Here is a 116575-nt window from a genome sequence, read left to right on the forward strand (position 1 = left end):
AAAAACAATACTTTTATGAGAAAAAGTATTTCCCACTGCTGCCAGAAATCCACTTCCTGTGGGTCAAGAATCTTCTTCTGAAGACGTCCAGTGTCCTGAAATTCTCTTTAATGTCCTTCAACTTATCATAAAACAATGTCCACTCACTAAAAGTCTTAGTATTTCCTTGTTTGTTAAAATGATTCTGAATGAAAGACTGTTTCCTAGTCTTTTCTTAGCAACAAGACTATTACTTTATCAATGGAAGACTTTCATTCCCATGTAAAGAATTTATTCTACTGTATTTATCCCACATTTGTTCTCTGCCGAAATCATCCCCTGGGGGAGCGGTCAGAACCGTGCTCAGGAGGCAATAGCGGCAAAGGTTTGGCCCAAGGGCCCCGATTGGGTGATGTTCATTGCTTGCCCTTGATATGGTAATTGCCCCCAGTTCCATTGTTCATTCCCCTCCGGGAATCAAACCCTAGTTTCCTGCGTGGCAGCCTCTCACATGACCAACCCATTCATTCATTTTCTGTACCGTTTTTCCCTTTCCGGCCACTTGTGGGCGAAGGCAGGGGACGCCCTGGACAGGTCGCCAGTCTGTCGCAGGGTAGAATGTCCTCAATCACACACCCATTCACTCTCACACCTAGGGACAATTTAGAGTTGCCAGTTAACCTATGAAGCATGTTTTTGGACGGTGGGAGGAAGCCAGAGACCCCGGAGACCCCGGAGAGAACCCACGCATGCACGGGGAGAACATTGATGTTGATTTTTCACGTCCATCAGCTGGGACTTGAACCGGAGGCCTTCTTGCTGTGAGGCAAGAGCGCTAACCACTGCGCCACCGTGCAGCTACAACTCTAACTCTAACTTTATTGTTGTATAATATTGACTCTTACCAACAATCCTACCAGTTTTTTCTCATAATTGTACAAGTTTATTCTGATATTTATTTATTTGAACTCTCAAAGTTCAAATGATTGAACTAGAAAAACTAGACAGACAGCTCTCTGCTAAAAAGAGTTAAGACACACCCAGGAGGATCACAACAACTAAAGTTTAGGGTCAGTGCAGACTAACAGCAGATTGAAAACAACCATTTAAGAGATGAAAACTAGAATTTATATTTGGTGAAGAAAAGCAGAAAAATCTTTGTTTTCATCAAATAATGCCTCATGGTCTCTCTGCTACAAACATTTCTATTCTAGGATGTTTGTCTGATGGAATCTGAGAGAACATGAACATAGAATGAGGAAATATGACTCTACTGAGTTCCAGCTCACAGTTACCTGGAACTGTAAACTATTACTTTAGTAATGAGTTCACACACAGACTTGGATGGAGGAGAACAGGAAGGTTTGGAGAGAGAAATGAAAAAAGCTGATTGTTGTTGACTTGATGAAGAAGAGTCCTCCATGTTGTTGATCAGTAATAAACAATGATGAAGCTTTGGAAACAGCAGAGTGATTAGAATTTGCAGAGAAAGAAGAAGATCTTCTCCAAACATTCAGAAACAAACAGTCAAGTTAGTGAAGACAAAGTTCCAGAAACAAACTCACTTCAGTTTCTTCAAAGAGATGAAGAGGAAGAAGAGTCTCCCTCACCGTGTCAACGCAGCTGCAGCACTGATCACTGATTCACAACCAGGAAGAGTCCACCTGGATGGAGGCGGGGCAGCACAGGGGGGCGGGGCAGCAGGTGGAACAGCTGAAGGGGAATTTTAATGTCAGATTCAGACTGTGAGCCTTCCTGGAATCAAACCCTCAACCTGCCTGTTGTCTACCAAGTGAACAGCCACTGCCCCACAGTCAGAACGTCAGGATCTGATCAGGTTTTGTCTTGACATGAAAAAAGGGGGCGGGGCTTCTTGTTGGAGGTGAAATGACTGTCAGGAGCTGCAGGATGTTTGTTTCCTGAACTAAAGACAGAGAACAGGTTCAAGAATAAAACCTGACAGCAGCTGAGAGGAGGGGCGGAGCTTCAAGCTGATTGACAGGTTGTTGATCTCAGTGACTGAGAAAGGTGAGGTCATGTGACCTTCTGCATCCAGACGTGCATGAACTCCCCTCATCTGTCATCTACTGACACTGAAGCAGAAACTCCTGATGGAGCTGAAGGGAGGGGCCTGACTATTTCCTGGAAACAGCTCAGACTCAGAGGAACAGAGAGTTTGTTCACATGCAGCTCAGGAAAATGGCTGACAGTGAAGCTGAGAAGCTTTTCTTTCCATGTCTGTTAGAATCACAACGTTTCAAATCCACAAGATCCTAAAAGTGAAGCAGAAACTGAGAAAGGAGCAGATTGAAGTCAGAGTGGGAACAAGTCAGGACAAGCAAAGATTTAATAATCAAAGCCAACGGTGAACCACATTCCTGAAGGCCGTCTGTGTTCCTCAGTAACAGGGCGTGTCTGAATGGCTGCAGATTCTACAGAAGATCAAGGTTTCCTGCAGCTGGATGGAAGGAGTGCTGCCCCCTGGTGGACAGGAACTCAGCAGTGCAGCTTCAGGATGGAGTGGCTTCCAACAGATCAGATCAACGTTCTGCTCTCTGCTAAAGAGGCAGAACGTCTCCTTCTAAGAAGAATCCAGAGTTCCTGATCACAAACATCAACTGAAGCCCAAATCAGAGCTGATCAGACTGCATGGAGCCCAAGCTCCAGAAAAGAGGAGAGAAGAAGAAGTCGTCCACATGAAGCTTCACCTTAGAGGAAAAGAGGAGCTGCTGAACTAAAGTACTCGAGTACTGAGGAAGACTTTCAACCTCTGATTGATTCTGTAGAACATTTGGAACTAGAATGTAGAAAGTGCTTCAGTTCCATCAGCTGTCAGTCTGCAGCAGCTTCATCTGCTGCCTCCATCCTCTCTCTGTGAGTCTCTGCAGAGTTTTTCTGCAGCTGCTGGTTTTTCTGCAGCAGCAGCAGCATCAGAGCCAGAGAGCCAAAGAAAGTGGAAAGTCTGAGAAGGAAGCAGCTCTGAAGCTCTGCAGCTGACGGTGCAGCTTCAGGACTCATGAGGAGGAGCACATGCACGGCTCTGATGCTGCTGAACGTCTGACTGAGATGATCCACATTCAGAAGAGAGTTTCAGAGTGAAAGACGTGTGGAAGAAGAGAATCCTGAAGGTTTCTGTGCAGACATGAACTCAGTCAGAGAGCGTCTGAATGTTGGAGGATCCAGAAGAAACCAGGAGCTCATGAAGGTGGTTCTGTTGGAGCAGAGAGCAGAACTCTGATCCCAGTTTCAGGAACAATGCAGGCTCATGTTCTGGACTGAAGAGTTCTCCTGAAATGTTCTGTTCAGACTTCTTCAGGATCACATCTGTGTGTGAATGTGGAGGTTTGTCTGAACCAAGCTGCAGCTCACTTTGAAGCTCCTTCAGGCTCACACAGCAACAATGACAAAGACTGAAGCTGCTGTGCTGCCCTCTAGTGGAAAACGTGGGATCTGCAGCACACATTTCTGCATTTCTCAACATTTTTGAAGCTCATCCAGAGAATGCCAAAAGTGTGCAAAGCAGTAATCAAAGCAAAAGGTGGCTACTATGAAGAACCTACAATATGACATAATCTCAGTTGTTTCACACTTTTTTGTTATGTATAGAATTCCACATGTGTTCATTCATAGTTTTGATGCTTTCAGTGTGAATCTACAATTTTCATAGTCATGAAAATAAAGACAATTCTTTCAATGAGAAGGTGTGTCCAAACTTTTGGTCTGTACTGTAAATAAAATGTTAAGTGTTTTTTTTTGTCTTAACCTGAAAAAATCTGTGAATTTATTTAAATCTTTCACATTTTTTTATTGAAAAAATATTTGAATAAGAAACAGAAACAAGAAACAGCTTTAAAATCTTTGCAGATTGTCTGTGAAAAATATTTGAATTCCAAAGATCTTTAATTTTGTTCACTTTTCTTTTATTATGTTACATCTCTACTTCATGAATATGTTAATCTAATTTCAATTAAATTAAGTAAATTTCTCTATTGTTTTTTTTCCCACTGTAATAAGAATTTCAAAATGACGGCTTGTCTTGTCTTTGTTATTAACTATTATTGTTATTAAAACTGTTATTAACAGTTTAATGTTAATTTAAACAGGTAATTATTCTATTTAGCAACAGGTTTTATTTTATTTTTGTTTATTTGCTAAGTTAAGAAATGTCTTTATTCATGACTGTAGTTTAGAAATACAATAAACAAAGGTGATCAGGTTTAGTTAGTCTCTGATGCGTTTTCTATGGAGTCCTATACTGTTCATAATTAAATAAATAAATATTTAATTAAATAAATAAATATGAACTCATGCAAATACACAATCAACCAATACATTTCTCATAAATATATAAAAAGACCATGAAATTGTGAAAAACCTGCACACCGATTTTAAATTAGCCATTATATTATTCATCATATTTCATTTTGCTTTAAAAACCTGTTCATTATTTTAAAACAGCATTTTAAAATATTCATTTTATTCATGTGGAATAGTATTATAATTCTACGTCTTTTTTTCAGAACCTTGGATTTCAAAATCAATATTTTTCAAAGTAGCTTTGTTTTTATTTCATGTTGCTGTTTTTCACAATGGCTGATTTATTTCATGAAGAGCTTTTTCAGGAGAATGAGTCTTTCTGTCAATCAAACCAGACAAGGCGGAGGCACTTTTGTGATTGGCTACTCCTTTACTCAGACATGAGCAGCAGCACCCTGACTACATCGATCGAAGATGCTTCATCAAACGTGACGGCGCAACTATTTTAATAAATTGGAAAAGCAAAAAAAATATAAATATAAGTCAACACAGAAATCTGCTGCTTGATCATATCAGCTTGGAAAAAATGTCAGCCCAAAGTTCAAGTAACTTTGAAAGAATTCGGTCTCTCTGGTCTCCCATAGCTAACTCCGTGACTTAGGGGGTGGGGGGGGCATGGTCGTCGCTGCTCCTTGCCCTTCTGCCGTGGGCCGGGGTGGGGGTCGGGGCCTCCGGTGCCTGGCCGGGGGTGGTGGGGGCTCCGTTGGTCGGGGGGGCGGGTCCGGCGCCTGGGTGGGGCGGCCTGGGGCGCTGCGTGGTCCTCTGGGCTTGGGTGTGGGGGTGCGTGGTGGGGGGGGTGGGGTGGTGGTCTGGCTTGGCTTGGGGGGGTGGTCCCTTTGCCTGTGCTGGGGGGGGTTGGCGGGGGGCGCTGCTCGGGGGGGGGGGCCCAGCGGCGCTGGATGGGCTTCCCGTCTACACCTGGGGCTGGGATCGGCCCTTCCCTGGCTCTGGGGCGGGACGGGAGAACCCTCTTGGGGCCCCCGGTCGCTCTGGGTGTCATCCGCTTCGGCTGCGGGGTCTGGGGGTGGGGTGGGGTGGGGGTCTTGTCGGCCCTGTCCTGTGGGGGGGCATTCTGGGGGAGGGGGGGGGGCACTATTGGTACGGGGCAGGGGGGGTTGACGGGTCGGGGTCTCCGCTGAGGCCATCGGCGGTTTCCCCGGCCGGTTGGCTGCCTCGGTCCCGTCGAGGCCTGACCAGAGCTCTTCTAGGGCCGGCGTTTGGGGGTGGGGGCCTGGGCTTGCTCCGGGGGGGGCCGGCGCTTTCTGGCTCCCCTCTCTCTGTGTGGGGGTGGTGGTGCTGGGCCTGGGGTGTCTGCGCCTCCGGGGGTGGGGCCCCGGGGCTGGGTGGGCCTGGCCCCCTTGCTGGGGGGGGGGGGGGCGGGGGACGGCTGTTTGACCACCGGGGGACAGTCTATCATCTGTCCCCAACTTACCCCCTTCCTCATATAACCTCATAATAGGGTGAGGGGGTGGGGGGCTTAGCCTGCGATGAGCCTTGGGGGGGGGGGTTTACTAGGCAGTGACCCCCCTCCTGTGGTTGCCGTATGGAGTGGGCCCCCCCTCTTTCGGTTTTATTTGCACCTTAGACATGTAGGGCCCTTGGTAGGGGGGGTGCTTGGACATCACTGCCAGCAAGCAGCGGATGTCCTCCTAGCACCCTACCCGCCAATTTTAACCGCACCTTAGACATTTAGGGCCCCTTGGTGGGGAGGGTGAGGGGACGTCACTGTGAGTAATCAGGAGACGTCCCCTTAGTGCCCTACCCGCCAATTTTAACCGCACCCCCCTTAGTACACACACCCCTCCCCCCTCAATATATACATCCCAACATAAACACACACACATGCACACACACACACTCTCTCAAACACACATACACGCACACACATTTTGCAAGGAAGGTGGGACCTAGGACCATCTGTCCCCTGCCTCTTCCCTGGTGGGGGGTACGGGCCCCTTTGCAACGGCGGCTGTGTCCCCGGGGTGCTGGCTTCCTGGGCCCGGCGGTGCTCTCTCCGCGCGGTGGGGGGGTTCACATTACATCTGAGCCGGGGGTGTTCGTGTCCCTGGGGGGTGGGTTCTGGTCCTTGCTCCTGAGTGCTGGGCCCCGCCAAATTTCCAACTGTGGCCGAGCCTGGTCGGGCCATATTTACAACACCCCTTGTGGGCCCTCTTTTTTCCCCGGGGTTCCCCCCTCCTGGGCGGGGGCGGCGGGCCCCTGCCTCGCTCCTCCCTGGACCAACCGTTGGCCGGGCGGATGGCTGCCTGGAGTGCGGAGTGGGTCTCCCTTGGGGGGTCCTGGCCCGTACCTGGGGTTGGGGCGGGGGGATGCCCGGAACTCCTGGGTGGTGGTGGGGTGCTCGTCTGGGGCTGTGGGCGTCCTTCTCCGGTGGGGCCCTGCGTTGGGTTCTCCCGGCGCGGCGGGGGGGCTGCTCTCCTGGTTGGGCTGGGGCGGCGCCCTCTTTCCCTCCGTGCCTCCCTGCTCTCTGGCTCTGGGGGCCTTGCGGCGGCCCTGCTGGCCCTGGCCTGGGTGGCGGGCTTGGTCGCCCGGGCGGCGGTTGTTCCCTGCCGGTTCCCGTGTGGTGTTGGGGGGAATCCGGCTGCCGCTGCTGGTGCGGTGGGGGTCTTGGGGTGGGGATGGCTGGGCACTCTCCCTCCTTCTTTTCACGTTCCACCATCCATTTTAGAAGAACATAAACACTCACCTGAGCACAGGTGTCAGCTCAACAGACTGAATGACTGAAATATTTCACACTAGTTGGTTTTAAGGCATAAGTATGCGTGTGAACACTATCTGTTTTGTGTACATGTCGACAGGTGGACATTTTTGCAACTAACAGGTGTGTTTATAACATTTGAGTGTGTGTGTGGACAGGCTCCGCCCTTTTTTTTTTTGTTTTTTTTTTACATTTGAACCTTACCATAATGATTAACAACCAGTAAACTTGTTGCTTTATGCTGCTTCATGGTCTTATCCCCCTTCCCCTCCTATTATCACCCCCTACCCCCCCTCTCTCTAACGTCCCTCTTTCTTCTTCCCCTCTTTCCTTTTCCGTCCGGTCCAACACCAAAGATTTTCAGACATGTTTGAAATTAATAAAGTTTGGCCTCAATTACAAAAGGGGTTTATTCAGACATACCTTTGGTTTGTCTGAAGATTAATAACCCCTCTTGTTAAAGTAAAATATGTCCAACCCAAGAGGCCCTCAGCTCTCATCTGTCTGCCTAGCTGTTGGACAGGACAAGTTAAAAAAAAAAAAAAAAAAAAAAAAAAAAAAAAAAACGTGACGGCGCAATGCACACTCCTCAACACTAGGGGCAGTGTGCACCTCAACACATCCACAGTGTTACACGAAATTGGACAGTTTTTGTTCTAAATTTGCGGATAAAAGTGGCTTTGGGCGAGTGTGCATAATTCAGGTGATTTTGTGGTCGGTTCTGCAATTTTCATCTTCTTATTAACATCTAGTAGTTAGGCTGGGTGGTTGTTGGAGTTCCACAAAACTTCTATGAACTGGAGTTCCATGAACGCAACATGCCACGTTTGGGAGGGGGCTACCACTTAATGTTTTTAGCCTGATAGCCACATGGAGCAGTTGCCTGTGCTTATCTCAGTAAAAATGCATGGATGTACATGGAGTGTTAAAAGATCAGGTTTATTTATTTTGAATAGTTCCACATTGTAATGTTTCCATGTTTGAGTTTATGAGATCATCCCAGAGAGTCTCTACTTCAGGTCCTGCAGTCAAAATACGTCTTAAATTACGTGTAAATCAGAGTGCCCAGGCAGCGCGAGTGTGTGTGTGTGAGCGCAAGTTAAGGGTCTGTTGCCCTGTCCCCTGGAAAAGTAATAGTAAAAAAAATGTTTCCTCCAAACTACAGAGCCTGATTCTTGGAGTAAACCCTGGCTGCAGAATTGCTCAATCAATCCCGGATCTCCGCTGCGTTTTCCGACCACGGTCAGAAACGTCATCGCAGGAAAGGTTCAACATTTTGAAGGGAGGGAAAAATAAAATCAGAGGACCTGATTATAATCACTGTCTCATTGAAAATAGAAAAATATAAGGTTCAGGAGGCCTCAGCAGGCTTGTTCCGCTTTCCGCAGCTGCCTGGTCTGACTGTCGGTCCGCTAGTTCGCCTCCTGCGAGCCGACATAAGGCACAATGTGAGCTCTGAGTGAATGGCGTAAGAATGAGGAATGTTTCAACAGGGGACTACCGGAGCTCCTCTGTGGTTTGGTCCACACAAACCCTCAAACTACAAAAACAGAGTCGTTCATGTTTGCATCTTCTGCAGCAGACAGATTGTTTGTCTCTATTTGATCTCTAATGTCAGCAAAGCCACGCGGATATCGCTGAAACATGTCATCTCTCTGACTGGAACACCGCTGAGCGGGTTTCGAGGAATATGAGTCGATTTCCATGGATGGGCCAATGAGCGTTTTGATCCCGCCCACTTTCACTGATTGACAGATAGACCCATTCTCCTGAAAAAGTTCTTCATGAAATAAATACGCCATTGTGAAAAACATCAACATGAAATAAAAACAAAGCTACTTTGGAAAATATTGATTTTGAAATACGAGCTTCTGAAAAAAGACAGAATTATAATAATATTCCACATAAATAAAATGAATATTTCAAAATGCTGTTTTAAAATAATGAAGAGGTTTTTAAAGCAAAATGAAATATATTGAATAATATAATGGCTTATATAAAATCAGTATGCAGGTTTTTCACAATTTCATGATCTTTTTATATATTTATGAGAGATTTATTGGTTGATTGTGTATTTGCATGAGGCCATATTTATTTATTTAATTAAATATTTATTTATTTAATTATGAACAGTATAGTATAGGACTCCATAGGTTTTGTAGTCAAATCTGAACATTGATGAGACACAGTGTAATGACGTCACAGCAGCTCTCAAAAAGTTTCCTCGATAGATTTTTTTCCATTTTTCTTTTCTTTTCTTTATTATCTCCTGAATCAAAACTGTTTAAAAATATTTGAAGCTTTTTGGACCATGTTGAGGTTCAGTTAAGCAGTTTATACGTTTCTTTTTAAAGGAAGTTCCTGCACGTGACCCGGAAGTAAACAGCACGAGGCGCTAGCAGCGTTAGCTTGTTAACCGGCTAGTAGCGTTAGCTTGTGCTGAGAGGTCGGTAGTGTTTAGTTGGGACGTTTGTGAGATTTTTGGACAGAAAGGACGATACGTGGTTCGTGTGGGAACTCTCAGCATTTCCCAAAGTGTCGTAAATGATTGAAGAAGTGTTGAACGGAAAGACAACGTGGATTGCTGTGATTGTGAGACTAGCAGATGATCGATCGGAGCTGCAGTGAAGAGGACGGCGGTGTTTGTGGGAGTTGGAGCTGAAGATCGGAGCAGGAACCATGTCTTCCCTTCAGTCTCTGAGAGAGTTGATCAGCGAGCGACTAGCTGCTGCTGCTGAAGAAATCTGCAGACTCTGTGAAGGAACCATCGTCCAGTACGAGCAGGAGCTCTGTCGTCAGCGCAGACTGCTGGATGTCATCTGGAAACCACAGCTGCAGCTACACCACATAGGTATGTCACCTTCAGCAAAGAAACAGAGAAGCTCTTTGAGCTTCATGCTTTTCTTTTTGGTGACCCGTCTGTCAGTCAGTGGTGGTTCTTCACCAGGGGTGTCAAACTCATTTTCACTGAGGGCCACATCAGCATAGTGTCTGTCCTCAAAAGGCCAGATATAACTTATACATCTAACTAAATGTAATGAATGAATGAATGTTAAATAACTCATTATTTATGTATTATAACTTTTAAAGTAACAATTATTACATAGAAAACAAATGTTTGCTTGTTACTTAGCACATGGGTCACCAACCTTTTTGAGACCGAGACCTATTTCATGGGCACTAAGTGGTATGAAGGGCGCCCCCCCCCCCCCCCCCCCACACACACACACAGAAAAAAAAACACACGATTTGCGGACATCCTTGTGTGTGCCCTATTTTTATTTGCTCATTTTACACACAAAAACATGCATGAATTTTCTAGACTTGTATAAGTGGGGGGGGGGGGGGGGGGGGGTCAAACTCAGTTGCCGAGGGGGCCTCAATCCAAAACACACTTTAGGTTGCGGGCCGAACAAGATAAACATTTATTGAAGTGTGTGTGTTTGGTCCTGTGTGTGTCTTTGGTCCTGTGTGTCTTTGGTCCTGTGTGTGTGTTTGGTTCTGTGTCTTTGGTCCTGCGTGTGTCATTGGTCCTGTGTGTTTGTCTCTGGTAGGGCTGGGCGATATGGCCTAAAAATAAAATCTCAGATTGTATTTTTTTTATTTTGATTTTCAAAATATGCAAAAATGCGCCACATAAAAACTCGATTTAGTTATTTTTGAAATCGCCCGTAACAAAAAATTCGAATTAATTAATTTAATCGATTTATCGTCCAGGCCTAGTCTCTGGTGCTGTGTGTGTCTTTGGTCCTGTGTGTGTGTCTTTGTGAAACATATCAGCGGGATTTGATTATTTAAAAACCTGTTATTGTGAAAATCATGTTTAGGTCTCATAAAACATTAAAAACTTAATTACAGAACTCATCAGTGGGATTACTCCAAAATATTTGCCATTTTCCTAATTTTTTACAACACCAACATTAAAATCCTCCAAAATCCTCAATACTTTCATAAACAAATGATCTATTGTTTATTTATGGTCTGAAAAAGTGCAGCTGTTTTCCAGCCAGCATTACCTGCTGTCTTTATTTATACGTTACTATCACCAACTAAACAACCGTAAAAATAAATGGATATGGAAAATACAGACAAGTATTAAAAATGTCTGCAATAGTTAGTGAAGAATGACATTATTAGAATGAGCTGAGTAATTTAAGCCAACCGCTGATCCGGGTGTTCCACAATGGTCTCCGTGTGCCGTTTCACCTCGCAACCTGCACCCACTACCCCTCCCCTTCTCCTCCTCACACACACGCACCTCTTTCTCAAAGGCGGGAACACCGATTCACAAGTTTCAGGCCGTTCCATCCTCTGCCATATATTTCATGACAGCAGAACTGAAGTGCATTAATTACTAAATAGCAAGCACTGAATCACCACCCTTTACTATCCAGGTAAGTACCGTTGTGCCCAAGTCTAAATTAAATATCCTCTTACTTAGTAGCGGCTCCACTTGACATGTCCGAAACTGCTCCCCGTGGCCCATGCTAAGCACAACCCCAGTTTGTCGAAAACGACACTCACATATGTTGGCAGTCTGTTATGTCTGTTAATTTTAAACACCCCCACCAACAGCCAAACAGCATTAAACTCACTTCTGCTCACAGCTCCCTCACTTCTGGTGAGCAATTGAACACACCCCAGATTCCCCAATTCCCATGAGTCTTAAAAGCTGAAGGCGGGGCTAAACCCCAGATCGCCACAATATATTGATTTGCTATATGAGCAGTGCTATTTTTGGGGCACTCCCGTTAAATGATATTTACCCTTCCAATCATTTTTACATTCTCTCTTTAACTGGGATACTGATCTTTGTGTCTTTTGTGGAAATTATGTAGAAACTGTGGAACATCTTTTATTGGAATGTTTTCATGTAAAAGAGTTTTGGTCTTCTTTTCATAATTGGCTCAAATACAAAAATATCATCATTAGCCCTTTAAATTGGAATACAATTAAAATTTGATAACAATTTATTCACAAAAATCTGGACTTTCTGATTAATGCACTGATTGTAATTTCAAAGCATTTTATTGGGTGAAATCTCACATTAATGGATTACTCAACCGTCTCAACCTATTCTCTAAATCTTTACATTACATGAATCATAAGAATGCCCAGACATTGTGTAATTTATTTGATCTATTTCAACTTTTGTAATGGACCCTTATTTTTATGGATTATTTTTTTAAGTTATATTTATTTTTAAAAAAATTTTGTCTACCTAATTGATAGTGATAGATAGCTGTGGAAAACATTGATGATGTCATGATTGTGAGTTTCCCACAGATTTCAAAAATGTCCCACAGCTGCTCACAACAGAGGACACACTTTGGACTTGGTTATTACCTACAGCAGGGGTGGGCAATTCCAGGCCTCGAGGGCCGGTGTGTCTGCACGATTTCCAGATAGTCTTGCCCTAGTCATGGCTGATTACCTGGTTCAGGTGTGTCCAGCCAATAATCTTGCCCTAGTCATGGCTGATTACCTGGTTCAGGTGTGTCCAGCCAATAATCTTGCCCTACTCATGGCTGATTACCTGGTTCAGGTGTGTCCAGCCAATAATCTTGCCCTACTCATGGCTGATTACCTGGTTCAGGTGTGTCCAGCCAATTAGAACATGCCAGAGCAGGGTATGCTGGAAAACATGCAGGAATGCGGCCCTCAGTGCCCACCTCTGACCTACAGCCTGTCCACTGGAGGGTCCGGTCTGTCCAGTTGTGTATTTTTGTGTACATCTTTCCAAAACTGTCCAGAAGCCACTTGTGTACACATTCCAATTTACACATCTGGAGCAGCTGCTTGTGCTGGTGGAACCACACCCCGGTGTGTTCAAGTCCCGACTGTGCGCCATAAATGCAGATGCCAGTAACATGTGTCACACATGATCCATGAGTGTTCATTGATGTTTTTTTATCAGACACTACTGTGTGTTTGTTTCTGTCACCAGTGGAATCAGCACTTTCCTTCTCTAGAACCAGAAGAACAAACTGGAAGGCGGGAGTTCAACCATCACCCTGAAACAAAGTTTACCTTTAAACTGTGTCAATGTCAGATGGAGAAATAGAATAGAATGTAGAAGATTAGAAGAACTTAGAAATGGAACCTGTGTAAATCACTTAGCATTGAATTTTAATTAAATAATGACAATTTTGATTATTTTTTTCCAATTTTAAATTAATGACACGTTTGTTAAATAATATAATGGCATCTATATTTATTGCTTCCATTAGTCTCTTGTTGTCCTCCAGACTCCTCAGACATATTCATATTCCAATGATCACAGAGTTTATTGAAGCTTGACAAAACCCAAAAGTCCTAAAAACGTATAAAAGGCTCCTTGTTGTGTTTGTGTCCCTGCAGTCCTCCCCCAGCATTGGATGACTGAAGAGGCAGATCAATGCAACCAGCAGTGGAACTTTAGAGTGGAACAGGAGGAACCAGAACCTCCACAGATTCAAGAGGAACAGGAGGAACCAGAACCTCCACAGATTAAAGAGGAACAGGATGAACCAGAACCTCCACAGATTAAAGAGGAACAGGAGGAAACAGAACCTCCACAGATTCAAGAGGAACTGCAGAGCTTTAATGTAACTGATAGTCAGGATGAAGAAGAAAACCAAAATGAAGAATCAACATCAACTACAGATGAAGAGACAGACCCACAGAACAGAGATCAGAGGAAGAGGAGGGACAGAAGTCATGTCCAAAGTGTGGACAGCTCTCACATGTCAGCAGGTCAGTGTGACTCTGATCTTCATCTCCACACTATATGTATGTTCACTTCAACAACGGTTCTATCTTGAGCTTCAAGCTCTCCAAACATGCAGTCCATCAACAGCGTGTCCTGGAAGAGTCTCTTCTGTCCCTTCCAGTTGAAAAGACAGAAGACATTGTTGGTCAGTGCAGCCGACAACATTCCTCAAATCACATGATCTTAGTTAGTCCCTCCAGCTAACGACAAACAGGAAACCTTAACAGATCAAAGAGAAAATTGTTAGCAGATAAAAAAGTACAATCTGTTTTGTCGTTTGTGGTTCTAAGTTTGTAGTTCAGTTCTTTTCAGCAGATTTCTCTGTCAAACCCAAAATCCCATCTAAACCTCTTTGATGTCTCCAATTCCAGACATTCAGACAGATTCTATTTCCAAAACTACATTTCAAGCTAAAACCCAAAGACAAGGTCCTGCTCATGGATCTGCAGACAGAAAAGATTCAAACCTGAACACATCAGTGAAAAACTGCTTAGTGTCGGAATTGTTCTCCATTTTTTTCTGGACTGATTCTTCCTCCAGTGCAGCTTCATCTTCATCAAACTGCTCCTCATTGGTGGGTGGAAACACAACAGGGAGGTTTTTCTGTGTCCAGTTCAGCTCCATGAATGTTCAGGCTGTTTAATGTCAGTGATTTCAGTTTAGAAAAACTGCATCTCTGCTGAGATTTGCTTCACTTCCATAAGAACCTCAGCAGCATCAGGATCATTTTGTTGATGGTTTGTCTGTGGAATGACATTTCATACTCATAGCTTCAGTGGAAATCAAGAGTCTGGAACCTTTAACACTAAAAGAACCATTTGATCCAGTTTCTTCCAGACCAAAACCCAACAAGAGCCACAAAGTTCCACTTCACTGTTTAACAAAATACTTTTTATTTCTGTTTTTCTGACTGCTAAGAAAATCATTTATTAAATGTAGCTTTTAAAAATTTCCCAAAAATTAAATTATGACAGTGTTTTCAGAACTGTCATGAGATTCATTCTTTGTGTGATTAATCAATCATTAACTATTAAGTCATTTCATGAATCTATTTTTAATCTAACCTAATAATTGCTGTAAAAAGCCTGAAGTCTGAAAAGAGCTATTTATCTGAGGGCTACATGCTATGTATCCCATCATGTATCAGACTTGTCCCATAATGCAAGTCAGGTCCATAAATATTGGGACAGAGACTCATTGTCAGCATTTTTGAATTTGAATCGAAACGAACAAGATGTGTTCCTCCACGCCTAATGTTTTTAGCACGTATTAGCTTAATGCTAAACCTTCTTCCAGCCAAGAAAGAAGCACTGGCCGCACGGATTTAAAAATTATGAGCGAGCAGGCCCTTAATAATAATCAGAACAGTAATAAAAGCACATTTAGAAGATCTTCTCCTGCAACTTCACGCTGATTTTGCTGTTCCAGGACAGCTATAGCCCCATGAACAGCTCTATCAGATTTCACCATGCTAAACTTTTGCCGTTTGCTGGTTGGGCTAACACTCACTGACATCATCGCCCCACATCCCTCCTGGAAATGCAAACTGGAATTGAGTTTTGAAACACTATTCGCAGAGTGGATGTGAAAACGAAAATCCCCTCTTTGCATTTGTTTTAATTATGACGCAGAATAAGCGGTTTTAATGTAGAAAAAGAAAACGTATTTTGAACGATTGATTTTTTTATTTTAATTTTGAGTCATTTGATTCAGTTACATTGTGAAAATGAAAAAGCATTTCTGTTACTGATTATAATTGGTAACGCTTTCTTTTAGAGTACTTACATGGTACTTAAGTGGTATTTACGTGGTAATTATTGTGTAACTACAGGGTACTTTTAGGGTACTTACATGGTTCTTTTTATGGAATTTACTGGGTACTTACATGGTACTTTTTATGGAATTTACTGGGTACATACATGGTACTTTTTATGGAATTTACTGTGTACTTACATGGTACTTCAATAGGAAAATACTAAAATGAACTAACAAACTGACTAAGCTATACTGGCATCCCTGCCCTTAGACCCCCCTTCGCGGTAAGGAAAAACTCCTAAAAAAACAGAGTCCGGAAAAAACGAAGAAACCTCAGGGGTGCCCATATGAAGGAGGGATTCTCCCCCAGGACGGACAGGCGATTTACCAGAACTCTTAGAGAAGAATTAACTTATCTAAATCTACAACTACATATATAAAAGTCCAGCAGACGAGCTTCATCCAGCCGTGTTTGGGGGGGACAGTCAAAGGCGCGAGTCGAGCCGGAGACAGGAACCACAGCGACAGTGGCTCAGGTGGTTGACCGGGTCGTCCAATGATTGAAGGGTTGGCGGTTCGATCCCTGCTCCCACCAGCCAAAATATTGTTGTGTCCTTGGGCAAGACACTTCACCCTCCTTGCCTCCAGTGTGGCTCCACCAGCGTGCGTGAATGATCCCCGTGATGGTCAGAGGGGCCGTAGGCGCGAACTGGCAGCCACGCCTCTGTCAGTCTGCCCCAGGGCAGCTGTGACTACAACCGTAGTTACCATCACCAAGTATGAATGAGGAGTGAATGAATAATGGACACATTGTAAGCGCTTTGAGTGTCTTGAAAAGCGCAGATAAATCCAATCCATTATTATTATTATTACAGCCAGGTGTAGGAGCAGGAGCAGAGACGAGGTACTCGGTCAGGTACAGAGCAGAGACGAGCCAGAGATGAGCCAGTACTCGTCAGAGGCAGGATCCACAGCCAGGTGTAGGAGCGGGAGCAAAGGCGAGGTAGACGGTCAGGAACTGGAGCACGGATGAGCCAACTGGAGTCTGGACGCACTCCCACTCCCCAGGAGGGGAGAGGAAAAGAGGGACAATACATGAATCGCACTGCACCAAACAGAGGCATGGATAACTAAATGATAAATGATGATCAAAAATAGAGAAGAGAGGAAGGGTAAAAGTAGATGAGAAAAGAGGACAATTTAAGTCTGCACTCACGTTTCATGGTATTTACCATAAATTTACCACAGAAACTACCCCTTAAGTACACTGAAACTGGACTGTAAAAGAAAGTCAGCCCTATTTCCACTCAACTACATGGTAATTTCAGTACTAAATACTGGGTATGTTCACTTGAATATTACTTGGTATTTACCATTTAAGTACACTAAAACTGGACTGTAAAAGCAATGGCGTGCGGGCCGCTGGCTGGCCAGTAGACAGAGACAGCCAGCTGATATTGTAGTTTGGGGTCGAATAGGAATAATAATATTCAGGGCTTGTCTTTTATTAACATACTCTTTACATGAACCCTCCAACTAGAAAAACAGAGTCGTCCATGTTTGCATCTTCTGCAGCAGACAGATTGTTTGTCTCTATGTGATCCTCTAATGTCAGCAATGCAGATATCGCTGAAATTGATGTGGTTCCGTGGGCTCACCTGCTGGCCTGTTCTCCTCCCCCTCCATTCATCCCCTCTGCCACATAATAAAACTTTAAGTTAAGAACTTAACCCCGGTTCTCTGAAACATGAGTGAGGTATCTCACTATGGGACACGCCCCCTGCGCTGTCCCCCAGAAGCTCTTTTTCATTACGCCAGTCTTGACTGGCAGACAGAAGGTGACGTCTGCTCTCAGGAGGCGGGACTTCCTCCTGCTATAAGAGCCGGACGCCATCTTCTCTCCTCAGTCTAAGTAAGCACACCTCTTCTCGCTCCAGGCAAGGAGGGTGATCTGGTGAGATACCTCACTCGTGTTTCAGAGAACCGGGGTTAAGTTCTTAACCTAAAGTTCTCTTTCAACATTCGTTTCTGTATCTCACTATGGGATGTAGAGACTCCCGTATTGCCAGATAAGCTTACTCCGAAGACCAACAGAGAACAACCAGGCTGATCATACAGGTGTAGGTGTGGACCCCACTAGGGTTGGGCGATGTCCCTTAAATTGGCCGTTGACGATGTATGCAGTCAACCATCGGGATGGACGATGTCATCGTCGCGGGGGGGGGGGTATTTTTACATTTTTCGTTGCTATTCGTTATTTTACTTTTTTTCATTTTATTTCCCAACTAATGGTTAATCCGCGATGATCCACTATAAACTGAGGGAAGTGACTTTAACAAAAAAAGTAACAAACAAAATAGAAAAGAAGTAGTCGGCTCCCGCACTTAACTAGTGAAGTGGACCGGCGGAGCGCGGACTTCCAGCTTTGTGTTTGATGGGAAGGGGGGGGGGGGTGCTTTGTTACATGAGCGGTATGTGTGGGAGATTTAAGACTGCGATCCGTCCCGCAGCTCTAGGGGTACACAAGCAACCGAACTCAGAACCGGGTCTAAAGTGTGTGTCTGATATGTTGTTAATTCAGTCTCAATAATCAGAAATGCACACAACCGGTTTTACAAATGCACACGCTCCGATTCACAAATGTCATTTTATGCAAACGTGAAAAATAAATTCGGAAATACACACCCTGTGTTTCACAAACACACAGATTGTGTTTCACAAATGCACACTAAATGTTTTACAAATGCACAATAAGTGTTTCTCACAAATGTGCACACTGTGTTTCACAAAAAACATTTTAGAAATTCACAATAAATGTATCAGAAATACACAGTAAGTGCTTCACAAACATGATTTTTAGGTACACATGTGATGTGAACTCACAGATCATTCGAACTGCAGACTGTGCATTCAAAATCCCGTTCTCGTTTGTGAATCTCCCCGTGTGTGTGAGAGATTTTTCTACGGTGAATATTGAGACTCATCTGACGGAGCGGGTCGACTAATCTCACCATTGGCTAGTGAATCTGTCAATCAAACTCATCGGGAAAGCAGGCGGGTTCGCTTTTAGCCAATCGAATGGCCCCTTACACTTTCTCTACGCTTTCTGCGGGTGGCAAAAGCCCCGCCCATATTTGATTCTGTACCAGTCGGTCGTTAGCGTGTTAGCCTTAGCATGGCTTGTCGGTTTATTGCCTTCGGTTGTCAAAAATTACTGGCTTGTGCAACTTTTCAGTGGACCTGGAAGCAAGGCAACAGTGGTTGAATGCAGTTGACATTGAATCCATCGAACTCTGTACTGGTCATGAGATTTAAAATGAATGTTTCACTCGGGATTGTTTGTACGTTATTCTCTTAGCTTTCATGCTAGCGTCATTTCAACACTCAGACACGGTTTGGATCATATGAAGGTGGAGGAGAAAAATCTTCAACTTCCACAGGTTTTGTGGAGAAACTGGCATCACTTTGCTCCGTACCACGCAGTGGGACTACATTACCTCAAGTTCATCTCACTGTCAATCACAGACGCCCAATATACACCTCCCCTGCTCAGCCCGAAGTCACTTTGCTGGACCTTAATTTTATTTTTTTAATAACTCAAATGTCATTGATTTTATATTGTAACCATATACATATACACCTCTTGGCCAGGTCACCCTTGCAAAATCTCTCTGGGTTTTATAGCTGGTTAAATACTACACAACAAAAGATGGTCATAGAACAACAAAGTGCAAACATTCACCCTTTATTGCAGAGTAAAATTCAGTGAAAACATGGACAGATTAAAACATCAAAATTTAAGCAAATGTGGGATCTCTACTGATTTGAATTTTATTTAAACTGGAACTAATTTTCATAACATCCTTACATACAATGAAGTCCCTTGAACAATACAGCAGTATTGATTTGAACTTTGTCTTGCTCCCCTCAGTCTCTCTTCTTCTGTATGTAATTATGTCGCCTAAATTAAGTTCTAAACAGGGACAGTAAAGATGTAGGTCAACTCCCAAACGGTCTGAATTCCACAATGGATTGATGTCGTCTTGCAGTTCCAACATTTGTGGACCCAAAAGAGGACTGTCCCATACCGGGACATTGATCCCAGGATGAGGTTCAGTCATGGATCCACTCTCCTCCCATTCAATCTCTGGAACCAGCATACCCTGACAAAAAAAAAAAAAAAAAAGATACTGTTTATGAACAGCACTGTTTTTTTTGTGTTTTAGATTATGTAGGAACAGTGACCGACTAATAATAACTTATATTGTTGCTTGCAGGCAGACCTCATATCTCCATAACTGTTTATAATTTGCAAATAAGTGATCCTCCACTACAAAGTAGTGAGATTAGTACAGCTGATGGCTCATAATGCCATGCATTGTCATGCATTTTGAACTTGCAGATGTGCTATTCTTCCTACAAACAAACAATTTAGGGAAATTGTTTGCACCACACAACAATAATCCTTTTCATTCATTTTCGATGAAAATTCACTGTAGTCATTATGATTTCATGACACTCTTCTTGATACTTTCCACTTTAGTCAAACTGCACACAAATCAGTTGTCCAGTACAGTGAGATTAAATAAAGCATTTACCCGGGGATCAGAAACAGGGTTCTGGGTCAAGCCCAACTGCCACAGCTGATTTGGTGTCATGCTTTGCTCCGTCCTGATCTGATGGCTGTCCCACGCGTCACTAAAGACATCCAAACTGGCCTGAATGTGTGGTAGAAAAATGTAATGGCAGCAGAATACGTGATGTGACTGATATTGAGCAAGTCTTGGTCCTCAGGAGAGTGCAGGATGTTGTAATATAAACCAGTAACACTCACGAAGAGGAGCTCAATCCTGTATTTGGAAAAAAGCAAAAAGAAATATTATATTGTCAGATTTATTTTTAATACATCATTCACTTTTATGTATCAGGGCTCCAGACTAACTTTTTTCACTATGAGCACAGTGGCCCCTAACTGAAAATTTTAGGGGCACAACCAGAAAATTTAGGGGCGCATACCGTAAATCAACATTCTAACCAAATCTACTAATTTCCACTGTATTACAAATAAATACTTTAATAATAGATGCAGAAATTACAATGTGCTGTTTCTAATTCAGTGTCATATTTTATTCTGCACTTTTGAAGATGCAACATGAAGGTAAACTGACAGCACCATCGCTGTCACGACAGTACAACTAAGTAAAAATAGTAAAAAAAATACCATACTTTTAGAATAAAAAAAAGTTTTTAGTAACAAATGATTACCGTAGTAACCTTTCGTAATTTCACAGTTTCAAACAATACTTAAATGTATGTAAATATTAGAGGATGGAAATTCATTTTGGAGACACCAAATAGGTTCAGCCAAGATGCACAATAAGCGTGTTTGAGATCACCCAGATGGACGCAACACTGCACAGATCACCTGGTGTGTGACGTATATTTTTGTTTTTGCTCCAACATCACCTGTCAATCAAAACAAAAATATCACGAGAAAGGGGTGAGAGCAAGACACCAATCAGAGCGAACGCAGCTGGAAATTTAGTATTGAACTGACTGAAAGCTGCCCTACAGACTAAAAAACAATGCATTATGGGACATGCGTCCTGATGGGTTTTTTGTAGTTCACTGATCAATTAAAATAATTTAAAATACCAACTGATTAAAAAAAGGCTACATCCATTACAAAACATTAAAATAATTATAAAAGATGTAATATCACAGCTCATACTTAGGGGGAGAGGCATATTAAAACGAAATTGAATGTTAAGGACAACTCCTAATTCCTGGTCTCTTTCAGTCTCGCTGCAGCTTCGATTTCATTCGAGTTTGAGACCCCTGCTGTACACTCTGTCACTGGTACACTAGCTGCAGGTCGGAAGAACGAATCAATAGTTCGCTTGCTCATAGCTCAGACGCACATATCAGGTTGTGATGATATTTGTCTCCGTTTCCTTCCCACGGATGTTTACGCGCGCTCGATTATCTCTAGGCCCCGCCCCTCCACATATTTTAGCCACTTGCAGTGACTTTCCCTATTCTTCTCACACGCATTGGCCGCCTCAGGCATCACTCAATGAAACGCGAGTGTGTGCTCGCGTGTGCTCGCGTGTGCTCCAGTCTCATGAGTATTCGCGCGAGTGTGTGTGTCTGCCTGCGTGCGTGTGCGCTCACGTCTCATTGATGATTTCATTGCTCATTTCATCGATCATTGACGTGCTCCTTTCATGTTTAATGTATAAAAAATACGGAGGGTGGAGGAGGCAAATTTACTGGTAGCACATGTGCGACTGGGTGTAAAATTCAGTCGCACACTCTCAAATTTTGGTCGCAAAATGCGACCAAATGGACGCAGTCTGGAGCCCTGTGTATATGTTAAAGCTTCTAAAACTAGGTTCAACTCACCGTTGATTGTGTGTACACTTTTCCCACAATGAAGCCGTTTGTGTCAGTTGTACGTACTGTGAGCATTAACTCGGCTATGCCCACATTTCTCCTCCGTGATCTCCTCTCACCCTGACAATAACATGAAAATCATGTCTCAAACACATAATTACAAATGCATCGCCAATACGGTACACATCAGTTTAAAATGTAATGTTCTTATGTATGTTGCCAATAAGTAGAATTTCTAGGTTAAAAAAATTGCAGGAGTGGGTTACATGTATCACTCAGGAAAAAAATGAGGTGAGAGAGACTGTTAAGGGGGGGTAAAATGTTATTCATGAGGGGAAAGTTTTAGAGTTGCCTTTGTTTATGGAGAGGAGTCTAAAAAAAGTAATTTTATTTTTGTACAAATAACCAAGTACTTATACTGCCTGATATGTGAATAAAATATTTCTTTATGAATAACATGAATACCTCAGAGGAAAGCCATAAACGTTCACAGCGTCACTGAAGAAGGCCAAGTGGGTGTCTGCACAGTTGTTGTCTGCTATCTTCAGGTACAGGATACATGGAATACAAGTACAAATACTTTCAACTGACAGATATTTACAGGGGCAAATATGCCAATTGACAGGTAAAACAGTAATACAATAGGATGTATATATGAAATAGAATAGAATAGAAGGGTATTTAATAATCCCTGAGGAAATTTTTTTAAAATGGCCATCTTAGAAAAACACATAAACACACATGCATTACAAATAGAAATATCACAAAATAAAAAGATTGATAAAAAAAGGTAAATAATTGGAAAATCAGTGGGTAAAATTAAAATAAATTACTTGTAAGATGCCCTGCCAGAGAGTTGTATTGCCTGATGGCACGAGGAACAAAAGATTGTCACGCTTCAGTAATTCCTAGAGAATAAATAAAAACACAACAAACATGGATTAGATAATTTAGCTGTCTGATCTTAAATTACATAATTTTCAAATATATGAAAGGGGAATTTTTTTAAAACACTCTTGCTATGATAACTTGAGCTTGTAGTAAAGAACAGCGTTAAAAATAAACAATCAGAGACAAGACACTGATCACAGGAAGCCTGTGTGTAATATTTACAGTAACTTCTACTCTAATCACTGTTGACAGCTGATTTCTCCCATCCACCCTTTCTGTGACTACTTATCGACTACAAAACAGCCTAAAAACATAATGTTTGGGATTCTTGTCATTACGTCATTGGAAGTAAAGATACGGGGATTTTAGTGGCTGTCACTCTGACACAATCTCACAGGGCTGGTCATCACAATGAATACGGGTTCTAACGTTAGAAACTTAATGAGGCTTCTTTCATTCATCAGTGGATTCATGTATGTTATATTTAAAAAATGCCGTTTTCATGAATGTCATATGAATTAACTTTGTTGCACAGTCCACCCCGTCTTAAAGTCTGGGTTGTGAAAATGCTGTGTCTAACTTTAACCCGGATCGCGATCCCGGAAAGGCAGCACACGGAACAACTAGCTAGTTAGCATAGCATAGCATCAGTGTTTAAACAAATCGCCGTCTCCAAATCAATACTTTTTATTAAACTTTCTTTGCTGCTGTAAATCCGGCATGTTTTCCCCTTAGTTCCTTATGAATCATGTTAAGAACCTACAGATCATTGGCTATAGACGCTAGCTTGAACCGACACCCGCTTGAACTTCACTCACACTCACAGGCAGACACAACTTGCACAGGCTAAGCAAAACAAAGCTAAGCTAATTTGCGGTGGGGGGTACTCTGCAAACGACTCGGCTGCAGTGTTCATAAAGCATTCACACATGTCACTTGGCAAAGGAGAACGCTTCAACTTAGTATTCAATAACATTACAGGACGTACAACGAGGGAATGATCAAATAAATGCATTACTTACGGGCTGAGACTGATCCCGTTCAGAAGACCTCTCCGCCATGTTTGCCGCCCGCGTCCTCCCAACTGCTGTGCTGAACAGCTCCCTCCCTCGTCACTTTGAAAGTGAGGAGTGTAAGGGGCCATTCGATTGGTTAAAAGCGAACCCGCCTGCTTTCCCGATGAGTTTGATTGACAGATTCACTAGCCAATGGTGAGATTAGTCGACCCGCTCCGTCAGATGAGTCTCAATATTCACCGTAGAAAAATCTCTCACACACACGGGGAGATTCACAAACGAGAACGGGATTTTGAATGCACATTCTGCAGTTTGAATGATCTGTGAGTTCACATCACATGTGTACCTAAAAATCATGTTTGTGAAGCACTTACTGTGCATTTTTGATACATTTATTGTGAATTTCTAAACAATTTTTGTGAAAAACAGGGTGCACATTTGTGAGAAACACTTATTGTGCATTTGTAAAACATTTAGTGTGCATGTGTGAAACACAATCTGTGTGTTTGTGAAACACAGGGTGTGTATTTCCGAATTTATTTTTCACGTTTGCATAAAATGACATTTGTGAATCGGAGCGTGTGCATTTGTAAAACCGGTTGTGTGCATTTCTGATTATTGAGACTGAATTAACTCCATAGTCTGAGCACAGCTCGGATCGTCAGCACACACAGCGGTTTGAGCTTCAAAGCAGAAATGTGGCTCAGTCCTTAGAAAACATTCAAACAATCACGTGGATTTGTGTTTCCAGTCGTGTCCCGACTAAATAAAGGCTGATGTTATTACCACATGTTTACGTGCAGCGCCACTCAAAGCTAATGTTGTTAGCCCGTGTAAGCATACTGCTAATCCTGGCTTCGTTTAGAAAAAGCACTGACCACACGGATCAAAATTCAAATGATGAGCAAACAGGTGTTTCATAATAACCGTAACATTATTAAAAGGACGTTTAAAAGATCGTCTCGTATTTTACCGAGCTGACATGTCAATGTATATAGCCGCTCGGCGCTGTTATCGTTTTGTATTGAATTGTTACATTCAATAAAGTTTGGGAAAAAAAGCCGCTCGGCGGAAGTTTTATCCACTTCCGGTTTTCAAACCCTACTGCGCATGTGCGAATGATTTATTCCGACCGAAATTGTGACCTTAGTGAACGTTTTTATATTCTGAAAACATTTTTCTGGGCCCATCTTCACGCTTGGATTCTAATCCGACCATTGATCCCATCAAGATATTTTGTACATGTAACCGTGGCTTATGGCGTCGACTCGCAACGTGGCGGGGGCGTGGCATCACAATGGTGGTCTCTCCATCGGGATGTCAGTCACCCATCACGATGGACGATGATATCGTCCATCGGCACAACCCTAGACCCCACACCTAGCACTGCGTGAGGCAGCCCTGGTCTAGTGACATCCAGTCTATAAAATCTGATGAAAGTGTGAGGCGTTGCCCAACTGGCAGCCGTGCACACATCATCCAGTAAGATGCCCTGAAAAACTGCCCATGATGATGCCATGCCGCGAGTGGAATGAGCGCGCAGGCCCGCCGGGGGTGTTAACCCCTTGCTGTTATAAGCCATGGTTATAGCGCCCACAACCCAGTGTGACAGGCGTTGTTTGGTTATAGGCTTTCCTGTGTGAGGAGAAGCCCACGACATAAACAGCTGCTCAGATTTTCTGAAGCCAGCCGTCCTCTCCACATACATGCGCAGCGCCCGCACAGGGCACAATGTGTGAAGCCTCTCTTGCTCCGTAGAGGAAAAAGGAGGCGGATTCAATTCCAAAAACTCAATGGGGTGGCAAGGTATGGTAGGGTTGAAAACCTTGGGCATAAATGCCGGATTCGGTCTCAACAAAACCTTAGAATCCCCTCTGGAGAACTGCAAACAGGACGGGTGAACTGACAACGCATGGATGTCGCTCACTCGTTTAGCAGAAGCTGTAATAAGCAGAGCTGTTTTAAAAGAGAGCGCTTTGAGGCTGACTTGCCTCAGTGGCTCAAACGGTGCGCACGACAGTGCGTCCAGCACCACCGGTAAATCCCAAGGAGCAACAAGGCTTTTCGACACCGGTCGGAGCCGACGTGCGCCCCTCATAAACTGACAAATAAGCGGATGCTGGCCCACTGTTTTGTCATTAACACCTATGTGACAGGCGGATATGGCCGCCAGATACACTTTAATGGTGGAAAAGGACAAACCTTTTTCAATCAGTTCCTGAAGGAACGATAGAATGACTGGGACTGGGCTCTGGAAAGGCATTACGGCCATTTTTACGCACCAGTCCTCAAAAACGCGCCATTTGACGCCGTAGGCGGAGCGGGTGGACCGCGCTCTGGCACTCTGGATCGTGTCCATGACGTTGTGCGGGAGTCCCGCTGCCATGAGATTCAGCCTCTCACGAGCCAGGCCCACAGAGCCAGGCGTTCCGGATGAGGATGAAAAATTTCCCCGCGGGCCTGCGACAGGAGGTCCCTGCGTAAAGGCAGAGGCCACGGTTGGCTGTGCAGCATCTGAATGATGTCCGCTAGCCAGTGTTTCCCGGGCCACCGAGGGGCTACGAGGATGAGAGAGTGTTTCCCCATCCGAACCCTGGTGAGGGTAGGGGCAATCAACTCCAACGGTGGGAACGCATACAGAAGTCGGCACGGCCACTCGTGCGTCCACCCCCAGGGGGGCGCTCTGGTCCGTCAGAGAGTAGAACATTTGACACTGGGCGTTCTCCGCTGACGCAAAGAGATCGACCTCTGCTTGACCGTAAATGCTCCACATCTGGGCTACCACCTGGCTGTGGAGCTTCCATTCCCTGTAACGCGGGTTCCCTCTGGAGACCAGGTCGGCTCCCCGGTTCATTATCCCCGGTACATGGATGGCCCGCAGCGACAGAAGACGGGAGCTGCTCCACATAATCAGTCTGTGTGCCAGCGTGTGCAACTGAAGTGAGCGCAGCCCTCCTTGTCTGTTGATATACGTCACCATTGTGGTATTGTCGGTCCTGACTAAAACATGGCGCCCTTTCAGGAAGGGTAAGAAATGTTTCAGTGCAAGAGACACCGCCAGGAGTTCCAAGCAGTTTATGTGAACTGATCGCATGTGGGAGCCCCACAGACCGTTCACTGTCCTGCCCTCGTGAGTGGCTCCCCAGCCTGTCAGCGAGGCGTCTGTAGGTGATCACCTGTCTTGTTTGCACGGTTTCCATGACAACACCCGTGGTGAGGAAGGAGATATCCCTCCACTTGTGTAGGGCGAGAATGCACGTAACCGTAGCAAGCACTCACCGGTGACCATGGCGGGCGGGGCTTAGATTGAGCGACGCCACCCACCGCTGAAAAGGACGCATGTGTAAGCGGCCAAAAGGGATGACGGACAGCGCCGATGCCATCAGCCCGAGGAGTTTGAGGCACAGTCTGATTGTTATCCACGCCCCCCTGCGGAACTGTGACAGACACGCCCGGAAGGCTGTCACTCTCTCCACTGAGAGTCGCGCTCTGAACTCGACCGAGTTCAGGGATAAGCCGATGAAAGTGATCGTTTGAACTGGTGTCAATACGCACTTTCCCCAGTTTACTGTGAAGCCCAGTGCAGTTAGGTGCGATGTGAGCAACCCGGCCTGCCTCCTGAGTTCTTCAGGAGACTGCGCTGCGAGCAGCCAGTCGTCTATATACATGGCCAGCCGAACGCCCATCTGTCTCATGGGTGCGACGGCGGCCTCCGTGCATTCCACAAACACCCGCGGACTCAGTGAGAGGCCGAAGGGGAGCACTACAAACTCGTAAACCTTCCCTCGAAAGGAAAATCTGAGATACTTTCTGTGAGGGGGGTATATTGGGACGGGAAAATATGCCTCTTTAGAATCTATGGGGACAAACCAGTCTCCTGGACGCACAAACCGTATATATATAACATATCAAAATAATTGGAGACAGAATGAGGTTAAAAGTACATTTTCTGTTAATCCCTCCGTCCCCTTTCTAGTAAATGTGTCCTATTTATCTCAGCATGATTTAATTTGGGTATACAGTTATATAACATTAAAAACCTGTTTGTACCATTTATGAATTACTTATCTGCAATTTCATTTCCTTAAAAAAACCAAAGAAAAAATATATTCCATCTTTAACTGGTTCAGACTATTTATTGACTGAAACAGCTCTCCTCATAGGGGGGAGGTGTAGGGGGGGGGGCTTTTTCAGCACAGTTTTATAATGTTGTGTTAAAGAAAACAAAATCCTTTTTTTTAATAAACATTTTTTAATGTGCATATACTGAATTAGAGTTGGGCGATGTCCCCTAATTTGGCCGTAAACGATGTTTGCTGTCAACCATCGGGATGGACGATGACATCGTCGGGGGGGGGGGGGGGTATTTTTTACATTTTTTGTTCTTATATAACTGCTATTCGTTATTTTGCTTTTTTCATTTTATTTCCCAACTAATGGTTAATCCGCGATGATCCAATATAAACTGAGGGAAGTGACTTTAACAGAAAAAGTAACAAGCAAGATAGAAAAGAAGTAGTCCACTCCCGCACTTAGCGGAGTGGACTACTTCTTTGTGCGGATTTACAGCTTTGTGTTTGATGGGAAGGGGGGGGGGGGGGGTACATGAGCGGTATGTGTGGGAGATTTAAGACTGCGATCCGTCCCGCAGCTCTAGGAGACAAGCAACCGAACTCAGAACCGGGTCTAAACGTGTGTCTGAGCACAGCTCGGATCGTCAGCAGACACACAGAGGTTTGAGCATCAAAGCAGAAATGTCTCTCAGTCCTTAGAAAACATTCAAACAATCACGTGGATTTGTGTTTCCAGTCGTGCCCTGACTAAATAAAGGCTGATGTTATTCACATGTTGCAGCGCCACCCAAAGCTAATGTTGTTAGCCCGTGTTAGCATACTGCTAATCCTGGCTTCGTTCAGAAAAAGCACTGACCACACGGATTAAAATTCAAATGATGAGCGAACAGGTGTTTCATAATAACCGTAACATTATTAAAAGGACGTTTAGTAGATCATCTCGTATTTTACCGAGCTGACATGTCAATATATATAGCCGCTCGGCGCTGTTATCGTTTTGTATTGAATTGTTACATTCAATAAAGTTGGGAAAAAAAGCCGCTCGGCGGAAGTTGTATCCCTTTCCGGTTTTCAAACTGCGCATGTGCGAATACTGCGCATGTGCGAATGATTTATTCCGACCGAAATTGTGACCTTAGTGAACGTTTTTATATTCTGAAAACATTTTTCTGGGCCCATGTACACGCTTGGATTCTAATCCGACCATTGATCCCATCAAGATATTTTGTACATGTAACCGCGGCTTATGGTGTCGACGCGCAACGTGGCGGGGGCGTGGCATCACGATGGTGGTCTCTCCATCGGGATGTCAGTCACCCATCACGATGGACGATGATATCGTCCATCGGCACAACCCTATACTGAATGATACTGCAATCATTTGTATTGATACTTAAGAATAAATAAAGTCACCATAGTAGATAAAAGGACCTGTTCTTGTGTCCCTGCAGTCCTCCCCCAGTGTTGGATGATTGAAGAGGAAGATCTCTGCATCCAGCAGAGGAACTTCAGAGTGGAACATGAAGAACCGGAACGTCTACATACTAAAGAGGAACCAGGGGAACTTTGCATCAGTCAGGATGAAGATCAGATTGATCTGAAGCAGGAGACTGATACCTTGATGGAGATTCCTACTTATGAGGAAGATGAGAACAGTGAAGCAGATCTAAACAATCAGCAGAGCTTTAATGTAACTGATAGTCAGGATGAAGAAGAAAACCAACATGAAGAATCAACATCAACTACAGATGAAGAGACAGATCCACAGAACAGAGATCAGAGGAAGAGGAGGGACAGAAGTCATGTCCAAAGTGTGGACAGCTCTCACATGTCAGCAGGTCAGTGTGAGTCTGATGTTAGAAAAAATCCCAAGAAGACAAGTCTTGGTAAGAAATACAAACAATCTCAAAAAGAAGGAAGACTTTCCTCTATCAAGTCTGATAAAAACTCAAGAATAATTACTAACCCGTCTGACGACATGGAAACTGGGTCTGATGAAAGATGTTATATCTGTAAAGAATGTGGTAAAAGCTTTTGTAACATATCTCTGTTCAGAATTCATATAAGAATCCATGCAGAAGATAAGAGATTTTCTTGTAAAGAATGTGACAAAAGTTTTAATCAAATATCTACTCTCAAAACACACATGAGAACTCACACAGGAGAAAAGCCTTTTTCATGTGAAGAATGTAAAAAAAGTTTTAATCAAATACATCATCTCAAAACACACATGAGAACTCACACAGGAGAAAAGCCTTTTACTTGTAAAAAATGTGATAAAAGTTTTCGTCAAGTATCTTGTGTCAACAAACACATGAGAACTTGTAAGACTTTTTCTTGACAATGTAAGGATTTAGTGTAAACTCTAAATTCTAAACTTTTCTGATAAAAGGTCGACCTCTCAACCTCTGTACCACAGCAGAAGACTTTATTTTACAGGGGAAAAGTTCTGTATCTCAGAAAAATTAAATATTTTAAAATAAGCTTTTAATGCTTAAAACTTCTGGGGTGAAACCCCAGTGTTCTAATGAAGCTTTTAGTTCATGTACACAGAGCCACAGGCTGATGGCCTCCATACCATGTTGAAGCAATAACTTCATTAGAGGGAGGCACAAGTGAATATTAAATGTGTAGAAATGAACTTTCCAAAAAAAAAAAAAAAAAAATACCTTGGTTGTTTTGATATTTGATCCGCTACAGGAGGTTCTTTGTCCCAATGATTTGCTTCCCAGCAGCAGTTAGACTATAGAATGACACAATTTAGGACTGTTGAAACTGCTGCTGGATTTACTTATTCATTTATGTTGTGTACTTTTACTTCCACTTTTTGTTATTATTTTAATTTTTACTGACTATTTGTTTTTTTAACTGCTATATTTCTTGTTTGGCTGCTGTAACAACTGAATTTCCCTCCAGGGATCAATAAAGTCTGGTCTTGTCTTATCCTGACAGCTTTTTAGGTTTTCATCTTCTCCAAGCCACCACTATCAAAAGCAAAAAAGGATCAATACATTTCAATCTAATGATACTAGACAATAAGTTTCACTGCTGACAAAATATGTAAAGAAAATTCACAAAATGAATTATTTTAGAATAGAAATTAGTTGTTTTGAATCATTAGAGTTAACATCTAGCAAAGTTAACATCTAGTAGAGATAGGTATCGTTAAGATTTGATCTATTAACTCCTCTTAATCTGCTGCTTTTCACTCTGGTACCTTATTAGTATTTTTATGGATATTTTCTGGTGTAAGTTTACACTAAAATAAAATGATCAATAAATACTGTTAAGATTTGTCTGTCCTGCCTTTTTGTCTTCTATTTTCTTTATTTTTGCTCCTGAACATTGATTTGGAGGATTGTTCCAGATAGGATCAACTCCATAGCTGCAGGGGGCAGTATAAGGAAAATGTGAATCCTAATCTACCAGGTAGGTAGATGGGAAGAGGTATTTAACTAGGTGACAGTGTGCAGGTGGGGGTTTTGTCTGGCAGTCTTGGTGAGCTGAACAACAAACATTTCTGATGTCTGTTTAATTATGTTCTGTTTTATTTCAAGGTTATCAAGCTCTCATCCATTCCATTTGTTGAAAATAAAAATAAGTTAAAATGAGTGGAGTTGTCCAGCGTCCTCCGTTGTCTCCTGAGCCATTTGAGTTGGGCAGCATTGAAAATGAAGAGAAATAACTCGAAAAATACCAACATGTATTTTTAGGTAATAAGGATGGGTAACGAGCCCCGGGGCAACATTCTTCAAGACCCCAGTATTGTTAAGATCTGACCTCAACGGTTCTGCTTTCGATACTGGAGAAGTAGCTTTGATGTGTCTCACAAAATATGAACATTATCTGCCATATTTAAATCACCAACTCAGTAAATTTTTCGTTATTTAATGATTATATTAATTTCACTATTCTGACTGAAGAGGACAGGTCTCTCTGGCTATTTGTGTGCACGGGGGGCGGGGTGAAGAAGCTCACACAGGAACGCTACCAAAGATATACGATGGCAGAAAGAGCTAAACGGTCCAAAATGCTGCGGCTCTTTGTGTTTTTGTAAAATAACTATCATGTTCCCAGATTGTTGTGGTGCCTTTAACATCGTCAGAGGGCTGGAGGAAGAGAGCAGTGTGAGTGCACGTGGAGGGGGCGTGTCTGCAGCTGTGAACGCCAACCAGAGTCTGTTATAGGACGGAAAGTTTTCCTGGAAAGACAGTCAGTGGCGATCTCGTAGGGGACATGTGAGCGCCCAAAAAAAAAAAAAAAAACTTTCTATCCCCCTAGACCAGGGGTCGGAACCTGTGGCTCTTTTGATGGTCACATCTGGCTCACAGACAAATCTTTAATTATAACGTCTTTTTTTCATTAGACCAGTCCTTGTTTGCGATGCGATGCCAGAGGGGCGCGCAGTAGTAGCGGTGCTTGCAGAGAGAAGAATCAGCACCATTTTACTTACTTACTTAATTAACTATTATCTATTATTTCACAGAGTTTTAACAGCCAGAAACCTGTTAATTGCTGTTCCTGCAACTGCGCGCTCCCGTATCTGAGAAAGAGCGTGCAGTTGCAGGATCAGGGATGAGTGAGGAAGAAAGGGTGTAGGGGTAGTGGGCACATTGTCATAACTTAAAACACAGAACCCGTTACTCACTGCAGCGTCAGTGTGTGTTTGGCTCCAAATCTGCATATGAGCAGTCTTTCTCACATCTACAGAACATTCAGACCAACCTATGATCACGTTTAATGGATGGAAGACTCAACGCCTGCATGAAGCTGAAACTCGCCACGTATCAACCAGACTAGACCATCAGCAAAACCACCACGCAGCACCAGGAGTCACATTAATGCTGTAACCAACTTCTTGGATCTTTTATTTTGGGAGAGGTGTGCCCCTCCCGAGTTACCCTAGAGACCAGGGGGCGTGGCAAGTTCAGAGAGTATTGTGGATTTTGAGTTGAAGAAGAATAAAGGAGTGGTGAGCAGATTCACTAAATGGCAGACTGAGTGTCCCGAGTTGTTTTTGACTACAGAGTGGCTGATTATTGAACCTTCCCCATCGCTCGGTTACAATGCTAAGAAATACTCATCATTTATTAGCAACAGCATAACAATGTTATTAAAAAGAATCCACAGACTTATTGGACTTTAAAATTGTCTAAATTACATCAAATGCACACATTCACTTGTATTTTTAGTTTTAAACATATTGTAGCGGACTGAGTTTAACTGGTGGATGTTGGGTCGCGTTATATGTTCCCGAGTTCATTGAACGCATCATGCAGAGATCTGATTGGCCCTCAGTTCTGTCGCTCACCCTGTCGTTGGGGAGTTTGAACCAATGGGGTTCAGCTATGGGCCGAATAAGGGGAAATGGGAGGGCTGATGCGGCAGTGAGGGAATATAAAGTTGGGAGAAGAGCTCTCGTCTCGTCTCGGCGGGAGAGATTCAGGAGTTGTTGAATTAATTGTACGGCGTTTGTTACGGTCTGCAGTAACCAGAATAAAGAACCCTAAAAGAGGTTAAATCTCTGTGCCTCAGTGTGGGAAAGGGACACAACAATATTGTATGGCTCTTTCGAAATTACATTTAAAAATATGTGGAGTTTATGGCTCTCTCGGACAAAAAGGTTCCCGGCCCCTGCCCTAGACTAAGACCACCCATTTCCGCGTAAAATTAATTCAATTTGCGTCAGGACGCCCCTACTATCCTGTCACCTTGCTGCTATTATGAACGTATGCTGTGTCTGTGTAGAACATGCTGGAGGGGGGCGGGGGTTGCATGCGGGGGAAAACAACGAACACGTAGAGAGGTGGGGGCGGGGCTTAGACTCACCGCTTATGATTCCAGACCCGCAATAAACTAACAGCTGCTTCTTGTTAAAAATCAGTTCTCATCCATACAATTGACATAATGCATTGGGTTTAATGGATTTAAAGAAAGAAAAATAAATAGAAAAAAAGTCTGCATCAAAGTGAATTTGTTTTCATAATCTCACTCATGACAGGCGGAAAAGTCTGTTCAATGTTGTGGAAAATGGACAAAAGATAAAAGGAAACATCACATTCATAAAAAATTAAAATCAATAATAAAATCAATGTCCTGACAGTGATTGGAATCAATACAAGTATTGCCAAATGAACTATAGTGATATATCAGCAAAAACATTTATTGATTTATGTCAAGCATCGCAGTCAAAGCAATATAGAATTTACCCATATTTATCAAACTCATTACTGAAATGCTGCAGTTTCATCCTTTGAACCAGATGGATCTGAATCTAGAGTCAAATATTCTAAGGAAATCATGGATTCACAGACATTTGATTGACTGACCGGCTGCTCTACAATAACTGGTGACCAGGGTTTTATTGTGCAAAAAGTCATAAGGAAGAAAATCCAAAAATGTTTACTGAATTTTGTTCCTCCTTTACTAATTTGTGTTTTAAAAAGTAAACTTAAAAAAAATTCAACACAGATTCAAAATTGGGAGCACATCCTCTCTGACGTCTCCACCTTAAATTTCAATCAGTCCAAGTCCAGATTTACAGACAATCATCTTCATCCACACTGAGGGTCTGAGCTGTTTGGGAGGAAGTGCTGCCAAGTGTCCAGCAGTAAAAAAAAAGACAAGAGAAGTTTAGAAGAACCATTGATGGATTTACAGAACTGTAGAAATGAGTCTTCTTTAGTGTTTAATATAATTCAACAGTTTAACTGAACTGTGTTAATAGGGGCGTTTAAATTAGAAAACAGCAGATATAGAATACTAGATGAACAGAAATGTTACTGATTTGTTTACTTATTGAATTTTGTATTTACATATTTTATTTGAATGAGTTTTATAAGTACATTTTGTACAGAAAACGTTACTGATAGAGTATAGTAATAGTGTAGTACATGTTCCATACAAATTTATTGGCTCTCAGACACTCACAAGTTGCGTGTGTGTGTTGAAGTTGCGGCCCTCCCTCAGCTAGACCCTGCCTTCAGTGGCCCCCAGGTAAATTGACTTTGAGACCCCTGCTGTAGGGGATTCAGGGATTGTGGAGCGGTTGTTGTTTCCTTCTGGGTTAAAGTGCAGTTTTGTGTAACCTCCCAAAGAGGAGAAACCCAAAAAAGAAAGGAAAAGCAAAGAGACAGGTGGAAGCCATCATGAGATTCCTTTCAAACAGGAAGTTCTTTGTCATTTCATGCACTAGTTTCATTTAGCTCTAGTTGTTGAACATTCTAGAAACTCCTAAAAACATTTTCTGTCCACTTTGAAACCATATGGGGCTGCATGTTTCCAGGACGCTGACTTACCAATAGAACTTGGGATTTCCTTTGCAGAATCCTTCTCCGTGTGTTTTCCTTTGTTTTTCTCCCCAAAACCTAAAGCAGAGATTTTTGCTGAGCTGCAGAACAAACGTCTGACTGCTTTAACCGCCGTTGATGGTTTGTTGTGTTTCCCTCTATAGCTGCTATGGTCTTGGTATGGTTGCTAGGTAACGCTGTCTTTGATGATGATGACGTCAGAGTGGCCTCTAGAATTGACTTTTTTCTTGTGGAACCAGGAGCTGTAACCTTTAGGGCACTAGGACCCAGAAAGAGGTCCAGGCAGTGACGGTGTTCAGTGACGTCACTCCTCAGTGACGGACATGCTTTACACAGCAGACTGCAGACCAGCCCACACCAGCAACACCGTATGAAGTTTGCAGACGACACTACTGTGGTGGGGCTGATCTCTGGGGACGACGAGACGGCCTATAGAGACGAAGTCCTGAAACTGTCCAGGTGGTGTCAGGCTAACAACCTCATCCTGAACACCACCAAGACCAAGGAGATCATCCTGGACTTCAGGAAGAACAGAGCAGATCCACCCCCACTCTACATCAACAGAAACTGTGTGGAGAGGGTCCACAGCTTCACCCTCCTGGGCACCACCATCTCTGCTGACCTCACAGGGTCTAACATCACCATCAGGAAGGCTCAGCAGTGTCTGCACTTCCTGAGAAGACTCAGGAAGAACAATGTGAACCAGGAGCTGCTGGTAACCTTCTACCGCTCAACCATTGAGAGCATCCTGTCCTCCTGCATCACAGTGTGGTTCTCCCACTGCACTGAAGCAGAACGGCAGAGCCTCCAGAGAGTGGTAAAGACAGAAGAGGATCATCAGCTGCCCCCTCCCCTCACTGAAGGACATTTACCAGTCATGCTGCCTCAGCAGAGTGACTGACATCATCACTGACTCCACCCATCCTGCTTTCTCTCTGTTTGAACTGCTGCCCTCTGGAAGGAGGTTCAGGTCCATCAGAACCAGGACAAACAGACTAAGGAACAGCTTTTTTCCACAGGAAATCACCACACGGAATACACACACTTCCACCAACTACACCCACTCTGACTTTATACAAATGCTAAATCTCTGACTACACATGTGTGCAATATCTTGACTTCTGTGCAATAACACAATATCTACTGTGCTGCGCTCACAGCAACTCGACTCATTCCATTCTATTTTGTCCAGACATATTTAATATTTAACAGTTTCTGTACATATTGTTCATTTTTTGTTAGAGATGTAAATACAGTTATTCTATTTTATTTTATTTAACTTCATCACTTCAAGGCTGCTGCAATTTCATTGTATCACCATCTACAATGACAATAAAGATTCTGATTCTGATTTATTTCTGGAAGACGCCATTTATGTCCCTAAATGTTGGATTCAGTCTGAATTCCAGTCCCACTCCCAGCATTCCTGCTCCTCTTTAGCTCCTCCTCTTCCTCCTGATCAGAGTTTGAAGCCCAGAGCCAAAAGTGCGTCTGCAGCTGCTTCTGCTCCAGCAGCCGCTCCCTCTGCTCCTCCTGCCTCTCCTCCTCTGGGAGCTCCTGCATCCTCCTGCGCTCCTCCCTGTCCTCCAGCATCATCAGGAGGCTTTCAAAAGGCTTTCTGGAATGTTCCAAAGCAGAAACCTTCATCATTTGAAGATGGAGGAAGACTCCAACACTGACAGACAGACAGACAGACAGGAAGTCTCCTGGTTTTTCTGCTTCCGAAGGTTTTTGGGAAACTGCAGAGTTTTCTTTGTGGAGCTAAAGAGCTGCTGTCAGTCTGCTTTGGTCCATCAGGAATGAAGGTCAGGACTGAGAGGAACCTGAAGAAAGTGACTCTTCATCATCTGCTGCTGAAGAAGACAGAGGAAGATCCACTGTGAGAGCAGCTGCAGAAAGCTTTCTGCTGTTTTTCTCCTCTGAGAGAGTTTGGAGTTCCCAGCAGTTTGAGTGGAGCTGAAGCAGCAGAGCTGAAACAGACGTTCTTCTGCTCCCATTCAGCATGAACGGACAGATCCACTGAAGGCCGGCCTGAAGCTCTGGCTTCCAACACGTCTGCATGGATCCAAGCGTGTGCAGTGTGTGCTGACATGCTGTTCTCTGAGGAACATGTTGGTGTCTGACTGGATCTGAGGACACAAACAGCTGCTGACATCTGAGAGGGTCAAGCTGCAGAGTGGCTCCTCAAAGCTCACGTCTCTGTGACAAACATGATGCTGCTTCTGTCTGTGCTCCACCACTAAAAGGACTGTCCAGAGTTGGTCCTGATCCGGTTCTAGTCTTTCTGGCTCCAACTTCTCTTTCCTGTCAGGAACCCTTCATGTTCTCTGCCTTCCTCACATTTCTGTCTTCTCTCTGGGCTTGAAGCCCAAAAGGAGCTGAAAGCTGCTGACTTCAGTCTGATCCCATGTTCTGGATCATCCGTGTTCCTGAAACACGCTGCTGGACCCGTGATCAGAGGAACCGGAGAACTTCCCAGAACATGCAGACACATGTGGAACTGTTCTGATCATCTGTGTGTGTTGACAGTGAAGGAGAGCTTTGTCCTTCAAGAACTTCATCTTTGAAAAAACTTTATTGACTCTGACAGAGTTTCAGTTTGAATCCATGTGGTTTTCATTCTTCCATTGAAGTTGTCTCCAGAAACTAAAGATCTGCTGAATCAATGCTCCTCTGAGAACTTTGGAGCTTTTCTCTGCATCTGTTCCACACTTGAATGTGCAGAAGATCAAAGCGCCGGACGCTCTGAGCTTCAGCGTTCCAGTCAGCAGCTGCTGAACCAAAGCCAGCAGCAGGTGAGGATCTGGGCCTCAAAGATGAATGGAAGAAGGGATGGAGTCCCAGTGTTGAAGACATCAGCTGGAGAAGCTCTGAGGCTCTTTCAGGTGGGCGTGGCAGCGCTGCTGCTTTCCAGCAAACCAAGCAAACTGCAGCATCTGTGATCTGAGAGGCTGTTGGTGAAGAAGAGCATCATCAGCATAGAACTGTGGGCCGTTTGGCTTCAGTAGAGCAGCTTCATGATGTGGAAAGAATCTGTGTCCTTCAACAGGTCCAGAAGATCCCAAACATGGAAACTGGAAGCAGTTTGGATTCCGGTTTCTTCCTGAACTTTGAGGATCCAAATGCTGAAAATGGAAGCTGACAGAAAATGCAGCAGACTTTACCAATGTGCTCAGAACACTAAAACATCCACAGAAGAAGAAAACACTGTTCTAGTGGAACATCTACAACTTCTGTCCATGATTCAGAGGAACTGCAGAAAGATGACTCCTCCCACTTTGGGTTTGGTCAAATGTAGAAAAGAGAAAACAACCAAATCAAAACAATTTGGATTAATTCTGGCAGAAAATGTTCAAACTTTTCAACTTTTAGGGGAAAAAGCTTCAAAGAAATAAATCTATTTTAGAATCTATGAAGAACACTGACTGGAAAACAGCACCAGACTGCTGCAGCTGCAGACCTTCATGTGACTGTGGGAGCTGCAGCAGCTGCAAACATCTGGACTTCCTGCTGCAGCTGCAGACCTTCATGTGACTGTGGGAGCTGCAGCAGCTGCAAACATCTGGACTTCCTGCTGCAGCTGCAGACCTTCATGTGACTGTGGGAGCTGCAGCAGCTGAGGAGCTCAGCATCTCTGCAGACTCAGACGGAGCTCAGAGCTTCTGAGTTGTGGAAGTTTAGTGGCTGAACTTCTTGTAGGTCCTGCTTGGTTCAGGTTGTTGCTGGTGGTGGAAAGAGCTCCTGCAGACCTCTTTGCTGTTGGAAGGATCTTCTGTCTGCAGACTCTCTGATGCTTCAGCAGGAGGCGCTGCAGTGTGGTCCTCCTCATGAGTCCTGAAGCTGCACCGTAAGCTGCAGAGCTTCAGAGCTGCTTCTTCTCAGACCACTTTCTTTGGCTCTGACGTTTTATTATATTGTTGTTATTATCATTATTATTATTTATTTATCTTAATTTCTTTCCCCCCGCCATCGACATGATAATATGAGCGACAGACAACACTCCAGACCAGCTGGTGGCGCTAAAGCACCATGACGCTGTTAGCCAAACAAAGAAGAAGAACAGCACGAGGCGCTAGCAGTGTTAGCTTGTTAGCAGGCTAGCAGCGTTAGCTTGTGTTGAGAGGTCGGTGGTGTTTTGTTGGGACGTTTGTGAGGTTTTTTGACAGAAAGGACGATACGTGGTTCGTGTGGGAACTCTCAGCATTTTCCAAAGTGTCGTAAATGAGTGAAGAAGTGTTGAACGGAAAGACAACGTGGATTGCTGTGATTGTGAGACTAGCAGATGATCGATCGGAGCTGCAGTGAAGAGGACGGCGGTGTTTGTGGGAGTTGGAGCTGAAGATCGGAGCAGGAACCATGTCTTCAGAACCTCAGGAAGGTTCTGTCAGAGAACAACGTTCTGCTGCTGAAGGAACCATAGTCCAGAACGAGGAGGAGCTCTGTCGTCAGCGCAGACTGCTGGATAGCAGCTGGAACCCGCAGCTTCAGCTCAACATAGTTGGTACGTGACTAAACATTTTAAATTCTTTTGGTTTTTGTCCTGATCTTTATGTCACTGGAAATGGATTGTTGCCGGTGTTGGTACCGGATCGTCTCGGGCAATGAGTTATATCACTAGAGGAGACACGCCCGCTTGGGAACCCTGGCCGACGGTGGCGGAGCGCGACGCCATCTTGGTGAGGTCGACGACCCCCACATGACAATGATTTCTATTGCTTTTAGTGGTGTCTAAGTAGCTTTTATATACTATATATATTTTTTATATTTATACATAGATAGATAGATCATTTGTTGTTGTTAAAGAAGAGAAACGGTCAGCCTTAAAAGCTCAAACCATTAATGAGTTAATGGTTAACTTAATGGGTTAATGGTTATGAAAATTCATAAAAAAATCATTACAAAGAATTTCTAAAAAATAATTTCTAAACATTTAGAAGTTTTAGACTTCTTTGACATGTAATTTTTTTGAAAAACCCAACAATAAGTCAATAATAACAACAACAACAACAACAACAACAAAACAACAACAATAATAATAATAATAAGTTAATACAAACAATAAATAAATAATAAGTCAATAAATAATCAAAATAAGTCTATTAATGATAAAAAAATATTCAAAAGAAGTCCAAAAGTGAACAATAGATTTAGCCTAAAAAAACAACAACAAAGAAAAACAATAGATTTATACTGATTTATGTGAGTGATCAATTTGTGTAACAAGTAAAGCAAACAGTCTGGCCTCTTATCTAAATGTGTTTTCACAAATGTTTTAAACAGCCAGACTGTATTTCTAGTTGGTACCACAGTGATCCATCTGGTTTAGCTCTTTTCATTGCTAAGATCCACTTTTTCCTTAAGTCTGAATCCATTGGAAACCTGCAAGAAAAGTTCAGTCACTGATTCAGAAATGTTTAAATCTATATTACTATGATAGCGTAGTATGCTGTATACAGGTTTAGCAAAATCAAATGTACATTTATGTCGACAGAAAATTTTACATAGTTTACATCAGTGGTTCCCAAACTGGGGGGCGCAGAGGTATTGCAGAGGGGGGGGGGGGGGGGGGGGTGAAGTTTAGAAATCAAAGGATTTGTATGTTTGTGTCCGGGGGGGGGGGCTCGAAAATATTCTAATCTTCAGAAAGGGGGGCCCTGCAGAAAAAGTTTTGGAACCACTGGTTTACATCATGCCTAGATGTTGATAATAGCCCTGCAGCATCATGCATGTCAACATGTGTATGATTAATGAAGGCCCTGCAGCATTAAAAGAAAAAAATTAAAATACTTACCTGTGAAATGATGTTCCTTCCTCTTTCATGGACTCAGTTCTCTGATTTTGGCAGTTGAAACCCGCACAATTAACTGGTATTATGCAAAAAAATGTTCACATGCATGCACTGCAGTAGTAACTTGACCTCACCAAGATGGCGGTGCTCTCCTCCCATGAGGAACCACGTGATGTCTCCTCTAGTGATATAACTCATTGGGCTAGGGATGCCAGATCTTCTCGGGGTCCTTCGACCAATGTTGACGTCAACCTACGGTAACATCAGTTGGACAAACTACTTAGCGATTTTACATTTCCTTTTGTAAAGTTTTTGTCACTCATAATTAATAATGGCATTTTTAATTTTAAGGTGTCTGACATAATTGTTTGTTATGTCTGACATAGGGCTGGGCGATATGGCCTAAAAATAAAATCTCCAATTTTATTTTTTTAACTCAATTTCCGAAATTTTTCCCGATTTTTTTTTTTTTTTTTTTTTTTTTTTTTTTTTTTTTTTTTTTTTTTTCCCACCCTACTTAAGAAAAGCAATAAGTACAAACGGCAGACAAGTTCAAGCAAATGTTGCTTTTATTTAATCAAACCCAAAACAAATGTAACCCCCATTTCTGGGATGAATAATAAATAAATGAACACACTCTTGGAATCAAAGTTAAGTATAAAATTTTTCTTCTTACTCCCTTTTTGGATTTAGTGTTTAAATAATTGTGTCTTGTTTTATAAAACTTTTGTCTTGTTTTTGTCTAATTTTGTTATTCTAAACTTGTTTTCACTGTCCAAAATAAAAAGGTTACTTCTTTACTTAAAGTTCCAGCTGTGTTTTAAGTCCCACTTTGTAGTCTAGACTAAAACGAGACAAACATTCACCTTGAGAATAGCACCATTTTCTAAAGGATTAACAATACAGCTCATATCTGGGGTCTAAGGTTTTAATTAAATTAAGAAACCCCGTCTTCTCCACGGAGATGATGGTGAAGCAGCAGGAGTCACGGTCAACAACCCCCCCTCGCGGCCGCGTCCTCCGAAAACAAAATCCTACGGAGGCCGCGTCGCAAATGAAAATATCAGTAAAAGTAATAATTACAACGCAGTATTCTTTATTAACAAATTACAGTAACAACTAACTAGCTAACTAATAACAAACTATACAGGCGTTGTAGAATGAGTATGTGTGTCTGTGTCAGGGCGCGTGCGTGTTTAAGAGGACTGAGCGCGTGCGCGCGTGAGAGCCTTTGACTCCGATGGGCTTTAGGCAGCGTGGGGGGGGGGGTCTCTTCCTCCACGTCTGTGGCAGTTAACACAGACCAGTTCCAAACAACAGATGATTTTATTTCTTTCTTGGGAACAAAATTCCTACTGTCACCAGTAGCCATGCTGTCGCTAGCTGCTTCGTGCGTCGATTGTCGCGTGTTGCCGTGTGATACTAACTCTACGGAAGCTCTGGGGAGCCAAAAATGCGCCACATAAAAACTCGATTTAGTTAATTTTGAAATCGCCCGTAACAAAAAATTCGAATGAATTCATTTGATCGATTTATCGCCCAGGCCTAGTCTGACATTATTATTTGTTACACCAAATGCAAACCTTACTTTAATACATAAACAGAACAAATATTTTCTGTTTAGGTTTTTAAGGTAGAACCATTGGTAATATAAACTTATTTTTCCAATTTGAGCAAATGTATGACTGTATATAAAAATTATTTATTTATGGTGTGTCTCGTTTACTTCTCCCAAATGTCAGTTTCCCTTATTTTTATCTCAGAAAAAAACATTGTCATATTGATAACTATAATCAAAAGGAGCAGCCTTCAGTTCTGAGCATTAATCGAATTCCACATTATGGAATTACAGAAGTTCATCAGATTTAGCAGTTATGATTGCACAGTTTATATTTCCTGTTTAAAACTTTTTGAAAGCATTAAAAACTAATTACAAAAAACAGCACCCTTTTTTGTTCAATTTTAATTTGTTCTTCAAAAATAATACTGGAGATTCTTTGATAACTTTCGAATTGTCGCCTTTCTGCTCTTTGGATTCTTTGAAGTGAGGGTGAGACTATGATAAGTCCCTTGTCCAATGTAGTGGGAAGTTTCGATGTAATATTTATCCATGTTTCTCACAAATAACGTAAAGTTTTAGTAATATCGTTCAGCGTATCTATCAGAGCGTGATTTGTCTGGACCAATAAATTGACCAATTACTATCGTACATTTCATCGTGGCAACTTACAGCCAATCAAATAGTGTGACGTCATCATTGGTCCAAGGACCCTGAAGGACCCCGAGAGGATCTGGCAGCCTGAAACGATCCGGTACCCACACTGTCTCGTTCAGCTTTCACAGATTCGGATGGTTCAGGATAGGGTTGTGCCGATGGACGGTGATGGGTGACTGACATCCCGATGGAGAGACACCATCGTGATGCCACGCCCCCGCCACGTTGCGATTCAACACCATAAGCCGTGGTTACATGTACAAAATATCTTGATGGGGTCAATGGTGGGATTAGAATCCAACCGTGTACATGGGCCCAGAAAAATGTTTTCAGAATATAACAAACGTTCACTAAGGTCACTTTCGGTCAGAATAAATCATTCGCACATGCGCAGTAGGGTTTGAAAACCGGAAGAAGATATAACTTCCGCCGAGCGGCTTTTTTTTCAAACTTTATTGAATGTAGCAATTCAATACAAAACGATGTTAAACAGCGCCGAGCGGCTATATACATTGACATGTCAGCTCGGTAATAGGGTTGGGCCGATGGACGATATCATCGTCCATCGTGATGGATGACTGACATCCCGATGGAGAGACCACCATCGTGATGCCACGCCCCCGCGCCGCTGCGCCGCTGCGAGTCGACACTATAGACCAGGGGTCGGGAACCTATGGCTCGCGAGCCATATATGGCTCTTTTGATGGTCACATGTGGCTCGCAGACAAATCTTTAATTAAACTTTTTTTTTTTCATTAGACCAGTCCTTCTCGGGCGCGATGTGATGCCAGAGGCGCGCAGTAGTATTGATGCTTGGAGAGAAAAATCTGCGCCAGCATTATCAGTTTACTATTATCTTTTATTTGACAAAGTTTCTACCAGCCGGAAACCTGTGAATTGCTGTGCCTAAAACTGTGCGCTCCCGTCTCTGAGAAAGAGTGCGCAGTTGCGGGGACGGGATGTGATTAGGAAGAAAGCAGAGGGTGGGGGTGGAGCGTTGTGGGGACAGGCAGCAGGTGAATCGCGCTGGGATTATAAAAACGTAAAACCCGCTGCCCGTCACTCACTGCAGCGTGTGAGTGTGTGTTTGGCTCCGCGTCTGCATGTGAGCAGTTTTTCTCACATCTACAGAACATTCAGACCTTCGATCACGTTTGAAGACTCAACGCCTCCATGAAGCAGAAACTCACCATGGATCAACCAACCAGACTAGACCATCAGCAAAACTACCACTAGAAATACTCATCATTTATTAGCAACAGCACAACAATGTTATTAAAAATAATCCACAGACTTATTGTACTTTAAAAATGTTGAAATTACATCAAATACACATATTCATTTGTATATTTAGTTCTAAACATATCGTTGCATACTGACTTGGACTGGGTGGCTGTTGGGCCGCGTTAAAAGTTCTGGGGTTCATTGAACGCATCAAGCAGAGATCTGATTGGCTCTCAGTCCTGTCGCTCAGCCTGTTGTTAGGTAATTTGGACCAATGGGGTTCAGCTATGGGCCGAATAAGGGAAATGGGAGGGCGGAGCGGGAGCAGGGAAATATAAAGTTGGGAGAAGCGCTCTCGTCTCAGCGGGAGAGATTCAGGAGTTGCTGAATTTATTGTACGGCGTTTGTTGCGGTCTACAGTAACCAGAATAAAGAACCTTAAAAGAGGTTACGTCTCCGTGCCTCAGTGTGGGAAAGGGACACTACATTATTGTATGGCTCTTTCGAAATTACATTTTTAAAACATGTGGCGTTTATGGCTCTCTTGGCCAAAAAGGTTCCCGACCCCTGCCATAGACTAAAAATTACACACACACTAATCCTAGTCTTTTCTATTTGTAACGGGAGGCACCTGAGGGTGTCGCTATACCCACGGCGCAGAGGGTATAAAACGGAAGTTGATGTTTGGTTGCCATGGTTCTAGTTTCCTGTGACAAAGCCGGTTAGCTCACGGAGCAGCGTTAGTTGGCTCCAGCCGAGAGTGTGGTAGTACTGCTTTTATCCTTGCCTGTGGATGATGCTTTTAAGAAGTGCTTGATGTTTTTATTTGATCCCGTTTTATCGGGGGTTACGGACTAGGCGTGAAGTATTGTGAGTCGCGACGCACCAGATACGCTCTTATGACAGCAGAGGTATATTTTAAACAATGGGTATTTTTTTCTTTTTATCAAATGCTTTATTTTAATATGTTGCTCCTCCTGTTTTTAGTGTTGGAATATTGTGCCCTGCTGTCCTGTTTAAGTTATTGCTTTTGTGTTGCGTTTGTCCGCTCCTCACGGGGCTCACTCGGCATGATTGACTATCAAACGCAGAGCGGACTACTTCTTTTCTATTGTGTTTGGCTTATTATTATTTTTTGTCACAGTCCCTTCCTTCAGTTTATACAGGACGTTATTTTTTTTAAGTGCCGTATCTGATGCGGTGCATCACAGATTTCTAGCATGTTCGAATTTTTTGATTATTAGTTTTGCGTCGATTGCGAATTATTTTTTCCTGCACGTTTGCTGTGGTGTAATCGGGATGGTATTGTACTGCAAATAATGGTGATCCTGTGTTAATAAAACTTTGACTTGATCCACGGCAGTTATCATTTTTGCTCGGTGCAACATAGATTATAGTTAATCTAAAATCTTTGCAGGAATTGCTCTGTAAATTAAAAGAATATTTACTAATGCATATATATGCTAGTTTAGTCTATGCAGACACGTGACGTGTGTTAGTATGTGAAAATATGATGAGGCATTTGATCTTGACATTTATTGGAATGTTGACTTTTTTAAATGTTAAATGTACATTTATTTTTAATTTTGTACAAGAAAACCGGGCCTTATTAATGAATAATTAGTATCCTTGTGTCTCGGGAGATCATGCTCATTGTTACATTGATGTGTGACTTTACAGCGCTGAATCGGCTGTTTAAACCCAGAATTCAGCGAACGTCAATTTTTGTCTGCTTAATAAAGACAATTTTCCTTGGCCATAATGTCAAATCAAATTAAAGAATGAAGGTAGTTCAGAACAGATAACACAAATTTATTAAAACACAGAACAACAAAGAACGAGAAAGCGGGAACAACACTCACTCAGACCGCAACGTGGATTTTACATAGACCATGTTTAAATTTCGATGTTTCTGGCCAAAAATACCAGCATATTCACTTTGTCTGGTTTTAATAAGCTGCGAATAGGAGTAACTACACTCCCCGCTGTGCTGAAGACCCGCTCTGATGGAGTACTGGTGGCACATATGCACAGATATTTCCGCGCTAATCTGGCCATAAACGGAAACCTTGTTTCGTTTCTTTTCCACCAAGTCAGTGGGTCCTCTTCCCCATCGATAGCCATTTCCTGCAGGTAAATTGTCATTTCTGACTCGACCTTTTGCTCATCAGTGAGCGTGGCTGCAGCTGCTCTCTTCGCAAGAAGGCTGCCTAAAGACCATTTTTTTTTCTTTGGCATGGTGGCGATGCCGACATCTGGTTCCTCTCCATCTTCTCCAGCATGCGAGGGGCCTGGTGTTGGCCTTGGCAGCGACAGATCAATCTCTTGCATTATTTCAAATTTTGTAGAACGAAGTTCTGTAGGTTTCATATGGTCCCCTCGGTACCTTGGGTCAAGCAGTGTTGCTTTACGCATCATCCTCTGGATGGTGTCATCATCATATCTGCCTTTCATTTGCTCCAGGATGACATGCTTGAGGTCGGCTGTCAGTTTGGAATCATCCCCTGACTCCTCCAGCACACCTTCTAAATGAGCCAACATGGGCAGCAGTGAGGACACAGTTACGTAATTTTCTCCAGAGAGAATGTCTGTGAAGTCTGCTACTGGCTTCAGCGCGTTGTTCACAGATTCCAGAACGCCTATGTCTTGCCATGTCAGCTGGGGAAGTGGGCGGCGGCTTTTGTCTTGGGCAAACACACGTTTGATGGCTTGCTGCTGCTCCAGGATTCGCTCCACCATTTGCTGTTTTGAGCCCCATCGTGTTGCACAGTCCTGTCAGTAAAGACGCAGTAAATAATAAAATACATTTTCAATTATTTAAACAATAATGTAATTGTGTGAAATATTTTTCAATAGTTTTTAAATATTTTTTTCGTTGTTAGATAACTTTTAAAAATTACCGTGATCAGTGAGTGCTCAGGGAGTTTCATTTCCACTTGTGCTTTCTGCAGTTCTCGTCGCCTTAGCCAGCTGTGCGAAAACGCAGTGTTGACGGCCCGGCAAACTCCGAAAGCTCGGTCTGTGCTGGCCCTCTGTTGCGCAAGCGAGTTGTTTATGGCCAGGTTCAAGTTGTGGCCAAAGCAACTTAACCATGGCCATTTCAACTGTCGGATGGCTGCAACAATATTTGCCCCGTTGTCGGTAGTTATACAGGCAATTTGTTTCTCCTGTAGTTTCCAGTCATTAATTGCCTCGCGTAGTGCTTCTTCCAAATTATCTGCTGTATGGCTTTCGGGCATGAAACAAGTTTGTAAGCATTTGGACTGCAGTGTCCACTCTTTGTTTACATAATGCACTGTCACTGACATGTAGGGCATCATATTGCAGCTGGACCACATGTCTGTTGTCAGGGCCAAATATTCTACATCACCCAGCTCTTTCATGATGTTACTTCTGACGTCGTTGAAAAGGTTTGGGATAGCCGTCTTTGAAAAATATTTCCGACTTGGCAGCTCATACTGTTTATCGAAGGAATGCAGCATGGCCTTGAACGACGGCTTCTCCACTGTATTAAACGAAACCATTTCTTTGGCCAGGAAGCGAGTTACCGAATCTGTCAACTGCCTCAACTTGTCACTGTCGGTTTTATAGTTAGTGCCTTTTGCAAAAGCCCCAGTTAACGTCTGCTGACCCAGGCTTGCTTTTTTGCTAGGTCCAGCACGTGCAGGCAGGGTGGCATATTCTGCTGGATGGCGAACACGCAGGTGGTCATGAAGATTAGTCGTCTGTCCATCTTTTGCGCGGACCATATGTGAGCAGATCTTGCAGACAGCTTCAGTCAGATCCCTTGGGTGCCCACTCTCGTCAGGTCTAAATCCAAAAAATTGCCATATAGGCGAAGAAGTACCCTTTTTAGCAACCAACACCAAAGCCATTGTATCAAACCTTTAGGTGGAAGGACGCCCCGCCCCGTGCCACCTGTTGGGAAGCCCGGATGACGAAATTATATTTTTTTAAGAAGAAAAAAAATATTTATGTAAAGGATATATTAAAAAGTGCATTACTGTTCTTAAGTGTAAGGACACTACTTCACACAAACCCCCCCATACGTGCAATGTATTGGAAATTACGACAGAGTTTTAGGGCAATTTACAAAATACATTTAAATTACAACTTTTAAGTTGTAAATTTACAGGAAAAAAATCATAACTGTTAAATTTTAAGTCGTGAATTTATGAGAAAAATTTGCGAAACAAGTTATAGATTAACGAGGAAACACCAAAGCTTTCCGTTTATCGGAGCCATGCTTGAAGTCGAAGTTGAAATATGTGGAGCCTTTTCTGAAGCTTTATTTCCGGATTATAGGTTTTAAACAAAGATTTTCTGAACATTTTGGTGACTCAAAATCAGATTATTTTAGTGGAGCCGGCTTTCCGGGGTTCGGTGTCGGTAAAGCGGAGTTTCATTTGAAAATATAAGGAGCGCAGAGACAAGTTTGGGTGTAGAGGATCGCTGCAGCCTTTATTCTCCTTTTCATTCACATAACCTGAAGTTCATTTGTCACCTTACGACATGAACCTGTCATCCGAACACCAATGCAGAAGTAAATAGTGTTACACCCCGCTCCTCCAGATGAAACATCCCGTTTTCAACATAAAACAAAAAAGATGAATGAACATTATCTGTCATATTAGCATAAGAATGTTGAAAATGCCAAAAGTGCTGCTCCTCCTCAGACGGAAGCATGACACAAGCGTAAAGATCTCTGGTCTTGTGGAGGAAGAAATTGAAAGGATTCAATTGGACAGCTGCAGAGATGCCGACGGCTTCGCTGCACAGATCCTGCAAACCACCCATCAATAAATAAAACATTTATAAATCGTACATGAAACAAATGAGCTTTCAAACATTTTGAACGTTATCAATAAACATTCAGCTCATATGTTCCATTGAATGTAGTCGTCTGCTGTGCTGCGTGCTGCGCGGCGTTCACTTGCGGCTCTTCAGGCGCACTTTCACTTTAACCTCGTAAACCCCCCCCCCCCCCCCCCCGACGATATCATCGTCCATCCCGATGGTTCACTGCAACCATCGTCAACTGCCAATTTAGGGGACATCGCCCAACCCTACTCGGTAATATACGAGACGATCTTCGAAACGTGCTTTTAATAATGTTACGGTTATTATGAAACACCTGTTCGCTTATCATTTGAATTTTAATCCGTGTGGTCAGTGCTTTTTCTGAACGGAGCCAGGATTAGCAGTATGCTAACACGGGCTAACAACATTAGCTTTGGGTGGCGCTCCATCCTGGCTGCACGTAAACATGTGGGAATAACATCAGCCTTTATTTAGTCGGGACACGACTGGAAACACAAATCCACGTGATTGTTTGAATGTTTTCTAAGGACTGAGCGACATTTCTGCTTTGAAGCTCAAACCGCTGTGTGTCTGCTGACGATCCGAGCTGTGCTCAGACACACTTTAAGACCCGGTTCTGAGTTTGATAGCTCGTACCCCTAGAGCTGCGGGACGGATCGCAGTCTTAAATCTCCCACATATACCGCTCATGTAACAAAGCACCCCCCCCCCTTCCCATCAAACACAAAGCTGTAAATCCGCGCTCCGCCGGTCCACTTGACTAGTTAAGTGCAGGAGCGGACTACTTCTTTTCTATTTTGTTTGTTACTTTTTTTGTTACAGTCACTTCCCTCAGTTTATACTGGATCACCGCGGATTAGTCATTAGTTGGGAAATAAAATTAAAAAAGTAAAATAACGAATAGCACTTATATAAGAACGAAAAATGTAAAAATAGCCCCCCCCCCCCCCCCCCCCCCCCCCCCGACGATGTCATCGTACATCCCGATGGTTGACTGCATACATCGTCAACGGCCAATTTAGGGGACATCGCCCAACCCCAGTTCAGGACGTCCAAAAATGAAATGTGCAGTTGGGAAATGAAAAGACACACAAGAGTCTGCATGAATTTTCAAACCTTTTTCAAAAGGGGAGAGGTGGAAAAACACGACCTGTTAGGCTCTGGGTCTGTCCTCTCTCTTTGTCCTCAAGGCAAAAATGCTTTTTTATTATCCAGCAGGGCAAAATGAAAACATATAAAATTCGTCTTTTTACTGGTGTGTTTTTGTCTAGTCTGCATCTATTACGTTGTGCCATAGATGCGTTATTCCAGAAGTCACGTTTAAACTACCCAGATTTTAACCCTGAAGTCTCGCTGAAGTCAGATTAAAGATGAGAGTTCTTAGTGTCAGAACTTTCTCATTACTGTCCAATCCAAGAAAGGGAGGTATCATTGCAGAGATAGACAACAGAACTACAAGAATTAAAGTTGATATCAAATCAATTTTTGTTTACTTATTATCAAATAATAATAATTAAGGATATACTCAGGAAAATGGTCCAGTTCAATTTGATGTTAGACAGATGCTGTGAGGAAGAGGAAACACTGATATCTTCAGCATGACATATAATGTTATAGAATTATTTAGCTTAAAAAACACACCTTGTAACCATTGTGCTATCGTAGGCACTTTAACGTTGGGAGTTGTTGTCATCTAGACCCACTATTGCGCTGAACCTTTTTTCTTCAATGATTTGTGAACCTCACTGGTGTCCATGAATTACATTTGTATTTGTATTTATTTATTTAAGGGACAATGCATACAACAAACAGTGTAGAATACTCTAAAGGTAATGAGACACTGTAAATATGCAGGATTGTAGCCTAGGCTAATTTCCATCCTGACCATGGCCAGCCACCTAGAGACTTAAAATAAATTGAGTAAAACAGAGTAAAAATGTACATATATAGCGTAAAATTGCATTAGAAAAATGACATAAAATTAACATGAAACATGAAATCCCTTGTGGAGCCCTGGCTCATGCCTGGGGTTGACTCACAATTAAAATGAAAAATCAATACTTAAAAACCGCTTATTCTATGTCATAATTAAAACGAAAATGCAAAGAGGGGATTGTATTTGCATTTTAACATCCACCCTTCAACATTGTCGCAATAATCAATTCTAAAACGCATTTCCAGAGGGGAGGCGGGGCGATGACGTCACTGCTTTCTCCGTGTGTCTGGCTGCTGAGAGACACAGACACACCGGGAGTGGTGGAGCTTTGTGTTAGCGGCAGAGAAAAAGGGTTTTGTGATGGTTGTGAACTTCTGATGATTGCACACAGCTTCCCAGGACTACATAGCAGCACTTCCACCTTCTGCGGTCTTCATTCGGACGCACCGCGAACAAGCTTCTTTTCTTCGGAGCGGGGCAGCTGCCTTCATAGCGGAGCGCGATGCTCCGCGACCCAAAGCTCCCGATTGAAGGCTTCAGAAGGTGGAAAAGCTGCTACGATCTGAGAAACCATCACATGAATTTATGTTTCCATTGGTGTCCAGAACAAAATAAAGGATGATGTAATTCCCACACAATTATATCCAAGATGCTCATTGCATGTTCAGAGTTTTAAGTTCCTCCACGGCTAATGTTTTTAGCGTATATTAACCTTATGCTAAGCTGTCTCTTTTCGGTCCACCTTGCAGTGAAAAAAAAAGCACCGACCACACAGATTTAAAAAAATATGAACGAGCAGGCCCTTAATAATACTCATAACTGTAATAAAAGGACATTTAGAAGATAGTCTCCTGCAGCTTCGCGCTGAGTGAGTGTTGGTCCAACCACCAAACATTTAGCATGGAGAAATCTGCTATCTGTTGATGGGGCTCCAGCTGTCATCAAACTGCAAGATCAGCGCGAAGCTGCAAATAAATATGTAAATATGTGGGGATTACATCATCCTTCATTTGGTTCTGAACACCACTGGAAACATAAATTCATATGATGGTTTCTCAGATCGTAGCAGCTTTTCCGCCTTCGGCGATTGGGAGCTTTGAGTCGCGGAGATTCGCGCTCCGCTACGAAGGAGGCAGCTGCCGCTCCGAAGAAACAAAGCTTGTCCGTGGTGCGTCAGAAGGAAGACCGCAGAAAGCGGAAGTGCTGCTACATAGTCCTGGAAAGCTGTGTGCAATCATCAGAAGTTCACAAACATCACAAAGCCGTCTTCTCTGCCGCTAACAGAAAGCTCCACTGCTCCTAGTCTGTCTGTGTCTCTCACCAGCCGGACACACAGAGAAAGCAGTGACGTCATCACCCCGCCTCCCCTCTGCTAATGCGTTTTTGAATTGATTATTGGGACAATGTTCGCAGGGTGGATGTTAAAATGCAAATACAATCCCCTCTTTTCATTTTTGTTTTAATTATGACACACAATAAACGGTTTTTAAGTATAAAATGAAAACATTTTGAAGGATTGCTTTTTCATTTTGATTTTGAGTCATATGATGCATCTTCATTTTGAAAATGAAAAGGTATTTCTGTTAATCCATTTTGATGATCAAATTAAACATTTCTAAATGAATTTAGCTACACATTGAGCAGATAACTTTTTGAAAATTTCTTTATCATTTTAATTAAGTGAAAGAATAAGCTGTGTTGAGGAAGGAAATGAAAAAGCATTTTGGTGGATTGCTTTTTCATTTTAATTTTGAGTCAAAAATCGCTTCCATAAAATACAGACGGAAGTTTTATTTGGGAAAACTACCGGACTCTGTTCACTACATTTGTCTGTCTAAACGCGTGACGTGACTTTAAGCAGCTGCTCGGACTGCAAAGTTAGTAACTCAAAGCTAAAGCTAAAAAACAAACAATAAAATGTATTAGTTTGGACCAGACCGACCATAAGCTGCAGCGATTGGGTCTCTAATGCTTCACACATGGAGTTGATAAAGTTGCAGACATTCGTGTTTATTATTCTATTTAGGTAATACCAGTTTTACGATGGTTTTGTCATGATAATTTGCTTTATTTATTAATCACACCTTAAAAATCGGACATGGTTAACGTTAATATCTGGTTGTTAGCATCCAATAATGCGCCGATCTCCATCTCGCAGTCTCGTAAGTTATTGTCGTGGGTCCCTCTGGGAAATAAAGCAGAGGCCCCAAGGTGAGTGTGTTCTTTCCTTTATTGAAGAACTGCGAGCACTTCAACTGCTCCACGCAGGGCACAACAGGTCATGACACCTCTGTCTCTGTCTGTTTTCATTTCCTGTGACACTTCCTATTAACCCGTAAGCCCCTCCTACTGGGCGTTGATCTCCATTAGTCCACTGGTGAGGTCAAAGGAAATAGTCTTATACATGAAATAAAGAAACTGTGTGGGTCCCACCACCAGCTGACAGTGCCGAACCATCACAAAGTGACAGAATAGGCTGTGTTGAAGACTAAAAGGAAAAAGAAGGATTGCTTTTTCATTTTAATTTTAAGTCAAAAAATGGAGCTTCATTTTAAAAAGGAAAAAGCCGGTCTGGTTTTGACTTTTATTTTTAATTATGCTACACTATCGCTTCCATATAAAGCCCATGACAGACATGAATTACTTAAATTATTACGTAAAATGGAACATCAAATGTTAACATCAAAGTGACTGTCAGATGTAGGGGGGTGACAATCACTTTTTTTTTAGTTCTTCATATGGTGCATGATTGGAACTATAATAAACACATTAAACACATTTATTCTGCTATTCCTGTGTTCAGACTTCAAGGGTTTCTGGGGGAAACCTTTTATTACTGTTCTCCTTCACTCCCTGCAGTTGCACTGCCCATGGCTGTCACTGCCTCTTCTTAGAGCTGCACGCGGCTCCCATTTCTCATTCACACACTTGTGCGGTTTTAGAAGCACACACACATCCTCATTCTACAACAGAAGTTTCCGTCTGACGAGGAAATACGACAAATTTACTGCGTTCTAATTATTAATTTCCATTCCAAGCTGCGTGCGTTCTTGAGTGCGTGACACGGCTGCCCACCGGAGGATTTTGTGTTTTTTTTGTTTTGTTTTTTGGCGGGGGGGGCTATGGTTAACTGCAACACCGCGCCCCCTGCCGGTTTCATCACTGATGATCAAAAATCTCACACCGTCACAGCTCTAGTCAGATGAAATCTTTCCTCTTTGAAGGAGTTTCCTTCATGTCATTATAGGATCCCAGATCTCCCATCAGGCCTTGCAGCTCCTGACTTTGTGATGAGTTCCTGCAGAAACTCTTGGAAATCTCATGTTGATTCTCTCCCAGTTGACATCCATGGAGATTTTCACTGCTGTTGTTCAACTGTAGAGTTTGTCACAGACGCTCAAACTCATAAAGAGTTCAGCTGGAAGTTGAGAACGAGGCTTTGAAACCAGCAGCAGTTTGAGTCCATTCTGATGTTCCATTCAGGTTTCTGCTACAACAAGCCTTTATTTTGAAAGAGCCAGTGGGGCAGAAACAATAGGTGACTCTGAAGATGAGATAACCTGGACTTCTTACAGAGTTACCCCACTGCAGTTGCAATCCTAACTGAGCGGTCATATTGCACGCTCGCTAGGTTTGCGCAGTGTTAAGGGGCTCTATTTGTCACTTGGGAGCAGTAACCTGCCACAACATACTCACACATACACAATTAAAGCCATATTATTTCCAATAACACACTCTTCTCCTTAATACGGTTATGGTTTTTTTCTGGATTTAACATTAAAACATACAGGTAAAACATGCATGCTAGTGTGTGTTTTAAAAAGGCAGCAGGAGAAAAACTGAGTAGGTTGCGATTTATTTTTTTATTTTTTCAGTCATCAATCACCATTCACAAATCCATCAAAGTCTCATCTTCTGTATCTGAAATGAACAGTCTGGCTACATTTCTATCACACACATCAGGTTACCTTTACTCATCGTCAGAGTCTGTCTCGAACGATGCCAGCTTTTGCAAAAGCTTGAACAACAGTGGAAGCAGACACGTTAGCCCAAGCTTCTACAATCCATTCACAAACTGTGGTGTAACTGTGTCTCAGTAAAAGGAGGCAAGGATGGAGGGCTTTTCATTATAGTCCACTTGAAGTTCCTGCACTCGAGTTGGTCTTCCAACACAGACAACCTCGCCTTGTTTCAGCGGAAACTCAGCAGCCTCTTCTTGACATGTCGGAGTTTTTCCATTTTGCAGTTTAAACTGCGGTTTATAACCGTGTCTCTTTGCATTTTCAGGGTTTCCAAAACTAAGTCTTTCTGCACTATGCACATACCTGCACCTTTTTACTATGGGGGTGGTCTTCTTTCACGTCCTCACTTCTCTTCGTATTGTTTACAGCGGGAAGGATGGTATCAATGATGAAATTTTCAGTACCAGGAATTTCTCTCTGAGTCGCACTGGTTGAAGTTTTAGATAAAGATGTTCAGGATCCATTTTAGTTCAGAGAATCGGATTCTTCAAAATGAAAGAATATTGACTAGAAATCATATCAACCACAAATTATGATTTAAATCGAGTTGTTAAATCAAATCTTTACAGATCTATAAATAACAATCTCTAATAATAATAACCTCTCAGGATAAAGGGCAGGAAATAACAGGGCTGGGTGGATGAAATCAATTAATCGATCTGAATCAATACAAACTTAAAAAAAATCTAATATAAATCCATAAATGTAGAGATTGAGCTTTAACACTAAAAGTAGTTTTTTTTTTACGTGTTCTGTCCAACAGCTTAGTAACAGATGAGAGCGGAAAGCCTCTTGTGTTGGACATATTTTACTGTTACAATAGGGGTTATGAAATGTTTGATACACTAGCTTCATATTTGAATACACCCATTTTGTAAATTAGGCTAAACTTTATTCATCTTAGTCATATCTGTAACAGCCTTTTTTTGGACCGGACGGAAAAGAAAAGAAGGGAAGAAGAGAGAGGGAGGGGGGGGGGGGGTAGAACCGTGAAGCAGCATAAGGCAACAAGTTGCTGGATTTTACAATCATTCCAGTCAATAATGTAAATCCAAAAAGGGGGCGGGGCCTGTCTACACACACCCAAATGCCACAAACATACCTGTGGTCGTCAAAAAAGCCCAAACACAAAACATGTCAATATGAACACAATACAGCTGATGTTCACACACACATACTAATGCATTTTGACCAACGTGAAATATTTCATTTAATCACTTAAACTATTTGTGCAAAGTTGAGAGCACCTGTGATCAAGTGGATCTTTTTGTTCTTCTAAAATGGATGATGGAATGTAAAAAGGAGGGAAGTACCCAGCCATTCCCACACTAAGACCCCCGCCGCGGCAGTAGCAGCAGCCAGGACCCCCACCAACACCCACAAGCAGCAGATAGAGAACAAGCGCCTGCCGAGTAATCGCATCCCCCACCAAGGCCAGGGCCAGCAGGACCGCATGGGGGCTCAAATTGATTGATTTACAAGATCTCTAGCTAATCATGGTGCAGAACAGGGTGCTCTGTTTGAAAATAAAAAGCAGCAGCATATCACACTAAAAAAGTTAGTGAGACAGCAAATGATGAACTGTGACGCAGAAAGGGAAAGAAACATTAAAATCTGGTTTTTAGTTTAAATGTGAGCTCTGTGAAGCATTTTAAAGTCCCACTCCAACTATATTTTGATCTATTTTCAAAGTGTTCCCAGTTATCTTTTCATTAGGATGATGATGTTTTAAGGCCAAATCAAAAACCTGTTGTTTTCAAGGACATAGTCTCTGCAGAGAAGCAGGAATTCATTAGAAATGTATCTCTGAGCTGTGCAGAGACTGTTGACGTGGAAGAAACCCACCACTACTATCCCATAAAATCTTTGTTTACACTCTCTCCCGCTAGCTTACAGCCCTTCACTACCTTAACATTACAGTGCAACAAAAATAGCAGCAATATCAAATCTATCTAGCCATACCGTTTTTATCCAGATTTCAGCTCAGACGAAGAAAACAAAGACGTTCATGGATCTATTTCTAAGTGGATGCATCACAATGGAGACTAGTAGGGAGGCTTTTTACTTGCTATGTCACAAATCGAAGCGTTTTTCAAACAGCGCCTTTTTATTTGCTTTTATTTTAATAAAGAAATACTCAAAAATGTTTTATGTATGTCTTCAATCATGGAAAATGCTACAAGAACATGTGAAAAAAAACTAAAACACAAATTTAATAGAAGTGGGTCTTTAAACACCAACTTTTTCATGTAGTTTCAAATAAAGAAACATTTGTTTAACAGTATGTAAGTTGATCATTTATGTCTGTGCACCAAAGTTTCGTGCTGGTGCACCTCAAACAATGTTAGGTGCACCAGTGCAAAAATTTAGTCTAGAGCAGGGGTTCTCAAAGTTTTTGTAGTGGAGGGCCAAATCAGGAACTCGACGTAAGACCGGGGGCCAATTTTGCTGGGAAAAAAAGACAGAAAAAGTTGTTTATAATAACTTTAATGACCAATTGTGAATGGTACAATTAACCAGGCCCTCCAGATGTTTTCCCAGTTTTTGTTGGAGGTTGAGGGCCAGATCTTCTACTTGTCTAGTAAACGTATCATTTGACAGACTTATTTCTTCAAACTTTTTCTTTTGCTCTTGATAAACAATTTCAAATACTTTCAACACATCCACAACGTAGCTACTAGCTTCTGTCACAGCGTCACTGAATTTAGCCATTTTTGTAAACATTATCTGGTGTGCAGCATAACCTTGTTGTAGTTGTTGGAGCTTATCTTTGCAGTAAAAAACACCCACAAACACCGCCGTCCTCTTCACTGCAGCTCCGGTAATCTGCTAGTCTCACAATCTGGTAAATATGTCATAGTTTTTATGATTTGTGACATAGTGAAGATTTATATTGACTTCTTTGAGCATTGCATTTACCTGCTTGCAAATCAGGCACATAACTTTATCCAGCCTATGAGGTACGACAAAGTAAGCATTTGTCCACTTAGCTTGAAAACTTCTCTACACCAACACAACGGTCTTTTCTCAAAATAACCTCCTCTGGCTCTCTCTCCGAGTCCCTTGCTTCTAATTCCATTTCTACCACCATCGTCACGGTCCTTACTTTCGCAGAGGTAGTGACATAGAAAATGTTGTCTGCCCTAGGGATGGTTGACTGACATCCCGATGGAGAGACACCGTCGTGATGCCACGCCCCCGCCAAGGTGCGAGTCGACCCTATAAGCCGCGGTTACGTGTGCAAAATATCTTGATGGGATCAATGGTCGGATTAGAATCCAACCGTGTACATGGGCCCAGAAAAACTTTTTCAGATTATAAAAAACATTCTCATGGGTCGCACTTTCGGTCGGAATAAATCATTCGCACATGCGCAGCAGTGTTTTTAAAAACCGGAAGCGAAACTTAGTTCCGCCGAGTGGCTACACACATAGATACGTCAGCTCGGTAATATACAAGATGATCTCCTAAACGTGCTTTTATTAAAGTTACGGTTATTATGAAGCGCCTGTTCACGCATCATTTTAACTTTAATCCGTGTAGTCAGTGCTTTTTCTGTTGAAAAACGGAGCCGGAAGCCAGGATTAGCAGTATGCTAACATGGGCTAACAACATTAGCATGAACATAAATCCATGCGTGAAACGCTACAATCTGCATCTTGGCTGCACGTAAATATGTGGGAATAACATCAGCCTTTATTTTGTCGGGACACGACTGGAAACACAAATGTTTGAACGGTTTCTAAGGACTGAGCGGCCTTTCTGCGTCGAAGCTTACACACTGCGTTAGCTAGCGCTCCGAGCTCTGCTCCGAGCTCTGCTCCGACACACACTTTTACCGGGAGACCCGCTTCTCCTACATTCCGGTTGCTCGTTCACGTAGAGCTGCGGGACGGATCACAGTCCTAAATCTCCCACACGTAACAAAGCATCCTTACTTCCCCTAAAACACAAAACTGTAAGTCCGTCTGCTCTGCTAGAGACACAGTCGCTTGCTCCACCGGTCTAATCAAACGCAGGACCGGACCACTTCTTTTCTACTTTGTTTATTTGATTTTTTTTAAAGTCACTTCCCTCAGTTTAGACTGGATCATCGAGGATGAGTCATTATTCGGGAAATAAAATAAATAAAGTAATAAAGTAAAATGACGAATGGCAATTATATAAGAATGAAAAATTAAAAATACCCCACCACCACCACCGATATCATTGTCCATCCCGATGGTTGACTGCAAACATCGTCAACTGCCAATTTAGGGGACATCGCCCAACCCTAGTCTGCCCTCTTGTGGTGAATTTAATACGCTGTACCATTGACACCCAAGTGTAATTACCTTTTTTCCTTCAGATTGTTCCAGAAACCCTGAAACAATATGTTTCCAAGCAAAGTACAGCTGGTTTGATAACGATCATTTAGGATTTTTTGAGGGCCACAAAAATGTTCCTGCAGGTCGCCATTGGACCCCGGGCCACACTTTGAGAACTGTTGGTCTAGAGTCCTGCCTAAGGGACTCAACCACCACTGAGCGTCTGACTCCCCCCATAAGAGATAGGGTAGGGAAAACAAGATCAATGACCACCACCTTATGACTGTAAACGAGGAGTGTGTCAGTGTGGGGACTGTGTGTTTATTAAAATATAGTCTGTAAACTTTTTTGAAAACTTATACGTTTCTTTAATTAGGTGTTTGACCTACTGAAGACTGAAAGACTGACCTCACCTACATCTTAACTGTGAAAGGGAACTAAGACAGGCTATTTCTTGACAATACACAAAGACCTTTAAAAGTATTAAAGGTCTCCTTTTTTGTCTTTTTGTCCCTGCAGTCCTCCCTCAGCATTATGCAAGTGAAGAGGATCTGTGCAACCAACAGAGCACTTTAAGAATGGAACAGGGGGAAACAAAGCCTTGTCAAATTAAAGAGGAACATGGAGAACCAAAACCTCCACAGATTAAAGAGGAACATGAAGAACAAGAACCTTCAGAGATTAAAGAGGAACTGCAGGAACCAGATACCCAACAAATTAAAGGGGGACTGCAGGAACCAGAACCTCTACAGATTAAAGAGGAACAAGTAGAACAACAACTTCCACAGATTAAAGATGAGCTCTTCAGTCAGGAGGAAGATCAGCTTGATCTGAAGCAGGAGACTGATACCTTGATGGAGATTCCTACTTATGAGGAAGATGAGAACAGTAAAGCAGATCTAAAGAATCAGCAGAGCTTTAATGTAACTGATAGTCAGGATGAAGAAGGAAACCAACATGAAGAATCAACATCAACTACAGATGAAGGGACAGAATCAACATCAACTACAGATGAAGACACAGACCCACAGAACAGAGATCTGAAGAAGAGTTTTAGTTATTTATCTCATCTCAAAACACACATGAGAACTCATACAGGAGAGAAGCCTTTTTCTTGTAAAGTATGTAAAAAAGATTTTCGTTATTTATCGCATCTCAAAAGACACATGAGAACTCACACAGGAGAGGAGCCTTTTTCTTGTAAAGAATGTGATAAAAGTTTTAGTAGTGCATCTAATCTCACAACACACATAAGAAGTCACACAGGAGAAACCCGTTTTTCCTGCAAAGAATGTGACAAAGGTTTTACTTATATTTATGATCTCAAAGTACACATGAGAACTCACACAGGAGAAAAGCCTTTTTCTTGTAAAGAATGTGATAAAAGTTTTAGTACTGCATCTAATCTCACAACACATATGAGAACTCACACAGGAGAGAAGCCTTTTTCTTGTAAAGAATGTGATAAAAGTTTTAGTTGTGTATCTTATCTCACAACACACATGAGAACTCACACAGGCGAAAAGCCTTTTTCTTGTAAAGAATGTAAAAAAAGTTTTAATCAAATATCTCATCTCAAAACACACATGAGAACTCACACAGGAGAAAAGCCTTTTTCTTGTAAAGAATGTGATAAAAGTTTTACTTGTTTATCTAATCTCACAACACACATGAGAACTCATACAGGAGAGAAGCCTTTTTCTTGTAAAGAATGTGATAAACGTTTTAGTCATGTATCTGATCTTAAAAAACACATGAGAACTCACACAGGAGAGAAGCCTTTTTCTTGTAAAGAATGTGATAAAAGTTTTAGTTTTGCATCTAATCTCACAACACATATGAGAACTCACACAGGCGAAAAGCCTTTTTCTTGTAAAGAATGTAAAAAAAGTTTTAATCAAATATCTCATCTCAAAAGACACATGAGATCTCACACAGGAGAAAAGCCTTTTTCTCATAAAGAATGTGATAAAAGTTTTACTTGTTTATCTAATCTCACAACACACATGAGAACTCATACAGGAGAGAAGCCTTTTTCTTGTAAAGAATGTGATAAACGTTTTAGTCATGTATCTGATCTTAAAAAACACATGAGAACTCACACAGGAGAGAAGCCTTTTTCTTGTAAAGAATGTGATAAAAATTTTAGTTTTGCATCTAATCTCACAACACATATGAGAACTCACACAGGCGAAAAGCCTTTTTCTTGTAAAGAATGTAAAAAAAGTTTTAATCAAATATCTCATCTCAAAAGACACATGAGAACTCATACAGGAGAGAAGCCTTTTTCTTGTGTAGAATGTGATAAACGTTTTAGTCATGTATCTGATCTTAAAAAACACATGAGAACTCACACAGGAGAGAAGCCTTTTTCGTGTAAAGAATGTGAAAAAAGTTTTCGTTTGTCATCTCATGTCAAAAGACACATGAGAACTCACAGGAGAGAAACCTTTTCTTTGTAAACAATATAAAACAAGTTTTTATGATGTATTTAGTCTCAAATGACCCTTTTTTGTGTAAAGTATGTAATAAAAGTTTTAGTTATGTAGTTGACCTTAAAACAAGAGGACGCATGCAGAAGAGAAACTGGTCAGCTATCAAAGCAGCCTGATCTTTCATTAGATGTACATAGGCTGATGGCCTCCAGACCACATTGATGCAGTTACTCGGTAATAAGGAGGCAGAACTGATTATTGGATGCATTGAAGTGAACAGTTTTTCTGAAATCTGACATGAGTCTTGAAAACATTTTTTTCTGATTCTGTGACAATATTTTTAGGTGTTTGTCATCTATACGCCACTGTGATCACATATCTCAAATAAGGGATTGTGTATTGATTCTAAACATAATGGAGTTTCACTTTTTAAGATATTTAACTTCATGAAATTAATAGATTTGATTTTTAGAGAAATGTTGATAATGTTCCATTTTTGTTGGTTGATATTTCTTAGTAGATTTTTGTACTTTTGTGATATTGTTAAACGTTTTTGAGTTATACATTGTGGTTGTTTTTTATGTAAGGGACACTGACAGACTCAGTGTGCATTTTTCTACACCGTGGAAGTGTGTTGCCTTGCTTCTGTAAAATGTGTTCATTTCTCTTAACGCACATTTTGAAGACCATTAACCTGCTTATTCCATGGCCACTTGCAAAAAGAATAACTATTCAATTAGTTTTTGGTAGTTTATTGTTGTTTTTTTTTGTATTTAAATTGTGTCACAAAAAGGGGACTATTTGTTACATGATGTGCTAAACTGATTTTGGCTACAGCAGCAAACAAAAATGTGGTAAATGAAGCATCAGTTCAGAGATAAAGTTCGCATCTTACCCCTAATTTTTGTCCAGATGAGGAAGCTAAAGGTGGTGGTAAAGATGCCAGTGCAGTTATATAGAACATTAAATCTATGTGACCGGAACTTCATTTTTAGGCCTGCGGTTATGACTGGATTATCACTTTTAATTCTACACCCAGCAGCCAATCAGAATCAAGTATTTACCCAGACAGTGGTATAAGCTAAAATAATGTTGTGTAAGTCTGTGTTACCATGGCGAAACTAAAATTATTCTATACATCTCTAAATCTAACACTATGTGGTTCGTGAACATTTCAATATTGTTTTAAATATAAAAAATATATAGTTTATATTTTGTTTAGTCTTCCAAGCAAATAAAAGTTTAGTGAAGAAAGAATTAAGTAAAAATGTATTCAGGAAGAGGCGGATAAAGAGCCAGAATGGTGTTTGTGTCTGGGGTTCTTGTGATTCATGTTTTCTAGTAGACATTAGAACTGTTCCTCTGTTCTTTTTGGTTCTCATTGTTCTGTTCCAATCTGTGAAGAATAAAGTGGACATGAACATCAGTCAGAAGTGTGAAGTCTTTCCAACAGTGTGGGTTTCTGCTGTTTGTTGGTTCTCTGCAGGTTCCAAAGCTGGACTCCCCAGGTCCAGTTCTGACTGCTGAACTCAGGACTGAGTTCTGAGTTTTTGTATTCTGCATAGAAATTTGTTTGTTTTTCTATAGTGTTGATGTTCTTCCACTTGTTTTTGTCCAATTCTGACCTCTACAGGAAGTCTGCACAGGTGCAGACAAAGACAGAAACCAAAGGAGGACCCACTGATTGTTTAAGTGATCTGGACCGAGCCAGTGTGATGTTTCCCATAAAAAATTTCTTACTTTCAGCTCCAACCAAAAGAAGTCAATTCAGCTGCCATTTTCCTGATGCATATGGATGGAGCCAGATGACAACAGTTAACATATGATTTGTCTGAGTCAACATTTCAATGTCAACTACTGTCACAAATCAGGATTAAGTTTGTTGGAAGTCTACACCCCTTGCACTAAAAATGTGCTCGGGAGAATCAGGATGGACGCCATCTCTCCGCATGAGACCGGACTTCCCCCCAAAAGGCACTCCAATTATCCACAAAACCAACGCCGTTGTCTGGGCACCATCTAGAAAGCCAGCGGTTAAATGAAGAAAAGTGGCTGTACATTTCATCATTGACTAAGTTCGGCAGGGGACCAGAGAAAATTACAGTGTCTGACATCGACTTAACAAGTTTACACACTGAAGCTACGTTTAACTTAACCACCTCTGATTGTCTCCGTCGGGCATCATTACCGCCTGCGTGAATCACGACTCGACGGAACCTGGACTTACTCTGAGCTAACATCCTAAGGTTCCCCTCGATTTCACCAACTCTGGCCCCCGGATAACAACTTAATGTCCACAAACATACAATCGCAGATGGAGCTTGATGAAATACTTTAGAATGTGGTGTTTAGAAAAAAACTGCTTTATTATAGTCTTATTAATTTCAAAAAATTTAATCATTTTCATTGTATTTTTACCCTTTAGTTTAACATTTCTACAGACGTTCCTGACATTAACTTTTTCTTTTTTTTAATTTCATGTGTTTTAACTTTTTGTAATGAAAATTTGATCTGCCACCTGGATGTTTATATTTATAGTTTTGTCTGCTTTGAATTGTGTTATTTAAGCTAAATCAATCTATAAATATGACGACCGATCTTCAGCTCCAACTCCCACAAACACCGCCATCCTCTTCACTGCAGCTCCGATCGATCATCTGCTAGTCTCACAATCACAGCAATCCAAGTTGTCTTTCCGTTCAACACTTCTTCACTCATTTACGACACTTTGGAAAATGCTGAGAGTTCCCACGCGAACCACGCATCGTCCTTTCTGTCCAAAAACCTCACAAACGTCCCCAAAAAACACCACCTTCCTCTCAACACAAGCTAACGCTGCTAGCCTGCTAATTAACTAACGCTGCTAGCGCCTGGTGCTTTTTACTTCCGGGTCACGTGCAGAAACTTTATTTAAAAAGAAACGTATAAACTGCTTAAAAGAACCTCAATATGTTCTAAAAAGCTTCAAATGTTTTTTAAACAGTTTTACTTCAGGAGATAATAAAGAAAAGAAAATCAAAATGGAAAAAATGTATCGAAGAAAACGTTTAGAGAGCTGTTGTGACGTCATCACACTGTGTCCCATTCCAATGTTCAGATTTGACTACAAAACGCATATGAGACTAACTAAACCTGATCTCATTCATGTATTGTATTTCCAAACTACAGTAATGAAAAAAAAATTCTTAAGTAAACAAGTAAGATAAAAATAAAAAATTTCAAGCAAAAAAGATCCTAAAAAACTGTTTCTAAAGAGAATAATTACGACTATAAATAAACATTAAATTGGCTAGTTAATAACAAAGACAAGCAATAGTTAAGAAATTCTTATTACAGTGAAAAAACAATAGAGAAATTTACTTAATTTTACGGAGCCCGTGTCCTGACATTAAGATATTAAAATATATCTTGTTCCCACAGATTCACGTCATAAGTCATTCACGCGGATGTGCTCTCTGTACGCCGGCAAAAGCCGCTTTCAGCGGTAACTTCCGTGTCTCTGTGACCCATATTCGTTCAAAAAAGGAACATGAAAAACAAAAATGATCACTTTATTACCGTCTCAATGAATATAAGAAAAATATCAAAAGATTTATGATAACTAGGCTGCTTTGTCATACGATAACTCCTGCAAGCTACTACTAGCGCCGCCGCAGAGCTCTTTGATGTATGCCGGCATTTGGGCAACTGGCTGGTCGGTTGACAGACAGCTGATATTGTAGTTTAGGGTCGAATAAGAATAATAATATTCAGGACTTGTCTTTTATTAACTTTAGCAGTCAGTTGCTTTACATTCGAAGGCTATAAGGATACATGCTAACTGACTAGCCGATCATTTATCCTGTTATTAATTTACGTCATATTTACAGCAGATACCTTCACATTTCTGTCTGTCTGAGTCTCATTACATTGCATTGAAGATACGGAGGATGTTTAGAGAACAGATTTATTTATTTTAAAAAGCACAAATGCATCCATCGTATTCACGTTCATGCACATGATCTGGTACGCCCTCCGTCATCTTGCGGCAAAAGCCGCTTCCTGCCGCTACTTCCGTGTCTCTGTGAGCATTTAATAGGGGTAAAAATTAAAGCAAGAATGATCGATCTGTTATTGTCTCGATGAAAATCTGAAAAATATCATATTAACCTTGCTGCTTTGCCTAATGCACTTACCTTTAGCTCGCAGCATAACAACAATAGCAGTACGTCACGTTTCCCAGCATGCTTTGCAGCCAATCATTGGTCTTGTTGTAAAACCTTGGTTACAGGGAAACAGTGATTGGCCAATGATTGGCGATGACGGAGGGCGTACCAGATCATGTGAACGTGAATACGATGGATGAACAGCCGCATAGACAGCCAAATGCAGCATCACAGGAGGGGACCGCTCCACCACAGCTAAGCGGTTCTTGTCCTCATCCAAACCCCAGTTGTTGCCAGTTGTTCCCGTTTCTGAAACATGGATTTATTTCTGGAAGACTCAATTTTTCTCCCTAAATGTTGGATTCAGTCTGAATTCCAGTCCCACTCCCAGCATTCCTGCTCCTCTTTAGCTCCTCCTCTTCCTCCTGATCAAAGTTTGAAGCCCAGAGCCAAAAGTGCGTCTGCAGCTGCTTCTGCTCCAGCAGCCGCTCCCTCTGCTCCTCCTGCCTCTCCTCCTCTGGGAGCTCCTGCATCCTCCTGCGCTCCTCCCTGTCCTCCAGCATCATCAGGAGGCTTTCAAAAGGCTTTCTGGAATGTTCCAAAGCAGAAACCTTCATCATTTGAAGATGGAGGAAGACTCCAACACTGACAGACAGACAGACAGGAAGTCTCCTGGTTTTTCTGCTTCAGGAGGTTTTTGGGAAACTGCAGAGTTTTCTTTGTGGAGCTAAAGAGCTGCTGTCAGTCTGCTGACAGTCTACCAGCTGTCCCCAACTTACCCCCTTCCTCATATAATCTCATATTAGGGTGAGGGGGTTGGGGGTTTAGCCTGTGATGCACCTGGGGGGGGGGCTACTTGGCAGTGGTCCCCCTCCCATGGCTGCTAGAATGTCCACAACCACATACCCATTCACTCTCACACTCACACCTAGGGACAATTTAGAGTGACCAATTAACCTATGCAGCATGTTTTTGGACGGTGGGAGAAGCTGGATACCCCGGAGAGAACCCGCGCATGCAACAAGAACATGCAAACTCCATATAGAAAGGTCCCCCGTTGTTGTTCTGTTTCAGGTCCCCCAGCCGGGATTTGAACCAGGGGCCTTCTTGCTGTGAGGCAAGAGTGCTAACCACTGTGCATAGGGCCACTAGAATTCAACAGCAAAAATAAAAACACTAAATTACAATAAATAAAAGACTGACGTGTCCAAGAGGCGTAGTAGAGTCTATCAGACTACGTTCACACTGCACGAATTAATGCTCAATTCCGATTTTTTTTTTCCAGATTTTTTTGCAAGGCCGTTCACATTTCCAATTAAATACGAACTTTGGTGATCTTCTGTGTGACCGTGAAATGACCCATAAGTGACCCACATGCGCAGAAGAATCCTCAACGGTGAAGAAGGCATTGGAGCCAGGATTGTCTGTACTAGAGGGCTGCATTGGGATCGGGTCCGGTGGGACCTAACGCAAATCTCGCCGGAGCGCGCGGTTGGAATTTTGCTGCGGGCGGGAATGGGCACCCAAAAAAAAACAGCGGGATATAGGGATGTTGCCTTGCAACATGATGGAAAACATGTCAATAGACGATGTAGAAAACAACCTCAAACAAGGTATTTACAGCATAACCCTTGGTCCGCAGACCGAGGTACCGGGCCGCACAGAAAAAATAAAATAACTTACATGACTTCCGTTTTATTTATTCCGGAATCTGAAAGATGTTTTATTTAGACAAATTGCCCGATTCTCTGTTACATCCCTCTATGTTACTCTTGACGCAGGTCAATTTGCTCGTCTCAGTCACGTGATAGGATACCGCTAAAATAAAACCCAGGAACTAGCTAAATGAAAATAAAACAAACGTCTTTGGAAAGTTTCTTTGCCAAGTGGAAAAGGCCCAGCCAGCAGTGTTGGTGTTAGTGTCGCTTGCACGTTTGGTCTGCTGTCAGAGTTCCACAGGCTGCAGGGGTTACTGTGGGAGCTGGCATCACAGGGAATTAAATCAATCCCCTTTGCCTGCTTTGGTCAAAATAGGGTTGAGCATGGGTGTTTTTTTTGCCTACGGGTCCTTTCATCAGCAGTTATGTTGTTTCAACCTTAGTTATTTCTTCCTGTTGTGTTTACTTCTTTTTAGCACCATGATTGTGGGAAGGGGAGAAGATGATGACACCTGTGCGATGTACAATGTATAGCGTGTCAAAATCAAAGTGCAGAGTAGGTCTTATCACATGTCTCTGCCTTTATTGCAGCATTGTTGCAGAGTGTGTCCGCCACATAGAACATACCGGTCCGTGAGAATTTTGCCAGACATCAAACCGGTCCGTGGCGCAATAAAGGTTGGGGACCGCTGATTTACAGCACAAAAGCTGAGCAAGGAAAGTTTGACTTTTGGAGAAGTTTCTCAATTGTTTTTTTTTTTTTTTTACATCCAGGCCAGAGAAACAAAAACAAAATAAAATAACACTCCTTGAATCTCTTTAATAATATCAATACAAATTCGTTTTTTTTTTCCTGCGGGACAGAAGAAGACACAAAATCAATGCATCTCTAATATTGTGCCGGAATAAATTTTCAGAGTTTTGCGGGTGCGGACGGGAGTGGACATACATATTGCGGGAGTGTAACACATACGTTGCAGGAGCTTCCCTTCCACTGACTGGTCTCAGCATCATCGTCCGCCGTGGTTGATGTTTATGTTCTCGTTCCAGCCTACTTCAACGCAGAATGATTACGTCTGTAAGTACGGTGGCCGAGAGGTGCAAGACACGCTTACATTTAAGATACAGCAACAGCAAATCCCAGTACACATGAACAAATCATGAAACACAACAGCAAATACTGAAACACAACAGCAAATCACGAAACACAACAGCGAATACTGAAACACAACAGCAAATCATGAAACACAACAGCAAATCACGAAACACAACAGCAAATCACGAAACACAACAGCAAATCACGAAACACAACAGCAAATCATGAAACACAACTGCAAATCATGAAACATAACAGCAAATCATGAAACACAACAGCAAATACTGAAACACAACAGCAAATCACGAAACACAACAGCAAATCATGAAACACAACAGCAAATCACGAAACACAATAGCAAATACTAAAACACAACAGCAAATACGGAAACACAACAGCAAATCATGAAACACAACAGCAAATACTGAAACACAACAGCAACTCATGAAACACAACAGCAAATACTGAAACACAACTGCAAATCACGAAACACAACAGCAAATACCGCAACACAACAGCAAATACTGAAACACAACTGCAAATCACGAAACACAACAGCAAATACTGAAACACAACAGCAAATCACGAAACACAATAGCAAATACTGAAACACAACAGCAAACCACGGAACACATGACAGAGATGAAAACTAACAAATACTGAATTACAAAAACAATCTCGATACAAATGAAAAAATACAGAAACACAAAAAGGAAAGCGGAGAAACGGCGTCTAACAGAAACGGAACGTCCTGAGTCCCAGAAGTGACGTAACATAGAACTAATTGTGTATTATTTTTTACATTTCCCTATTACTGTCTTTTTTATGTGGACATTTTCAATACTTGAGACAGTCCAAAAGCATTTCTTCAATTGTATTACTACAATAAAAATTACAACAACGTTTAAGAAGGTAAAGTTTTTGCTTTTCCGGTATTAAGGGTATTCCCTCTCCGTTAAGACCACTCTAGCAAGAATGCTTCAGGACTGTTTCATGTATTTAAAATGTCCACATAAAGAAAACAGTAATTAATAACATTTAAAAAATCATACACAATTAGTTTGCTGTTGTGTTTCAGTATTTGCTGTTGTGTTTCGTGATTTGCTGTTTTGTTTCATGATTTGCTGTTGTGTTTCATGATTTCATGTTGTGTTTCAGTTCTTGCTGTTGTATTTCGTGATTTTCTGTTGTGTTTCAGTATTTGCTGTTGTGTTTCGTGATTTGCTGTTGTGTTTCATGATTTGCTGTTGTGTTTCCGTATTTGCTGTTGTGTTCATGATTTGCTGTTGTGTTTCAGTATTTGCTGTTGTGTTTCAGTATTTGCTGTTGTGTTTCGTGATTTGCTGTTGTGTCTCATGATTTGCTGTTGTTTCAGTATTTGCTGTTGTGTTTCGTGATTTGCTGTTGTGTTTCCGTATTTGCTGTTGTGTTTCATGATTTGATGTTGTGTTTCGTGATTTGCTGTTGTGTTTCGTGATTTGCTGTTGTGTTTCGTGATTTGCTGTTGTGTTTCATGATTTGCTGTTGTGTTTCAGTATTCGCTGTTGTGTTTCGTGATTTGCTGTTGTGTTTCAGTATTTGCTGTTGTGTTTCATGATTTGTTCATGTGTACTGGGATTTGCTGTTGCTGAATCTTAAATGTAAGCGTGTTTTGCACCTCCCGGCCACCGTAAGTAAGGTATCAATGACATACGGGTCGGATAGATGTGGCCTGGCCGTTCAGACAGAGGTCGCATTTGAAAAGATCGGATACGAATGGGATTCAGGACCACATACCCAAGGGCAAAAAAATCGGACGTTTCGGTCGTTTCAGCCTGCAGTGTGAACATAGCCTTAGGAGGAAAGATCTGTAAAAAGCGTTTCTTTGAGCAGCGAGGGGGTTTCAGTCTCTGACTAAAGGAGCAGCTCAGTGTCCCCACGGTTTCATGCAGAAGATTATGATGATGAAGAGGATTGTCCATGAGGGATTCCAGTTACAGTTTCAGTTTAGAGACCCTCAAAGCTTAAACAGTCTTTTTTTAAACTTGTCCTGTCAAACAGCTGAACTGGCAGATCAGAACTGAAGGTATCTTCTGTTAGACAGATTTTACTGTTACAATAGAGGTTTATGGATCCTCAGATGAACAGAGTGTATTTGTATAAACCCCTTTTGTATTTTTTAGTTAAAATAATTCGATTTATATGCATTCCTTGTTAGACTGGACTGAAAAGGAAAAGAAGAGAGAGACAGAGAGTGGGATGTTAGAGATGGTGGATGAGGGGAAAAACAGTCTTCTTTTTATCACAGCTGCTTGTTGACTGCAAACTGAAGAATTTAGGGGATTTCTTGTATGTGGTGGGAGGAGGAGGAGGAGGAGGAGAAGTTCTTCCCAAGCTTTGAAGAACCAGCAAAGAGAAAGATGAGTTTGACCGAGGAGAAAGAGATACGAAAGTTACTCCTGATTTCTTCTTCCATTCCGGTGAGTCTTTGTAGTTTTCTGTCGTCTTCTCGTGATGAAGGTGTTGTGTCAAAATATTAAAAATCACTTCCTAAAAGCAAAAATGCTAAAATAGGTCTAGGTTGTTCTCTGATCTTCTGGGATTTACTGATCCCTGTGTGTAACTGAAGCAGAGGAGAAAAAAGCTGTAAACAACATGGGAAGTTTGAACTGTTGTAGCGTTTCAGTCAATAAAGTTTTCTGACTTCAACTGTTGCAGTTCTTGATGTGATGCAGTCAGTGAGCTGTAGAATGATGACAGCTGTTTCCTCTATGTGCTACTCAAAGGCTGTGCACTGATTATTATGGTCTGGATCTGATGCATCACCCTTTTCTGCAGAATCAGCTGCAGACTGGAAGCTTAAGCAGACATGTTCATCATTAGAAGGAAAACTCAGCTTTTTAACAGAAAAGATTTCTGCAGATAAATCTGATTACTGTTGCACTGAAACAAAAAACTGTTTCCATGGTGACAAACATTGAGACTCAAAATCTGTAAAACAAAATAAAAAACTCCTTAAAATTTGGCTGTATAACAAACCAATCCCTTTATGTCAACTTCAACAAATGTGTATTTTACCATATTAGTGAAGTTCCATCTGAGCTGAAATATTTGTTTTTTTGTTTATGTGATGTGAAAGTCTTCGTCTTCTTTCTCAGAAAATCTTTTTTACGTAACCTTGAACCTTTTTAGGAAAACACCATTCCAGGAGTTTGTTTGACAAGGTTAGACTCCAGAGTTAAAAAACAGTCTTTTTCATCAAGCTGCTGTTGGTGACTTGTTGACCTCTGCTGCTGCTTCTGCATGTAGAAACCTGCAAAAGCAGAGCTTTGGTTTGTTTGCTGATCCCATATCAGTAACTGAAGTATGTGAGAAAATCTTTTTCATCAAGCTGCTGTTGGTGACGTAATGACTGCAGATTTTTGCTGCTCCTGCATGTAGAAACTTGCACAGAGAGAAACTCTGCTGAAGAATCTGGACATGTTCCGACCTACCGGGGACAAGATGTCTGTTAGATAACTCACAGACATCAATAATAGATGTCTACTGGACATCCAGAGACCATTATATTTTGCCTCTCCATTAGATGTCTACCAACAGTGCAGGAGCAACTCCAGGATTTTTCCCTGCAGTAGCTTAGGGGTTGCTGAGTGACTGTAATATAATAGGAGTTGCTCTTTCATTTTGATGTAACATTACATTTCTAAGGAGGAAAGTAACATGAAAGCAGATTCATTCGATAATACATGATTTTAGTTTATTGTCTTGTCAATAGATTGCCCTTTTTTAACCGTGTTAACAGTCAAAGTCAGACGTAAAAAATGTTGACTTGTGGTCATTTATTTAAGAGAAGCTGTTGGGGGTCCATGGGGGTTGGGTCATAGCAGGCTGGGTCCTACTATAAACCGTAAAAAGACATGGACAAAGCCAGCTGGGACATCCCCTATATAAAATGCCTTATTTCAGGATCCAATGAAATGAAGCCAATTTAGTCGACATTTCTCCGCACTGCAGGCAACGCCATTTGGAGCCAGTTGACAGAGATTGGCCCAAGTCACTCTGAGTAACGTTTCGGGGGCAACTACTGTCGACATCCTTTCACTGAAAACAGCTCAGGAAAATCTGTCAATCAAACAATCGGGTGGGGGCCACATTCTTATGCCTGATGCCTCCATAAAAGACTGATCAGTTTATGACTTGAATAACTGATGATAAAGACAAGAATTTCATGAAAAAAATGGGATTATCAAGAACTTTAAAAAAAAGACACCAGAGCAAGAATGTTTATTCTAACAAATAGAATGACTGAGTAATAGCTGCAATTGCTGTTTGTTTCTCTACAGAATCAATGGGATTTTGGCTTCTTGTAGCCAGCAGGTATTTCCTGTTTGAAACTTGAGGGGGGGGGGTCACGCAGTCCAGCAATATACAATTTATGGACCCTACCCGCTTTGGCTGCCTCTCCTTTGCTGCGCTGTGAATTTGCTGCTTGCCGCCTGTCCAAAAATGTTTTCATAAGCCTGACGCCCTGTCTGTATGTACCACCATATGATTTAAGCCTGATCGCTACATGAGCGTTGTTTGTGTATATCTCATTTACAATGCACGAAAGACACAGAGGACTTGTAGAGATCAGAATTAGTTGTTTACAAAAGCTTTACAAAAACATCAGTAATCAGAATCAGAAATCCTTTAATGTCATTGTTACACAAGAAGTTTGTGATAACAAAAATACTGGCACTCTCCAGCTGTTTGGACAATATAAAATAAAATAATTTCTATGATTATGTATATATATTTATAAAAAAAAAAAACGCCCCCCTCACCCTCCGCGGGTGGTTTCTCCTCCAAGCTCGGGTCCTCTACCAGAGGCCTGGGAGCTTGAGGGTCCTGCGCAGTATCTTAACTGTTCCTAGCACTGCGCTTTTCTGGACTGAGAGGTCTGAGGTCTTTCCAGGTATCTGTTGTAGCCACTCCTCCAGCTTGGGGGTTACTGCCCCGAGTGCTCCAATTACCACAGGCACCACTGTCACCTTCACTTTCCAGGCTTTCTCCAGTTCTTCTCTGAGTCCCTGGTATTTCTTCAGTTTCTCATGTTCCTTCTTCCTGATGTTCCCATCGCTTGGCACTGCCACATCCACCAAAACGGCTTTCCTCTGTTCTTTATCCACCACTACAATGTCTGGTTGGTTCGCCATTACCATCCTATCAGTCTGGATCTGGAAGTCCCACAGGATCTTTGCCCTCTCATTCTCTACCACCTTTGGAGGTGTTTCCCATTTTGACCTTGGGGTTTCCAGTTCATATTCTGCACACATGTTCCTGTATATTATTCCAGCCACTTGATTGTGGCGCTCCATGTACAGCGGGGAAAATAAGAATTGAACACGTCAACATTTCTCTCAAAAACACATTTCTAATCGAGCTATTGACACGAAATTTTCATCAGATGTCGGCATCAACCCTAGTAATGCACACATAGAAAGAATTCCAAACATTTATGTCCATGAATGAAGTTATGTGTAATAAAGTGAAATGGCACAGGGAATAAGTATTGAACACGCTTACTGAAATTTATTTAATACTTAGTGCAAAAACCTTTGTTGGTGATTACAGCCTCAAGACACCTCCTGTATGGAGAAACCAGTCGAATACATTGCTCAGGTGTGATTTTGGCCTATTCATCCACACAAACTGCCTTCAAATCTTCAAGGTTCCGGGGGTCTCTTCTGTTAACCCGGATCTTCAGTTCTTTCCAAAGATTTTCAATTGGATTCAAGTCTGGTGATTGACTGGGCCATTGTAGCAGCTTTATTTTCTTTTTCTTCAACCAGTTGAGTGTTACCTTGGCTGTGTGCTTGGGATCGTTGTCTTGCTGAAAGATCCACCCTCTTTTCATCTTCAGCAGCCTGGCAGATGACAGCAGATTCTGATCAAGAATGTCTCGATACTTTTTTCCAGTCATTATTCCTTCAATGATATGAAGTCTACCAGTACCACATGCTGAAAAACAGCCCCACGCCATGATACTCCCACCTCCAAACTTGACTGTTGGTATGGTGTTTTGGGGTTGATGTGGGTGCCATTTTTCCTCCAAACATGTTGTGTCTTATGACATCTGAATAGTTCAATTTTGGTCTCATCTGACCAGAGCATCTTCTCCCAGAATGTCATGGGTTTATCCAAATGTTGTGTCGCAAACTCCAAACGAGCTTCAACATGCTTCTTCTTCAAAAATGGAGTCTTGCGTGGTGTGCGTGCATGGAAGCCATGGCGGTTGAGTGCATTACTTATTGTTTTCTTTGAAACAACGGTACCTGCTGATTCCAGGTCTTTCTGAAGCTCTCCACGGGTGGTCCTGGGCTGTTGGAGAACCCTTCTGATGATTGTTCTGACTCCTCTGTCAGAAATCTTGCGAGGAGCACCTGGCTGTGGCAGGTTTATGGTAATGCCGTGTTCTTTCCACTTCCGGATGATGGCCCCAATGTTACTCACTGGAACTTTCAGAAGTTTAGAAATGCGCCTGTAACCAATGCCTTCAGTGTGTTTTGTAACAATAAGGTTGCGTAGGTCTTTGGACAGCTCTTTGCTTTTACCCATCATGCAATGCTTCTTGTCTAACACCTTGCTGGTGAGAAACCTTTTTAAAAGGCATCAATCAGGACTATACCAGCTGATATTACTTTGCACTAATAGGGGGCAGGTTAACCTTCTCAATACTGACAAACTCCAGCTGCTTTCTTGGCTTGCCAGACCTTTTTACCCCTCCTTTTCTTCATGTGTTCAATACTTATTCCCTGGGCCAGAGTCTTTTCTGTTTGGTCTGCAAGCTGAGCAGAACTGACTCGTGCAGGATCACAGGAACTTTCAGGAAAATCTCCAACCAGGAGAAGAGTTTCTGTTTGGACCTTTTCTCTGTGATTGTGAGACTAGCAGATGATCGATCGGAGCTGCAGTGAAGAGGACGGCGGTGTTTGTGGGAGTTGGAGCTGAAGATCGAGCAGGAACCATGTCTTCCCTTCAGTCTCTGAGAGAGTTGATCAGCGAGCAACTAGCTGCTGCTGCTGAAGAAATCTGCAGACTCTGTGAAGGAACCATCGTCCAGTACGAGCAGGAGCTCTGTCGTCAGCGCAGACTGCTGGATGTCATCTGGAAACCACAGCTGCAGCTACACCACATAGGTATGTGACCTATGTGGTTCAGGGATGTCAAACTCAGTCGTAGGGGTCTTAGGTTTCGGGCTGAAAAATATAAACATTGGCTGAAAACACAAAAACTGAACTTAAAATGAATAAAAACAGAAAGGAATATTAATCCAGAATAAATCAAGTTAAACCTTAAGTAATATAAAATTTTGATCTCCATAAAAATATATTCTGTGAAAATTATACGAATATTAACATGCTGCAAAACAAATAATAGATTCATATTAATAATGCAAATGGTAATATTTCCCTGGAAATATTATCACTTTTTAGGTTTTATAAAACATAAAAAATTAAATCAAAGAACTCATCAGTGGGATTTCTTCAAAATATTTGATGGTTTCCCAATTATTTTTTGCAACACCAACAGAAAAAATCTTCCATAAACCTCAATACTTTCATTAACAAATGATCTATAGCTTATTTATGATCTCATTAAGTGCAGCTGTTTTCCTGCATTACCTGCTGTCTTTTTATGTCAAATACTGACACCAACTAAACCACACGCAGTCGTCAAAAATACATTTATATGTAAAATAAAGACGCGTCATACAAATGTCTACCATAATTAATCGAGAATGACGTTTTAGAATGAGCTGAGTCACCTAAAGGCACGCCGTGATGGCACGCTGCCTGTGCCCACGACCCCTCCCCTTTTCCTTCTCAAAGACAGGACCGTGCAGCAGCAGATGCAGCAATTCACAGGTTTTAGGCCGTTCCAAAGTCTGTGATTTAACAGACAATAGAAAACTGATTGTGGTGCAGATTTTTAATGTCTTCCAAGCACTGGGATGCCCCCCCTGTTACCTTTGCACCCTGGGCTATTGCCCGGGCTTAAACCTCTACTATTGTCGCTGTGTACAAACCACCCACCCCGTCCTGCTTTATAAAAGATTTTTCTCCATTTTTATCTTCACTTCACATCTGGTAGAATAGGATTTCAGTCATTGGTGATTTTGATTGACATGTGGACAACATTGATGGTGTCATGACTGTGAATTTCTCACAGATTTCAAAAATGTCCCACAGCTGCTCTAAACAGAGGACACACTCTGGACTTGGTTATTACCTACAGCCTGTCTGCTGGAGGGTCCAGTGTGTCCACTTGTGTATATTTGTGTACATCTGTCCACAACTGCCCAGAAGCCACTTGTGTACAGATTCCAATGTACACATCTGGAGCAGCTGCTTGTGCTAGTGGAACCACACCCCGGTGTGTTCAAGTCCCGACTGTGCGCCATAAATGCAGATGCCAGTAACATGTGAACACATGATCCATGAGTGATCATTGACGTGTTCTTATCAGACAGTACTGTGTGTTTATTTCTGTCATCAGTGGAATCATCACCTTTCCTGCTTGAAATAACCCTAAAGTCCTGGAAACATATAAAATGCTCCTTGTTGTGTTTGTTTCCCTGCAGTCCTCCCCCAGCATTGGATGACTGAAGAGGAAGATCTCTGCAACCAGCAGAGGAACTTCAGAGTGGAACAGGAAGAACCACAACCTCCACAGATTCAAGAGGAACAGGAGGAACCAGAACCTCCACAGATTCAAGAGAACCGGGAGGAACCACAACCTCCACAGATTAAAGAGGAACAGGAGAGCTTTAATGTAACTGATAGTCAGGATGAAGAAGGAAACCAACATGAAGAGACAGACCCACAGAACAGAGATCAGAGGAAGAGGAGGGACAGAAGACATGTCCAAAGTGTGGACAGCTCTCACATGTCAGCAGGTCAGTGTGACTCTGATATTCATCTCCCCACTATCGGTATGTTCACTTCAACAACGGTTCTATCTTGAGCTTCAAGCTCTCCAAACATGCAGTCCATCAACAGGGTGTCCTGGAAGAGTCTCTTCTGTCCCTTTCAGTTGAAAAGATAGAAGACATTGTTGGTCAGTGCAGCCGACAACATTCTAAAATCATATGATCTTAGTTAGTCCCTCCAGCTAACGACAAACAGGAAACCTTAACAGATCAAAGAGAAAATTGTTAGCAGATAATAAAGTACAATCTGTTTTGTCGTCTGTGGTACTAAGTTTGTAGTTCAGTTCTTTTCAGCAGATTTCTCTATCAAACCCAAAATCCATCTTAACCTCTTTGATGTCTCCATGTCTCCAATCTGTTTGTAGTTTTTAGACTTGGAAAAAAAATCATGTTTGAATGATCATTTCTTCTCAAATGACTTTTCTTCCCCTATGGGGTCATAAGGGGTCCATTCACTCAGTGCTTTTTCTGTGAATCTACCCACCTATATAAATACTGCCATTTCTTTTTAATAAAACGTTAAAGTTTTACACAATGTACATTACTTTCACTTTAGGAACTGGCTATTTAAATAATAGGAAAAAAACGACTTTTCCCTCTGTGAAATGAAAACGTAATAAACGTGATCATGTGTTTTGAAACTGTTGCCGGTGAGATGACGGGAGCAGAGATGTGGGCTCATCCGTAGATGAAACGTGAGCGCATGAGTGGGAAAAGCACAAAGTGGATCTGCAAGCTGTTGCACATGTTTATGACTGCCATTCTAATCCACCAGTCACCAGCCCACCGCTGATTGACATATGCTGTGGTCCAGCAACTGGCAGAAAAGGGGGCGCCGGGCGCCCGCAGCTCTGTCCAACTCGGGGTCGTTATACTTTACAGTACAGTCCAGGGTAAATCGTTTTTCAAAATTCGCGGAATGAGTGCTGTTCTGCATCTCACGCTTGTAACGTCACGTCATCTGCGGCCACCCGCAAATGGGCGGGGCACGAATATTAAACCGCGAATGGGCGGGGGATTACTGTATTTGTATTTTATTCCAGAACTAAGCAAACGAGCAATTGTCGTCCAACTGGCCGCATACGAGCTCCGAAAGCTCTTGCCTTAGAGTTCTTTTGCTAGTCATGAAGGCCAGTACAGGGTGTTGTACTTTAGGGTAGAACAGGAATAATAATATTCAGGACGTGTTGAAGTAACTTCTCTATCATGATCATATGGTGCGATCAAATACAACAAGTAGCTCAGTTGGTAAGGTAAAAGATTGCCATGCACAAAACATGAACAAAGGTAATGGGGCAATTACCATATCAATGGCGAGCAATTAACATCACCCAGTAAATGCCCTTGGGCAAGACCCTTAACACCACTTCCTCCTGCAGTTCATCACTCCCCCAGGGGATGGGTCAAATGTGGGATGAGTACAGTATAATTTATTATTATTAACAGGATAAATGCAACCTCCCTAGACGATGGAAGAGGAAAATTGATGACAAATTGAGGAGACGGATAGTTGGAACGGTATCCAAAGAGCCCAGTACAACCTCCAAAGACATTAAACGTGAACCCCTAGATCAAGGTACATCAGTGTCCGATCACACCATTCCTCGTTGTTTGAGCCAGAGTGGACTTCATGGCAAACAACCAAGGAGGACGCCACTGTTGAAAGGAAATCATAAAAAAGCCAGACTGGAATTTGCGAAAATGCATGTTGACAGGCTACAAAGCTTCTGGGAAAATGTCCTTTGGACAGATGAGACAAAACTGGAGCTTTTTGGTAAGGCACATCAGCTCTATGTTCGTAGACTCAGAAATGAAGCAAACAACAAAAAGAACACTGTCCCTACTGTGAAACATGGAGGAGGCTCAGTTCTGTTTTGGGGCTGCTTTGCTGCATCTGGCACAGGGTGTCTTGAAGTTGTGCAAAGTAAAATGAAATCTCAAGATTATCAAGGCATTCTGGATAGAAATGTGCTGCCTAGTGTCAGAAAGCTTGGTCTCAGTGGCAGGTCATGGGTCTTCCAACAGGACAACGATCCAAAACACACAGCCAAAAAAACCCCAAGAATGGCTAAGAGAAAAGCCTTGGACTATTCTGAAGTGGCCTTCTATGAGCCCAGATCTGAATCCCATTGAACATCTGTAGAAGGAGCTGAAACATGTCATTTGGAGAAGACACCCGTCACACCTGAGACAACTGGAACAGTTAGCTTATGAGGAAGGGGCCAAAAAATGACGTAACTTCCCTCTTCACCTGCATTTCCACCACGGAGGCAGTGATTTCAGTGAGGAAGAGATTACTACAGGATTCTCAGCTACAAGACAGAACAAATCTGACACCAGACCACATCTGCTAACTGTTGGAAGTGTGCCTCAACTCCACATATTTCCAATTCAGGGGAAACTTCTACAGGCAGAGGCACGGCTGTGCTATGGGCTCTCCAATCTCACCCATTGTGGCCAATTTGTACATGGAAGAAGTCGAGAGAAGAGCCCTGGACTCTTTCCCAGGTGCTACTCCAAGCCACTGGTTCAGAGATGTGGACGACACTTGGGTCAAAATCAAAAGCCAGGAAGTGGAGACTTTCACAGATCATATCAATGCAGTCGACAAGAACATCAAGTTCACCAGGGAAGACACAAAGGACAACACCCTAGCCTTTCTAGACTGTGCTGTGATCATTGGAGAGGACAGACAGCTCCAGGTTGAAGTGTACAGGAAGCCTACTCACACAGATCAGTACCTTTTATTTGACTCAAACCACCCTTTACATCACAAACTAGGCCTCATCAGGACATTACAACACAGAGCCCAGGAGGTGCCCACAAGCTCTGACGGAAAGAAGAAGGAAGAGCAACATATCCACCAAGCCCTCCGAACCTGTGGATATCCCAAGTGGGCATTCAACAGATCCCAACATACAGGAAAACAAGAAAAGAAGGAACAAGAACCGAAACGGAACAGTATTTCAATTCCGTATATCTCAGGCCTGTCTGAAAAACTTAAAAGGATTTTCAAACAACATAACATCCCAGTTCATCTCAAACCAGTCAATACTCTCAGACAAAAACTGGTTCATCCAAAGGACAAAATTCCCAGCTACAAACAGAGTAATGTTGTGTACTCTATCCACGGCAAAGAGAACTGCAATGAACAGTATATAGGAGAAACCAAACAACCTCTACACAAGCGGCTTTACCAACATCGCAGAGCCAACCCAAGTGGACCTGAGTCTGCAGTGCATCTCCACCTGAAGGCCACAAACCACTCTTTCGAGGACAGTGAAGTCCGAATTCTAGCCAGAGAGAAAGGATGTTTTGAGCGAGGAGTGAAAGAAGCCAACTTTTTCAAGAGGGGTAAACCTTCTCTTAATAAGAATGGTGGTCTCAGGTTTATTCTTCCATCCATCTACGGCAGTGTTTTGAAACCTAAACAAACCAAACCAGTTCCACCTGAGTCGGTAACCGCTGAAAGAGATGACCAGTTTGGAGAGTGAGTCACTGGCTCCCCAACCCCCAGCTGAGGACAAAGGACTATTAACGACCCAAAACCATGTAGGCTAAGTGGACAACACCTCCAGTTTCAGGTCTGACTCCTCCCCCATGAACGCATATATACCAGCTCTTAGACCAGCTAATTCAGAATTGACAAAGCCTCTTGGATAAGAGGCGAAACGTCTTCTAACTTTAAAAACCAAGTCCAGATGACATCCCCTAAACCTACTACAAGGGTTTATTATATTTTATAATAGGGTAATGCTGGGAAGTAAAATAAAAAAAGGGTCCATAATCTGTTGAAAGACCAAGGTTGGTATTCCTTCTGCTGATTAACAGCCGTTCTTCTGGGTTTAAACAAAGTTTATAGTTCTCTTCGCTGTTATGTCTGCAGACATTAGATTCAGGTCAATATCCTTCTTCAGCTGATATCAGCTGCGCTGTAAATTGAGGTCAAGTTGTCTGCAGGTCAGAACTTTGCTGAAATCAGGGTCATTTCAGACTTTTGGAGAAAGCGATGAATCCAGGCATCATATTTCTTGAGATATTTGGCTCTTTGATTTATTACTGCATGTTGGTTCAGATGTCCGTAATCAAACACTTCTCAAAGCCCTTCATGGTGTTGGGGGGGGGGGGGGGGGTGACCGCGACTCCTGCTGCTTCATCATCTTCTCCGTGGAGCAATCAAATTGACATGTAAAGTAGTATCTGAGAAAAATAAAATAAAAAAAATAAATAAAAAACAAGACATCTGCAATCATTCTGGGGGGAAAACCAAGAATCAGAAACAAAAAGGCAGGCCGTTTAAATCAAATGTATTTTCTTATGTTTACTATTTTGGGAAAAAAACAAAAACAATCATGACCTTTTACCACAAAAATGAAGCAAAAGCTCTACTACACGGAAGCCACACCGAAAACAGAAAGCAGAAAGGAACCTTAGAGCCCAGATATGAGCTGTAGTGTTAATCCTTTAGGAAATGGTGCTACTGTCAAGGTTTGTCTCCTTTTAGTCTAGACTACAAAGTGTGACTTAAAACACAGCTGGGACTTTAAGTAAGTAACCTTTTTATTTTGGACAAGTGAAAACAAGTTTAGAATAACAAAATTAGACAAAAAAAAGACAAAAGTAAAACAGTAAAACAGGACAAAATTATTTAAACACAAGTCCAAAAAGGGAGTAAGAAGAAAAATCTTATACTTAACTTTGATTCCAAGAGCTTGTTCATTTATTTATTATACCAGGAATGGGCGTTACATTTGTCTTGGGTTTGATTAAATAAAAGTCGGAAATCGAATTAAAAAAAATAAAATCGGAGATTTTATTTTAAGGCCATATCGCCCAGCCCTACTTTAGACATGAGAAATGATTCCACTTGGTGTTCCAGAGTCTCTCCACCACTCTCCGTTTCAGAGCTACTAGCAATGCTAGTGCTATTAGCTTTAGCAATGCTAGCTCCAACTGCATTTCGCTTTGCCCGAGGTTTGATCGGTTCTCCAGTGAGAATGACATTATTCACCCTTACTTGTTGTTCCACATCGTCCAGTCTTTTCTCCAGAATGTCGACCGGTTTTCTCGTTGCTCGTTTGGAGCCCGAAATCTTCAGAAGTCTTCCATTTGCTCTATCAGTGGAGCTAGCTTTGCGGACACTTGATCCATAAAGGGATACAACTTAGCTTTGATATCATCAAGAATCCTGATCCTGACTTGCGTTTTAATTTGCAATTTAATTTTCTTAGAACTTTCAAGAAAATTAATTTCTTAATTTTCAGCAGGTTATGGTGAGTCCATAACCTGCTTGTGTTGTAAAGCTGTGTTACAGAGAGAATAGACTTTTTTTTTTTAAACTTTATTGACGGTGTTACAAGGAAGCTTGCTTTACAAGCAATGGTCCTTCAAATATTCTGACAGAGACTATTAAAAAATTGGTGTTTAACAATACAGGCTTCAAATATAAATAAAGCATCTTCTTGTGTATCTGCAGGCCTCCCCCAGCATTGGATGACTAGAGAGGAGGACCTCTGCAACCAGCAGAGGAACTTAAGCGTGGATCAGGAAGAACAAGAACCTCCACATTTTAAAGAGAGTGAAGAGAAACAGGGGGTACCAGAACCATCACAGATTAAAGAGGAGCCAGATGTGCTCTTCATCAGTCAGGATGAAGAAAGAAACCAACATCAAGGATCAACATCAACTACAGATGAAGAGACAGACCCACAGAACAGAGATCAGAGGAAGAGAAGAGACAGAAGTCATGTCCAAAGTGTGGACAGCTCTCACATGTCAGAAAGTCAGTGTGACTCTGATGTTAGAAAAAATCCCAAGAAAACAAATCTGGGTAAGAAATGTAAACAATCTCCAAAAGAAGAGAGACTTTCCTCTATCAAGTCTGGTAAAAACTCAAGAATAATTACTAACCCATCTGACTACATGGAAACTGGGTCTGATGAAAGATGTTACATCTGTAAAGAATGTGGTAAAACCTTTTGTAACATATCTCTGTTCAAAATTCACGCAAGAATCCATGTAAAAGATAAGAGATTTTCTTGTAAAGAATGTGATAAAAGCTTTAGTTGCAGATCTAATCTCAAAACACACATGAGAACTCACACAGGAGAAAAGCCTTTTTCATGTAAAAAATGTAAAAAACGTTTTCGTCAAATATCTCATCTCAAAAGACACATGAGAACTCACACAGGAGAAAAGCCTTTTTCTTGTGAAGAATGTAAAAAGAGTTTTAATCAAATATCTCATCTCAAAAGACACATGAGAACTTGTAAAACTTTCTCTTGACAATTTAAGGATTTAGTTTAAACTCTAAATTCTAAACTTTTCTGATAAGAGTTCAACCTCTGTACCACAGTAGAAAGACTTTATTTTACAGGGGGAAAAGTTTTGTATCTCAAAAAATTTAATATTTTAAAATACATTGTTAATGCTCAAAACTTCTGGGGTCAAACCCCAATGTTCTAATGAACTCCATAGCAACCTGAGCTTTCATTTCATGTACACAGAGCCACAGGCTGATGGCCTCCATACCATATTGATGCAGTAACTTCATTAGAGAGAGGCACATGTGAGTATTTAATGTGTAGAAATGAATTTTTCCACAAAAAAAATACTTTGGTTGTTTTGAAATATGATTCGCTTCCCAACAGCAGTTAGACTATAGAATGACAACGTTTAGGACTGCTGAAACTGCTGCTGTATTTACTTATTTATTCATTACGTGTAGTTTTAATTATACTTTTTATTACTATTTTAATTTTCATGGACTATTTGTTTTTGTAACTGCTATATTTCTTGTTTAGCTGCTGTAACAACTGAATTTCCCTCATATGATCAATAAAGTCTTGTCTTGTCAAATCCTGATTTCTTTGACAACTTTTTTAGGTTTTCATCTTTAAGCCACAATTATCAAAAGCAACTAAGAAGAAGGAGTGCTAAAAGTCGGTTGGTCTATTACAGTGGTTTTCAACATGGGTTAAAGACATTTTGATAAGAATAATGGTACCGGGATTTAGCCGTAGCTTCAGCTGTTTTAGGAAAAGTCACGCCCCTTTAACTGTCTCCACCAATCATTCTTGGAGGCTTAATCACATGTCATCAGTCTGACCAATCAGAAGTGGTTAAAGTCTTCACTTCCTTGTTCTGATTCTGCTCATAAAGTCTCTCAGTTCCAACAAAAGTACCAGCTAGAGCTCGTCTTTAGCGGTTTACCTTTGCACAGAATCTGTTGTCAGACTGTGGAACAAGTGAACAAAACAATGAAGCTCAGAGACGCTAGTCTTTCTGCGTTTGGCGGCTGTTTACATCTCCCATGATGCGTTGGGTTAAAGTGACAGCGTCTCAGTGGACAATGAGTCTTTTTTGTTAAACGTCTTGAAACGACAACGAACACACATCAAACAGTTTTTAAATCTTCTAACTTAACTTTTATTAAATCTCTCAGAAAAAACAGCTGCAACTTCCAACTTTTTCTGCCACAATTATCACAAAAATGCATGTGAGATCATGGAGGGACTGTAGATCAATTTTTTTGGATGCTGGTGTGCCGCAAGATTTTTGTCAAGGTTAAAGTGTGCCGTGGCCCTAAAAAGGTTGAAAAACAATGATCTAAGCTACAATTATCAAAAGCAAAAAAGTAAAGGATCAATACATTTCTATCTATGTGTAATTATTTTAGACAATGAGTTTCACTTCTGACAAAATATATAAAACTGTTTTCACAAAATAAATTATTTTAGATGTACCTGTTAGTAGAAATGAATTGTTTTGAATTATTAGAGCTCACATTTAGTAGAGATAACATCTAGTAAAGTTAACATCTAGTAGAGATAGATATCGTTAAGATTTTATCTATTAACTCCTCTTAACCCTTGTGTTAACCCTTTATTTGTAGGTAACAACTCAGATAAACAGTGCAGTTAAGAACCAAAATGCAGAGTATATCAAATTGCCTCCTCACCACCGAGAAATAAAACAATCTTGTATTGTGTGCTGGATAATGTATTATTGAGGCACAATATGATCTTTCAGCCCACTAATATTTAATCCGTGTTTTAACATCAAGGGGAAAAAAATCTATGTTTAATAGAATGAAAAGAAAAGCTAAAATATAACCAATGTGTTCGTGACTGAAAGATAGAATGAAGTAGACATAAATATGATGGAGAAATCAATAGAATCTGCAGTTTTGATCAGTTGTAACCCTTGTGCTATCTTAGATGACCCCAGTCAAGACCCCAATCAAGTTGGCCCAAAGGCACATTGGCAGAGCAACATGTTGTCTATGAAGAACCTACTCAGCTGTGCTACAAATAACAACAAACATCCAAACCACAACGGTAAACAATCAAGACCAACACAACTGTCAACATCCAGAATCCAGCAAATATCCCATACAGAACATTATTACCCACAATGCACCTGCACAGGTCTTCCAGCAGACAGGGTCTTTCCAAGAACTTTATTAGCCTCATCTTTTTAAAACTGGAAAGATTTTTCTTCAACATTTAAAACATAAAACAGGATATGAAAATATTTGACAATCCAGTTGATGAGAAGCTGCAGAAAGACTGAAATCCATCAGATTGTAAAAACGTAGAGGTGGTCCTTTGATGATGATGATGTGATGAAGATCAGACTCTGATGTCACTGATGTTCTGGCTGTTGATGGGCTGGATGTGGGTCCTGGTGGTGCTGAAGAATGAAAGATCCTTCTACCTGCAGTCATTCCTGAAGGAAGCTGATTGCAGCTCCTGACAGATGGAATGATGGGAAATGAAGTTCATGTTGAAGTGTGGTCCAAGCAGAACAGAAAGGTCTCACCTCAAAGTCAGGACTTGGATCAGCTGCTGTTCTCTGGGAGCGTGCACGTGCTGCTGCATGTGCTTCTGTCATGGCGTTCTGGATGAGCTGCTGAGGTCTGTTAGCATCAAGACTCTCAGCTGCTTTAGTCAAACTGCTGAGCGATGGAACAATGGAGCCGTTTCTGAAGGAAGAGGATCAAACATGATGCTCTGCATCCGTTTGCTTCAGGAAGTGGAGGTTTTTTAGAGTCTCCAGACTGTTTCTGAACGGCCAAAGAAAAGCAGCTGATGTGGTTCTGTCTCCTACCAGCAGGGAGCGCTCTCAGCCGGACAGAACAGATCCTCAATGCTGCTCTGAGAAGGACTCTTCTGTTCCAGAAGCAGAGACTGTTCACATCCAGGAGAATCTGGACTCCAATGAATCCCAGAGAATCTCCTCTCTGCTGTTTGGACACTTTGACCAGCAGAGGGCAGCAGAACTTTCAGCAACTCTGGATCTGATCCCACAAAAACAATCCATGGATGATCAGATTTCAGAAGATTTGAAGGATCAAAGACAAAGATGTTCTGAAGAAAAGATGTGAGAAGAAAGTCCAGAATGAATCCACTCTGACTTCTCCTCATGTCTCTGAAGCTTGTGTCTTCATGTCTTCACCTCAGAGTTTCTTCTGGATTCCATGTGGATCAATAATATTGATCATGTTCTGTTGTCATTTTCCATCAGAACTTCAGGCTTTTCTCTGCTGATGATCTCTGAGCGGAACTTCTTGGAGGAATTCCTGAATCTGGGATTTGGAGCAAACAGTCAGAACAAAGGAGGTTTCCATTTCTTCTAAGCTCTGCCAGAAGAAAAGAGCTGAAGCTTGAAGCTGAAGCAGCATTTGCTCAGAGAATCTGTCCTCCAGACCAACAAGTCCCACCACAGCCTTGAAGACGTTTCCAGAAGCAGCAGCAGACTGTGTTCCCATGACGATGCTGAAGTCAGCTGCTGCTCTGCAGGAGAAAGTCTGCAGCTCCTCAGTCAGGAAGCTCTTTCAAGCTCGTGCACATCTGTCAGTGCAGCAGCAGAAAGCCTGTTTCCCTGCAGGAAGTCTGAGACTTTTCAAAGTAAGAGCCTCATGTTGGCAGAGATGGGTTGGATTCTTTGCTGCTCCAGTGTCTTTTGGATTCAGGATGAGTTCATGCAGATCTAGATATCCCACCATGATGATCATCCTTGAGGAATTTCAAAATAAAAGACGTACAAACACCACAATCACTGCTGGATGATAAATACATTTACTCTTTATTTTCTGTCAATAAATAATATTTATCAATAAATCCTTGATTGTAAATGATGGATCTAAAGTTGAAAAGAAGTCAAAGTGCTGACTCAGCACAGATCAAAGGAGACACAGATGATTTCCTGGAATGAAGAAAACATCAAACATCATGATGTGATCTGGAACTGAGCTGTTCTTCAGAAGATCCTCCCAAACATGGAAACTGTTGCTGCAACACGTGAAGGTTTGGTTCTGTTGCTAGTGAGATCTGATGGATCAGAACCAGACTTCTGTCAGCTGGAACTGGGGCTTCTTCCAGACCATGACATGTTGTTCAATAAAGTTCATTCCAAAGCGTGACTGATTCATGAAGTGGTTCCTTGAGCCGTGAGTTTTGCCAGCAGCAGGAATCCCTGAGAGTTAGGAGACAGTTTGTGGAGAGAGTTTGTAGATTTAGGAGAAAGCAACGTTTGAAATGAAACCAAAGTGTCCTAAACCAAAATCACTGAGCACATCTCAATGTTCCACAAACAGTCATTTTCCACAGTGGACCGTCACCACACACTTTACAAGACAGTTTTTCACAACTTTATGACAACAAATCCTGAAATTGTTCCATTCAAGGAAACATTGACTAATATTTGTATTGAAACTGTTTTCCATCTGTGTTTTCAAACCTGCATCAAGAATTAGCTCATGTTTATTGATTCACTTTCTTTGGAAGTTTGGCTTCTCTGATGAACCACCAGAGGGCGACAGAGAACTGTTGATATTATTAACACAACAGTCAAATAAATCAACATGAAACAAGAAAATAGTCCATTCTAGAGGCCACTCTGACATCATCATCATCAAAGACAGCGTTACCTAGCAACCATACCAAGACCATAGCAGCTATAGAGGGAAACACAACAAACCATCAACAGCGGTTAAAGCAGTCAGACGTTTGTTCTGCAGCTCAGCAAAAATCTCTGCTTTAGGTTTTGGGGAGAAAAACAAAGGAAAACACACGGAGAAGGATTCTGCAAAGGAAATCCCAAGTTCTATTGGTAAGTCAGCGTCCTGGAAACATGCTTTGTTGGTTCTGAAGTGGCATGAATGCAGACTTAGATTGGTTTGTTTCCTTGGATTCTTCAGATGGATTCAAGCTGTAAATGTTGTCAGCATAAAGCAAGTTTGGACTAAACTAAAGCAGAAAGTGGCTTTGAAGATGGTCAGGAGAAATGAGGGCTTTTTTCAGGAATTCTTGGAAGAGGAGGACTTCTCCAAACAACCAGAATCTAGGAGGAGGTTTTTTCAGCATTGAGATCAGGATTTAGCATGAGCTTCAATCCCATTTTTGTTCAATCCAAATGTTTACCGTCATATTCAGGAGTTCAACTCTGAAAGCCACCATGACATCATAGACATTAAAGACCCTGTTACCTAGCAACCACACACAACAAACTGTAGACTATTCAAACTGGACATTTTGGGGCAACAATTCTTTTCTAACTGCAGTTTTTATGAAAAATCCAAATGATGGAAACAGATTGTGTAAAGGAAATGAGGATCTATTGGTGAGTCACAGTCCTGGAAACATGAGTTGTGCTCTGATGAAGACGCCTGATCCAAATGTGGATTTTAATTTTAAAATTGTTCAAAATTTGATGACACTAAAAATAAACAAAGTAAATTGGATGGATAATCAGAATTACTTTATTTGATCCCATTCGTGGGAAATTTGTTGAATATATTTATATATATTATTTTTTTTTTATATTATAACTGTTTTTTTCCAAAAACCCTGAAAGGATTTGACGTCACTTTTCCTACCAATAGTTTATGTCGTAATTTACAGATAATTTCATATATCAGTTCGTGAGGACCTGTGTTGTCCAGGAAATATATTACTCTTCGTTTTCTTTCGGTTAAATAGAAGACCTTGGCTGCAGACGACCAACTGGCGACTAACATCAATAGCCGGAACCGGAAGTCACGTCCCGTTCCCCCTTCTCCATTTAGGTTGCTCCTTTTCTGATCGAAAAATATTAGTCACAGCATAATTGTGTTAATGAAAACTGCCACTTTCTGTTTTATTTGCCAGTAAAGTTGAAAAAAAAGCAATTTTCCCCCGCCATCGACTTCATTATGTGAGCGACAGACAACACTCCAGACCAGCTGGTGGCTCTAAAGCACCATGACGCTGTTAGCCAAACAAAGAAGAAGAACAGCACGAGGCGCTAGCAGCGTTAGCTTGTGTTGAGAGGTCAGCTGTGTTTAGTTGGGACGTTTGTGAGGTTTATGGACAGAAAGGTCGATACGTGGTTCGTGTGGGAACTCTCAGCATTTTCCAAAGTGTCGTAAATGAGTGAAGAAGTGTTGAACGGAAAGACAACGTGGATTGCTGTGATTGTGAGACTAGCAGATGATCGATCGGAGCTGCAGTGAAGAGGACGGCGGTGTTTGTGGGAGTTGGAGCTGAAGATCGGAGCAGGAACCATGTCTTCCCTTCAGTCTCTGAGATAGTTGATCAGCGAGCGACTAGCTGCTGCTGCTGAAGAAATCTGCAGACTCTGTGAAGGAACCATCGTCCAGTACGAGCAGGAGCTCTGTCGTCAGCGCAGACTGCTGGATGTCATCTGGAAACCACAGCTGCAGCTACACCACATAGGTATGTTAGCTTCAACAAAGGAAGAGAGAAGCCATTTGAGCTGTGACGTGTGTTTGTGGTGCGTGTTGATTCTTCTGCTCTCTAGCTGTGCGTTGCACAAAATAGTTCCCAAACAAAATAATGTTGTGATATTCATGGAAATCTAACAGCGCGAGTCCATGTTTCGTGTGTTACAGAGTGAGAACAGTAATATACCCCCCCCCCCCCCCCCCCCGACACAAAATCCTCCGGCTGGCGGCCGTGTCACGCACTCAAGAACGCACGCAGCTTGTAAATTAATAATTAGAACGCAGTAAATTTGTCGTATTTCCTCGCAAGACAGAAACTTCTTTTGTAGAATGAGGATGTGTGTGTGTTTCTGAAACAGCGCACGTGTGTAAGTAGAGTGCGCACGTGCCGCGTACTTCTAACCCTTGTGCTATCCTAGGCACTTTATTGGGAGTTGGGTCATCTAGACCCACTAGACAGTGCGCTGAACATTTTTTCTTCAATGATTGTGATCTTCACTGGTGTCCATGGATTCCATGAAATCTTTCCACCTTTATCCACCTTTGTCATGGTAGGGAGAACACGTCAATGTAAGGGTGGGGTCATCTAAGATAGCACAAGGGCTAAGAGACAGTGACAGCAGTGCCGCCGCACAGGTGGGTTCAATGAGGAGAGAAGGAGAAGAGTGATAAAAGGTTTCCCATAGAAACCCTTGAAGTCTGTTGAAGTCTGAACACAGGACTAGCAGAGAAAGTAAATTATCGGCAAAGATGAATGTGTTTACCATGTTTATTATAGTTCCAATCACGCACCATATGCAAAACTTTCAAAAAAAAAAAGTTTAAAAAAAAGATGCGGTGATGACCTCATTACACCGCGGTTCACCCTAATCACATGACTTAAGGTGCTTTTGTGCACTTATTTTGCTGTCAGCATGTTACCGTTCAGCCTCAGGCTTCAGACCGTAGTCAGAAACCGCTGTTATTTCCGGTCCGGTCCCGGACGGGACGCAAACGGTAACTAATCAAGCGGGACACCGTTGCTATGGAACAGGCTAGAAGCCGTTTATTTCTTTGCGTGTGTGTGTGTGAGCGCGAGCGCGGAGCGGGGGAGAGTCGGAGAACCGTAAATTAAAAACAAAGTGTTTCCCCCAAAAGTTTTGGAGTCTTTCTTAACACACTCTGGAGGCTGAGGGTTCTGAACGGGAAAGTGAACCCCCGAAGGAGAATCCGCCTTTGGCCCTGGAGAAAATCTCCCGTGCATTTCTGACCACGGTCGGAAAAAGAGAAGTCATCGCGCAGGAAAGGTTCAACACTTGGATCAAACACTTATTTCAAAACTGATCAAACTTTTTCCTCTCCCTTCTGGAGCGCCCAAGGCAACGCCTCCTTTGTTGCTGCGCTGCCTCCATGACAACCGCAGTCACAAAAGTCCGAAAGAGGTCCGCGTAAGGTGGAAATTCTGCTATGTAGTCCTCAGAACGTCTACGTTTGATAGTTTCAGCATTGCATAGTGTAAATGCAAAAATCGGATACGGGTCAATTTTAAAAGATGATGTAAGCGGGTCGTCAAAGAAATCGGATATAGTCAGAAATTCGGATATGGGCATCAAGACCTGCAGTGTAAATGCAGCCCAGTGACAGTGTTATTAGATCTGTCATGAGATAAATTCTTTGTGCGATAATCAGTCACTACCCGTTATTAAGTAATTTAATGAATCTATTTTTAATCTAACCCCGTGAATGAGTGCACACGAGTGTTGCACATGTTTTTGACTGCACAGCTGTTTTTTTTGGTTACGCCAGTCATTTAGCATCTAATGAATGAAATGATTGAGATTTCACTCTGGTGTTATTGGTTCATTGATGAGGCTTGCTGTTGTTGAGAAAATATATTTAAGTATTTCTATTTCATTCCAGAAACCAAGCAAACGAGCTCCGGCTGGCTGCGGTGTGAGCTATGTTTGTCCAGCTGGCCGTGGGCGAGCTCCGAAGCTCTGGCCTTGGAGCTCTTTTGTTTGTCATGAAGGCATCCGGGCATCTGGCCGGCAGACTGAGGGCGTCTGCAGTATTGGGTGTTGTACTTTAGGGTTGAGCAGGAATATTAATATTCAGGACGTGCTGAGGTAACTTGTCTTTTATGAACATACTCGTTAGGAGTTAGCAATAACTTTACATCTGAGGGCTACATGCTACGTATTCCATCATGCATCATTCATGTCCCATAATGCATATTGATCAATCAAAGTGTCCCTTAACTGTGGTGCATTCAAATACAACAGAATAAATGTACAGTCAGGTCCATAAATATTGGGACAGCGACTCATTGTCAGCATTTTTGGATTTGAAATGAAACAAACAAGATGTGTTCCTCCACGGCTAATGTTTTTAGCACGTATTAGCCTGATGCTAACCCTTCTTGCTGCCAAGAAAGCAGCACTGGCCGCACAGATTAAAAAAATTATGAGCGAGCAGGTCCTTAATAATAATCATAACTAATAAAAGCACATTTAGAATATAGTCTACTGCAGCTTCCCACTGATGTTGCTGTTCCACAACAGCTATAGCCCCATGAACGGCTCTAGCAGATTTCACCATGCTAAACTTTGGCGTTTGCCGGTTGGACTAACACACACTGACATCATCGCTCCGCCTCCCTCCTGTAAATGCTAACTGAAATTGTGTTTTGCAACACTATTCGCAGGGTGGATGTGAAAACGAAAATGCAATCCCCTCTTTGCATTTGTGTTTTAATTATGACACAGAAGAAGCAATTTTTAAGTAGAAAATGAAAAAGCAATTCTCTTAATTTATTATAATTTTCAAGTTAGACATGTCTAACTGAATTTTGCTACACATTTACAAGAGAACTTTTTGAAAATTAAATGTCAAATACTATTTTCATTATCATTTTAATTAAGTGACAAAATGAGTGGTGTAGAAGAAGAACAAGAAGAAGCGGTTTAGTGGATTTCTTTTTCTTGTTACTTTTGAGTCAACAAATGCAGCTTCATTTTGAAAATCAAAAAAGCATTTCCAGTTTTTTTTTTTTTTTTTTAAATTATTGTACACAAATGCTTCCATAGAGAATATTGCCCGAAACACTTCAGAACTCATCCTTCTGCTTTTGCCAGCAGCAACATAATCATTAAATACAAGAGAACCAGTTCCATTAGCAGCCATACATGCCCACGCCATGACATTACCACCACCATGCTTCACTGATGAGATTGTATGCTTTGGATCATGAGCAGTTCCTTTCCTTCTCCATTCTCTTCTCTTTCCATGACTCTGGTACAAGTTGATCTTGGTCTCATCTGTCCATAGGATGTTGTTTCAGAACTGTGAAGACTGTTTTAGATGTTGTTTGGCCAACTCTAGTCTGGCCTTCCTGTTTTTGAGGCTCACTAAGGTTTTACATCTAGTGATAAACCCTCTGTTTAGGGAGTTTTCTTCACCAGGAACAGAATTATTCCTTCATCCATCACAGTTGTTTTCGGTGGTCTCCCGGGTCGTTTGGCGTTGCTGAGCTCCCCTGTGCGTTCTTTCTTTTTAAGAATGTTCCAAACAGTCATTTTGGTCACACCTAATATTTTTGCTATCTCTCTCATGGTTTTCCTTTGTTTTTCAGCCTAATGATGCCTTGATTCACTGATAGTGACAGCTCTTATTCCAAATGCTTACACCACACTTCAAAAACTCTGGACCTTTTATCTACGGAGCCTGTGATCTGAAATACTCCATTACTGACCAAAGTAACTACTGTTAGTAAGTACTGTTACTATGTAATTCATTACCCCCAACACTGTTTATTAGTTAGTAGTCAAACCACGAGGAGCTGTCTAAAAGGGGTCTATGCTAAAAAGCATAGACTATATCATCACTGGACAGTAGAGCACCCCGCCCCTCAGCCCCCGGGTTCCAAATAGGAAGTAGCTGCTGTCTATAAATAAACATGCAGCTGTGACTCATTCTAAATAGAATTACCATTCTTGCTGTGAAACATTTTTCTTAATATAATAAAGTTTTTTTTTTCTCTAGTGCTAGTTATTCAAGTTATAAATTGACCAATCAGATGCCCCGGTAAAAGGTGTGGTGCCCACTGGCCCCACCTCGAATGTTTGATTGACAGCTTCTTCTGAGCAGCTTTCAGTGATGGGAACTAGCTTATCATGATTGGCAACTGGTTGCCCTAAAAACGTGACTCAGACCGCCTGACTAATCACTGTTTCCTGGCTCAAAATGGCAATTGGATTTGTTGTTATTATTGTCAACAAAGATTATATCAGAACATTATGTTGTTGGCTTCGGTATCTTTTAGAGCTGTTAAGCATTTTGGACCAATCATGTATGGAGTCCCAAACTGTTCATAATTGAATAAATAAATATGACCTCATGCAAATACACAATCACAATAAATCTCTCATCAATATATCAAAAAATCATGAAATTGTGAAAGATCTACAGAAACTCAGATCTCCAAATCAATATTTTCCTAAGTATCTTTTTTATTTCATGTTGCTGTTTTTCAGAATGACTTATTTATTTCATAATGAGCCCAGGGGTTGACATAGCCCAGAAATTTGCACTGGCCCACAGGGCCAGTAGTTTTTGAAACTTACTGGCCCTGCCTGAAAGTTACTGGCCCGACACCGCGCATAGCGGGACCCGCCGCTTCGCAGGTGCTTGCAACTTTAGGGGGGTCCGGGGGCATGCCCCCCCGGAAACTATTAATATGGTGCAATTTGGTGCATTCTGGTGACATCACTTATTTCTACACTTTTCAATGACTGAAAATAGACCATATCAAACTTAAATCTGCTCTAGTCTGTTTCAGATGTTTTGAAGAGAGCACTGCAGTGTAGTAGGTAACACTAGTTCAGAAGTTTTCATGGTGCTTTTAACGGCAAATATCGCAATAAATCATAAACCTTAAATGTGTTAAAACAATCTAATGGCAGCTTGAACCATTTAACGAATCAAATAAATCCCTCAATGCATTTGACCAATCGGATGGACGCCTTCACATTGTTGACCAATCAGATGGAGCCCTGTTATGTTAGATGTTTGTAACCTATGTCAACGTGGGTCATTTGGAGTATAATTTTTAAACTGGGAATGGTTATTTGGTTATTTTGCTGTTTGTTTATATACCGCAAATTATATCGTTATCGCAATTTTAATCTCTGATATCGCATATCGCGAGTTTTCCTCATATTGTGCAGGTCTAACTGAGATCATTCAGCTAACTAGAAATACTTACTGCTTACAGTGTTGTAAAGAAAAACAAAATTAAGTAGTTTAACATTCTACTGCATTTGAGTCTGAGATTCAGGTATTTGGAGTTGCCTTTGATTCTTTGACATTCAGCTTAAAGCTTAGTGCATACAGTTTCATCTTCAATGCATTCATTAAATATCTTGCTGTCCATACTACTAATTAATAACTACTAACATATTCCTATCTATTCCTGCCATGTCTTCCACATCTCTGACATGCTTCAGTCTCTCTTCAGTGACGGTGTCGGATTTATAATCAAATGTAATAATAACCCACTGGCTTGTGCCTTCGTTGTTGCTGTTTAACATTGTTTTGTATTGAATTGTTACATTCAATAAAGTTTGAAAAAAAAAGTAGTGAGCGCGTGCCGCGTGGTGCTCGGCAGTGAAAGCCGCACGCGCGCAGGCGGGAGAGAAGGAGAAGTGATCAAAGGTTTCCCATAGAAACCCTTGAAGTCTGAACACAGGACTAGCAGAAAAACTAAATTATGAAGACGAGGTAAATCTACACGTTTTCGCAAAATTTACTTTATTGAAGAAGGTGAAGAATATGTAAACCGTTAGATGTTTTAGTGGCCCGAGCGGACAAGTGAAAAGTAAAGTCTTGTGGTCCGCACTGCTCGAAAAACAGGACCGGGCCAGCGGACAAATGGCTATGTCGAGCCCTGGAGCCTTTTCAGCAGAATTGACAATCAAACCAGAAAAGGCGGAGACACATTTGTGATTGGCTACTCCTTTACTCAGACATAAGCAGCACCCTGACTACATTGATGGAAGATGCATCAGTGAACGTGACGGTGCAAAGCATGCACCTCAACACTAGGGGGGAGTATGCACCTCAACACATCCACAGTGTTACCAGATTTGGTCGATTTTTGGTTCTAAATTTGCGGATAAAAATGGGCTATTGAAGGTTTTAAGGTTGGTTCTGCGTTTATTTTTTTCTCATGAAAATATAGTAGCGGACTACGTTGGGCTGGGAGGCTGTTGGAATCAAAGAGTCATATCAGTAGAGGAGACACGCCCATTTTAGAAGCCTGGCCGATGGTGGCGGAGCGCGACGCCATCTTGGTGAGGTCGACAACACCCACATGACAATGATTTCTATTGCTTTTAGAGGTGTCTAAGGCCGCCTTTACACTGCAGGTCTTGATGCTCATATCCGATTTTCTGACTATATCCGATTTTTTTTTTTTGACGACTCGCTTACATCATCTTTTAAAAGTGACCCGTATCTGATTTTTGCATTTACACTATACAATGCTGAAACTATCAAACGTAGACGTTCTGAGGACTACGTAGCAGCATTTCCGCATTCCGCGGACATCCTTCAGACTAGGCCTGGTCGATAAATCGATCAAATGAATTAATTCGAATTTTTTGTTACGGGCGATTTCAAAAATAACTAAATCGAGTTTTTATTGGCGCATTTTTGGCTCCCCAGAGCTTCCGTAGCGTTAGTGTCACACGGTGACACGCGACAATCGGCACACAAAGCAGCTAGCGACAGCAGGGCTACCGGTGACAGTGGGAAGTTTGTTCCCAACAAAGGAATAAAATCATCTGTTGTTCGGAACTGGTCTGGGTTTACTGTTACAGACGTGGAGGAATAGACCCCCCACCCTGCCTAAAGCCCATCGGAGTCAAAGGCTACGTTCACACTGCAGGCTGAAACGACCCAATTCCGAATTTTTTGCCCCTAAGCGGCCCAATTCCGATCTTTTCATGACAGTCTGAACGACACAGATCCGATATTTTCAATTGCGACCCAGGCCCCGTGGGTTTGCCGTCCTGATTCCGAATTGTAGCCGTGCTTTTCAATTGCGACCGCCGTCTGACCGGCCAGGCGACTTGATTCCGAACAGTACGTCATCGACACGCAACAAATGTCATCATTTTGCGTTGAAGTAGGCGGGAACGAGAACGTAAACATCAACCATGGTGGACGATGCTGCTGAGACCAGTCAGTGGAAGGGAAGGGAGGTCACTGATTGGATTAATATTTGGGCTGATCGCTCTTTTCAGGCCAAACTCGGGGGCTCTTATCGCAACTGGACGGTTTTTGAAAAAAATTCCAGCTAAATGGCAGAGCGTGGTGTTGAACCTTTCCCGCGATAACTTTTTTTTCTTTCTCCCCTTTCCGACCGTGCTCAAGCGCGGGGGACCCGAGGCGATCATCCTCCTCCTCCCTGTTCTGATCCTTAGATTCTCCAGAATGGGTTAATAAAGAGTCCATAGCATTTAATCTTGGGGAAACCTTCTTCTATTACCGTCATCCTGACCGTGACTCCTGCTGCTTCATGATCATCATCATCTCCGTGGATAAGACGGGGTTTATTAATTTAATTAAAAACTTTAATTAAAAACCCCAGATATGAGCTGTATTGATAATCCTTTAGAAAACGGTGCTACTCTAGACTTAATCTAATCTAATAAATCTAAATTAGACAAAAACAAGACAAAAGTTATATAAAACAAGACACAATTATTTAAACACAAGTCCAAAAAGGGAGTAAGAAGAAAAATCTTATACTTAACTTTGATTCCAAGAGCGTGTTCATTTATTTATTATTCATCCCAGAAATGGGAGTTACATTTGTCTTGGGTTTGATTAAATAAAAGCAACATTTGCTTGAACTTGTCTGCCCTTTGTACTTATTGCTTTCCTTAAGAAGGGTGGGGGGGGGAAAATCGGGAAAAAATCGGAAATCGAATTAAAAAAAATAAAATCGGAGATTTTTAGGCCATATCGCCCAGCCCTACTTCAGACTTTTGTGACTGCGGTTGTCATGGAGGCAAAGCGGCGACGGAAGGAGGCGTTGCCTTGGGCGCTCCTGAGGGGATGCACGGGGGAGGAAAAGAAGGAGGGTTTCTCGGCTCTCTCTGAGTTTTGAATGAGAAGTGTTTGCAGACGTGATGTACTAACAGTTTGATCCAAGTGTTGAACCTTTCCTGCGCGATGACTTCTCTTTTCCGACCATGGTCAGAAATGCACGGGAGATTTTCACACAAAAGCACCTTAATAAGTCATGTGATCTCAGTTGGTGGCGTCCTGAATAGACGTCACTGACGTTCGACTCGCATTTACTGGGGAATATCCGATTTGTCTGCTTACATGGCACACGCAAATGCACGTATCCGATTTGTTTCCGATTTATTTCCACATATGAGAGAGGGGCCTGTATCCGATCTGAGAAAAACGGAATCCATGCGCTTTTGTCCTGCTTACACGTTCACCGATCATATCCGATCTGTGCCACAAGAGAGGAAAAAAATCGGAATTGGGTCACTTGAACTATGCAGTGTAAAGGCGGCCTAAGTAGCTTTTATATACTATATATATATTTTAAATTCATATATTTTTATACATATATGTAAATATATTATATTTATATATATAATATATATATATAGAGACATCATTTGTTGTTGTTAAAGAAGAGAAACAGTCAGCCTTAAAAGCTCAAACTTCAATGAAAATGCAGTGTTGCAGGATTTCTAACAAATAAAAAAATATTACAAAGAATTTAAAAAAAATTGTAAACATTTAGGAGTTTTAGACCTCTTTGACATGTAAGATCCACTTTTTCCTTAAGTCTGAATCCATTGGAAACCTGCAAGAAAAGTTCAGTCTCTGAATGTTTAAATCTATATTACTATAATAGCCTAGTATGCTGTATACAAGTTTAGCAAAATAAAATGTACATTTATGTCGACAGCAAATTATACGTACATCATGCAGCATGTTGATAACATCCCTGCAGCATCAGGAATGTCAACATGTGTATGATTAATGAAACCCCTGCAGCATTAAAAGAAAAAAAATTATAGTACTTACCTGTGAAAGGATATACCTTCCTCCTTCATGGACTCAGTTCTCTGATTTTGGCAGTTGAAACCCGCACAATGAACTGGTATTATGCAAAAAATGTGTTCACAGGCATGCACTGCAGCAGTAACTTGACCTCACCAAGATGGCGGTGCTCTCCTCCCATCACTTGATGTCTCCTCTAGTGATATAACTCGTTGTTTGGAATGCCTCTAATCTTCTATGTACTGGAGCTCTGTGAACGCACCAGGACGTGTGTTTTTCCATCTCTCTCTGGCTGAGTTTGAAAGCTTGCTGTCCCGCTTTAACCCCAGAGGGAACAATAAAACCAGTGGACCTGATTTATTGTTTATTATTAATTATTGTCTCCATGAAAATAAAAAATATCATAAGGTTCAGGAGTCCGGAGCAGGCCAGGTCTGCTGGCTGGAGCCGGGAAAACAGATGTGACGACAGACTGGATCTGTGAGCACAAACAGCGGAGCTGTGTTAGCTACAGAGTAGAGAAGAGCTCTGAGAGAATAGCATGAGGATTTTCAGATAAAAACTGTGCAATTTCTAATGCAAAAAAACAACATTTTGCATTGTCATTTATTGGTGTGTCATGATTTTCCAAATCCTCAATTCGATTGCATTTTCGATTCTAAGGTCACTGTTCGATTCGATTCTCGATTTTTACATTTATTCTTTTTAAAGCCCAGATTGTCATTTTTTAAACTAGACTTTAATGCAATATAATATCTGACCTTTGTTTGCAATGTACCACACTACATTGTCAAATTTAAAACTTTAATTGACAACATAATGTAATAATAACTTATACAGGGGTTGACATAGCCCAGAAATTTGCACTGGCCCACAGGGCCAGTAGTTTTTGAAAGTAACTGGCCCTGCCTGAAAGTTACTGGCCCGACACCGCGCACAGCGGGACCCGCCGCTCCGCAGGTGCTTGCAACTTTAGGGGGATCCGGGGGCATGTCCCCCCCCCCCCCCGGAAAATGTTAATATGGTGCAATTTGGTGCATTCTGGTGACATCTAGCACTTATTTCTACACTTTTCAATGACTGAAAATAGAGCATATCAAACTTAAATCTGCTCTACTCTGTTTCAGATGTTTTGAAGAGAGCACTACAGTGTAGTAGTAACACTAGTTAAGAAGTTTTCATGCTGCTTCTAATCACTGCTATTTCACATTTGTTCCTAATCAATAGTTAAGAAGTTTCATTTACTTTTCTGCTCTGACTGCCTTGAGGTTCTGCTTTTTGTTACTGTTGCAAAGTTACATTTACTATTTAGATCCTTAATTAAATTAAATAAAATTAAATTACTGAGATCATTCAGCTAACTAGAAATAGTTACTTCTTACAGTGTTGTAAAGAAAAACAAAATGAAGTAGTTTGACATTATACTGCATTTGAGTCTGAGATTCAGGTATTTGGAGTTGCCTTTGATTCTTTGACATTCAGCTTAAAGCTTAGTGCATACAGTTTCATCTTCAATGCAATCATTAAATATCTTGCTGGCCATACTACTAATTCCACCCATTACTCCATGTAACATATTCCTATCTATTCCTGCCATGTCTTCCACATCTCACATGCTTCAGTCTCTGAACAGTAGCCACGTTTAAATGGGCAAAAGTAATCGGAATGAACGCCTGATCGGAAGGAAAATGCGTCATGTAAACACACCGTTCGGAATACTCTGCCCCGATCAGACTCGTTCAGATCTAAATTTCTTTCCTATGGAGATAGGTGGGTCATACCGATTGTTTATCCGATCGTGGAGCGTGTAAACGGTTCATTCCGACCGTGTGTCACTACTGCTCTGGGTTACGTCATGCATAGACGGTGTTTCGCTGAGAGAAAGCTTTGGAGCTCATATGGGACTGGCCAGCTGCTCTGCGGAGGCCCCGTGAAAAGCGCCGCTCTGCTCTCGCCCCGCTGGCGAGGGAGATGTGGGGGAGGAGCTCTTCGTGACCCAGCACCCGAGCTCTGCGTCCCGTTTCGGGTGCCTGTGGACCGAGTGAACCATGTCTCAGAGTCTGAGCAGAGCAGCCAGATTTTTTAATGTGTGTTTGAGGGGAGGGTGCTTTCTTACGCGTGCGTTTTGTTGTATGTAATATGTGGGAGACATGGATCCGTCCCGTCGCTCTGGGTTAGCGGCTGCCGGCTTTAGGAGAACCGCGTCTGAGAAGAGCATGGACCGCCAGCACACACATTGGCTTTGGGGCGGTGTGTGCTCAGAGCACAAATGCCTCTTGGTGCTAAGAAACCGTTGAAACAAACACAAGGATTTGTGTTTCCAGTTGTGTCCCGACAAAATAAAGACTGATGTTATTCCCAGACATTTACGTGCAGCCAAGATGCAGATTACAGCTTTTCCCGCATGGTCCTGGATTTTGTGTCAATCAAAAGGCTAATGTTGTTAGCGCGTGTTAGCCTTCCAGCTCTGTTTCATTCACAAAAACGCACTGATCACATAGATTAAATATAACGATGAGCGAACAGACACTTCATAATATTCATGACATTGATAAAAGCACGTTTGGAAGATTGTCTCGTATTACGGAGCTGCAGCACATGCTGTCTGTCTGTGGCAGCGGTTTGTTTACAACGGGACCTAGTTTGGCATCCGGGTAATTTTACACTACTGCGCATGCCCAGATGATTCATTCCGACTGAAAGTGTGAGCCATGGGAACGTTTGTTCTAATCGGAAAAAGGTTTTCTGTGCCCGTGTGCACGGGTGAATTTTAACCCGACCATTGATCCGATCAAGATATTCTGCCCATGTAACCGCGGCTACTGATGCCAAGCTGCTGATGGAAAAGTTTCATCAACCAGGAAGTGAAGTTGGTTCCCAGGTCTGTCAGAATTTCATCAGGTATTCCTACCCTGGAGAAAAACTGAATTAACGCTCTCATGACTGCAGGAGCTGTAATGGTGTGCCGGGGAAAAGCTTCTAGGAACCGTGTAGCATAATCAGAGACCACCAGGATTTACTCGTGACTCGGGATGGGTATTGTTAAGGTTACTACTACTCTTATTGATACTGCTTATCGATCCGGCATTTTAACGGTAGTCTTATTGATACTTTTTGAGGACGAAAAATAAACAAATAAATAAAAAATGGCAAATTATGAACACAAAGTGTTTTATTTTGTCATTATGTAACAGCATTGTTTTTTAACAAAACATTTGACTTTATACATGAGAATGTTCCAATAAAAACATGGAATGCACATGGATGTGCTAGACCAGGGGTCTGCAACCTGAACCTCTCTAAGAGCCATTTGGATCAGTTTCCCACTGAGATGAAAGCACAGGGAGCCACAACACTAGATGTGTTAGAAAAAAGGTTTTTGCCGATAAATAATGATAGTTCATTTGACAATACTTGTATTGATTCAAAATGCTGTCAGGATATTTATTTTATTATTTGTATTCTTTATGAGAGTGATCTTTCCTTTGATCTTTTGTCCATTTTTCACAACCTTCAATAGACTTTTCTGTCTGTCAAGCACCAGAGCAAAGATGAGTGGGATGATGGAAACAAATTCACTTTGATGTAGACTCCTTTTTATTTATTTTCTTGAAATCCATTTAACCCAAATCATTACATTAATTTTATGGATGACAACTATGTTTTAATAGGAAGCAGCTGTTAGTTTGTTGGTTGTGGTCTGGAATCATACGGTCATCGTAGCAGCAAGTTGACAGTGGGGGCGCCCTGACGCAAATTTAATTCGTTTTAAGCGAAAATGGGTGATCTTAGTCTAAGGGGATGAAAGGATTTTTTTATTTTTTTGGGCGCTCACCTGTCCCCTGCGAGATCGCCACCAACTCTGTCGGCTTTCACAGCTGCAGACACGCTCACTCAGTGTGCTTATGATGCTCTCTTCCTTCTGCCTGCTCGGTACTACCTGACGGTGTTAAAGGCACGACGACCCTCTGAGAACATGGTGGTTATTTTACAAAAACACAGAGAGCCGCAGCATTTTGGACCGTTTAGCTCTTTCCGCCATCCTAAAACTTTGGCAGCGTTCCTGTGCGCGCCCCCCGCATACTGTCTAAACAACAGCCCCGCCCCCCGTGCACACAAATAGTCAGACAGACCTCTCCTCTTCAGAGAGAATAGCGAAACTAATATAAACATTAATTAAAGCAAAATTGACTGACTTGTAGAGTTAATTATGGCAGATAACGTTTATATCTTGTGGGACCCAAAAAAAGCAACTTCTCCAGTACCGATAGCAGAACCGTTGAGGTACTGCTGATATTGCTGATGTTCTCACTGTTTGGCCTCACCATCCCTCCCAGTGGCATCTTTTGGCTTTAGGTGGCACTCAAAGTGTTATGTATCAGTTTAGCTTTCGCCTGTCATATCAGTCATGTTTTCGACTACATTTCTCAGAAGTCCTGTGCTGGACTTGGTGTAATCCTATGGGCTCCCCTTTGTTTTGCATCTTCTTGGTGTTTTCTCTGTGTTCTATTTTCCTCCATTATCACCAGTCTTTTGCATTTCTCTGGTCGCGACTTGTATTCGAATCTAGAATTCCGCTTTGTTTAAGTAAGACATATGGTCCTATGACCATTTAGTATTATTTCTGCCATGGATCTCTGGTTTATTGATGCATGCCACTATGTCATCCCTTGTGTTTGTGCAGCACGTCCTTAATTCAATCTTTGGTTGTATAATTAAGAATTTGTCTCTGTTGGGCCACCTGAATTTTGCTATGTGCATTTTTCCCCACGGCCATCTTGTTTTCTTGTTCTGGGTAGCTCAGTCCTTGACCTCCGTGTTCCTGTTGTTCTGGATGTTTGTCTTTTTTTTGGTCTCTAATTCTCGATGCTATGAGTGGTTTTGTTATGACGCTGACTGTTTGGATCTTTGGTCTCCCTCCACTTGTTTTCTGATGGTCAATCCTCTCCCGTCATAATTCCGCTGAGACTTTGAGGGCTGCGTCACTTCTCACGATTTGCGCAGCTGCACTGTGTCCTGTGCGTCTGTTCCTCTTTGAGTAATTATGAAAAAGAGAATTTCTGCATGTTCTGCTGCAGCTAATCATATATCTGTGTTATCTTTTCACCAGTACAGAGTTCCCTCGTTTTATTGCAGGAGTTTCGTTGTAAACATAACCGTGATCGCTGAAATCCAAGGAGTCTGATTACAGAAGTTTATGGCAGTAAAACTCCTCACTGACTAAATATACTTTTCTCAGACAGACATGAACATTTTCATCCTTTTCTCTTGTTTGAAATCTCAAACTTTCATGGAAATTAAGTCCAGGATCTTAGAATAAAAACAAAGATCTGATGGATCAAAGATTTCTGTATATCTGAAGAGCTCCGCGTTTCTGTACAGGAGACACGGCACGGACTGAGGAGATTGATTGACAGGGTCTCCAGCCAATCAGGACACAGAACAGGGTGCTGTTTAAAAAACGCAGCATAATCGCTCTAAAAAAATAAACTAAACCGGTAAAGACGAACTGCGACGTAGAAAGAGAAGACTCTCTTCTGTTATGTTTGACAGGAATTTTAGAGGGTTTCAGGTTGGAGCACAGACTGCAGAAGGGGGAAATAAAATGTCACTTCTTGATCATGTGGGCAGATAAAAAAACACGGGCCTCTGATATTGTTCAGTGGGCCTGACCAAACATGGGGGCAAGCCGGATTAAGCCCACGGGCCGTAGTTTGCCCACCCCTGAACTAGTGTGAAATATATGACTGAGCAGTTTTCGACTTTTATTGGTGTTTGCCAATACACAAATTCATTTAAAAGTATAAAAAGGGCTTTTTCTTATGTTTGTATTCCTGCAGCACTCCCCCAGCATTGGATGACTGAAGAGGAAGATCAATGCAACCAGCAGAGGAACTTTAAAGTGGAACAGGAAGAACCGGAACATCCACAGACTAAAGAGGAACCAGGGGAAGTCTTCATCAGTCAGGATGAAGATCAGATTGATCTGAAGCAGGAGACTGATACCTTGATGGAGATTCCTACTTATGAGGAAGATGAGAACAGTGAAGCAGATCTAAACAATCAGCAGAGGAACTTCAGAGTGGAACATGAGGAACCAGAACCTTCACAAACTGAAGAGGAACAAGGGGAGCAACAATTTCAACAGATTAAAGAGGAACCAGAACCACCACAGATTAAAGAGGAATCAGGGGAACTCTGCATCAGTCAAGATGAAGATCAGCTTGATCTGAAGCAGGAGACTGATACCTTGATGGAGATTCCTACTTTTGAGGAAGATGAGAACAGTGAAACAGATCTAAACAATCAACAGAGCTTTAATGTAACTGATAGTCATGATGGAGGAAACCAACATGAAGAATCAACATCAACTACAGATGCAGAGACAGACCCACAGAACAGAGATCAGAGGAAGAGGAGGGACAGAAGTCATGTCCAAACTGGGTCTGATGAAAGATATTGTGCATCTAAAAAATGTGGTAAAAAGTTTAGTGGGCGGCCTCAGTTGAAATTTCACATGAGAACTCAAACAGGAAGGAAGACATTTTCTTGTAAAAACTGTGAAAAAAGTTTCAGTTATAAATTTAATCTCAAAAAACACAGGACAACTCACACAGGAGAAAAGCCTTTTTCTTGTAAAGAATGTAAAAAAAGTTTTAGTCAAATATCTCATCTCAAAACACACATGAGAACTCACACAGGAGAGAAGCCTTTTTCTTGTAAAGAATGTGATGCAAGTTTTAGTCACAGATCTAGTCTAGAAACGCACATGAGAACTCACACAGGAGAGAAGCCTTTTTCTTGTAAAGAATGTAAAAAAAGTTTTAGTCAAATATCTCATCTCAAAACACACATGAGAACTCACACAGGAGAGAAGCCTTTTTCTTGTAAAGAATGTGATGCAAGTTTTAGTCACAGATCTAGTCTAGAAACGCACATGAGAACTCACACAGGAGAGAAGCCTTTTTCTTGTAAAGAATGTAAAAAAAGTTTTAGTCAATTATCTAGTCTCAAATTACACATGAGAACTCACACAGGAGAAAAGCCTTTTACTTGTAAAGAATGTGATAAAAGTTTTAGTCAATTATCTCATCTCAAAACACACATGAGAACTCACACAGGAGAGAAGCCTTTTTCTTGTAAAGAATGTGATGCAAGTTTTAGTCACAAATCTAGTCTAGAAACGCACATGAATGCTCACACAGGAGAAAAGCCTTTTTCTTGTAAAGAATGTAAAAAAAGTTTTAATCAATTATCTAGTCTCAAATTACACATGAGAACTCACACAGGAGAAAAGCCTTTTACTTGTAAAGAATGTGATAAAAGTTTTAGTCACAGATCTAGTCTAAAAATACACATGAGAACTCACACAGGAGAAAAGCATTTTTCTTATAAAGAATGTGATAGAAGTTTTAGTCGTATACATCATCTCAAATCACACATGAGAACTCACACAGGAGAAAAGCCTTTCCCTTGCAATAAATGTGATGCCAGTTTTAGTCGAATACCTCTTCTAAAAACACACATGAAAACTCATACAGGTGAGAGATAGTTTTTATGGCTGATTAATGGCTCAGTCATAAATATAATCTAGTAAAATACATTAGAACTCACACAGGTGAGAAGCTTTTCTTTTTTAACGAAAACATTTTTTTATAAAGGATTTACAGAAAAATTTCAACTACGAAAACAGAAAAACATAGAGCAGAAAACTTGTACAGTATATGGGAAAATATTGTGAAAAAGCCATTTGGTCGTTTTTTATTTTTTTTATTTTTGTTTTTAAAAGAAAGAACTTTTTTTGTTTATATACAAAAAAGAAAAATGTTGGAATATTTCAAGCCTTAGTTTAATTTAGTGAATTTATTGTATAAGTTTAAATAAAACGATGAGGAAAAAAGAACATTCTAACAAATTTTTATGTCAAAAACATTTAGTGATCATGTTTAACCCTTGTGCTATCCTAGACACTTTACCATTGGGAGTTGGGTCATCTAGACCCACTAGACAGTGCCCTGAACAATTTTTCTTCAATGATTTGTGATCTTAACTGGTGTCCATGGATTACATGAAATCTTTCCACCTTTATCCACCTTTGTCATGGTAGGGAGAACACGTCAATGCAAGGATGGGGTCATCTAAGATAGCACAAGGGTTACAACGTGTGTTGTGTCCTTCCTGCCAGCGACTGCTTTGGTATTGGAGGGGTAAATTATCTCAGTCAGACTGGTGGACTGGTTGTATTCTGCACCATCCCATATTGCCAAAATTGCCTAAATCTTTTTCAGTGACTACCCCCAAGCTGGTGGCCTCAATGACACAGAGCATTGATGTAGTAATTCAGTTCAAAGGAGGCATTAACTACATTTTGTCCTGCCATTGTTTTTTTTTTTTATTATTTTAGACAAAACTTATTTAGTTGACCATTGTTGTATTTTCTGATAAGACAATGTTTATGTTGTCAAAGTGTGTACATTATTATGAGAAATGTTTTGTAAACATCTTTGATTTTTTGTCATATTTTCATTGTTTTAGGCTAAAAGAAGGGACTTCAGTTTTTAATTTGTCAAGGCATGTGAGCTAGTAACCATTGAGTGAAAAAAGATTCTTTTAAATCCACTAACTAATGGAATCACCATGAATAAGCAAATTCTGCAGCTCAGAAAAGCGGCTTGAATATGCAATGTTTTAAAACATAAAGTGTTGCAGAACTTTTAGGATGGAGAAACTGTGGAGAACATTTTCATGTGAATCATCTTTTAAGCTGTTTGTTCCCTTTTGGGGTCATGAAGGCAGGGGACATCCTGCATCCAGTCTGTCACAGGGCCCATGCACTCTCACATTCACATCTAGGGACAATTTAGACCAACCAATCGATCTATGAAGCATGTTTGGGATGGAAGCTGGAGTCCCCAGAGAAAACTCACACATGCACAGGGACAAACATGCAAACTCTACTGTTTTCAGATCCTCCAACCAGGACTTGAACCGAGGGTCTTCTTGCTTTGAGACAAGAGCGCTAACCACTGCACCACCGTGCAACGTGACAAGACTGAGGTTTATGTTTTTGTTGTTTATGTTACTGCTGAACGTAACCAGAATGTTGATGGAAACTTGTTTGAAGTAACAAACCCCATTTCTTTCTTTCTATATAAATCTTTGTGTTTGTATCACTTTTGTTTATTTTGATCTTTGGTTCTAAATGAGGCTGATTTAATACATATAGTTTAAACTTTTTCATACATCCTGTAAAAATACATACCTATAGTAACTGTACAAACATATTCTATTAAAAAGCAAGAATCGTGTTTCGGTCTGTGAAACGTTGAGCTTAATTCATGAATTGAATTGGATCGCCACCTAAGGAACGATCCATAGTCTTAGTAGAACCGCATCTCTACCATTTAGTGAGGAAAGGATTTTCCTAAAAATTTATTCAAGAAGATTTGGATAAAGAACCAGACTGGTGTTTGTGTCTGGTGTTCTTGTGATTCATATTTTCTAGTAGACATTAGAACTGTTCCTCTGTTCTTTTTGGTTCTCAGTGTTCTGTTCCAATCTTTACTGTGAATAATAAAGTGGACGTGAACATCAGTCAGAAGTGTGGAGTCTTTCCCACAGTGTGGGTTTCTGCTGTTTGTTGGTTCTCTGCTGGTTCCAAAGCTGGACTCTGTTCCAAAAAAGTTCAGGGTAAATTAATTGATGTTCCACACTTGGTTCCAAATATGCATGGAACTTTAAATATGAAGGACTGCATTCACTGTGAAACAATTATTTATTCAAAGACGTGAGCATAAAATGACTTTTAAGGAGAATAAATGTTAAAACTTTTAGACCAAATGGAGACTGAAGCATTTTTCTTTTTAAATATCTGTGAAAAATATCACATTTATCTAAAAATCAGAATCACACTTTAGAACAACTGTTTTTCCTGTTTTTATTGGACTAATGTTCACCATCTGCTTAGCAGAAATATTTAATGTTGACAGGGCTCCAGACTAACTTTTTTCACTAGGAGCACAGTGGCCCCCAACTGAAAATTTTAGGGGCACAACCAGAAAATTTAGGGGCGCATACCGTAAATCAATATTCTAACCCAATCTAATTTCCACTGTACTATTAATAAATACTTTAATGATAGATGCAGAAATTGCTGTTTCAAATTCAGTGTCACATTTTAATCTGCACTTTTGAAGATGCAACAACAAGGTAAACTGACAGCAGCATCGCTGTCATGACAGTACAAATAGTAAAGAAAATACCATACATTTAGAATCATAAAAAGGTTTTTAGTAACAAAGTGATTACCAGAGTAACCTTTCGGTCATTTCATAGTTACATCAATACTTAAATGTATGTAAACATTAAGGGATGGAAATTCATGTTGGCAACACCAAATAGGTGCAGCCAATGCACAATAAGCGCATTTTTTTTTTAAAACTTGTCCTGTCCAACAGCTGGGCAGACAGATGAGAGCTGAGGGCCTCTTGTGTTGGACATATTTTACTTTAACTACAGAGGTTATTAAACTTCATACAAACCAGAGGTATGTCTGAATAAATCCCTTTTGTAATTGAGGCCAAACTTTATTGATTTCAACCATGTTTAAAAATCTTTGGTGTTGGACCGGACGGAAAAGGAAAGGAGGGAAGAAGAGAGAGGGACGTTAGAGAGGGGGGGGGGTTAGGAGAGTGATAATAGGAGGGGAAGGGGGATAAGACAATCAAGCAGCATAAAGCAACAAGTTTACTGGTTGTTTATCATTACGGTAAGGTTCAAATGTAGTACAAAAAGGGCGGAGCCTGTCCACACACACACTCAAATGTTATCAACACACCTGCTAGCTGCAAAAATGTCCACATGTCAACATGTACACAAAACAGATAGTGTTAACACGCATACCTATGCCTTTAAACCAACTAGTGTGAAATATTTCAGTCATTCAATCATGCAAATTGTTAGTTCAAAGGTGAGCCAACACCTGTGCTCAGGTGAGTGTTTATGTTCTTCTAAAATGGATGGCAGAACGTGAAAAGAAGGAGGGAGAGTGCACAGCCATCCTCACCCCCCAAGACCCCCGCCGCAGCAGCAGCGGCAGCCGGAACCCCCCCCCCAACGACACAGCAGCAGGCAGGGGACAACCGCCCCCCGGGCGACCAAATCCGCCACCCAGGCCAGGACCAGCAGGACCGCCGTGAGGCCCCCAGAGCCAGAGAGAAGGGAAGCATGGGGGGAAGGAGAGCGCAGCCCAGCCCAACCAGGAGAGCAGCCCCCCCCGCCACAATAAGTGTATTTGAGATCACCCAGATGGTTGCAACGCTGCACAGATCACCAGGGGCCTGTTTCAGAAAGGAGGTTAAGTGTAAACTCTGAGTGCGTTAACCCTGAAATCAGGGAAACCCTGGGTTTTCCGTTTCAGAATGGGAGGTTTGTTAAACCAGAGAAAGCAGAGTAAGTCAAACCCGTTTCTGAAAGAGAGGTAACTTCTACTCGGAGTCCGTATCCATGGTTACTTACGCTGTGAACCTAACCTGGTCGGGAGCAGGTTTTATTCTCCAAACTCTAAGTTTCTACCGGGCCCCGCCCCTTTTTAAAGACAAAGCGGTATTTTTCGCTTTAACCTTCATTGCCCACATTTCCGTCACACAGAGACGGTCTAAGTGACAAGAATGGCTTGTCCTTTTTTGGAGGACCCAATAGACGAGGAGGCTGCATTAATTCGTAGAGAATTATATTTACCTCGTACGAGGATTTTGAGAAGACTCGATTTCTTGTCATTTCCCCATACGTTTTTGTTTTAGCTTTACCGTTTTTCGTTGCAGTCAATTACATATATACAATGAAAACAACATTAGGTATTGCTATGTAGATGTTTCATATGTCAAATATTGTCAACAAAGCCTACATCCATGACATGCTCACATTTGACCTAATTGAATTATGTTTTTATACTTCATTTTTAGCTGCTGCCATGTTCTTTTAATTCCTGCAGGATTGCATCTACATGAAAATGAAATCAGGGACATAGAATTAGATTAATGTAACAATTACTTTTTGGAAACACAATTTTCTAGCACTGCTTACTTTCTTAATCCCATATAAACCTATACCACTTGATCAATACAAGGGTAGTGTTGCAGCGTGTGTGTGCTGAGCGGGGTGCGATCCACGAGAGAGAAGGGGAGGGGCGAGTGCAGGTGCAGATGGGGGGGGGGGGTGAGCACGGAGCGGAGGTGTGTGCGGTGGTATATATTGTGTGTTCGGAGGACGGAGCACTTAGTTAAATAAAGAGAAGGTGTCATTCCCAGAATAACTGTTTTGGAGTCATTCTTAATCCGCTCTGGAGGTTGAGGGTTTCCAACGGGAAGTGAACCCCGAAGGAGAATTCCCTTCGGCCCTGAAGGAAATCTCCCCTGCGCTTCTGACCACGGTCGGAAAGACGAAAGAAAAGAAAGGAGAAGTCTTCGCGCAGCGAAAGGTTCAACAGTAGACAAAAGTTCACTTTTAAAAACACAATTGCATGTATTAATATTAAACTGACCAACGTTTGCAAGAGGGGAAGGTTAACAAAAAAGTCCTGTAAACATTACCGACGTTAAATGCATTTTCCCCCAGATTGGTTCTGTACACTATGCAGCATTTCATGCATTTACACCAGGAATAACACTTCAAAAGTAGATCTAAATATCACCATTTTTTATTTCACTCCTTACGCTATTTAGAAAGTTATTACAGTCAATATTTTATAACAATGATTTAAATGCAAACTTGCGCATTAACTTGAGCAGCTATGTTTTCCCACGCTAACTGTCTCTGTTTTGCAGATGCAGCGGTGTTGCTTTTCTTCTGGAATATGTGCTCATATTCACTGTAACTCTGCAGCAGCACGTCAAGTTCAGCTGGCGAAAAATACGCAGACCTCTTTTTTTCACGGTTGCCATGGTGACTCGTGATATCTGCGCTCCATTGATAATGGCTTCTTATAGTCGCGGTGCGCACGCTCACCTCCGAATCAGTCCACTCAGAGTTGATTGACCTAACTCGGATCAGCTTCTCTGAAACAGAAAACTCAGAGTTGTTAATCTCCCAATTGACCAACTCAGAGTTCAAGTTCAACCTCAGAGTTGGTTGAACCTCCTTTCTGAAACAGGCCCCTGATGTAAGACATATATTTTTGTTTTTGCTCCAACATCACCTGTCAATCAAAACAAAAAGGGGTGGGAGCAAGGCGCCAACCTACGTGAACACAGCTGGAAATTTAGTACTGCACTGACTGAAAGCTGCCCTACAGACTACAAAACAATGCATTATGGGACATGTGTCCTGATGGGTTTTTGTAGTTCAGTGATCAATTAAAATAATTTAAAATGCCAAGTGATTAAAAAAAGGCTACATACATTAAAAAATTTAAAATAATTTTAAAACATATAATATCAGAAATTACAGATCATACTAAGGGGGAGAGGCATATTAAAAGTAAATTGAATGTTAAGGACTACAACTTCCTGTTCTCCTTCAGTCACGCTTTAGCTTCGCCTTCATGACCCCCCCCCCCCCCCCCCCCCCCCCCCACGATCCAGGCGCGGCGCTGGTTCATCATTAACACATCTATCGTTACATTTTCCCCACGTGTTTTAAATGTGTCTCAGACAAAATCGTGTTGTCGCTCACACGTCTTTAATGTCAGAGCCCCGTTAGCTGTCACGCATGTAGGTGTGGGACATTTATTCTCCTCAGCTGACCATCTCCCGCGGAAGCGGTGTGCTGCAGTGACAGCCGCGCATGAGAATCGTGGTTTGCTTCGCGAGTTTGAGACCCCTGCTGTACACTCTGGCACTGGTACACTAGCTGCAGGTCGGAAGAATGAATCAATAGTTCGCTTGCTCATAGCTCAGACTCATATATCAGGTTGTGATGATATTTGTCTCCGTTTCCTTCCCACAGATGTTTATGCGCGCTCGATTATCTCGAGGCCCCTCCCCCTAGACGCATTTTAGCCATTTACAGTGGCTTTCCCTATTCTTCTCACACGCAGTGGCCGCCTCACACACAGGCATCATGCGAGTGTGTGTGTTTGCGTCTTATTGATTATTTAATTGATCATTGACTTGCCCCTTCCATGTTTAATGTATAAAAAATACGGAGGGTGGGGGAGGCAAATTTACTGGTAGCACATGTGCGACTGGATATAAAATTCAGTCGCACACTCTCAAATTTTGGTTGCAAAACGCGACCATTTAGTCGCAGTCTGGAGCCCTGGTTGAGCTGAACTGTTTACTTTTTTCACAAGTTTGTTCATAAAACACAATTTGTGTGCAGTAAAGACAGCCGCTATAAAGCCTCATATATCTTATAACAGGTTTAATAGTATAAAATATAACCAGTGCGTTTGTGACTGAAAGATAAAATGAGAGAAACACCTCTGCTGTTTGGACACTTTGACCAGCAGAGGGCAGCAGAACTTTCAGCAACTCTGGATCTGATCCCACAAAAACAATCCATGGATGATCAGATTTCAGAAGATTTGAAGGATCAAAGACTAAGATGTTCTGAAGAAAAGATGTGAGAAGAAAGTCCAGAATGAATCCACTCTGACTTCTCCTCATGTCTCTGAAGCTTGTGTCTTCATGTCTTCACCTCAGAGTTTCTTCTGGATTCCATGTGGATCAATAATATTGATCATGTTCTGTTGTCATTTTCCATCAGAACTTCAGGCTTTTCTCTGCTGATGATCTCTGAGCTGAACTTCTTGGAGGAATTCCTGAATCTGGGATTTGGAGCAAACAGTCAGAACAAAGGAGGTTTCCATTTCTTCTAAGCTCTGCCAGAAGAAAAGAGCTGAAGCTTGAAGCTGAAGCAGCATTTGCTCAGAGAATCTGTCCTCCAGACCAACAAGTCCCACCACAGCCTTGAAGACGTTTCCAGAAGCAGCAGCAGACTGTGTTCCCATGACGACGCTGAAGTCAGCTGCTGCTCTGCAGGAGAAAGTCTGCAGCTCCTCAGTCAGGAAGCTCTTTCAAGCTCGTGCACATCTGTCAGTGCAGCAGCAGAAAGCCTGTTTCCCTGCAGGAAGTCTGAGACTTTTCAAAGTAAGAGCCTCATGTTGGCAGAGATGGGTTGGATTCTTTGATGCTCCAGTGTCTTTTGGATTCAGGATGAGTTCATGCAGATCTAGAAATCCCACCATGATGATCATCCTTGAGGAATTTCAAAATAAAAGACTTACAAACACCACAATCACTGCTGGATGATAAATACATTTACTCTTTATTTTCTGTCAATAAATAATATTTATCAATAAATCCTTGATTGTAAATGATGGATCTAAAGTTGAAAAGAAGTCAAAGTGCTGACTCAGCACAGATCAAAGGAGACTCAGATGATTTCCTGGAATGAAGAAAACATCAAACATCATGATGTGATCTGGAACTGAGCTGTTCTTCAGAAGATCCTCCCAAACATGGAAACTGTTGCTGCAACACGTGAAGGTTTGGTTCTGTTGCTAGTGAGATCTGATGGATCAGAACCAGACTTCTGTCAGCTGGAACTGGGGCTTCTTCCAGACCATGTGGCCTAATGGACAAGGCGTCTGAGTCCGGATCAGAAGATTGAGGGTTCAAGTCCCTTCATGGTTGGATTTAGATAATGTTCTTTTCCAGAGAACTTGGCATTTAGCAGTCAGGGGGAGAGAGGAACTTCCTGACAGGAAACATAGTCAATTATCTGACATCCAGGATTCATTTCTTTCTTTGTTGTCCTTTCAGACTCACTGGAATCCAGCTGCTGTGGTAGAGTGTCCTTGTTGAAGCTTCATGTCTTGTTTGTCTCTTTCATGTTGGTTGATCTCTATGGTTTTCTCTGTGTGGTCAGAAGGTGACGATAAAGGAAACATCCAGTTTCTGCACACGTTACTTTTAGGCTAATGCTAAGTAAACAGAGAAAACATCTCTGATCTGATTGGACCAAAGCATGTTAGTGAAGTCCACAGTGGTTCCTGCTGTGAAGATCTGTTTCTCTGTTTGTGGATGAAGAGAACAAACGTAGCAGTTCTGCTGTTCCTGAAGTTCCAACATCAGGTTCATAGAGACCAACAGAGACCAGATCTGTGTTCCTCCAGGTTCAGGGCTGGGGTCGTATAGAGGTCAGTACTCTGTGTTGTGGCCAAAGGAACCCCGGTTCAAATCCGGGTCACAGCAATATGTTCAGACCAGGAGTCTGACTGATGCAGACTGATTGACAGAATGACTCATGAGGTCATTTGAGTTCATCTGCTGCTGATTACCTGGATCAGGTGTGTTTAGCCAATAAGGAGCTTTAATGGTAGGTTAGATCAGGGGTGGGCAATTATTTTAACTCGGGGGGGCACATTGGGTTCTAAAATTTAATAGAAGGGCCGGACCAGAAGCAGATGCGTGGAGTGAGAATGAAATAACATGGAATGTAGATGAAAACATTTGGATTGAAAATTAGTAATAGTGCCTTTAGTAATAGTGAAGTTTGCAGACGACACTACTGTGGTGGGGCTGATCTCTGGGGACGACGAGACGGCCCACAGAGACAAAGTCCTGAAACTGTCCAGGTGGTGTCAGGCTAACAACCTCATCCTGAACACCACCAAGACCGAGGAGATCATCCTGGACTTCAGGAAGAACAGAGCAGATCCACCCCCACTCTACATCGATGGAAACTGTGTGGAGAGGGTCCACAGCTTCACCCTCCTGGGCACCACCATCTCTGCTGACCTCACAGGGTCTAACAACACCATCAGGAAGGCTCAGCAGCGCCTGCACTTCCTGAGAAGACTCAGGAAGAACAATGTGAACCAGGAGCTGCTGGTAACCTTCTACCGCACAACCATTGAGAGCATCCTGTCCTCCTGCATCACAGTGTGGTTCTCCCACTGCACTGAAGCAGAACAGCAGAGCCTCCAGAGAGTGGTAAAGACAGAAGAGGATCATCGGCTGCCCCCTCC

General features: G+C 41.8%; 2 protein-coding genes, 1 long non-coding RNA gene and 1 other non-coding gene across 16 annotated transcripts; 3 read left to right on the forward strand and 1 right to left on the reverse strand.

Moving 5' to 3' along the window:
* Window positions 1-9260: 9260 nt before the first annotated feature.
* On the forward strand, window positions 9261-84660 carry LOC144981319 (uncharacterized). 8 transcript variants are annotated; one of them, XR_013650642.1, is made up of 5 exons: window positions 9261-9863; window positions 13373-13747; window positions 29346-29732; window positions 60037-62925; window positions 63246-63378. XR_013650642.1 is itself a non-coding variant. In XM_078934946.1 (4 exons), the coding sequence occupies exons 1-4, from the start codon at window positions 9692-9694 to the stop codon at window positions 61977-61979; spliced, it is 2877 nt and encodes a 958-aa protein (XP_078791072.1). In that variant the 5' UTR covers window positions 9261-9691; the 3' UTR covers window positions 61980-63378. The 8 variants fall into 8 exon arrangements, 7 of the variants coding, with proteins under 7 accessions (XP_078791072.1, XP_078791095.1, XP_078791079.1 ...); XM_078934946.1 differs by having other exon boundaries at window positions 60037-63378; XM_078934953.1 differs by lacking the exon at window positions 9261-9863 and adding an exon at window positions 16394-16521 and having other exon boundaries at window positions 13616-13747; window positions 60037-63378.
* On the reverse strand, window positions 19248-24128 carry LOC144988038 (uncharacterized). Of its 3 annotated transcripts, none has more exons than XR_013651783.1 (5): window positions 23028-24128; window positions 22748-22822; window positions 22380-22456; window positions 20117-22034; window positions 19248-19681 (listed from the first exon to the last, which is right to left on the reverse strand). It is a non-coding gene; the product is annotated as an uncharacterized LOC144988038 (long non-coding RNA). The 3 variants fall into 3 exon arrangements; XR_013651781.1 differs by having other exon boundaries at window positions 23828-24103; XR_013651772.1 differs by lacking the exon at window positions 20117-22034 and having other exon boundaries at window positions 23828-24100.
* Window positions 84661-89420: 4760 nt separating the features above from the next.
* Window positions 89421-109197, forward strand: LOC144987276 (uncharacterized). Of its 4 annotated transcripts, XM_078936603.1 has the most exons (3): window positions 89421-90523; window positions 94142-94278; window positions 105444-109197. In XM_078936603.1, exon 3 carries the CDS (start codon window positions 105461-105463, stop codon window positions 107153-107155), a length of 1695 nt encoding a protein of 564 aa, XP_078792729.1. In that variant the 5' UTR covers window positions 89421-90523; window positions 94142-94278; window positions 105444-105460; the 3' UTR covers window positions 107156-109197. The 4 variants fall into 4 exon arrangements, 3 of the variants coding, with proteins under 3 accessions (XP_078792729.1, XP_078792727.1, XP_078792731.1); XM_078936601.1 differs by lacking the exon at window positions 94142-94278; XM_078936605.1 differs by lacking the exons at window positions 89421-90523; window positions 94142-94278 and adding an exon at window positions 100698-102650.
* A 5968-nt stretch (window positions 109198-115165) lies between these two features.
* On the forward strand, window positions 115166-115238 carry trnar-ccg (transfer RNA arginine (anticodon CCG)). Its single transcript has one exon. It is a non-coding gene; the product is annotated as a tRNA-Arg (tRNA).
* Window positions 115239-116575: the final 1337 nt, after the last annotated feature.

This window comes from Oryzias latipes, chromosome 2, assembly GCF_053564925.1.
Source record: "Oryzias latipes strain Hd-rR chromosome 2, Olatipes_Hd-rR_3.1".
Taxonomy (NCBI): Eukaryota; Metazoa; Chordata; class Actinopteri; order Beloniformes; family Adrianichthyidae; genus Oryzias; species Oryzias latipes.

What these genes read in the sequence shown, in the direction of transcription:
- LOC144987276 (XM_078936603.1), top strand. Translation starts at nt 105,461, where the DNA reads ATGACTGAAGAGGAAGATCAATGCAACCAGCAGAGGAACTTTAAAGTG.
- LOC144981319 (XM_078934946.1), top strand. Translation starts at nt 9,692, where the DNA reads ATGTCTTCCCTTCAGTCTCTGAGAGAGTTGATCAGCGAGCGACTAGCT. An exon ending in GCTGCAGCTACACCACATAG is followed by an intron (nt 9,864 to 13,372) that starts GTATGTCACCTT and finishes GTGTCCCTGCAG; the next exon opens with TCCTCCCCCAGCATTGGATG. An exon ending in CAGCTCTCACATGTCAGCAG is followed by an intron (nt 29,733 to 60,036) that starts GTCAGTGTGAGT and finishes TTGTCCCTGCAG; the next exon opens with TCCTCCCTCAGCATTATGCA.